This window comes from Mytilus californianus, unplaced genomic scaffold, assembly GCF_021869535.1.
Source record: "Mytilus californianus isolate M0D057914Y unplaced genomic scaffold, xbMytCali1.0.p SCAF_9, whole genome shotgun sequence".
NCBI classification, from domain to species: Eukaryota; Metazoa; Mollusca; class Bivalvia; order Mytilida; family Mytilidae; genus Mytilus; species Mytilus californianus.
Window position 1 is genome coordinate 6816107 of NW_026262745.1, and position 126171 is coordinate 6942277.

The window sequence follows — 126171 nt, forward strand, 5'->3', positions numbered from 1 at the left end:
TAACACAGAGATATGTCTTGTCTTTTTGTTATTTATATAGGAAAATGCAAATGTTGAAATTAAAATAGAAACACTTTTACATGTAAGTTATGCTAAATATTCAAAGTCTATGAACCATGACTGAAGGTACAAGGCCAAAATAACTTCATGGAAATAAATGTGCCAATGATAATACAACTGCATACCAAATATCATTGACCTACCACTAGAGCTTCCCCATAAACTGACCTTATCACAAACTAATACATGTAAACTAAGCAAGTTTCAAAGTAAACAGACCATGACTGACGGGGCAGGGCCAAATAATCTCAATGGAAATGAGATGTGCCAATGCTTATACAACTGCATACCAAATATCATTGACCTACCACTAGTGGTTCCCCATAAACTGACCTAATCACAAACTAATACATGTAAACTAAGCAAGTTTCAAAGTAAACAGACCATGACTGACGGGCAGGGCCAAATAATCTCCATGGAAATGAGATGTGCCAATGCTTATACAACTGCATACCAAATATCATTGACCTACCACTAGTGGTTCCCCATAAACTGACCTAATTCAAACTAATACATGTTAACTAAGCAAAAGTTTCAAAGTCAATAGACCATGACCGAGGGGGCAGGGCCAAATAATCTTCATGGAAATGAGATTTGCCAATGCTTATACAACTGCATACCAAATATCATTGAACTACCACTAGTGGTTCTCCATAAACTGACCTAATCACAAACTAAAACATTATTAACGACACCACTGTCACCAGAAACAGCTTACCTATGTCTAGCATTTTGACTCTGTCAAGGCGAGACAAAAACCATTAATACTCTATATACTATGTTAGTACTGTCTCTTTGAAGTGTGCAAATGTTTTGTGGGATTTGTCTGGAATACCTCAATCCCCAACCTTTATTCCAATCAGATATATAAAAATTGATAAAGAAAAGACTTCAAACGTAAAACAAATAGTTTAACTTGTCTGTCTGGCCATGTCAGCATGTAGCATACATGTACTTATCATGTAATTTGGCTTGGATATATAGAGTTGGTCTCATATAAAATACAAAGCATAATGTAGGAATGTTTGTTTAATGTTTCAAAAATTGTGCTAGTAATTAAAAATGTGTTAACATACTTCTAAATTCTTTGCAATACAGTGAGGAAAAATGTCTACTTCCTGGAAGCTAAAACATACAAGGTTTTAACTATAATCCTATATATTTAAAAAAAAATCAATCTTGCATCTATATACCCTGAACTATCTACTGTTTCCTACAAAATTTTAGCTAAAACAAGACAAAATCACACATTAGAGATTAGTTCCTGTCATACAGAATTTTGATGAAAAAATTACTTCAGTTTCACTTTCTGAAATATCAAAATTCTTCAAACATAGAGAAAAAGTGCAAGTATCAAATGTATCTACATACATTTTTAAAAGTTTGAGGGCTCTGGAATTTAAAGATGAGGAGGATGTGTGGAAATGCAGAAATATCAATATCAATACATTTTGTACTACAAATTAACAAGAGGTTGTCAAGATGACAACAAACCGGGTTTTTATTACATTTTTCAATGTCATTGTTCAAGCAATTAAGGGCCATAACTCAACTTATTGCACATAAATAACTTAAAATGTCATTTTTAATCAATCAAGGACCATAACTCCTGAACCTCAAAAATGAAAATCGTCAATATCAAACTTGACCTCTAATTTAGTCATCAGTAACAACATATCAAAATGCATTTGTTGAATGGTTAATCCAGAAATTGCTAGAGCCACCACCCAATTCAATAACTGGATTTCTGTCTGAAAAACCTGTTTAAAAATATGGAGAAGTGTTATTTTTTAAAATTACATTATACCTAAAACCATCTCTAGTTATTCCAGCAGAAAATGAATGTCATAATGAATAAAATAACACTGAAATGTGGAGCATTGGATTATAATCAATATGAAGGTAAAATTTATAGAACTGCTTGATTGACTGATGAACAATTGAACATGTACAATATGAACTTATATGTTGGATAGGAAGATATATACATGTATATAATCTGGTAAAAACAATAATTTAAAAGAGTATTCTTGTGCTTTTTATACATAGATTATACAAGGGCAAAAAATCCAAAACATGCATAGCAAAACAGAGCTTGGACGGATTTGTTATTTCAAAAACTTAACAATGATATAATATATCTAACAACTACAAAATATGAAAAAAATACTCATAAAATAAATAATCTGTTGCATATAACATATCATATACTTATGGAATGTAAACTGCTACAAACATTTTTAACTATTCAATTTAAACACAATGGCTCAACGTCTGTGTTACTTTAGGAAAAAAATACAATGAATTACTGTGATTTCCCAGTTAAATAAAAACAGATAATTTCACTCCTCTGACTTCATACAATGTTGCATCGTAACGATTTTGGGAATGTATAAAAAAAGATATAGTTCCCTGTATTTTCTACTTTATTTCCATTAAAAACCACATGGTCAATGTTATAAAAAGAATAAATAATGGAAGAATTCAATTTAAAAAAAATATTCAATTCATGATCGAAAAACACTGATATTTTACTCAAGCGCTACATGCATTCGTGAATTACTGTCTTGTTCTGTCACTTGTTGCATATTTTTCGATATTTGAATTCTTCTATTAGTTCTTCTATAAATGTACCTGTAGCTCTTGATGATTGATTGAAAGCTTAAGTGAATTGAATTGATAAATGATTAATGTACTTTTCACTGTGTATTTCATGTGGATAAATTTTTCTGGTTGGATTAAAACTTTGGAGCTTTGAGTATAATTCATTTTAAGTGAAATTTGTGTTTCCTCTCTGAACTATGTGGTTCATTTAAAAATAAAGAATTATGAGAAATTAATTTACTCTTAATTGCAGAAATTAAAGAACCCTAGTGAGCGCGCTCACATACCCCACGTCCCCACATTGTCATTGGAGAAATAAAACAAGTGTAAGAAAAAAAAATTGTATCAGATCATAATTTCCTGTCAATATGCACATCTACATAGTATGTCCTTATTATCTACACAGTTTCATGAAATTCTGTTGTGTGGTTTGAGAGGAGTTGCGATGACAAAAGGTTGCAGTAGTATATTGGGCAAATAAGTTCAAAGGGGCGTAACTCCTGGAAAAAAAATTGAATCGTAATTTCCTGTCGATATGCACATCTACGTAGTATGTCCTTATTATCTGAAAAGGTTTCATGAAATTCTGTTGTGTGGTTTGAGAGGAGTTGCGATGACAAAAGGTTGCAGTAGTATATTGGGCAAATAAGTTCAAAGGGGCGTAGGTGTTGTTAATCTGCCAAAAGTTGCTCAACGGTAATGATGTTCAAACTTGACCAATATATCATGATTATACACTTATGTATCAAAAATATAGATCAATATCTGCAGACAAAGAAAAAAAAGACTGTTTGTTTCAGAAGGAGGGACGGATCACTTCATTTCGGGCATAATGATGTTCATTAAGAAAAAAATAATATAAAAATACCAAGCTTTATGTAGATACATAAATTACAGAAGCTCAAAGGTGCATTAACAATGTTTCCACTATAATAGCATTATGAAAATAATCTTTCTTTGGTTGAAAAACAGACATTTGGCAATAATTCCCCCAAAAATGTATGCAAATGTCTTCTTTTTTTAACCAGACCTCCAAAAGTTGGGCAAAACACAGGAAAATGCTTCAATCAATTAATATTGCCTAACTTGATAACCAGGAAGTTCTCCATGGAAGTACAACCATGGGAGCAAACATTACTAGCATTGTTGCATAGAAATCTTGGAATTTAATTGCTAAATTTAAAAGAGAGATCCTGTATGAATAATCTAATATGACAAAAGACTAGATTAACAATTGTGACAAAAATAAATATTTCCACCGATTAAATTCTTTCTGAATGACAAAATTTAGCACATGTATAATACTAATTGTTTATTCTAGCCAGGACTAGTGCCAATGAGGAATCAGAATGGGTTAATCCTCAGTCCAGATCCAGTAGGTGAGAAAGGGTTGACTTTAGCCCACATCAATGCTTCATTGGGAGATACAGCTGATTTACCATCTTCCAAGAAGTAGGCCAAACCCTGCAAAAAAGTAAAAAATTCATGATGAGAGTAATCAACATTGTTTGGTAGGTGGCTGAGTATAACATGAGCATCAAATGATCTAATTCAGCAGTGTTGCATTATGGTAATGTTACTGTTTTGAACTTCTGATTGGTCAAGATGTCAATTATGAAGACACTGAGGCAACGCAACATAATTTACACAGCTGGATTTTCTGAATTGGTCCATTTGTACAATATGATCATGACGTCTATAAATTTGTATTATTCTCATTGATATAGTAGCATTTATAAGTGCTTAATTGTAAGTAAATAATTGATTGTTGTTTGTGATTCTTCCAGTGACAAATATTTCATGTATGTTCAGGACTATATAAGTAAATAAAATGCTCCGCTGGATGCAGCTTGATACGACCGCAGAGGTCAAACCCTGAACAGTTGGGGCAAGTATGGACACAACATTCAAGCTTGATACAGCACTGAAATTGGACTGTGATTAAATATTTGACACAGCATAGGTTTCTGACACAGAATGAATGTGGTCTAAGAACTTAATTTTTTTTAATTTACCTATTCAAACCATATCATTATTATTTGCTTTTATATATAAATCAGAAATAACCAATTTAAAATGGAAAATTTTAAAGAAAAAAAAGGAAAAAAAAATCCCCCCCCCCCAATTTTTTGAACCCCCTTATGATTCATCACCCCCAAACTCAATCCCAACCTTCCCTTTGTGGTATGGTACATTGCAGTACAATTTCAGAGAGATCCATACACTTGAACACAAGTTATTGTCTGTAAACTATAAAAATGCTTATTTTTGGCCCCTTATTCCTAAACTTTTTGGGCAATTACCCCCAAACTCAATTCCAGCTTTCCCTTTGTGATATGGAACCTTGTATTACAATTTCAGAAAGATCTATACACTTACACACAAGTTATTGTCATGAAACTAGAAAAATGCTTGTTTTTTGCCCCTTTTTTTGCCCCTAATTCCTAAAATTTTGAGACAATTACCCCCAAAATCAATCTCAGCATTCTCTTTGTGATATGGAACCTTGTGGTACAATGTCAGAGAGATCCATACACTAACATACAAGTTATGTCTGGAAGTTACAAAAAAAAATATTTTTGGCCCCTTTTTGGTCCCCAATTCCTTAACTGTTGGTACCATAACCCCCAAAATCAATCCCAACCTTCCTTTTGTGGTATTGAACCTTATGGTAAAAATTCATAGAGATCCATTCACTTAAACTAAAGTTAGAGTGTGAAAACCAATGTTTCTTTGGACGACGACGACAACGCCAACGTCATACCAATAAATGACCGCAAAATTTTTTTGCGGTCCTATAATGAGTCAATGCTCAAGGCCACCTTTAATTACAGATTTCTTCAACTGTGATAACTGCATTTTTAGCGAAGTCCAAAGAGATAACATCCACAGATCTTTTTTACTTTAAGGTTAGGTACTGGAAATAAATAGTATCTGGGCTACGGATATAAATACATGTAGTGCGTTGTGGCAACTACCTATACGGCTAGAGTATCTTGGATTAAAAAACAAGAATGTGTCCATAGTATACGGATGCCCCACTCGCACTATTATTTTCTATGTTCAGAGGACTGTGAAATTGGGGTCAAAACTCTAATTGGGCATTAAAATTAGAAAGATCATATCATAGGGAACATGTGTACTAAGTTTCAAGTTGATTGGACTTCAACTTTGTCAAAAACTACCTTGACCAAAAACTTTAACCTGAAGTGGGACAGACGGACGGACGGATGAATGGACGCACGCACAGACCAGAAAACATAATGCCCCTACTACTATCGTAGGTTGGGCATAAAAAGTCCAATTTCCCAAGCCTTTGTTATATATTTAGATAAAAGGTAAGCTGTTGTAGAGTATCCCGAGAGTGATAAGCTCTAACATGCACATTCAAGTTTTGAGTAATTCAAATAACTGAGTGCTCTCAATAAACATGATATAAGCCAGCAAGCAGAATAGGACTTACATATATGGGGTAAGGTTTTGGTAAGTTAAAGGAGTAGGTGCAGTAAGGGCACAATTTGACCCAGATGTTAGGTCATTTTTTCAAGATTAAAAGAGTTTCAAGTTTATACATAAACATGTGAGAAAGTGAAATAGCATTGTAATTTACACCTAAAATATACCAAAAATAGAAGTTTTCGCAATAGTTGGAAAAATCTTCTGCATACAACAAACCAGCTGTTTAAGTCAGGAAAGTTTGCTTTATTTCAGAAAGAGAATGTTACAAAAATAATTTTCATTGACAAATGTGCTATCATATATGTTTCCAGTCCTAAAAATCAATGGAAATGTGCTTGTTTATATTGAATTTTGGTGGAAAGATTATGACAAAATTTATGTTAATTTTGACATTAGAAATAAGGAGGACATGTAAATTTCCCAAAAAATGACCTATTTCCTGTTTGTTTTAACTATGCTTCATTGTGATAACAGCCATTTAATTCTAATTTGATATTTCAAGAGATCTATGGAAAAATTTGGGCAAAGAATTCATAAGCAGAATGTCATTACTTGTCAGAAATAGGAGCCATATTTGGGCCCTACTGAACTTACTCCTTAAACGGTCTTTGTATATTTGCATCCATTTGTTTTTCGTTTTTGAGATATCAAAATAAAAAAACTTAAACACAAAAGTGTTTTTTTGTTCGCTTTTGGTATCTTAAAACAAATAAACTGCTGACACAGAGATTTGTCTCGCCTATAGGCATAAAATTCAGACAAAGACAATCTGATGGACAGCAACATTGCTTATTAATTCAGTCACTGGACTATGATCTAGTGCGCAGGGCCTGAAAATGGTCAGACAGTGATCTAACTTTAAAGAAAATATGGTTTTTTATTGTAAGTACATGTAGTTCCTATCAATACAACTTAAGCAGAAAAACTAAACATTGAAAATTGAAAATTAATTAAAGTCACTGGACCATGTCCTAGGGGGGCAGGGCCTCACAATAATCATCAAAATGATATGTACTGATAGTAATGGAACTTTATACAAAATATCATTGATCTATCACAAGTAGTTCTTATCAAACTGACTTAGCAGAAAAACTTAACATTGAAAATAGCTAATGAATCAAAAGTCACTGGACCATGTCCTAGAGCTCAGGGCCTCAAAATAGTCATCAAACTGATATGTACTGATAGTAATGCAACTTTATATTAAATATCAATGATCTATCACAAGTAGTTCCTATCAAACTAACATAAGCAGAAAACTTAACAATTGTTGAAGTCGTCACAGGAGCTATAGGTGTAATACCACCATTGATTTTCCCCAATTAGTCTTTGTTAAATTTGCACTTTTCAAAAAATTGTGCAGAATTTATCTTTGTTTCAAATAAAGAAATACTTGGCATGAGTAAAGTTTTATCCTGTCCAGTACTATAGAAAAAATTTAACAAAACATTTCATTGCATATAAGAAAATAACCATCACTGGAAGTTAACCAATCAAATTTTCCCCCTTTCTTAACCTGTGTACAAGCTTTAGTAACCATTTAACCTCAAATTTCCAAAATATTCTATAGAAACCCCAAATAAAAAAATAATGGTGCTTTGAAATACCCAAGATATATGTTTATGACCCAGAAGTGTTTTACTGCAATGAAATGTAGGATCAATTACCTACAACTGTCAAATTTAAGGGAATATTTTTTTTCGACCTATTTTCGTATGCAACCGGATGTGACGTACTATGATTTGGTGGTATTACACCTAAAGAAGACTTTTTTGTTAAATAAACTGAATGTGACTTTTTTCCTTTGTAATACTGGTTATTTCAAGCATTCCTGTCAAGTTTTGTCTTAATCAGTTCAATAGTTTGAGAAAAATCTAGTATAATGTAAGACGACATCTACACCGATTGGAGCAAAATTTCTTCGAAAAATCCAAACCCAGCCGCATCATGATAGAATATAGTGTGGACCAATGAATGATCAAATATTTATCTCATCTGCCTACAAACAGTTGAATATGATACAAAAGATGACTTTAGGATGATAAATACTACTAATGGACCTCTTTGTCTTCCTTATAAGGTCTCTTTTGGTCCATTTATACCTCTCATTTCCTCAAAATTTCTACTTTTTAGGCCAATAAATAAAAATTTTGGGGTAACTTTCACTCATTTATGATAGAAATGTTATAATAAATGATTAATTGAAGTATTCAAGCTGAATGAATTATCCGTATAAAAGTTTACTGTCTCAAAGGAGGTTTCAATAAGTCCTTACGTAAAACTTAAATTTACGCCGCGTTCCAGAGACGGACATAAAAAGCGTCTCTTTTTGGTGAATAATTTGTTGTTACTGCTTTTAAAATAATTTCATTTACTTAAAACTATATATTTATTAAAGTATTTCTTAGGAAAATTTTTCTAGTATAGCAGAATATAAGAAATAAGGAGAAAAAACTCCCCAATACTCTAAGTATGGCTTGTTCTGTAAACTAATATTCATGGTAAAGTCCTATTACAAGGAAATTTTTTCATAAAATGTGTTTTGGAGACTCAATCCACTCAGAATATTTCATTATTTGTAATATTTCACTTAAATAGCAAGAAATTTTAACACATGAGAGTACTCACAAGGTCAAAGGTGCATGTACAGCTTCCCATATTACTGTGGATTCATTATTATTCGTTGGATACCAATTTTCGTGGATTTCATGGGTACAAGTGAACCACGAAATTAAATGTTCAACGAATGACATATTTTGTATAGGCTTGTACGCAGACTTTCGGTCAAACCACGAAATTAAATATCCACGAACATGCAAATTTTCACTTATCCACGAAAATTGGTACCCACGAAAATAAATGAATCCACAGTAGGTGTAATACCACCATTGATTTTCCCCTATTAGTCTTTATTAAATTTGCACTTTTCAAAAAATTGTGCAGAATTTATCTTTGTTTCAAATAAAGAAATACTTGGCATGAGTAAAGTTTTATCCTGTCCAGTACTATAGAAAAAAATTCACATAACATTTCATTGCATATAAGAAAATAACCATCACTTGAAGTTAACCAATCAAATTTTCCCCCATCTAACCTGTGTACAAGCTTTGGTAACCATGTAAACTCAAGTTTCCAAAATATTCTATAGAAACCCCAAATAAAAAAATAATGGTGCTTTGAAATACCCAAGATATATGTTTATGACCCAGAAATGTTTTACTGCAATGAAATTTAGGATCAATTACCTACAACTGTCAAATTTAAGGGAATATTTTTTTTCGACCTATTTTCGTATGCAACCGGATGTGACGTACTATGATTTGGTGGTATTACACCTATAGCCATCGCTGGAAAAGCAATCCCTTATGATGTCTTGCTTTCCTTGACTTTCGTGGCAGGCAAGATAAAAATTATGCTTCTAATCAGTTTCACCGTTCTGTTTTATTTTCTTTAAAATTGTATGTAAATTTATAATAATACAAGCATCCTGAGAGTATAGCATAGCAATACATAGTCCCCTACTGGTTAAAAATTTATTGTACTGGAACAAAATGCTAATTTGATCTATAACTTGTCATGGTGTAAACTATATAAGAAATATCAAACCATTATTTTTAAGCATGACAAAAAAAAGTGTGGAAAACTGATTATTTGTGTGAATTTGCAAGAACCATAACCATTCAAAATAGTCATCCAAACCGAACGAAATTTGAACTTGAGCTGTAACTTGTCATGGTAACATTTTATGTAAAATAACAATATTTTCATGCATAACAAAACAAAGTTTTGAAAACTGATTATTTGAGTTAATTTTCTAAGTCAAAAGACCCTTATAATTCTGTACAAAATCATCAGACCGGAACAAAATTCAAACTTGATCTGTAACTTGTCATGGAAAAACTGTATACAAAATATCAAATCAATATCTTCAAGCATGACAAAATAAACTGCTTCGCAGCTGGATACCCCCGCAGAGGTACAACCCTGAACAGTTGGGGGCAAAAATGGACACAATATTAAAGCTTGATACAGGTCTGAATTTGGATTGTAATTAAATATTTGACATATTATAGGTTTCTGAATAAATGTAGTCAAAGAACTTGAAATTGGTTATATGAATTGAATTTATATTCAATTAAAGATTTCTTGCTGTTGTGCAATACTTAGTAAATCTGTTGTCAGACTGTAAACAAATAAAGTTCAATTTCTTCTCAATGTCATATTTGAAATTTATGAAAATCAATAGGGAGATTACATCAATAGCTATAAATAATTCATCAAAGTTTCGTGAGATCTGCTGAAAGCATTTTTGAGTTATAGTCCAAAAACTGGAAAATCCCCCCTTTTTTAATGAATAAAACCCCATAACTCAGAAATGTAAAATCTAAAATTTATAAAATTCTAAAGGGAGCTTACGTCAACAGATATAAGCAATTCACCAAAGTTTCATGAGAACTGCTGAAAGCATTTTTTAGTTATTGTTTAAAAACTGGAAAATCCCCCTTTTTTTATGAATAAAACCCTGTAACTTAGAAACGTAACATCTAAAATTTATAAAAATCGAAAGGGAGCTCATGTCAATAGATATAAACAATTCACCAAAATTCCTTGCAAGTTGGTGAAAGCATTCTTGAGTTCTTGTCGGAAAACTGGAAAATCCCCCCTTTTTTAATGAATAAAACCCCAAAACTCGGAAACGGTAAATCTGAAATTTATGAAAAACGAAAGGGAGCTCACGTCAAAAGATATAAACAATTCACCAAAGTTTCATGCATATTGGTTAAAGCTTTTTTGAGTTAATGTCCGACATGTTGACGACTGATGGACGGACAGACGGACGGACTGACAACGGTATACCATAATACGTCACGTAAACGGGCGTATAAAAAGTGCAGAAAACTGATTAATTGTGTGAATTTTCTAAGTGCAAGGACCATAACTCAGCACAAAATCATCAGACTGGAACAAAATTCAAACTTGATCTTTAACTTGTCATGGTAAAACTATATACCAAATATCAATTCAGTATCTTCAAGCATAACAAAAAAAAGTGTGAAAAACTGATTATTAGTGTGAATTTTCTAAGCCCAAGGACCATAATTCTGCACAAAATCATCACACTGGAACAAAATTCAAATTTAATCTGTAACTTGTCATGGTAAAACTATCTAACAAATATCAAATCAATATCTTCAAGCATGAAGAAAAAAAATGTGGTAAACTGATTTTCCAGACTGATGGATGGACAGACAGACGGAGGGATAGAGTGCAAACCTATAGTCCTTTGGACTTTGTTGGCAGGTGACTAAAACAATTGTAGCATATGTATGAGGTCCTTACAAGGATATGATGACCAGTGAAAGAAGTATATTGACTGAGTAGGAAGTCCTAGTCGATATACTTCTTGAAGTTAATATACCTTCATATAGACCTGATACAAAGGCTACAAAAGATTTGTAACTAAGTAACGTTTCAAAAACCATGAAACAAAAAGGTTATTGTTTGATTTGCGGCTTGAGTTGATATAGTATTATGAATTGATATTTCAATGAACAATAAATGCAATGGAAATATAAAATTAAAGTTAATGTGTACATGTTTTGGAAACTGTTTGACTTTGCAGTATCTATACAAATTGAAGGGGAGTGAATTTATACTCACAGTTTTACATTAACAATAAATAATTTCCATGTTCATAAAACATGTAATGTTGTAACAATGTTTTCTTATAGTGGTGACTTTGTATACTGCCCCTTTACTGTTAATTAACTTAATATCTCTCCTTGATTGACAGTTGCTTGCTTTACATCAGGTTACACATTTGAATTGTTCCCCTACGAAAAATATCTCTTAATGACTAAATTCCTTATAATCTAAAATAAATAAAACGTTTTGTAAAATGTCAATTACAGCTGTAAAAAAGCAATTTTAAATGCATATTTTTCCATAATAAGTAAAATAAACTGTAGTTATGAAACAGTTTATCGTTAGTCAGCTTTCGGTTATCTTTCAGCATTTTCTGAAATACTTTGGATTTAAAATTAGCGATATCCTATATCATGACATAAAAAGTTTATTAAGTTGAATTAAAAAAAAGCAGTTTTCATCCCTTTGAAGCCTAATATTTACAGTAGGCCTACCGTACTACGTAAAGATATGAATGTGGTTTACAGAATAATAAATAATAGATTAAAATAAAATGCTCCGCAGGGCGCAGCTTGATACGACCGTAGAGGTCAAACCCTGAACAGTTGGGGCAAGTATGGACACAACATTCAAGCTTGATACAGCTCTGAATTTGGATTGTGATTAAATATTTGACACAGCATAGGTTTCTGACACAGAATGAATGTGGTCTAAGAACTTAAAAATTTTAAATTGGACATTCACCTATTATGGTCCAATATCCAAAATCTAAATACATGTTTAGATTCAACATATCAAAGAACCCCAAGAATTCAATTTTTGATGAAATCAAACAAAGTTTAATTTTGGACCCCGATTTGGACCAACTTGAAAACTGGGCCCATAATCACAAATCTAAATACATGTTTAGATTCAGCATACCAAAGAACCCTAAAAATTCAATTTTTGTTAAAATCAAACTAAGTTTAATTTTGGACCCTTTGGACCTTAATGTAGACCAAATTGAAGACAGAACCAAAAATTAAGAATCTAAATACACGGTTAGATTCGGCATATCAAAGAACCCCAATAATTCAATTTTTGATGAAATCAAACAAAGTTAAATTTTGGACCCTTTGGACCTCAATGTGGACCAATTTAAAAACGGGGCCCAAAATCCAAAAACTTAATACACGGTTAGATTCAGCATATTAAAGAACCCCAAGAATTCAAGAATAAAACCCCATTGAAATTGATCAAGAAATAAGCAATTTATACGAAGTATCTTCTTTTGCACAATACTGTGCAATTGAATATTTCTTGCTATTGTGCAATACTGTACAATTGACAATTTCTTGCTATTGCGCAATATTGTGCTATTGGATATTTCTTGCTATTGCGCAATACTGTGCAATTGAAGATTTCTTGCAATTGCGCAATACTGTGCAATTGAAGATTTCTTGCTATTGTGCAATACTGTGCAATTGAAAATTTCTTGCTATTGCACAATATTTATTATAAAATAATTTACACATCCTGTTTGGTGTGTATCTCCTACCATATCATTATTATTTGCTTTTAAATATTAATCAGAAATAACCAACTTAAAATGGAAAATTTTAAAAGAAAAAAAAAAGGAAAAAAAAAAAAAAATGCTTATTTTTGGCCCCTTTTTGCCCCCCAATTCCTAAACGTTTCGGGCAATTAACCCCAAACTCAATTCCAGCTTTCCCTTTGTGATATGGAACCTTGTAGTACAATTTCAGAAATATCCAAACACTTACACACAAGTTATTGTCATGAAACTAGAAAAATGCTTGTTTTTTGCCCCTTTTTTGGCCCCTAATTCCTAAAATTTTGAGGCAATTACCCCCAAAATCAATTACAGCCTTCCCTTTGTGATATGGAACCTTGTGGTACAATGTCAGAGAGATCCATACACTTACATACAAGTTATTGTCTGGAAGTTACAAAAATGCTTATTTTTGGCCCCTTTTTGGCCTCTAATTCCTTAACTGTTGGTACCATAACCCCCAAAATCAATCCCAACCTTCCTTTCGTGGTATTGAACCTTATGGTAAAATTTCATGGAGATCCATTCACTTAAACTAAAGTTAGAGTGCGAAAACCAATGTGTCTTCGGACAACGCCGGACCATGCCAGACGATGACGACGACGCCAACGTCATACCAATATACGACCAAAAAATTTTTAATTTTTGCGGTGGTATAAAAATGAATAAAAATAAATAGGTATACAAAAATAATGAATAGAGAATAATCAGAAAAATTAAAGAATACAGAACTGAAGACCAATCCAGCCAGACCCTCATGGACTTTAAACTTCTTTGTGCAAACAATATTTAAAGATGTTAGTCACCCGTGAATTTTACAAATAATATGAAACATAACAGTAATGTAGAATTATTTAGTTGTTTTGCTATTGTCTGTATTTGTTTTGCTTGGTGCATTTTATGTACACACTGTTGACCAAATCAGAGTAGATGTAAATGTGTTACGTGAAGAATTAAATGAGATTAAAAAAGGTAATAAAAAAAAGTCAAGAGTATATGTATATACAAGAGCTATACCATGATACTGGTATATAATTTAAATCAAACTTTTGATAGTCTTTACAATTATTCAATGTGTTTTTGTCTTTACAATGATAATAGAAATCAGTTGTAAGATTATGTTGATAAGAGTAAATACAAATAAGTTAACATATATCTAAAATAATTTAATTAAATCCCCACCAGAAGAAAAGAAAAGTAAAAGCAAAAAGGGTACCCAAATTGGTTGTGAAAAAGAATAGAATTGAGAATGGAAATGGAGAATGTGTCAAAAATACAACATGTGGAGGGTAGAGATCTCACGAACATTTTAGCGCCTGTCCCAAGTCAGGAGCCTCTGGCCTTTGTTAGTCTTGTATGTTTTTTTTTTTATTTTAGTTCATTTATATGTTTTGGAGTCTAGTGTGATGTCAATTTTCACTGAACTAGTACACAATTTTATTTAGGGGCCAGCTGAGGACCAACTCTGGGTGCAGGATTTTCTCACTGCTTTGATTTGATTTTGATTTTTGGTGTTGTAACGCCACTTTTAAGCACCGTTTTTGGGCTATTTCGTGGCGGCCAGTTTTATTGGTGGAGGAAGCCGGGGTGCCCAGAGAAAACCACCAACCTTTGATAGGAAAACTGACTATCCTAGTCAATTAAGATTGGAGTTGAGTCCACCCGCACGAGCGGGGTTCGAACTCACAACCTCAGTGTTGACTGGCTAGTGATTACAGTAGTAACTACTTAGACCACTCGGCCACCGAGGCCCCTCTCACTGCTTTGAAGACGCATTGGTGGCCTTCAGCTGCTATCTGCTCTTTTTTCAGGTTGTTGTCTCTTTGAAATATTTTCCATTTCCATTCTCAATTTAATCATATTATGCTTATCAAAATTGACTCCAAATATCAAACAAAGGGGAACAAATAGGCTGATAAAATCGATTTTATGTTGTTTTGCTTTTTCTGCTAAGATTAATTTCACCAACAAAAAATGACATAAAGGTATAATATGCTACATGTATTCGAAATTGATTGTTGGTGTCATAAAATAAAAACAATATTTGTATCAACTAATTTTGTTAGATTTTTTAAAAGAATCTTTTAATGCTAGGATTTCAACTAAAATTGATATGTAGCTATAGTAACAATATGCTTTTCCTTATTGATTTTTTGTTTTCAGTATAGGTAAAAGCTTACTTTCTGTTTAAACAATCACAAAAGATGAAAAATCTTTCTCCAAAATTTGATACAAAGGTATGAAATTTTTTCCAAACTGATTCACCATATCAAAGTTCTAAAAACATAATATGTACTGGTTAACATTTTTATGAAATGGTCGACAAAATATTTTCCAAAAACTGGATTAATGTTTGGTCTCCCTGAGCAATTCCATTATCAGAAATTTATGGATCTAAATAAGATGTGGCAGATTTTCATCCTGGATGTTTGTGTAGTATTGGCTGATGGACCTTAGTCATCAATTCAAATTATCTTAATTACCAACTTTTCAAAAACTTAAAAGTACTGATCATTCACCACCGCCACCACCACAACAACAACAACAACAACAATACTTTATTTTAAGAGGGTTACACAGTTAGCTATATAACTAATCTTCCCACCACCACCACCAGCTATATAACTAATCTTCCCTGAGGCCCTCATCATAAATAAAAAATTTGTAAGGGTTACGCGGAACCCAGTGTCTCGCCTACTTTTGCTGTTGTCTATGTTTTCAGTATGAAAGTCGCAGGCTCAACAAAAATGGGTAAAAACTTTCCTCTAGATACTATCTTTTGATTGTAAGAAGCTTCTGTCCAAGTTTGGTAAAAATCCAGGATGGTTTATGAATCTAATAAATGTTTTAAAAACTTTAACTGCAGACTGTATGTAATGTTAACTGGAAGAAAAACTAAGTCCATTCATAAGTAAGATACAGAAAAACAGGAAATAACTTTTTACAAAATTTCCTTCCAGATACTAGCTTTTCATCATAAACAAGCTTCTGTCCAAGTTTGGTACAAATCCAGGATAGTTTAAGAAAGTTATTAAAATTTTTAAAACTTGAACCACAGAGTGAAATTCAATGTATTGTTAACTGGCAGAAAAACTAAGTCCATTTATAAGTAAAATACGGATAAATAGGATTTTTGTTTTTTACAAAATTTACTTCTGGATACTATCTTTTGATCATAAACAAGCTTCTGTCCAAGTTTGGTAAAAATCCAGGATAGTTTAAGAAAGTTATTAAAATTTCAAAAACTTTAACCACAGAGTGAATATTTGTGGACGCCGCCGACGGAATGTAGGATCGCTATGTCTCGCTTTTGCCACAAAAGTCGCAGACTCGACAAAAATCATAAACAAAATGCAAACATATACATTGCATACATTAATATAAAAGTCAAGTATGATAATAATGTTCAATACAACTCGATAAAATGTTATGAAAAAAATAAACGTGATGACATAATCAGTTTTCAATATTTTTTCAACAGGTTGATTTCAATAAGTGATCTGTTATTTTGTATTTGAAAGAATTAACATTTGTAATATTTCTTAACGGTATTGACAAATACTTCACAAAAATGGTCCAGAATACATAAAAGATTTTTTGAACAATTCTATTTTTGGTTTAACTTTTAAGATTGTAAAAGTCTTCTTCAAATATTATTGATTTGTGTATACTTTAACACCTGGGCTAGTTTGAAAACTTAACCCAACTTGAGTGGGTTACATGGCTAAGATTCAAGTTACTTTCACTGGAACAAGGAATTATTTGAATCTGAAATAATTTTGACTTCTTGAAAATTGATAAGAAATGTATGATGAAAACTAAACAAGTTAAATATAGATATAAGAAGATGTGGTATGAGTGCCAATGAGACAACTCTCCATCCAAGTCAAAATTTATAAAAGTAAACCATTATAGGTCACAGTACGATCTTCAACACGGAGCCTTGGCTCACACTGAACAGTAAGCTATAAAGGGCCCAAAAAATCACTAGTGTAAAACCATTCAAACGGGAAAACCAACGGTCTAATCTATATAAAAATATGCATGCATGGCTGAGGTTAATTTGACTTTCCCTGATATTTCAGAATGAACTAACTAACCCATCTTCCCAAATTGGGTTAGTTTCCATCATACATTTCTGATAAATTTTCAGAAATCAAAATTATTCCAGATTCAAAAAATTCCTTGTTTATGATATTTCAGTATGAATTAACTAACTCCCCTTAGCCACGCTTACCCTCCTTAATTGTATTAGTTTTCATCATAAATTTTTATCAATTTTCCTGAATTCAAAATTATTCCAGATTCAAAATATCTTTGTTTAGAGATTAACATGTATTCTTCAACAGATGTCTATGCAATATGTCAAGCTCTAAAACTTCTTGCGTTAAATCAAGTTGTGAATGATTATTCAGAAACCATCAAAGACCTGCCACCAAGTAACAACAAGAAACATTACAAGTAAGATATTTCAAGTTTTATTTCTATTTTCAGAACACAGGAAGGGAGCAGTATTTTTTGCTTTCCTTAAAGGAAACACAGATTTTGCTGGAAATGATGTTTTAACATTTGATGAAGTGACCACAAATATTGGTCAAGCATATAATCCAAAGACAGGAGTATTTACAGCACCGAAAAATGGAGTCTACATGATATCATGCGTTTTGATGGCAACTTCTTCAAACCATTTCCATTATTATTTGTACAAAAACAACAGCATGTTCTCATTTGGGTTCACCAGCAGGTCAAGTGTTCATTATGCTAGCTCCAGCACTAATAACTGGATTATTGAGCTAAAAAAGGGGGATCAAGTGTACATAAAACACAGATACAATGGAAATGAAAAACTCCATGGAGATCATCATTCTTATTTTTCTGGTTTTCTTATACAATAAATTATCTTATAACTTCATCATTTTGTCTTTATTAATAAAATTGAGAATGGAAATGGGGAATGTGTCAAAGAGACAACAACCCGACCACAGAACAGACAACAGCAGAAGGCCACCAACAGGTCTTCAAATTCACTTAAAATACAGCAGGTTTCCAAAAAAATAATGCATTTATCACTCAGATAACCATCACTTATATAATTAATCACATTTATCATATATATTGTACTAAATACAGAATTTTTTTATATTCAATTAAAGAACCTTAGTGAGCGCGCTCACATACCCCATGTCCCCACATTGTCACTGGAGAAATAAAATAACTGTAAGAAAAAAAAATTGTATAAGAAAAAAAAATTGAATCATAATTTCCTGTCGATATGCACATCTACATAGTATGTCCATATTATCTACAAAGTTTCATGAAATTTTGTTGTGTGGTTTCAGAGGAGTTGAGATGACAAACTGTTGCAGTAGTACATTAAATTAAATAAGTTCAAAGGGGCGTAAATCCTAGAAAAAAAATTGAATCATAATTTCCTGTCGATATGCACATCTACTTAGTATGTCCTTATTATCTACAAAGTTTCATGAAATTCTGTTGTGTGGTTTCAGAAGAGTTGCGATGACAATCTGTTGCAGAGGTATATTGAAGCAAATAAGTTCAAAGGGATGAACTCCTAGAAAAAAAATTGAATCTTAATTTCCTGTCGATATGCACATCTACGTAGTATGTCCTTATTATCTGAAAAGGTTTCATGAAATTCTATTGTGTGGTTTGAGAGGAGTTGCGATGACAAAAGGTTGCAGTAGTATATTGGGCAAATAAGTTCAAAGGGGCGTAACTCCTGGAAAAAAAATCGAATCGTAATTTCCTGTCGATATGCACATCTACGTAGTATGTCCATATTATCTACAAAGTTTCATGAAATTTTGTTGTGTGGTTTCAGAGGAGTTGAGATGACAAACTGTTGCAGTAGTACATTAAAGTAAATAAGTTCAAAGGGGAGTAACTCCTAGAAAAAAAATTGAATCGTAATTTCCTGTCGATATGCACAACTACCGTAGAAAGGCTTGTATAGTCCGCGGTTTTATTCTCCAAAATTGGACCTTCCAGACGGGGTGCGGACTATAGAGTACAATAAGCAAGAAATAAGAGAAAAATTTCAATTTCGCGGGCGAGGTTGTTTGTTTACGTTCCGCCATCTTTGTTATTTATATTGTAGAGGGCGCTCTTATCATTTTTCAAACTAATAATTTTAACTCATCCATATTAATAAGTTATTTCTATTCAATATCAAATTAATACTGATAAATATAAAAACTAAACCTTTCATTACAAATTTCTCGTTTCTTTTCAATGCATTGGTTGAAATAAACTGGTATCTGCTTGATTGAAACGATACAAACATAGTGAAAAAGACAACTGTAAACCAGCTTAGAATTTGTAAACTACAAAACGTAATCGGTCATTGTTCGTTCCGTTTTGGTGTTTCATACTGACTAATATGGTTTGTATTAGCTTAAGACCCTTCAAACATTAATGTGATAGATATATTAAAGACTGTTTTACAAAAAGATGGAACTGTTTTACTTTCAAAGTCGTATTAAAGTGATATCTGTTATGTACGGATTTCGACTCTCACCGGTTAATTTCTTCTTTTACACGTGCTTTTTAAACTTCCTGTTTAAACATACACAAGTTTCTAAATTGTTTTTTAAGTGAATTAAACTTATTTTAAGAATCATGAAGCGTTCTAGAATCATTTACAAGCAGTTTCAGCTTCTGAAACAAGAAAATACCGCAAACGACCGCACAGGATTTGAAATTACCGGAGTTTCATTAGACCTTTTCTAACAGTTACAAAAAGTTTTTTTACCTAAAATTTCGTGGGGAGAAGGGGGTGCGGACTATGTACCACTGCGAACTATACAAGCCTTTCTACGGTACATTGTATTTCCTTATTATCTAAAAAGGTTTCGTGAAATTCTGTTGTGTGGTTTGAGAGGATTTGCGATGACAAGAAACAGGACTGACGGACTGATGGACAGACGGACGGACGGACAGACGGACGGACAGACGGACGGGTCAAAAACATTATACCCTCCGCAACTCGTTGCGTGGGGTATAATAAATTCTCTTTTCTCAAGTCTGTATCATCTACCCTGTATCGCATACCCTGTATTGCATAGCTAAACCCGTATCCCATACCATGTATCGCACGCCTTGAGCTTTTTCCTAGGCTTTGTTCGGTCTCCAATGTTATGTCATCAAGACGTGACGTCACATGTAGAATAACGTCAAATTTGGACAAATTACGTCTAGTTGCCGTCTATCCTGGCATAATACAAAATGTCATCGCAATACATAAGTGTCAGCAAGAGAGCTAAGCAGTAGTCTGTTAGCGGACAACCATCTAGTTTTGAGGGGGCTGAATGGGAGAGCTAGCAAATTTGATGAGGTCAGAATATGTATTTCAAACATAAAGCAGCTAGATTATTTATGTTAGGGAACGACCATTTAACTTCAAGGGAGGTCAAGCAGATGACAAAAAATAGTATTCTGAATGCAGATTTCCCCCATACCTACTAGTGTTAAATTTTAGAAAAAAAAATTTGATAGATAGTGTCGAAAAACTAAATTAATTTGTTTGCGCTTTACGTGAAAAAATTCTGACTCTGATATATGGAATTTACTGACCCCTTATATATCGTATTACGTCACTATAGCACACTGTGTAACACATTTATCTTATCTACTATCTTAACATGTGGTATTTAGACTAAGTGGCCTATCAAAGTGATCAAGTCTTCAGTGTTACAAAGCAAATAGTTCGATTGGTCTACACAAAAATGATTTATAAATTTATTTCAATCGTTCCTCTTCAATTTCTTTGTCTGTTGAAACCTTTCAGATTTTTCATCAACAACATGTCATTTTTACACCACTTATAATCCTGTATTGAAATAAACATGCTTACTTACTCCATACAAAATATACAGAGTCACTTTGAACCATTCATATTCCTAGAAATGTAAAGGAGTTAAGATAAATATTCTTACAAACACTACTTCTTGAATAAGTTTATGAAGACTTTATGGGAAAGTTGGGAACAACTTTTTAAAAAGTTCCTTTGTATATTACATGCACTACTTCAGTCCATTTACAAAAGAGGGGCGAAAGATACCAGAGGGACATTCAAACTCATAGACCAAAAATAAACTGACAAAGCCATGGCCAAAAAAGAAAAAGACAAACAGACAAATAATAGTACAAACGACACAACATAGAAAACTAAAGACTAAGCAACACGAACCCCACCAAAAACTGGGGGTGATCTCAGGTGCTCCTGAAAGGGTAATCAGATCCTGCTCCGTTGTTGGGGTCTGGGTAAGTTTCCAAATGATTTCAGTATAAAACAGTTGTATTCCCCTATTGGCGAAGGTGAAGGAGACTACAGGTTTGCACTCTGTCTATCCATCTGTCAGACAGTCTGTAAGTCTATGATGTCTGCACATGTTTTGTAATGCTTGAATCTATTCATTAGATATTTGGTATATAGTCCTATTACAAGAAGATGCAAATCAAGTTTGAGTTTCATTCTGGTTGAGTAAATATCTAATTTCAGGCAGATAGATCTTGACCTGATGAACATTTTTATCCTATGTCAGATTTGCTCTAGTTGCTTTAGTTTCAGAGAATTATAAGCCAAAAACTGCATTCTACCCCCATGTTCTATTTCTTGCCATGGAGGTCACCTTGGTTGATGGGCGGGGTCATTGGATACATTTTTTAAACTAGATACCCTAAGGATGATTTAAGCAAAGTTTGGTTTAATTTGGCCCAGTAGTTTCAGTGAACATTTTTGTAAAAGTTAACAGACGACGAGGGACAACAATGGACGACGGACGCCAAGTGGCATTCTAAACTATTTGTAATAAAATTAAGAAAAATAGCGGTTTGGGACAAAAATTTTAACGGCACTACATTGATTTAACTAGAGGATTTTGGATATCTGACAAAAAGTCAAAAACAAGAGCAGCAAACATCCTTAAATTGATTGTCAATTGACTATTAATTTCAAGATCATAACATTCAGTTAAGATATCAACTTTCATGGTATTTCATGTTACATGTTATTCGATGTATCAAATTTCATTTTAATGAGAAGATTTTGTTTCATCAACATGCAACACACTTAACAAATGATTCTTTAAAATATGTGTTTAGTATTTTGACATTACAAGTGTCTAATTCACTGACAAATTAGCAAACTGTGAATGAGACTTTATCCAACCAATATGTTGTCATATGTAATTTTGGCTGTAACTCTATTATGGAGTTGTTATCATGTAGAGGCTGGCCAATGTGATTCTGTGCAAGGTAAGGTTTTAGAAAACTTTATTATTGAGTAACTGTATGGCTCAATTGAATTTCTATAAACATACCTCTTTCACCTCAGTTACAAATATGAAAGCATAATACTGTAAACGAACTAATTTTTGTCAGTACTTTATTTCGGGTTTTACACTTTCTAGCCCACTTTGGGGCTATTTAATTTCGTGATTTTCTAATTTATTTGATGTATTTTAATAAGGAAAGATCCAAGTTTTACATATTTGCGATGATTTATATTCGCATAATTTTTCTACTCGCGAAAAATAAATCGTTCGGGAAAATAATTCGTTTTACAGTAATGATTGAGGCTGTAGACCAATATGATACTCGAGAGAAATTAAATACAAGTGATTTCCCATTTTAATTTTACTTTTTACAATTTGTTTTAGGAAAGACAACATGTATAACAGAAGATCTTTTAAAAATGTTGATGGGAATGAATAAATGTTCCTGTAAAAGTAAGTACAATTTTATATTAACATTAGTTATGCCAAATCATGTATACGAGGATTCAATAATAATTCAGTATGACTAAAAGGAAATGTATGGTATACTTTAAAATGAGACATAGACAAAAAGAGACAAATAATCAAAATACATCTACAGGTAAACACACATTCTTCAATAGAAACTAAGATCTGCAATAATATAACAAATTTCTGTTTGCAGGCCACAGACAGGGAGCAGTATTTTTTGCTTTCCTGAAGGCAACTACAACTTTTGCTGGAAATGATGTACTAAAGTTTGATGAAGTGACAACAAATATTGGTGGAGCATATAAACCTGGTACAGGAATATTTACAGCACCTCAAGGTGGAGTCTACATGATATCGTGTGTCATGATGGGAGCTTCTTCATCACATATCCACTATTATTTGTACAAAAACAACAACATGTTCTCAAAGGGGTTCACCAGCAGGTCAACTGTTCATCATGCCAGCCCCAGCACTAATAACTGGATTGTTGAGCTAGAAAAGGGGGATCAAGTGTACATCAAACATAGAATAAGTGGTAGAGAAACAGTCCATGGAGGTCATCATTCTTATTTTTCTGGTTTTCTTATACAATAAATTAATTTTATTACTTCATCATTTGTCTTTATCTCAACTGCAAGTTAACAAGCTAAAGGAGGGGGGGGGGGGGGGGGGCAGGGTCAAGTGTACATCAAACATAGAACAAGTGCAAGAGAAAAAATCCATGGAGGTCAACATTCTTATTTTTCTGGTTTTCTTATACAGTATATTTTTTTTTTTTTACTTCATCATTTTGTCTTTATTTGCATGTTTGCTTAAAAATACAGCAGGCATTCCTACAAAGAATCATGCATTTATCACTCAGATAACAATCACTTATAATTCATCACATATATAGGTAGATGACCATGTGGATAATTTGACTGTCAAAAGACTGTCAAAGTGATTAGGGGTCTGTGCATGGAAGATCATAAATTAAAAGTTTAAAGTGCAGCATGTAAAGACAAAACAAGATTGAAGTACTTCCCCATACCCTTTCCCACCAAAAAAAAAAAAAAAGTATTACACATTAATAACGGAATTTAAAGATATATGAGAGATTTTGTTAATTTTTGTTTATAAGACACATATAATGCCCCCTGGGTTAAAAATGATATATTCTCTGAGATAAAAATGGTATCATCATATAGCGTGTATTTATTTTTACAAACCCTGGTTCCTGAATAAGTTTATGAAGACTTTATGGAAAAGTGGGGAACAACATTTTAAAAAGTTCCTATGTATATTACATCCAATACTTCTGTAAAACACAATGGTTCAAGGTTGAAAATTGTACAAAAACCTTGTTTGTAAGGACACTTACAAAACTTGGGTATCTAGTATATTGGTGAAAAATCCAGTTTTTCAAAATTGGTTGAAATTCCAAAGAAACATAAGACAGACCAATGGTTGTCCATAATTTCTTTTGTTGAAAGTGTTGTTGGGGTTTGGATAAGTTACAAAATGATTGGTCAATACCTATTTCCCTATAAAACAGTTTTATTCTCCTGTTGGAGAAGGTGAAGGAGACTATAGGTTTGCACTCTGTCTGTCCATCCTTCAGACAGTCTGTCAGTCTATATGTTTTCTGCACATTTTGTGTAATGCTTTAATCTACTCATTAAATATTTGGTAAATAGTCCTATTACAAGAAGGTGCAGATCAAGTAAAGTTTGAGTTTCATTCTGGTTGAGCAAATATCTGCAGTAGTGAGCTTTGTACATAGAAAAATTGCTTGAAAATGTCAGTTTTCTGTACCATTTTCTGTTATGCCTGAATTAATTGATTACATATTAGGTAAATAGTTATATCACAACAAGTTGTAGATCAGGTTTTAGTTCCATTTCAATTGAAAAATTTCTGCAGGAGTTATGACCCTTGGACATGGAAAACTCCATCAATTTTAAATCTGTTTTACAGCACTTATTTCTGTATTGCCTGAATAAATTGATTAGATATTTTAGTATATAAGCATATCATAAGAAGTTACAGATCTAGTTTAAGTTTCATTCAGTTGAGTGATTTTTGCCAAAGTTGTGGCCCTGGGGCAGAGATAATTACTAGAAAATATCAGTTTCCTGTAATGCCTGAATCAATTTAATAGATAAGACATTACTTGGGTATATAGTCACATCATAAGAAGTTAACAATAAAGATTGAGATTTGTTCAAGTTGAAAAGTTTTCAGAAGTTGTATTCCCCTAGATATAGACAATTGCTTGAAAATATATGTTTCAAGAAATAACATTAATTCCTCAGGGTTTTGGTCAGGCTTGCAGTGATTAAAAAAAATATCCACATTTTCAAATAAATGATCTGAACTGATAAATGATAAGAAGTAAATTCCAAACTACATCCCAATATGAATTGAAAATTCACCAGACCTTCTTAATTTAATTCTTGTCCCATAAAAGTGTTAACTCATCTAATGTTCTTGTTGGTAGAAAAAATTGTATTGCATTTGCAATTCCTCTCAGAACGCTTGCTTAATGTGATTTACACACAAGATGGATATTGTTTAGGACTTTGTCTTTAGGGACCATATATTTGTCATGTAGTTGACACACTGTCTAGCAACATTTGGACTTTTTTAATATAGATATGGCATGAATGTTCATTGATCCTTAAAGTTTTTTGGTTATGATTTGTATCAAAAACCTTACAGCTTAAAGAGTATTAATGTCTTCATATTTTTCTCATAGCCTAGCATAGTCCATTGAGAGAGTTGAACTGTCTATCAGATCGCTAAAACTCACTATATCTTCCTTTTTCCTGTAATCACAAATATATGTTTATCAGAAGGAGATGGAAGAACCAATTACCAGAAAACTAGAACTCAGTCAATATGACTGGTTCCTGTTATAACAGATACCAGAACGACTGAGTGACAAGGTAGGGCATCACATCCAAACATTATCCTGGTACCTGTCATTACAATGTACTGGACTATAACTTACCATTATCCTGGTTCCTGTTATCACAGATATATGTACATCAGAGTGAGAGGGTAGATGTGAACTGGCTACCAGGTCAGGTCCGACTCCTACTAAACTTTTCTCCACACCAGCTTTCTTTACTAGGTTCTGGAAGTCTGTCAGGATATCTGGTGATACGTTCAAACTTGTTACATCTATCTCAAATGTCAAACTGGAAAAAAAAACATGGCACCAAATGCTAATTTGTTTATAATTCAGTTTCATCAAAACTCATCAAAACCCTTGTACATACATACACACATATATATATTATGATTATGTAACAATATCAAATACCTATTGTAATTATTATCATCTAAATCTTATCACAAGAGCACACACTGAAATTCCGCACCTGATTACTGGGAATGGGAGATAATCCAATGCATACCATGTTCCATTGCCAATAACAAAATGCATTTGATTCTTACAATAAAAATAAAATATGTCACTTCTCCTCCTGACATCTCTAAGTATATTTTCATCTGCATATCTATTGTTCTTTGTTATGTTTCAATCTAATGAACATTAAGGCAAAAATTCCATCAAAACTATAGAATAGTTTACCCTAGGAATAAAGTTTACAGTTCTATATTACAGAATCATAATTTTCTTCTGAATTTTATAAGAAATATCTAAGCAAGTAAAGCTTTAGACAAGGAAAATTCATGATACAGAATAATTGATATCAAACCTCCTTTCGTCTTTATGATTGAGTATTACATTCCATGCTTTCTGTTCTTTCTCTATCATCTGGTCTGTTATAGGCAGTGTTAGATTATGTCTCTGCATCAAAGTTCTGATATAAAAAAATAACAACAACATTATAGGTTTTATTTCAATTTCTGACTTGAAACAATTACTTTCAGGAGTCTAAACTCTCCCTGATGTTCCTTGTTTACATTCCACTTATTACCCAGGGCAGTTATTAGATGCAAAATTAAAATACAGCAAACACATATTCTATAGAATATCACACATTGTTCAAATGTTGTTAAATAGCTACTAAAATATTGTTTTTAATTGTCACAATTTAATACTATTTTGTTGAATTCTTTAATGAAAATATTAATGAAAATATTAATGAAAACACATTGCTATAAATAAAATAAGATTTAGCTCAGTCATTACAAAAAGTCACAATTACAATTCTATATAACATTTTGAAGAAACTCAATTTTTAAAGAATTAATTTTGGAAACTCATTAGTACTACAGACAAATTTGTACTTTAAATGTAGTACTACCTAGAATTATAAATCTAATAAGACAGATGGGTTTTTCGGAAGATTCTTATTGAAGAAATCTTTTAAAATGTAGGGTTATGTTTTGATCATATGCAAAGGGGAAGGTACTTTTTGAGGCTTATTTGGCACTGTAATTTTACACCACATATAAAATTAAGATATATCATTATCACTTGTAAAAGTCCTAATTATGGCTAGGAGAAAATATAAATATGTAGATTGCATTTCATGGCAAAATTTTACTGATAGGGGATTAACAAGATTTAAGCACAAAATAATTTAATTTCAGGGACATTTTGGCTACATTAGCATAGAGCACTAGTGATTCCTAAGCCTAGAATTGTTTTAGCAGCAAGTAGAACACAACAAAATACACAATTCCTGTTTGAGTCATTTCTTTAGGGGGAGTAGTATGCTCTATCACTTTGCATTTGTTTAAACAGTCCATATTTTGAGTAACTTTTCTATTTTATAGTCAGCTATATTTTCGATCGTACAATCAATTAAAAAGAAATATTTTAAAAACAAAAAACGCAATGTTCCATTCAAATACTTAGATTCAACCTTAAATCCTCTACATAGCTCATAGGATGACACACTAAGTATAAAATCTTACCTCGCTAAAGACAACAAAAACAGTACAATCTGATCATATCCTTTCCTGATTGCCATCAGTGCACCGATATACGAACACAAACACAATACTTCATATCTCATCCTGCAAAATAAGTATTATATTTAGATTATAAAGGACAGTAGAAAAATCAATAAAAAAATCTGTATAGATAGGTTTCGAATGACGCAATTTGAGTTACAGTTATTTCCCTTGGGCACCATTTTGGAGGGATAAACACATTTTCTAATTTGACAGACCAAATTGGAACATGAGATACACACAAGTCTGATAAGAGATTCTCACTAGATCTTTGTGATGAATTAAACAAGGTTAAAAGAAATCAAAATTGTTCAGAAAAACTCTTTTTTCTAAAGTCTAGCGGTCAGTACAACAAGTTGAATTTGGCTGATTTATGAAGCAATTTGCGCACTTGCCTCTCCAACATGGTGACAAAAGGGAAGTTACTCTTTCCCACACTGTGTCAATGATACCTATCTATACGAATGAATCCAAATTCGTTAAATTCAGTTTTTAAGTTTGTTGCTAATGTACATGCAGTAACCTCTATCTAATTACTAAAAAGTATCATGCAAATTATAGACTTGGTCCTCTTTCTCAAGTAACAAATGTCTCATATACCCCAGTATATATATCATTTCAAAAGACATACAAATGCTATTATTGTCATAGGACTGCTATTACAAAATCAATAAACCATATGAATGTTATATAAGAAAACAACATAGTCTCTTTGAATACAGTAAATAAAACTTACTCATTATTTTGTTCTAGTTTATCTGACCTAATACATGAGATCAACTGTAATACTGAAAATACTTCATCTATATCCCAGTACCCTGAATATAATTTTTCTGAAATACATAAATTATAACTTTATATTCTAATGTGTTCCACTTTCAAATATAGCTACGGAATTTGTTCCCCGTTTATCTAGAAAGTAACAAACAAGTGAAACTGTGAGCTTCTGCTCACTGATGATACCCCCAGCCCAAATATGCATTTGTTGTTGAGTGATGAATCTAAAAACGCATCACACGGTATAGCTGACTCATATAAACCCTGAAACCAAATTTCAGAAATCCTTGTAATGTAGTTCCTGAGAAAGATGGGACAAAATATTCATGGGACGGACTGACGGATGGATGGACGGACGGATGGAAGGACAGACGGACAGACAGAGGTAAAACAGTATATTACCACTTTTTTAAAGCGGGGGTATAATAATATAACTTCTTACAATTTTATATTATTGTCTTCATCATGAAATATAACATTGACTCTTTTATATGTTTAGTTTTTTATTCCAAGTCATTTGATTTTTAAAGAAACTGACACTGTTCAAATGTGGACCTAGAAGAGGACCCTAAAAATAAACTATAATGTAAACATTAGTATTTATCTATTGCATATTTTATATATAAACAGTATAGCATGATCACATAAGATATTTGAAAATAAACAAGTAAAGCAAAAATTAGGATAGAAGTTTTCACATTAAAAAAGTCATTGTCTCACCTGTTATAATTTGTTGTAACTTGGGTTCTTAAATGAACATCAAGTACATCATTCATTAGGCATAACATAAGATTTAACATCTCCTGACTAAATAGATACTTTCAACTGGATGTACCACACTTTAAGATTCTTTTTTTTTAGAAATAAGCCTGACAATAATTACAAATTACTAATTAAATTAGTATTGAAAAAACTCTGATTTAGTCCAGAATAAGTTCAATTTTTCTCATTTTTAGAAGATTTCGGCAAAGAACTATCATAACTTACTTTTAACATCTTGAAGACCAATATTTAAACCAATTTCAGGACTAGGAGATAAAAGATAATACTTGGCACATTCAAAACAATTTACAACATTTTTAAGCTTCTCAGCTTCTGTTAAACAATCTTCTGTAGAAAGAAGGCCAGCCTGTAACATAAAATAGAATTGAAATGAAGTTATCATATTAAAACAATTGTAGCTATGTCAAAGCAGGTTCTATTTACCGGTAGAGATTCAACTCACAAATCTGATTGATTGAATATCTGTTGTTTGCTCAGTGTTCAAACACTAGTAAATCTAATTCGCACTATAACAGTCATTTTGATCTGAACAGGTCTTAAAAGAATGAACAATAAATCAAAATGCCAACTTTAGTCTTTCAGTCAACTTTTAGACTTATCCAATGTAATAAATTTAGAACTGTTCAGACACATCGCTCGAGTCCCTAAAGATACATCGCTCGAGTCCCTAAAGATACATCGCTCGAGTCCCTAAAAATCTATTTTCAGATTGCTCAGTAGTTATTTACCTGAACAAATCAATAAACAGAAAATCTGATGAGTTAAGCCTTTTTCAACTGATTTTTATACTTTGTTCTTATGTTGTACTGTTACACCACTGTCCCAAGTTAGGAGAAGGTTGAGCGCTCACAAACATGTTTAACCCCGCCACATTCTTTATGTGCCTGTCCCAAGTCAGGAGCCTGTAGTTCAGTGGTTGTCTTTGGTTCATGTCTGTCATATTTGTTTTTTGTAAACTGTTTTGTTATAAATTAGGCCGTTAGTTTTTAAGACTAAACTGATTGAAAGATTAGTTTTTATACGACCACAAAAAAATTTTGTGGTCGTATATTGGTATGACGTTGGTAACGACGTCGTCGTCCGAAGACACATTGGTTTTCGCACTCTAACTTTAGTTTAAGTGAATGGATCTCTTACCATAAGGTTCAATACCACAAAAGGAAGGTGGGGATTGATTTTGGGGGTTATGGTACCAACAGTTAAGGAATTAGGGGCCAAAAAGGGGCCAAAAATAAGCATTTTTGTAACTTCCAGACACAACTTGTGTGTTAGTGTATGGATCTCTCTGACATTGTACCACAAGGTTCCATATCACAAAGGGAATACTGGGATTGATTTTGGGGGTAATTGCCTCCAAATTTTAGGAATTAGGGGCCAAAAAGGGGCAAAAAACAAGCATTTTTCTAGTTTCATGACAATAACTTGTGTGTAAGTGTATGTATCTCTCTGACATTGTACCACAAGGTTCCATATCACAAAGGGAATGCTGGGATTGTTTTTGGTGGTAATTGCCTCCATATTTTAGAAATTAGGGGCCAAAAAGGGGCAAAAAACAAGCATTTTTCTAGTTTCATGACAATAACTTGTGTGTAAGTGTATGGATCTTTATGAAATTGTACTACAAGGTTCCATATCACAAAGGGAAAGCTGGAATTGAGTTTTGGGGTAATTGCCCAAAACGTTTAGGAATAAGGGGCCAAAAGGGGGCCAAAAATAAGCATTTTTCTGGTTTCCAGACAATAACTTGTGTTCAAGTTTATGGATCTCTCTGAAATTGTACTGCAAGGTACCATACCACAAAGGGAAGGCTGGGATTGATTTTGGGGGTAATTCCCTCAAAATTTTAGGAATTAAGGGCCATAAAGGGGCAAAAAAACAAGCATTTTTCTAGTTTCAGGACAATAACTTGTGTGTAAGTGTATAGATCTTTATGAAATTGCACTGCAAGGTTCCATATCACAAAGGGAAAGCTGGGTTTGAATTTGGGGGTAATTGCCCTAAACGTTTAGGATTTTGGGGCCAAAAAGGAGCCAAAAAACAAGCATTTTTCTAGTTTCCAGACAATAACTTGTGTTCAAGTGTATGGATCTCTCTGAAATTGTACTACAAGGTACCATACCACAAAGGGAAGGCTGGGATTGAGTTTGGGGTGATGAATCATAAGTTTTTCTTTAAAATTTTCAATTTTAAATTGGTTATTTCTGATTTATATATAAAAGCAAATAATAATGATATGGTTTGAATAGGTAAATTAAAAATTTTTAAGTTCTTAGACTACATTCATTCTGTGTCAGAAACCTATTCTGTGTCAAATATTTAATTACAATCCAAATTCAGTGCTGTATCAAGCTTGAATGTTGTGTCCGTACTTGGCCCAACTGTTCAGGGTTCGACCTCTGCGGTCGTATCAAGCTGCGCCCCAGCGGAGCATTTTATTTCAATTGAATTGTTTCATATTTTTCATGTCAGGGACTTTTATAGCCAACCATATCATATGGGTTTTTCTCATTTTTGAAGGCCGTACGGTTGCCTATAATTGCTTACATCCACTTCATTTGAACTTTGGTGGATAGTTGTCTCATTGGTAATCATACCACATCTCCTTATTTTTATAAAGTATTGAATTGCCTGAAAAGCAACTTAACAGTAATGGATTGACTACAAGCGAAATGTTTGAACAGTACTAAATTTCCACTCAGGTACACCAATATCAGATGTCTACCAAAACAATAATCTAATGACACAATACAAAATTAAGGCTTTATCTAATAGTAGTTACACCTCTTAACACAATTATGACTAAAAAAGTGTTCCAGTGTCATTAAAATAGTTAAGCTCAAAAGTTCATTCAAACTTTGTAAGTTTTTCTCCTTTTTTTTACTTCATCACCATCATGCAATTAAAACAGGCTGATGTGAGAACACATTTTAAGTTGCATTATGTAAATTATTTTATAAATAATACATACCCTCTTATGAAGACTGTTAATCTCATCTTTACTTGCAGAACATCGAGAACAACATTTGGCCAATAGTAAACTGTTGTCCGGTATAAGTTTTAACAAATCTATAGCCAGTTCCCTGAAGTAAAATAAGATAAAAAGTCAAATTCAAATTTCATATTCCATCACAAATTAACCCTTAAGGTAAGTTCTGTACTTATGTGAATATTTAGGGTTGGTATGAGATGTTGTAATATAAAAATCCCTAAGATATTCTGTAACTAACAAAGGGAGGTAATGAATGTTTTGAGAACCAATGTTAACGGATTTATTTAAAGGGGCATTTATTTGCCTGTCTGATATTCAATTTCACTTTGACCTATAATTGTTTACTTTTTACACATTGTGACTTGGATGGAGAGTTGTCTCATTGGCACTCATACCACACCTTCTTATTTCTATTAGCTACGATTTAGACTAAAATTCAAAATACGATTCTTTTTGTTCTAAATATTAATAAAAACGTAATTTTTAAATTATTTCGTTGTAAGCAGTCAGTATTGCCCAATAATTCAATAAGTCAATAATTCAACCTCATGTGAGTCTGTATTCATGTGACCTTCAATTGAACTCCTTAGGTGGAGATGGTTACCCACATATGAACTACGGGTGTTTAACTATGAAAAGGAAAAGAATGTCAACATTGAAAGTGAAACCAGGTGAACCATTTCTTTCACCGATTCGATTCACAAAAAAATCATTCTTATACAGGTAAAAACAATAATTAACATATTTTTTAACCTGTAACATGAATTCAAACAGACATAGAAAAAGTCAATTGCACCTGCTTGCCATTTATTTATTTTCATTTTTATGTTTATATTGGATAATATGACTGTCGGCATCTCAATGGTTGATTAGATGGCTACAGACTAAAATACACACAAAATGCTGATACATATTATTGAGTCCATGCATTGTTAGTTGTTCATTTTAGACTTTTTGTAATTTGGATATATGTTTTAGCATGTTATAAATCAAATATCAAATATGAGAGTTTAAGTCAATTGGTGAACATGAATTTTGACAGCTAATGCCCCTTTAATAAATAAAGACATTAGCTGTCAAAATTCAATAATAGAAGTAAATTTTGCCTGTCTGATATCCAATTTCACTTTTCTTAACAAATAGTTTGTTCTTACCATTTGCCATGATGTTCACATCTTCTTGATAAATATTCTATTGCTAAATATGTTTGCTCTGAAACATTTCCTAAAACTGTTCCCATAGCAACTGCCAGTTCAAGCTCATGACCTCTAATGAGTATTCCTATTGCACCCTAAAATTAAGTACACATCTTTTTACTTTCAATTCTGTGTAACTTTTTGTCCTTTTCCTATTTAATATTATTTGATATCTACTCTCTGTTGATTGCAATATTCAAGAAAATAGGTAAAATATCTATAGCGAAAAACTCTTAACATAAAGGTTTCAAAACACTTGTCTGTTTGACACGTTTTAACTTTAAAAGGTACTACTGTATATTCAGAAATTATTGCGTGCATTTATTATTGCGATTTTGTAATTTTAGACTAAAATGCGATTTTAACTTTATTGAGAAAAATCCTGTTTAATTAATATAAAAAAATTCAAAATGCGAGTTTAAATTATTGCGATTATAACCCTGTAGCAAATTTTCGCAATAATAACAACATCGCAATAATTTCTGAATTTACAGTATCTAGCCAATAGGTAATCTTTCTTTACTTGCCTATTTTATTTTTTTATAGAAATATCTTACCTTGACATCATCCTTAGATAGGTAACAGCAAGCAGATTATATAGGAGATCCATTATAGAAATACCTTACCTTGACATCATCCTTAGATAACAGCAAGCAGATTATATAGAAGATCAATTATAGAAATACCTTACCTTGACATCATCCTTAGATAGGTAACAGCAAGCAGATTATATAGGAGATCCATTATAGAAATACCCTACCTTGACATCATCCTTAGATAGGTAACAGCAAGCAGATTATATAGGAGATCAATTATAGAAATATCTTACCTTGACATCATCCTTAGACAGGTAACAGCAAGCAGATTATATAGGAGATCCATTATAGAAATACCCTACCTTGACATCATCCTTAGATAGGTAACAGCAAGCAGATTATATAGGAGATCCATTATAGAAATACCTTACCTTGACATCATCCTTAGATAGGTAACAGCAAGCAGATTATATAGGAGATCCATTATAGAAATACCCTACCTTGACATCATCCTTAGATAGGTAACAGCAAGCAGATTATATAGGAGATCCATTATAGAAATATCTTACTTTGACATCATCCTTAGATAACAGCAAGCAGATAATATAGGAGATCCATTATAGAAATACCTTACCTTGACATCATCTTTAGATAGGTAACAGCAAGCAGATTATATAGATCAATTATAGAAATATCTTACCTTGACATCATCCTTAGATAACAGCAAGCAGAATATATAGATCCATTATAGAAATACCTTACCTTGACAGCATCCTTAGATAACAGCAAGCAGATTATATAGGAGATCAATTACAGAAATATCTTACCTTGACATCATCATTATATAACAGCAAGCAGATTATATAGGAGATCAATTATAGAAATATCTTACCTTGACATCATCCTTAGATAACAGCAAGCAGATAATATAGGAGATCCATTATAGAAATACCTTACCTTGACATCATCCTTAGATAGGTAACAGCAAGCAGATAATATAGGAGATCCATTATAGAAATATCTTACCTTGACATCATCCTTAGACAGGTAACAGCAAGCAGATTATATAGGAGATCAATTATAGAAATATCTTACCTTGACATCATCCTTAGACAGGTAACAGCAAGCAGATTATATAGGAGATCAATTATAGAAATACCCTACCTTGACATCATCCTTAGACAGGTAACAGCAAGCAGATTATATAGGAGATCAATTATAGAAATACCCTACCTTGACATCATCCTTAGACAGGTAACAGCAAGCAGATTATATAGGAGATCAATTATAGAAATACCCTACCTTGACATCATCCTTAGACAGGTAACAGCAAGCAGATTATATAGGAGATCAATTATAGAAATATCTTACTTTGACATCATCCTTAGACAGGTAACAGCAAGCAGATTATATAGATCCATTATAGAAATACCTTACCTTGACATCATCCTTAGACAGGTAACAGCAAGCAGATTATATAGGAGATCAATTATAGAAATATCTTACTTTGACATCATCCTTAGACAGATAACAGCAAGCAGATAATATAGGAGATCCGTTATAAAAATACCAGTCAGCTAATCTTTGTACACAGTTCTTTAATAACCTGTATAAAGGATATAAAAAATACACTTCATTGTCCCTCTGCACCCAGAATACTTTAGAATGCTTTTAAAATAATTCTAAACATTTCAATAAAAGAATTCTAAGTGATAAGATGGATGGGCTTTTTGTAATGCTCTTGTAGAATTATAAGGGTATCAATCCATAATGCATTAAATCCATATTTGTGATTAAATTTACTTATATTTCAAGACAAAAGAGAACCTTTCTCTAACCAATGTGATTGTCAACATATGTTTGGTAAATACATATTCAAAAATTATTATTTGATGCTAATAAGTTGACCTGGTGTCATATGGTATTTGAACACCCTGAAAATAGATCCCAGTGTCAAAATACCATTTGGAATATTGATCTCAGGGTCAAAATACCGTATGGAAAATTGAACCTGGGGTCAATTTCTATAGCAGGTAATTGAAACCCCAAGAAGAATTGAATCCCTTTATTTCCTTTAAATGAATGTAAAATGTAGAATCTACATGGGCCTTGGTGGCCGAGTGGTATAAGTAGTTACTACTGTAATCACTAGCCAGTCAACACTCAGGTTGTGAGTTCGAACCCCGCTCGTGCAGGTGCACTCGACTCCAATCTTAATTGACTAGGATTGTCAGTTTTCCTATCGAAGATCAGTGGTTTTCTCCAGGCACTCCATCTTCCTCCACCAATAAAAACTGGCCGCCAGGAAATAGCCCAAAAGCGGTGCTTAAAAGTGGCGTTAAAACACCAAAAATCAAATCAAATGTACCTTAGGCTTAGTATTATTACTATAAAAAGTAGTTTGAATAGCTATGACAATTTAAAAGCTGAGGTTTATATAAGGGGGGAGGGGGAGTTCAAAATACCATTCTGAGTAAAAATGTAAAAAAAATATTTTCATACATGTTTTAGTCCTACCAAATACTTATTAAAGCCTTATTATTATATAAAGTAGTTTGAGTAGCTTTGACAATTTTCTATTGGGAGGTATGGAAAATTGACCCTGGGTTCAATTTTCATGGGGTTCAAAATACCATATGACACCGGGCCTCACTTCATACTTGGTAAATTTTTTAAATCTGCCTAAACTTACTTATCTTCCTGTTTAGAAGGTAAATCAGTACCATTAGGTAACCCTGGTGAGGAGGAGGAATTCTGTTGAGGTATAAATGTTCCTTCACATGCAACCTGGGCTGTCAATACTGCCTCAAACAGCTGCCCTCTAGTAGTGAAATTACTAATTAAGAGTTCAGTATCACCTACAGCTACGCCAAATGGCACAACTTCATCACTTTCGTCTTTGATCAACCTTAATGCATACCTTAATATCAGGATGAAATGAAAAAGAATGTCAAAGTTTGTTAAATTATGAGATACTTTCTTTTATTTGTGTTTAAAACACTTTTATTTTTGTTCTAATACATTGTATATTAAAACTAACTGTTGGTCCTATAAATTTTCTTATCAATATCGTATCCTGTTACAATAAGAAGTCTTTTAATTTTTTTTCAGATTGATTTTGTGTTTCTTTATTTTAAAATACTGTCATGAATAACATGTGCAAAAAGTAAGCTATATTAACATATTTGTTTATATGATACATACCTTTTAGTTAATGATTTCCAATACTCTAATGAAACACCCGGTGAAACAGCTAAAGCTTTCTCCCACTGTAAAAGAATGAAAAAATCATAGGCATAATAAACTTAATATTTCGCATGCTTTTGTTATTAATAAAACAACTTAATTTTTTATAATTATTTCTTACGGTGTTTTTAACAGATGAGACTAAGACTTTCCTTACAAACTACAATACTTCAATTTCTAAAATGTTAAATGGTATTTGACTTTAGCATTAATTCAACAGCACCTAGAGGAAGAATAAAAAGCTTGAATTTTTTAATGAATTGCTGTAGCTACCCAAAATCTTCTAATTTATGTCATACAATTCCACAAGATTTGTTCAAATTGTAAATTTCTTTGATTAAATTGATTACAATATCTTTGTTACTTTAATATACAATTCAGAAATTCATCTGAAATACAGTCTTGTATCAGAATAAAAAAATTTGTGATTTAGCCTAAGGGAAATAATTTCTGTGCATTTGTTAATTAAAAGGGAGATAATTAAACTGGATATAAATGCAAATCAACCAGATTTTGCATTATCTTGTGAAATATCTATGCCAATTCATGAGGACCACTTTAAGAAGTTTCATTTACTAAATATAACTCTCCCTATATAACCTGAATACATTCAAAATTACAAATAAATTTTTGTAATGCAATTTTTAATATTCATATATTGTAATATCAATTTAAGTGTCTATCAACAGAAACTAAGATTCTTGTTCCTTTTCATCAATTTTCTTAATTAAAATAATTCAGTTCCTCCCTGTAATCAATCTTTCCTACTTGTGAAGGCCTGAATTCTTAACACGCTAAAACCTCTTCACTGTAGGATAGGTGACCAAACAGCAGTCAGCTCAATCTTATAGAGATAGGTAAATCTTGAGCTTATTCCGAATGATTGATTGACCATTTTTGATTGCATTTAGATGTTAATGTAGCCATCGTAGATCAGCAGAATATATCTACTGAATTATTCAGGTTACAATTTTCTGTGTTAACTTGTGATGGTGTCCATTTTTCTGTCGTTGTCTTGCCTGCCTTTTTAAGATGTTTTTAAGTCTTTGTACCATCAAATCTATATTCTTAATAGCATGGAAGTGATAAGAACAAATAAGAAAGTAACCATTTTACTCTGAAATAATGTCTAAAATCTAATGAAAATCATAATTCAGTACCTGTCCCAGTTCTACAAGAACTTCACAATATCTTTGTATATTTCCTAATTGCATATGTATCTTAGCTGATTCTTTTAAATGTTCCTCCCTTGTAGGTGCACCAATACCACCTCCAAACTTTGACATTTTGGCCATTTCTAATGTCTGAGCTTCTGACTAAAATGAGGGAAAAAAGAACACAATTTCTTACAAACAAAAATTCAAGAATATTCTGAGGATTATCTACCTATGTATTTAAAAATACAAATTAGATTTGTATATCATTATTCAATTATCTTTTTTTTTATTTCAAGGTTAAGTTCCTTATTCTCAACTTAAAAATAAATATTTGCATCAAATTACTTCTTTTGATCATCAGAACACAGCAATTACTTTATTTTATTTTGTGGCTGTTTGTTGACATTTAACTAAGATTATAGAACAATAAATTAAAATAAGATATATTATAGAGTTTATATACAGTTTACTGAATATACTGAATATAATGAATATGCTGAATATACTGAATATACTTACTGCCTTAAACTTAGTAAGATGTTTAACATGCATGATTCCTTTACTGTAATTCTCTCCAAGTAATATATCATCCAAACCCTGTACTACAGACACCAAGTTCCATAAATTATTGCTGCCTGCTGGTTGCTGTAATATTGTAAAACTAATTTAATCTGAAAGTTACTGAAACTTTTATATCAGAATGACAGTTTTATTCAGTTTTAGTAAAATAATTGTTTTGAAGTTTTATCTGCCATTCCGTTGATGTCTCATTAACTTTTACCCACACATCATCTCGTTATGTTCATACACAAGAGTGAATACACTAAAATGTCTAAACCAGCTGTACTGATTGTGATTGAAATTATGTTGAAAGTCTTTTTTAATGGTCAAGGTTTTTACTACAGATATCACTTAAACTTAACATTATCAATGATCCATGCAAACTAGGTCGTCAGATAAGTCTACAATTATGTACACCTGCAAAGTATTCCATATACCAGATATAGTTTACCTATTGCTTATGATATCTGAAAAAAAGACCCAATCATATTTAGAAAAGATCTGTTAGTATCCATTGACTTCAGGAGTATGTAAGTGCAATAGTTATGCAGATAAACAATAAATTCTATCTCAACTTAAAAAAACTTTTATGTAAAATAGTCATTACAAAACTTACACTAAAAAACTTTGAAAATACTTTGAGAGTTTGAGGTCTGACATCTTTTAAACCAGCCAATTCTAATTGTTTTATTTTACGTTCAATAGAAGCTCGTCCAATCATTAATGGATTCTGACCAGGCACCATTGCTGTTTCTGAAATCACAAAATGTAACGGTTTATTTTGCATTATATCATTCACTGAAATATGAATAGATTTTTATCAAGGAAACACCTATTCCCCACAAATAAATATTTTATTCACTGATTACATTTATTTCTCAAACCTGACATTCTTTAAAAGAAACAAAGCAAATCAAATCGTGACTATTTACATTTAACTAATATTTAATCAAACAAAAAGTGAGAATACTACAAAATACAAACCAACAGTTCCAAAGATTTCAGACCAAGGTTTTCCAGCTATGATGTTCATCTCTAATGGTTGTACTAGTGGTGTGATATTCCAAAGTCGAACTGTTGAATCTCTAGAACTAGAGGCTATCAGAAATGGTCGGTCTGGATGACTTGTTAGACCTAAATGAAAAATTATATTAGAGTCTGCAGAAACATGTTTACTTAAATCTTATATAGTTTTGCAGTGCTTTTGAAGCCACTAGAGGATGTAACTAAATAGCAAAGATTCCTTAAAAAAACATTTTACAAAAATCTAAAACTTTGACCAACATTCAAAACAAATGTCATTAGTACATATATATAAGCAGACAAGGGTATGTCAATATACTCCAGTCATATTCATACTGAGACAGGGAAATTCAATATCTTTCAAAATTCAACATATTTCTTAACTACCATGATTGAATTCCTCAATTTGAGATCTGCTATTGTACACATTTTTTATAGCACATGGTCTCAATATCTCCAAAACAAAGGTTCTTGCATTACTATCTGGTGTATTTATAACACAGGGATTTCTCAAAAGAAAAATAAAGTTCTAAATTTTACTTAACAAACAAGATATATTTAAATAAAAGAAGAATGTGTCTGAGGACACGAATGCCCCTACTCAAGCTTCAAACAAACAAAAATGGGACTGACAGAAAGACAGAAGGACGGACAGTCAAGGGTAATGCTTAATGCCCCCCCTCGCCTACGACAGGGGTATAAAAATTTGCAACTATGAATAAGCATAGAATTTTACTACTACATTAATAACAAAGATTTATTTTGAGATACCATAAACATCAGCTCCATGGTCTAAAATGGTGTCAATACAGGCTCCATCTCTAAGATCCCAAATCCTGATAGAGTAGTCCCAGCTGCCAGTTATCAATAAATATGGTATTTCTGTGTTCCATAGAAGACCTCGTATAGGGGCAGTGTGTCCATTTAATACACAAATACAAGCTCCTTGGGTGTAGTCCCATACTCTTACTGTCCTACAATATACTTTTACATTATTTAAAATCCCTGTTCTATATAATTTCATTTAAAAAAATCTTTCTTGAATGATTTATCTAAATATATAAATTAAGCATGGCATTGAAAAGCTGAGCATCCCATTACAACCTTAGGATCATATAATTGCAATGTCTTTTTTCTAGTATCTAAATTTATTATTTTGTCTTTTTCTCTGTCTTGTTTTCTTGAAAGTGGCAGTATTCAACCAACAATGTGGCTACCTTAGCTGGCTTCCCTCTTTTCCCCATCCATCCACCAGAAAATCACAATACTATAAACAAATTTGCATTTGTTATAACCCGCCAAATTAACAATAGTAGAAAATGCATTTGAAATTATACAATAATTCTCTTAAGAAATTATAGACCACAACGTTAACCAGATCCAGAATTGAGTAATATGTTTAAGGAAGGATGTTTCATTTTTATTTTTTTATTCAAAAATACCAAACAAATATCCATAAATAAAGCCCACAGTTTTTGGTTTCTAGAATATCTTAAACTCTCTTTTAACTGTTCTTTTACCACTCAAAAGATATATTTATGTTAAAATGTAGCACCAACCCATCATCTGAACCACTACAAATAATACTCTCTCTCAGTGGACACCATTTTACTTTGAAGACTTTAGCTGTATGACCTAAAATGAAAAAGCAACATGACTATTTAAGTGTCATAGACAAAATATTCAATGTTTGTAAATGGTTCGGCATTGGGCAGTTTCTTAATTTGAAAGAAAATAGCATTAAACTAAGACTAGAGTAGACAAACTGACACATCTCACATGCACAAATGACTATTTATAGATTATATATGGATCTAAAAACAAGAAGCTACATTCTTCTAAGGTTTGTACATGTATCAACACTACAAGGAGGTGTTGCAACTATATGACATACTACAAATATGATATCTAGCAACAATGAATCATGAAAATGAAGTCAAAGTTATGCTATTCCTGCTGTACATACATGTTATAATTAGAAACTTTCATATATTTAACAAATGATCAAAGCTGTATCGTTTAATGAAAAGACTGAAAGACTACGACTTATGGCTAAAATCAAAATCAATAAATACAGAACTATATTGAATATGAATCATTTCTATGCCTTTAAAATGATAAGTACTCAAAAAGAAATCACCAGCTCTTTTAAAAAAAATTTGTAAGGGTTCTGCGGAACCCAGTGTCTCGCCTACTTTTGCTGTTAGTCGCAGGCTCAACAAAAATGGGAAATTTTTTTTTAAATTTTCCTCTAGATACTATCTTTTGATTGTAAGAAGCTTCTGTCCAAGTTTGGTAAAAATCCAGGATGGTTTATGAATCGAATAAATGTTTTAAAAACTTTAACTGCAGACTGTATGTAATGTTAACTGGAAGAAAAACTAAGTCTATTTATAAGTAATATACGGAAAACAGGAAATAAGTTTTTACAAAATTTCCTTCTAGATACTAGCTTTTGATCATAAACAAGCTTCTGTCCAAGTTTGGTACAAATCCAGGATAGTTTAAGAAAGTTATTAAAATTTTTAAAACTTTAACCACAGAGTGAATGTAATGTTAACTGGCAGAAAAACTAAGTCTATTTATAAGTAAAATACGGATAAACAGGATTTTTTTTTTTTTAAATTTACTTCTGGATACTATCTTATGATCATAAACAAGCTTCTGTCCCAGTTTGGTAGAAATCCAGGATAATTTAAGAAAGTTATTAAAATTTAAAAAACTTTTAACCACAGAGTGAATATTTGTGGACTCTGCCGCCGCCACCGGAATGTAGGATCCCTATGTCTCTCTTTTGCGACAAAAGTCGCATGCTCGACAAAAATCGTCATAATTTTATTATACATATAGAAATTTTGTAGAGCTCAAAATGTATGTACATCTGCAAAATTCAGTGCGTTACATTTTCGCGAAAAATTTTCCACCTTTGCAGCAAAATCCATTGCGTTTGTGCAAAATTTAAATGATCAATTATTGAACTGTTGAAAATGAAGATATTTACTGGTAGCGATACCCAACTTGTAAAACGTCAAGAAAAGGACAGAATTGAGTTCACGGATTCTTGACTTCGTATCTATCCAGTTTAAAACATTCATGCAAATGTAGGTGGCCCACCAAACAAATGAGAAATTAGTAAGAAATCTTACCAGTAAATACTTTCAGGGGTGCATCAGCTGATGTAGGTATATAATATACTCTAACTTTCATATCTCCACATCCTGTCACTAACATATCTCTGTCAAATATCATTAAAAACATGGGTTTATATAAATTACACTTGATTTTAATGCATTATTCTGCATCTCTTCTATAATAAAAAGTTATACATATATGTTGTTCTCAAAGCTTGTTTGTTCTGCTTTTTATTGCTCTTTTTTTCCCGGGTTGGTTGTATTGGCTTATTCTGATAAAGGATTCTTTCAAACAGTTCAAAAGGGCTTTAATATAAAGGTTTTGTTGTTTATTACTAAATAAACATGTTATTGGACTTGAGTTATCATCAATAAAATTTTATTCTACTATTGTTTTAATGATTTAGCTTACTTATTATGTGGACTCCAATCACAGCCAAAAACGGGTTCAGGATGTCTGTATTTCTGTATAACTTCACCATTCACCAATCGTATGATACTGAAGAATTATAGGAGTCATTCTAATATATAGTAGTTTCCATTATCTTGACACTATTAAAAGTTGTCATAGTTTATATTATTTTTCACTTGAAAAAGTTTACTTTTGCATGTTGTACTTTAATTTCATAAATCCCCAAGAGAAAGATGTATTTTGTGAAAAAGTCATTCAATGTGCACCAATTTTCAATGATTTATTATGAGGGGTCCATTCAAACCACTTGATTTTTTACTGAGGAAAGAACAGACATTCCATCAATTTGTTTACTCTCAATTTGAAACACATAATTTGAAGCTTTATATTTTGGCATAAAAAAAGCCAAAACATCTAGGCTGCATGACTCCTAAGTACAGTCGAAGTCGAAGGGACCGGACCAAAGTATTCGACTCATCCGAGGTTCGACTCAACCGAGGTCGTGTGTGTCGTAGAAATATGGTATGAGATTTGCGTAAACTAGATACTTTGAACACTGTGCCTTTTTTCGATATGACACACTTTATAATTGTGTATGCAATCGCCACTGTTGGTCCTTCATAATAATCAAACACACAAGAACAGATACAAATCATGCCCAAATAAAATCAATAGTCTACACAAATATTTATAAAGGTCAGTCACTATAAATTATGAAATCATTTGCGGAACGAAATAAGTTCTGAACGGTCTCTGATGAGGGTGTCTGCTGTACATTAAATTATCATGAATTAATCATAATTGTCTTAAACCTTTATTTATTGTAATTAATGAGTTTTAATTCTAACGATTGATTTAATCTCGGCTAGTGTCATTTAAATTCGTTTCGTTTTTATCTCATGTAAAATATGTTCAACACTCTAAAGTTCCGCTTGAACAATCAACAAAGGTGTTAATTACCGGCAACCATAAACATGTCAATTTAACTGTTATACAAACAAGCATGTTTACTTAGCTTTAATCTCTTTTGAAAATGATTAGGTTACATAAGAAATACATCTGATTTGAGTTTTTATCATTAGGTCTGTATCTTTCGAAAATTCTTACTTTCGAACTTCGAGACATCGGGGTCAATTTACATTAATCTTATATCGATGGGACTATAAAATTTACTCAACATAACAGAGTATTCGAATCAACCGAGTTCGACTCATCAGAGGTTATTATGCATTGATCAAACGGGAATGTTACTGGGACCAAGAAATTACTTCGACTCATCCGAGTTTTCGACACAACCGAGTTCGACACAACGAGGTTCGACTGTACAATAATTTTAATAAAGTCACAAATGAAGCCCATTAGCTGACTCAATATTTACCCTAACCTATTTCATCAGGTTTGATACAAAAATAATTTGTTTGAAGTTTACTGTAACAAATAAAAATTCCACCAGATATTTAACTTAACCAGAACAGATAACTTCCGACACTATATAAGTAGTATGCCACTTTAAACTTTGGTGTAATAAAGGGTGTGAGAAATTTTTACTTGTTTTATATTTTGTCAAAAACAAATAAAATAGTTTTACCAATAACAATCTTGTCCAACAGACATAATCCTTCTGGAATCACTCTGGTTCCAAGCCACACCAAAAACAGGACTTTCTCCATGCTGGAAAATATAGGTCATATACAACAGTTTTTAACATATGGATTGATAACTTTTGAATCAAAGACATCCCACCCCTCCTTCTAATCACCACTACACCACACAAAGCAGTATATTGTCCAAGAAAGAGCACATCAAATTATCTTGTAGAACCAGATGAACACTTGACTTTATGGCACATAATTCAAGAAAGTCCTAATGAGATAACAAGCAAATTCAAAGGAAGACAAATCATGCAATTTATTGTAGATATCTGTGGTAGGAAATTTCATACTATTTATTGTCGATATCTGTAGCAGGAACTTCCACAAGAAAAAAATAAAGGAGGTAGGCAATCTATATTCCATTTTTGTATCATAAATATTTCTTTTGTTTCAAATTTCGTTTTGAGTAATTAAGACCTTTAATATAGCATGTATATCTGATAAATTTACACATGATCTTTCGTTAACATAAAGTTTAAAGATATATGTACATTTATTTGGGGATCTTTTCATAATGGAACATTATGCTTTCATTTCAATATAATGTGATCAAAGGCAGAAATGGCTGTTTACTGCACAATATAAATGTCAATCAATTGCACACATAGGTGAAAAGTAAAATAACTAAAATACCGAACTCCAAGGAAAATTCAAAACGGAAAGTCCCTTATCAAATGGAAAAATCAAAAGCTCAAACAGATCAAACGAATGGAAAACAAGTGTCATATTACTGACTTGGTACAGGCATTTCCTTATGTAGAAAAAGGTTACATATAGTTGCTTACATCTACGCCATTTGGTCTCTGGTGGATAGTTGTTCAATTGGTATAGTGTAATCATACCACATCTTCTTATATTTAATATTTGTTCATCTGATCTACAGTAAACATAACTCATCTGTCAAAGATTTCTAACAAAACAAAATGAGAAATCTACGTCATTTGGTCTCTAGTGGATAGTTGTCTGATTGGCATTGATGCAATTATACCACGTCTTGATCTATTTATAAATATGTACATCTGAATCTGATCTGTCATAAACATAACTCAGTTATTATCTAAGATTTCTAACTAGTTCAAATGAGCAATATTTACCTCATGGAATCTTTGTGTGATTCTGTTGGTAGTATAATTCCATATAAATATTCCTTTCTTAGAAGTACCTGCTACCAAACAATTCAAATCAGCTGGGGCCCAGCATATAGAGTAAATCACTCCTTCATTACCTGGTGACGTTTTTACCTACAAACAAACACCTACTGTTAGTCAATCATGGCCTTTATGGAGATCAACTGTGTAACACATTGGGTAATCTCCAGTGAAACTAAAGGTCTCAACTTTTACTGGACATTCTGTTCTATAAGTATTCAGGCAAATTATATTAGAGTTTAATAGACTATCATGGATGTAATTATAGTCAAACCTCTTTACAAAGGTCATCCTTGAGAACAAAGAAGAGTGACCTTATATTAGAGAGGTGCCCTTTGAATTGAGGTTCATAAAGCATAGCTATTAATGCAGTAGTACTAGAAGAGGGTGACCTGACAAGACAGGTTTTAGCTTAAAAGAGTTGAAGGTAGATTTTTTATTGTTGAATATGTATATTGACCTCTTTAATTTTTTGTATCATTAAGTTGCTGCTTTATGAATGTATAACACACACCTCTTTTCATTCTTATCCAGAACTAAAAGGTATAAACAGTGAAATGGCAAGTTAACTTGTATGTCATACAGTAGAGAACGAAAATTAAAATTATCATCCAGAAGAAAACATTTTTTTTTTTTAATGGACTTATTACTCAAAGATCTGTACTTAGTGTCTTAAGTCATTTTGTTAGTTTTTTTTTGGTGCTTTGTGGCAACTGATGAGTTAAGCCTTTTTCAAATGATTTTTAGTGTGTTCTTATGGTGTGCTGTTACACCACTGTCCCGGATAAGGGGAGGGTTGAGTGCTCTCAAACATGTTTAAACCCTGTACCAAGTCAGTAGACTGTAATTCAGTGGTTGTAGTTGCTGTCTTATCATATTTGTTTTTTGTTTATTGTTTTGTACATACCGGTAAATAAGTTTGAATTATTTTACATTTTGTCATATTGGGGCCTTTTATAGATGACTGTACGGTAAAGGTTATGTTCATTGTTGAAGACTATACGGTTCACTATAGTTGCTTACATCCACATTCTTTGTTATGCTCATTGTTGAAGACTATATGGTTCACTATAGTTGCTTACATCCACATTCTTTGTTATGCTCATTGTTGAAGACTATATGGTTCCCTAAAGTTGCTTACATCCACATTCTTTGTTATGCTCATTGTTGAAGACTATATGGTTCCCTATAGTTGCTTACATCCACATTCTTTGTTATGCTCATTGTTGGACTATATGGTTCCCTAAAGTTGCTTACATCCACATTCTTTGTTATGCTCATTGTTGAAGACTATATGGTTCCCTAAAGTTGCTTACATCCACATTCTTTTTTATGCTCATTGTTGAAGACTATATGGTTCCCTATAGTTGCTTACATCCACATTCTTTGTTATGCTCATTGTTGAAGACTATATGGTTCCCTAAAGTTGCTTACATCCACGTTCTTTGTTATGCTCATTGTTGGACTATATGGTTCCCTAAAGTTGCTTACATCCACATTCTTTGGTTTCAGGTGGATATTTATCTCATTGACAATCAAATCACATCTCTTTATTCTTATATTATACACAAAGCTGTTACTTAATCTACAAAATATTTTTTTTTTAAATAGCATAAAAATCTTGTGACGTGACTTACAGCCTCCATATTAGTTACATTCCATACTTTAACTGTACCGTCAAAACTGGCCGTGGCTAACAAATCTACATCATCAGGACAAAATATACACTCAAATATGGTTTCTATGTGTCCCTACAATACACAAAAGTAAATATAGGTAAAAATATAGATAACACTAAAGGCTCTTAAAAGGACATTAGTTACAAATCCGACAACAAAAGTCAAATATGAACAAAAATTTCAAACATTTATAAAAGTGGACAATTGAGATAATACTTTGCTACTAGAAGCAGGCATGGGGCGAATTACATTGCAATGTAATGCATTATATTACAATTACTTTGACCAAACCATGCATTATATTACAATTACAATTACATGCATTTATCAAAGTAATGCATTATATTACAATTACTTTTGCAAAGTAATGCCTTGAATTACACATTACATTTGAAAATTTTATTAGTGAATAGAAAAATTACACATCTTGAAAAACAACTAGAAGTCACAAAAGATTCTAGCATATGCAGTAACTGTTCCATGAATTGAATATAAGTATACATGTAAAAAGTCTATTTAATTTGACTTTTACAATTTTTAATCATTTTAACTTAATGTTGACTTTACTTTTATAAATATATTTTTTGTTGTTTTTTTTTTAATTTTAAACAAAATATTTAATTACTGTGAATTACTTCCCTAATTATAAAATAAACATAGACCTTAATTAATGAACAATTGTCTAAATGGTGAAAATATTGATTGTTAAACAAACTAATTAGTGTTTTATAACAAAGTTTAATTATCTTTTATTTAAGCAAAACAAAGATATTCTTTGATCTTATGACAACAATACAGCTATGCTTTTCAAATATCAATCTTTTTATGCAGGAAAATGTATGAAATAAGATGAAATAAAGAATATATTCTAATGATTAACATTTTCTTAGTTAATCAAGAAATCTTAAATTTGGTTTAGTTAAAACTCCAACAATATGTTAAAGATGTAGTATGTGAAAAAAGTAATGACATGTAATGCCATGTAATGCATGAAATTACACAACTTTTTGCTAAAGTAATGCATTATATTACAATTACATGTAATGCAAAAATTGCTGCATTACACATTACATGCAATTACTTGGAAAAATGTAATGCATTACCATGCATTACAATTACAAATTTGCATTACCCCATGCCTGACTAGAAGTAAGTTTGTTTCAATTTTGTTAAAATAAGCTCAAAAACATTGCTGATGTATAATTGACTTGCAAGTAAAAAATTAAACTTCTTTTGAATTGGTATAATTTTATATTCATGGGACCTTTGATTTAACCTTTGATGAAGATGGGTTGTGCATGCGTTCATTATGTACAGTGATTGAAATGAATGTCAGATTAAAAAGTAAAACTAGGGAAGACCGATTTTGTTGATGGATTCCATGCACAATTAGTCTTATACAGGTTATGAGTTAATGATTCAATTTAATTTATATGTTTAATCTATGAAATGAGATCAAACAGAACTAAAAAAAATTGACTTTTTACTGTTGCACATGTTTACCTGTTTATTTGTAATATATGTTTACCTGTCTGCTTATATATAGAAGGGTAACATGCCCATCAACAGTTTTCATGGGTCATGTCTATAGTTATTTAGAGGGCATCCAGTCAGGAATACACACAAAATGAAGATACATCATAATGATATTCAGAAGTTATGTATTTTATTCTATGGTACCTTCATTGTTTTTAATTTTGTTTTAGTATATATATATATTAAATCAAATTTGAGAGTGAATAAATACAGTAGGCTTGAATTTGGCAGCTAATACCCCTTTAAGAAAAGAAAATATGCTTCATGTGTTGTTTAAAGTTAACTCATTTATGATTGTAAGCAACCGTTCATATTGCACTAAAAAACAGAAGCATGCCCTGATCATTTTTACAAAGAACAAATCAATAAACGGCTTTGCTCTGTTGTTTTATAAGTAGTTTGTACTGAAACTAACAATACATGAAAAGCATAAGTAACAGCTCAAAATAGCAAATACCAATTTAACTTCCATTAAACATTTAGCCCGTTAAATAAATGCATCAACCTAAGTCAATAGTCTTCAACTGATAATTGTCTACTACAATACAAGCTTCTACTAAAAAATAATCCTTTTTACAAACCAAACAAAATAATAAATTGTTCAGGTTAAAATGAATCAATTGAATTGGACCATCTGTAAACAGTAGCTTAATGTACTGTCTCGTTCATTCAAATATGATTAATTTTGTTAAAAAAAACAACATTAAGGATATTGCTAACCAATATAAAAAAAAGGTTAAAGTAAATTCACACAAAATATAAAATCATATATAAAAGTGTCATGTATCAGAGCTGAGGCTTATTTAATGAGTCCTCAAAATGAGTAGGGAAGTACTAGATGTTTATGTAATAGTAGTTTTCTTCAATATAACGTTATGCCAAAACATTAGTGACTATAAAAGACTGTACAATGATTTATTTGACAGCTACAATCCTGAACTAAAACCAGTTTTGAATAATTCCGACAATATGCGGATTTCTTTACTATTCAGTAACCTAGGAATAAACCATTTTGATGAAGTTGATGGAATATTATCACTATCGGCAAACATTAATATGTCTTGGACTGACCCTTCACTGAAATGGAACCCTATCGACTATAACAACATTACAGAAATAAGTGTGTTCAAATCAACTGTGTGGTTTCCATATTTATTACTTATAAACGATGTACATAAGATTCAAACATTCGGGGCCAATAGTTTAATCAAAGTCTTGGTTCAACATGATGGAAATATTTCTTGGATGCCAGGGGATATCATAAATTCCAAATGTCCAGCTAACATAAAGAAATTTCCATTTGATGAACAAGAATGTTCATTGACATTTTTAGTATGGGATGCAGCTTGGCAAGTATTTACACAACCTGCAGAACTTCCTTATACTGATCTTTATGCAACTCCGAATCCAGACTGGAAAATATTAAGTACAAAAGTTGGAATAAATAAGCTTTTCGGGAATTCGTCATATGAAATCATACTTAAAATCAAACGAGTACCACTGTATTATAACATCCTTGTATTTTTACCGATCGCTCTTCTTTCTTTCTTGAATCCACTCGTCTTTTTACTTCCACATGAATCCGGTGAAAGACTATCATATGGAGTGACCATATTGCTGTCATTTGTCATATTTTTGACACTGGCATCAGATAAAATACCAGCTACATCTAATCCTATATCATTTCTCATTGTATTTATTGTCATGGTGTTTACAACAAGTGCTGTTATTATGTTTTTTAACCTGATAAACTCTTATTTTTTCCATAAACATCCGACTGAGATTAAAGGATTTCTACAATACACGCTACTGACTGTGTGTAGGAAACATAGAGAGAACCAAGTAATGCCATCACATAGAGATATTATTACCTACAAAGACTTAGCATCAGGATTAGACAAAGTTTGTTTTGTATTGTCTTATGTTGCAATGTTCCTCTTAATTGGTGTATATTTCATTGTATTACTCTACTAATTGAAAATATATGATATCTGTGTCTCAACTGAAAAACAATTTTTAAACATGTATATATATTTGAGTTATAATGTGGGGAAATGTTTCTATTGAAAAGATATTTAAATATTGCAAAAGAATTATCCCTTTATGCATTTATAATTTGTTTCCCAACTTTTGGTCTGTAGCACTTGTGAGGATTCATTACAGAAATACAGGTTGTTCACACTGAAAATTAGTTTTTGTAAGATGTATCTATATGGATTTCTGTTACTGTTACCCATATAGAGCTATACTTAACTATCCTTTACCCTAACCCACATCTACCCATAACCATAAATATTAACCCTAACCATAAAGTATAGGAACCCTTAAAGTAAAAGAAGGCTATTTATACTACACTTTATTTTGTCTACTTGTCCTCATTAATAAGCCTTTAATAAAATGTGTTGCAGACTTATTTACATTTTGCTATTATCTTGGGAATGCCAAACTCTGACCTTTAAACTTTATAAAATAATTTAGTTAAAAATAAATAGAAAAGAATGCATATAAAATCAATAAAAGACATCTCTCTATAATTATCTTAAAATCATCAAGTCTTGTATAAAACTAATCAATAATTATCTTTAAAATATTTTTTTCTTGCAATGAATCCTTAGAATTTCTTATATAATTGATATATTAATATCACTAGATAAATGGCCCGAGAACACAGTTAATTCGTAGTGCATTTCTTTTAGACAATAAATTCAAATTAAAAAAATCGCACCTGCTCTATCTCAAAAAGATTTTTACAGTGTAGTGTACTACTATTGATACAAATAATATCAAAATTATAGAAACTTCTACCAGCTCTAACTCAAAATATTGACAATTCTGTGTTAAGGGGGGCTACAATTCAGTTTGACAGCTTCAGACATTCTAATTTTTGACCTTTTTTAACTGGACCAAATCACTACTTAACATAAAGATTCAGCACCCAAATTTTTTTAACATGTAATTTCATCCCCTTACTTAATATTTCATGCATAAAATATCAAGAAATAAATTGGGAAAGTGTATAAAAAAAAGGCAAGTTATACACTGTTCACACTAGGGACTATATTCGTAGACAACGAAAACCAAAGGACGATAACTGTGTCCTTGGACCTAATAGGATAGAAAGACTTGACCAATTTTAATAAAACTTTGCATGACCTAAGCTTAGGAAATTATAAGATAGTTGGCCAAGTTTCATGGCCATAGGATATATATTATAGAAACTAGGGCCATTTTAGTATTGAAATTTGGATGTTTATTTTTGACGTTTAAATCAAATATTTTCAACTGTCAAGATTTTGGCCTAAAAAATTTAAATATTGCAAAAATTTGCTTTTTAAATACTCCAGAATGTAATGTAATAAGTATTAATAGCAACGGAACACTCATTTGATTTATCAGATTTATTACAGTTATTCAAAAGTCAAATTTATGTGAGCCTGTGCCTGAAAATAGAGATTTTCGAATTAAGGGAAGCCTTACATAAACATGCATTTTTTTCAACCAATTTGAAGTTTTTGAAGTTTTTTAACCATACATTATTCTTCCATATATATTAAATGTACTTTAAATGTAAAGAAAAGTTACAAAAAGCATACCACATGAGTATAAAATGGTCTTAGGCCATGTAAGACTGAGAATTATATAGAGTCGATTTAGGCCGTAGCCCATATTTACATATAAAAATGCACACAGAGGCTATAAGAAATGGAAATTTGTTACTTTTTGCTCATTTCTATGCTAAGATGTCATGATACAAGAAGTCTAATTGCAAAAGGACTCTTGAATTCAACTTTTTTTTGCAGACAGTATGGTCTGATGACCAGTTTTTCACTTTTCAATGGAAAACTTGCATGTAGTTTTAGTCTCAATTGGCATATATTTGAACCACTTACTATCCTAAAGAAGAAAATTATGGTAGCATATGAAATGAATAGGGTGTACTGATCATTTTAAAGTGTTTTTTTTACAGATTTAGTGAAATATTTGTGATGGACTACAGATTATATGTACAAAGCTCTTCACATTTCACATACATCAAACAGGCCGTTTAACCAGGGACATAAATACAAATATTCTGCACATTTTTTCTGTGATAATCTACTTTTCTCTAGATTCAGAGTTCACAAATGGTTAATTAAATTTGATTTTAGCATAGAAACACAAATATCAGGAACATAAAATACTGTCAGATAGAAAGTCAGCATGGCTCTTAGGCATAAAATGGAAACTTAGCAGCTTTGAAATGCTTATTTAGCCGTATAATGCCAAAAAGGGACATTTTAACAGAATTTCTGTCAAACAAAGATGTAAATCCTTTACTTTTATTGAGTTTGACCAATTGAAACCAGCAAACCATTCAGGAAAGTTGCCAAAGTACAGAATCTACATTTACGGAATTCATCTCTTAGGCCCGAGAACACAGTTATTTCGTAGTGCATTTCTTTTAGAGAATAAATTCAAATTAAAAAATCGCACCTGCTCTATCTTAAAAAGATTTTTACAGTGTAGTGTACTACTATTGATACAAATAATATCAAAATTATAGAAACTTCAACCAGCTCTAACTCAAAATATTGACAATTCTGTGTTAAGGGGGGCTACAATTCAGTTTGACAGCTTCAGACATTCTAATTTTTGACCTTTTTTAACTGGACCAAATCACTACTTAACATAAAGATTCAGCACCCAAATTTTTTTAACATGTAATTTCATCCCCTTACTTAATATTTCATGCATAAAATATCAAGAAATAAATTGGGAAAGTGTATAAAAAAAAAAGGCAAGTTATACACTGTTCACACTAGGGACTATATTCGTAGACAACGAAAACCAAAGGACGATAACTGTGTCCTTGGACCAAATGTTGTTCCAATCATATACCAAAATTACAATTTCACTGAATTCTTTTTTACCAAGTATAATAATAGTTGTAAAAAAAAAGATGTGCTGGTCCAGAAATTCAAAGTTTTTCTCAAATAACTGTTAACAGGAAATACTGATGAAAATATTGTTTTCACAGAAAAAAGGTTACCAAAAGTAAGGTCTAGGTCCATAGACTCAGACTATTATTCCTCTTATATACAGCGAAAAGCGAGTTACTAATGTGCCAATTTTTGCTTGAAATTTCTAGAATATGAGGACCAGTTACTGTTACTTATGAATCTAGTTTCTAAATTATAGAAATGACATATTAATAAGAAAATTATTGTCATATTTTGCTGTTTTGAGGCAAACAGAGATGGAGGTTTGTCAAATGAATCAGCAATATCGTCATTCTGTCCATTAATTCCAAATATCTCAGACTTTTGCTCAATCTGAACTTATCTTGAATTTAGGTCAACTGAAATCAACAAGTTACAATGCATGAAGGGGATCATAGAAATTGATTCTAAAATTGATAAACCTTTTTTATTCCTTTGAAAGAAATTTTATGTCCAAAGTAAGCTTTGCTACTACTTAACCTGAAAACAAAGGCGTTGAAATGTGATGACTTCATATTCCAGCACGCATATCTTTCCTGGACTTTCCACATGGTAAAAGAACATAAAAATCAAGATTTCTGAGACTTGATTAATCAAACAAAATAAGAGTATTTTTTATAAAGATAATAGCAATTTGCCGTATTTATGCAACGCATCTGTTATTGCATAAAATGCAAGGTAATGGTAACTGGTCCTCTTCCAGTATAGCATTACAACATTACATTGTAACACTTAGTTTAGACTCTTACACTTATCTAACTGATAATAATTCATCATTTTTTTTTTTAAATTTAAGAATCTGTGACCTCACTGTTCCTTGACTTTAATAGCATGTCTTAATGAACATATAGTTTGTTCTTATGTTGAGCTGTTACATCACTGTCCCAGTCTAGGGGGAGAGTTGAGCGCTCACAAACATGTTTAACCCCGCCACATTCTTTATATGCGTGTCGCAAGTCAGGAGCCTGTACATAGTTCAGTGGTTGTCATTGGTTCTTGTCTGTCATATTTGTTTTTTGTAAATTGTTTTGTTATGATTTATGCCGTTAGTTTTCTCAATTGAATTGTTTCATATTTTTCATGACCGGACCTTTTATAGCGGACTATACAGTATGGGTTTTTCTAGTTGTTGAAGGCTGTATGGTTGCCTATAATTGCTTACATCCACTTCATTTGAACTTTGGTGGATAGTAGTCTCATTGGCAATCATACCACATCTCCTTATTTTTATACTTTGACCAAGTTGATATTTAACGGAGTTTGTTGGAAAAGATTCAGTCTTATCTTTCTGTGAAGATTTTTTAAAAGTTTATAAAAGGAGAAAATAAGTGCCCTTGGGGCATATATTTCTAAAAAACAACAAAAATCAAAATTAATTAATTCTTTTAAAAATATGAAATAATAACACACCAGCTGTAAACAAAAATTTCATTAAAATTTGGCCTTACCAGGTTCTCCTATTTATCAGTTAGGGGAGCCATTTGTGCACATCAGAAGTTTATGTATTATTCAAGTTTCTAGCTTAAGTCAGATTCATTATTTTTTGTATGAGGAAAGTCAAACTTACTTGCATGAGTGAGAAACTTGTTTGGTAATTCAGCCAACATTATCGATTTTTTTAAAAAGGGAGTTAACTCTTCAAGTGTTGTCTATAGATTTCTTACTTGGACAAATTTATCAATGGTAAAGAGAGATAACTTCTGTTAATTTGATTCTTACTTCAACAAATAAGATTAATTTTTGTTTCAACAAGATTGATTCTGACTTGCATTAATGGATGTTTATTATATGTGTGTGCATTACTTGAAAGTTCTACAACAAACCAGACATGAATATGATGCAGTGAAACACACAATGTGAATGCACAGTGATCAATTAATTCTTCAGTAAAAACAATTGATTTCAAATGACAAAGTGGCTGGAGAAGATAACAATGTGAAAAGTCTTGTGTAGTACAGGTAGATAATGACAACAAGAACAGGTGCCAAGAGATAGAAATAATCTTCATCTAATCCTTATAAAGCTTAGTGAGCTTGGCAAAAATGCAAAAGACCCGCCTCAATTTCTTGGCAGAAAAAAGAAATTGGAATTCTATTTTCACACAGATATTATAAGTTAATTTTAGTTTTCTTGTTTTGAGTTTAAACTAATACAGATGTGGCATGCATTCCAAATTTCCTCATCTGGCTCACTGCTTTGAGAACTAGATTTTTTTTTTCCTTAGGAACCCTTCTCATCTAATTCCAAATTTAATAAATCTAGTTTTCTGAGACTTTTTCCTCCGCTTTACATCCCTACATTTAGAAAAATCAACAATCATTGAGAAGACATTAGTAGGAATATGGCTAAGCAAAAGCATTAATAATCGAATCCTACTTCTTTTTTACCTGATAATTATTTCTAAAATATCAAAATTGATTTAGATACCCTGAACACATTTTGACCAATTCATACATCTATCAGTCTTTAAACAATTGATACAAATGTTGTTTCAGCATACATGCATGTATCTCATAGTATTCTTAATGGTTTGTGAACTTTAGAAATTGTTTAGCCATCTTACCTTAACAGAATTAGAGTTAAAAAAATGTCTGAAAGTTTTTAACCTAGCCTTTTCTATGGTATTTCATTTACAAGGTAAATCTGTATTATATACAACTCCAGGAAGAAGACATTGTTGGTCTCTGAATACAGGCCATCATCGTTCAATGGAGATTCATACATTTTACTCCCGATAAAAGGAATCATTAATGAGGTTTTTTTTGTACATTTGCATATGTACTAATGTTAGTGAGTTACATTTAAAATGTTTTTGTGTTTTCATATAAATAAAAACACATTATCCTTTGGCATATTAGAAATAAACTAATTTTTTTCTAGCTTGTTTTTGTTTTATTTCCTTTTATAGGGAGAATTCCTCTCAAATTACTCCAAAACTTAGTGATGCATACAATTCTTCTTAATTCACTTATATTTTAAGGGGGCATTAGCTGTCAAATTCATGTTCACCGATTTGACTCAAATTTTCATATTTCATTAATATTATACTAAAAAGTATATCCAAATTACAATATGTCTGAAATAAACAATTAACAATGCATGGACTTGATAATATATATCAACATTTCGTGTGCATTTTAGTCTAGATGCCATCTTATTAACCATCGAGATGACCTCCGAAGACAGTCTACGGTCACATATCCCGATATAAACATAAAAATAAATATAAATAGATACCAACCTTGTGCAATTGGACTTTCCCGGGTCTGTTTGATTTCATGTTATAGGTTAAAAAATAAGTTAATCATCATTTTTACCTGTATAAGAATAATTTTTTGTGGATCGAATAAGTCAACGAAATGGTTCACCTTTGTTTCACTTTCAATGTTGACATTCTTTTCCTTTTAATGGCTGAACACGACTAACACATGCGTTACCAATCCCTAGTTAATGGGTTAAATTGAAGGTCACATGAATAAGGATTCAATGAGGTCGAATCATTCATGTGCAAGTGAATAATTCATCAGCAATGTTTCTTAGCTTATTTATTGAACTAAACTGGCTGCTAAAAGCGAAATTAATATTTCACTATTTCACTTTCATTAATGATTGAACAAAAAAAAATCATATTTTTTATATCTCGTAGCTAACACCCCTTTAATGATGCATGGTGAAGTTAGATAAATTATTAAAGATGTCTTTTCTATTAAAACACACATGTCTTGAAAAACATTAAAATGATCATGTCACAGTGTTCATGTTTGTCCTGTGAAAATTCAATCCGATGATCATATCTTAAATGTACAATGTTTAGAATGCTACTGTTAAAGTTGGCACAAAGATTATTACAGTATGTTTTTTAATTAGTTTTCAGTATACTGTAGAAAATACAGAAATTATTGCGAAGTTTTATTAATGTGAAAATGCTAGAGTATCAAGTTCGCCATTATAAAAACTTGCATTCATAATTTCAATAGAAAAATTTTTGCCAGTGTTCAATATTTTGCAATAATAAATAAATGTATTAATTTCTAAATTTACAGTATGTCTGTCCAGATAACCCACAAATGCATTACCGTAATCGGGCTTATATAGTTCGCACTGGTGTATTGTCCGCACCCCCTTCTCGCCACGAAATTTCAGGTAAAAAAACTTTTTGTAACTGTTAGAAAATGTCTAATGAAACTCCAGTAATTTCAATTCGTGTGTGGTCGTTTGTGGTATTTTCATGGAAAAACCTGTTTTCCATCATCAAATAGAAGTTGAAACTGCTTGTAAATGATTCTAGAATACCTCACGAGTGTTAAAATGTGTCAAAATCACACAAAAAACAATTTAGAAACTTGTGTATGTTTAAACCGGAAGTTCGAATAGCACGTGTAAAAGAAAATAAAGACAGTGAGAGTGTACGGAAAATCCGTACTTAATAGATATCACTAGAATACGACTTTGAAAGTATAACCGTTCCATCCTTGTGTAAAACAATGTTTAGTATATCTATCACATTAATGTTTGGAAGGATCTTAAGCTAAAACAAAACACATGCGTCAGTATGAAACACCAAAACGGAACGAATAATCGATTACGTTTTGTAGTTTATACATCATAAGCTGGTTCTCGGTTGACTTTTATGCTTTTTTCGTTCAGTTAAATTCAAGCAGATTCAAGTTTTCAGTGAAAAGAAACGAGAAATTTGTAGTGAAGCATTTAATTTTTTAATCTATCAGTATATATTTGATATTGAATAAAAATAACATATTACTATGGATTAGGTAAAATTATTAGTTTTGAAAATGATAAGAGCGCCCTCTACAATATCAATAACAAACATGGCGGAACGTAAACAAACCACCTCGTGAAATCGATTTTTTTTCTTATTACTTGCTTATCGTACTCTATAGTCCGCACCCTGTCTGGCAGGTTCAATTTTGGAGAATAATACCGCGGACTATACAAGCCTTTTAACGGTACATCACAATCTAACAACATAAAAAAAAATAACAATTACCTCTTCTCGTAAAAATTTCCACTTCTTAAGTCCAAGATCATACAAGCCTACTCCACCATCATGGAATGTACACAGGATTTGTGCCGGAGGAACAGCAAAATGTGCCTGATTCACCATGGCAGGAGAATCAGCGGCACTGGTAGATGACACATGTCCTTCTCTACTGTCTTTGGACTTCATTATTTTAGTTGTTATGGCTTGTAAAGCATGTATACCTGTCTTTTTTATTTTGATAGTTTCTATTGGTTTAGACATAGAAACATTCCAAATTCTTAATATTCCACTTCTTACATCTGTAAAATAGAAAAACTTAATCTTAAAAATTAAATATATACGAGATATTATTTTTCACATCTTCAAGATTGAGTAAATGATTTTTGTCACTTCTTTTTATAACACTTGGGTCTAAACTTTTCCTGACTTTTTTTTACCATATTTTCTTTTTTTAATGTCTTCTTTTTGTTTTTGGAGTGCATGTGTTTCTCATTGATATCTCAATAATCTACCTCAATATCTCCTTTTGCTCATATTGATATCTGGCAAATCCCATTTACCCTTTTCTAAACACTTTTATAAATATGCTATCTTCATTTTTACATCGGATGACGGTAAGGGCATTCCGGTGTATTGTATCCACAGACAGTTCTACCCACGTGACTTTCATTTTTGACTGATAACCGAACGCAAAATAACATTCCTTATCGCTTGTTATATATCAATTTCATCAATAAATATTCATGAAAATAATTTTTAAGAACATAGATAAATGATATGAAAATGTTTTGTCGTGAGAAATATATATATATATATATATATCAATAACAAATCAAGAATACCGAAAACTTGAGTTAACGCATGCAGAAGAATATCTCAAGAACGTTTTACAGGAAAATATGAATGCCTACTCAAATCCAAACTATTAGAAAAATCAAATTATTACAGAAGAGTGTCCACCATGCACTTCCACTGTATTATTATTAGAATAGTAGAATAGAATGATATACAAATGGATGAAAATTATGTATACATGTAACTGTTATATACAAATATTAATAGAATATATAACAACAAACCAGAGTATACTGATTTGTATCACTACAATATAATAGTTATTACGGTGAGGTTGAATTCCCTGTCATTTATTCATCATCCAAGCACTAACCTGTCTTTGAAAAAAATATATCTATGTACCTTAACCTCACTTTCAGGTATAGAGATGTGATTTTTTTTTCTGAGACAAGTGCTTGTGACCATCCACAAGAACTTGCGGTCATTCCATGTTCAGTACTTCAGTACTTTGATTCTGTAGTGTGATGTGTTATACAATACCTTTGCCTTAAAACATAAACCTACCACCCGTAACAAATATCCCAGGAGCGTTATTTATCCAGGACATAGCACTTATACTGGAAGCAGCACTAGGTGGGGTAAATTTCATAATTACTGACTGTGACTCCGTGTCAATCAATCGTACACCAGCTCGAACATTACACATTATTAAGTAGTCTGTAGATAGAGGGTCCCACTGTAGACTAGACACTGGGTCCTCCATCTCTGAATCATCTTCATCTTCAGGTCCTAATGTATTTTTGTAACTTTTACCACCTTCAAACAAGACAAACTGATAGACTTAGTAAAATAAAACTTCCTACAATTATCATCTGAATTCTATAATGGCAACTCTTGGTAATGTTTGCTAAGCATTTAAATATAATATGTAAAAAAGTTGATTATTAGATCTAACAAAAACTGTGCTTTTTATATACTTTATGGTTTTACTCTTTGCTCTATATTTTTCATTATTTTATCAACTATTTTCCACAAAACTGTAAGTTTCAAAGATTATAAAAAAAATCCTATTTTGATAAAGTTTACATTTTAAATACAGGTACTAACCTACATTACAAATAGATATAGCACCATTCTGATGACCAACAGCTAGCCGCCCTGTATTTTTTGGATGCCACCTCAACAATAAAATACTTGAAGGAAACCCTGAAGCTTCCCTACATGTCTTTATCATCAGTCCATCTTGGAATTTCCATATTTGAACAGGTCCTTTCCCACCAGCAAAAGACAATGTATCTAATTGGTCATAGCACCAACCAATGGCTTTAGGTGTGTCAGCTGTGTCCATTCTAGCAACCAATTTTTGATTGGCCACATTCCATATAATAACCTTTCTGTCAGCTCCTGCACTTGCTAAGAAATCAGGGTTCCTTGGGTTAAAGGCTATGGCTGTTATAGTTTTCTTGTGCTCTGACATGATGGAAACCAGTCTAAATTCTTGGAACTTTCGATCCAACTTAAACAAACAATTTGGATTATGAAAACTTGTGGCTAATAATTTTTTAGAATGATTGCAGTTCTTATGTATTGGCATTATTTAAATAATACATGAAGACATATAAACAGTTAAATACAAGTATAACATATATTATATCAAAATCCCTCTGGAAAAGTTGACCATACAGTAAAAATGTTCTGTAAGGTTCCTTTGATTTTGAACCCGTAAACATTTCATATATTAAGTTTTTCCCAAATTTTTTGACTGGATTGTATTTAATAAAGTTTATCTACAAATGTGTTGTGTGCAGAGAACTGACACATGAATGTTTTTTTCATTTTATCAAAAAGGTCTAGATCAGGCAAAATTGACCTAAGACAGTTTTGGGTGCATATTTATTGTATAATAAAGTATGACTTAATATAAACATTCCAAATAGTTTCCACTTTATAGTTTAATTTTTCTTGAATATGATTTTCAAAAAAACAGTACTACATGCTTTTAGTTATGTGTTACATTTTCTGGTAATCTTTAAGTATGTTATATAAAATGCAGAATTGTCCAAATTATAAGAAAAGTACAAAAATGTTGTAAATGATCACTAATGTCTGCTGTTTAAAATAAATCACATTTTTCTGTGCAAGATGTTATGAATAAATATTTTCAGAAAAGGTCAATCTTGGAACAAGTTTGTTCATTGATTACACAGGATATTTTAAAACAATCTCAAAAGACAAAGCAATATACGTATAAAATTAACTTCATATAAAAAGCAATACAGAAAGGTCTTTATAATAATAGCGCCAGGATGTAATCAACACAGGATCAATATATTTATCTATAAACATGAGATAAGTAGCAAAATACAATCTAACAGACAAATGTTAATATCATTATTTTGAAAATTGACATTCTACAAAATTTATTTTAAACAGATTTATAAATTGATTGAGTTTACTGTTTGCTTAACATCCAGTGGCAAATATTTCATGCATTTGCAGAATAAAACTGCATCCTTAATAGCATTCTTTAATTTACCTGATAAATATATACACAAAGTGTGGCACAGTACACAAATCTGTCCCCACTGGCGGCCACTACATCAACATTCCAGGGTTGACAGCCCGCTGGAAGTAATCCAACCTGCTTAGCCATTCTCCTCTTTTTCTGAAATAGTCAATCACTATAAATTGCTTAAAACTTATTAAAAACAATTTTGCCGAAAGCACCATATATTTAATATGAAGACATTTACATAAAGTTCTGATACTCACCAAATGATAGTTTCACCTCAGTTTTATGTATGGCAATGAAATCCCAAGAAATCACAATTGCTATAAACCACCTAAGGTACTTAATTAGGAAATGTATAGAGATACTGACTTGCATGTTTATTTCTCATCAATATAATCCAACAATATCTATTGTTGACCAAAAAATCAATCATACAATGACAACAAATTTCATTTTTATTATAAGGCCTTTCAATTAAAAAGGAATCAATCTAAATTTGAATGCTTTTAAAATGTCAAATAAAATGACTTAAGGTAAAGGTACATTTTTTGTAACACTAGTGTGAAGAAGAGACAGATATTTTAAATCTTACAGGCAAACAATAGTGTCTTGTATTAAAGGTGTTACCCCGTGTATGATCTTTTGCAGACTCTTATAATTTTAACAAATTTTTATGAATAATATACATTTCAGGACTGATGCCAGGATGTCTCTGAAGGGTTGGGGAGTATTTGGGTCATGACACTCTGACTTTAATATTCAAACTTCAAATTACATTTTCTCAAACATAAAGTATGATTTCTGATTTCACAGTGCTGAAAATATTTAATAAAAGACAAAATTTAAAAGTAGGCCAGAGGTGTCTGAAAAAAGAAATATTACAACATTATAGGTGATTGAGGCTTAAAGATAATAGGTATGTGCAAGGTTTAAAATGTAACATCAATAAACTATTATCAATATTCACAGGGATTTAACAGTTGAGATTAAGTAAAATTCAAGTTCTTCACAAAAATTGACAAAGTTGCCTGATTTGTTATTGGGAAATAGAGAACATATACAAGTAACAAAAAAATATTTACATGAAAGTTGTTGTTCATAAAGACAAACATTGAGTTAAATTATTTGATTGGAAATTACATGTGCTCTAAATTAAATTATTTGATTGGAAATTGCCTGTGCTCTTAATATGTGTGTCCAAAAACTGTCTGAAAAATGACGAAAATGTATGTATTACTTTTCACAATAACGTGTAGAAGGGTCTTTTCCACAACATCACTACCGCAATTATTGTGACATTATGAATCGAGAACTACTGATTTTTAATTTTGCATTTACCGCCACTTTAAAACAGCAATGCATAAAAATTCCAAATAAAGAGTTAAAATTTCAGTAAACAAGACTGCAAACACTGATATGTCTTGCCTGCTGTGCTAACCATGATTGATTATATGTTGATAGTCCTAAATATAAAGTTTTACTGCAAGTATCACATAAACTTAACATTAACAATCATCTGTGAAAATGAGGTCAATGTCAGATAAACCAAGCCTGACAGACATGTACACCTTACAATCATTTCATGTATCAAATATAGTTGACCTTATTTCTTATTATCTAAAACATGATCTTTAAATTGTGTATGCATTTAATGGGCATGAGGTAAAAGTGACTCATGTGTCTTTTAAGGCAGGAATCTAATTTATTTTATGTTGCTTTTATCTTATGTATAATCTTGATAATATAATAGATTGTGACACTGTAATAAACTATTTACTTACTTTTTTTTTTTACTCTAAGAAACAGACTTAACTAATGAACCATGAAAAAGAGGTCAAGGTCAGATGAACCCTGTCAGACAGATATATACACCTTACAATCATTCCATTCACCAAATATAGCTAACCAATTACTAATAGTATACCAAACCATGAAAACTTAAAACATGTATTCACCAATTAACCATGAAAATGAGGTCAAGGTCAGATGAACCCTGCCAGACAGACATGTACACCTTACAATCATTCCAAACACCAAATATAGTTGACATTTTGCCTAAAGTATACAAAAAACAGACCAAACCATGAAATCCAAACATTGCATGACCAATGGACCATGAAAATGAGGTCAAGGTCTGATAAGCCCCTCCAGACAGACATGTACATCTTACAATCATTCCATGCATGAAACAAAGTTGACATATTGCTTATAATATCTGAGAAACAGACTTAACCAGGACAATTTAACATTGACCAATGGACCATGAAAATGAGGTCATGGTGACAGGTCAGATGAACCCTGCCCTTCTACCAGACAGAAAGTACACCTTACAATCATTCCATTTACCAAATATACTTGACCTATTGCTTAAAGCATCGATCTTAGAAGAGGATCTAACTACTGAAACTTAACCATTTGTTAACATTGACACGTAAATGAACCATGAAAATGAAGTCAAGGACAGATGATGCTTGCCTGACAGACATATACATGTACACCTTAAAATCATTCCATACACCAAATATAGTTGACCTATTGCTTATAGTATAAGAAAAACACAAAAACATTAACCAAATAAAGTTGACCTACTGCTGAGAAACTGACCTAATCACGTAACTTTATACTTGATCACTGATCCATGAAAAGAGGTTGAGGTCAGTTGAAACCTGTCTGATGGACATGTAGATGCTAGGAACCCCTAACTTGAAGACCAGGATAGTGACTACATCCTCTCTCCAAAGTCACTGACCTCTTATGACAAAGAAAACACAACACTGAACCAGTTCTGGCAGTCTATGGCACAATGGTAGATTCCAAGTGGCCAGCCCAGTTTGATCTGCTCTTTCAAATCAGAAAAGTAATGCTAACCATTCCACATTCTAATGTAGACACAGAGAGGACCTTCAGCATGCTAAGAAAGATCCAGACAGACAGCAGAGACAACCTGCAGGACTTCAAGACAATACACAGCCTGATAAGCATCAAGATAAACAACTACACAGATTGTTACCTGTACAAGCCCATGTTATTGTTTGTTAATTTTTCATCTATTTATTATGTAATAAATGTATAGCATATTTCTCTCTTATATCTCTAAGCCAATGAAAATGAAAACAAATAAAAAAGATTGAAGCATGCATAAAACACTATGCTTTTATAATTTTCTCTTTGTATTCAAAGAAAAGGTTCAAACATACAATTGTAATGCTTTATTTATGAGCAGTGCACAATCAACAATGTAAAACAAAACAAAACAGATTCTTCTCAATTATTCATTCAAATATGACAGACTTATAACACATTGATAGGACATTCAGATGGAAGATTGAAGGAAAAACACACAAAAAAGACAGGTTTTACATCAGATGTTTAAATTTACGATATAAAACAATGTTGATAAAAAACCTCCTGATCTGAGGTCTAAACTCCTGACCAAAATTTCCCTATCTTCTGATCTGAGTTTCACAGTCCATCACATGTACGTATACATGTACACATGTACCAGATATAACTAGTTATCCTGTTACTCATGAGTGAGAAATTCACATGACAAAACAACTAAACTTTTATTTTCAAAGCAGTTGTTGAACCATGAAAATAAGGTCAAGGACAACTGACATAAATGTATGGCAGACAGAAATTTTTGTAACATAAGTCATAGATGTATATAAATTATGAAGCTACCAGGTCTTCTTCCCTCTGAAATATATATTTAAGCTTTATACAAATAGTTTACACCGCCACCACTGGATTGTTATCCCTATGTCTTGCATTCTTTCTTCAAGGTGAGACAAATATTACATGTACTCATCTGAAAGTGAACAGCTGGTAAACGAAAACTAACAACACTTACAATCGGGTAAACTACGACCAGTTCCATATGAGTAGTTGACAAGATCCAAATAGCAGGAGATTCTAGCTCTCACATGTAAATTAATTGGGCACAGAGCAGGATACTCTGGAAATTTGGGGAAAATATCAGGAGACTCCCACCAAGATCATGAGAGTTGACATCTATGACAATAGTAGTTTAAAAGGAAAATCATGCTCTTCTTTTATATTTGGCACTGAAAAATCATGTCGAATAAAATGGATTAAAGCTCAAGTTAGATGTTGCATCATATCTTTATGGTATAATGACTGTTCAGATGAGGGAAGTGTAGCAGTTCAACCCAGGACTTGAATTAGTGAGAGCAGGGCCCTAACTAGCCTCTATTTAACATATTTGTTTAGGGGCCAGCTGAAGGACGCCTCCGGGTGCGGGAGTTTCTCGCTGCATTAAAGACCCATTGGTGGCCTTCATCTGTTGTCTGCTCTATGGTCGGGTTGTTGTCTCTTCGACACATTCCCCATTTCCATTCTCAATTTTATCTGTTAAAAGTGAGGCCAAATTATTAAAAAAATCTGGCAAGGGGTCTGGGGGCCTTGAACGGCCCCCAGAAGCTCTGGAAAAAAATGACACAAAATCGTGCATTCTGTTTCTTAATCTGAAACGCAAGTTATTTTTTTGACAATATTCTGGTCTCAAGCAAAATATATAGATACATTCAGTGTAAGACTTTTAGTTTTTAGGGACAACATCAAAAGACCGATATGTAGGATAAAGCAAAAATCGTAATTCACATAGTTAAGTGCATGGCTGCTGTTTTTTTTTTTTGCTTGTAGGAAAAACATATTTTACCTGCCAATTATGTTTTTTTTTCAAATTAAGTTAAGAAGGGGCTGATTATCATTGATTTAACTATGTGAACTCAGTTTTTATAACACATTTCAATTACAAATTGATGTAATTCCTAACTGGGATAGAAAGGGTACACTCTGATAATGGTAGACTCAGGAAAACTGTTCTTTAGACCTCATTGCTAAATTTTTGTGCTGTTTTAATTTGTATACTGGGTGATTAATGTCGGATATGCCTGTTCTGGTCTTGTATTGTGTTTAGACTTTGGTGTAATTTTTTTCTGACTTTGAAATTTATTCACAGCTACTCTACTGCTTAAGTCCACGCTAGGGGTCATCTTGACATTGTTGTAAGGTATGAATGATTCGTTCATTGTTGAAGACTCTCCAGCGACTGTCAAGATGAAGAACAGGAATAAAAGCCCTGTCCATTGATAATTTGTATTTTTTTCCATGCACATTTACTCCATATCCCTTTATTTTCTATTAAAGGGCCTGAACACGGCTTAATGCAAGTTTACGCCCTTCAATGTAAAAGGTCATATGGCAATACATTATTTTTCTTTTTAAATGCTTTGATTCCGGGAGATTGGTTGTCTCACTTTGATTTAACCAATGTCATCTTTTTAGTTTAACAGAAAAGAGAGCCAGTTTTGTATTCTTTAATATAAAGTATAATTTTACATGAAAAAACTACCAATCCATGACCGATATTCTAAAGATTTATTGTAAAATAACTGGTTTCTGACACCTTATGTCAAGCATGGTAGATTTCCAAATAGTGATTAGGTCTATACTCCCTGACTGACCTGAGTAAACAGATTACATATATACACAGTGTAGATACTATTCTGTACGCTATCCCGAAGTCGCGATTTTCGAAGCGAGAACTTTTTGGATCACATTTTAAATTTGATGGATATACTGAATTAAACGGTAAGTTGATCATCTGTACATTGCTTAATGATTAATTCAGCTGACATTGATATTCTCAAATGGTTTAGAATTAAATTCAGCACATTCATTATTCGTATCTTTGCCTTAATCAAGAGATTTTCAAGTGCATCGCTAAGGAAAATCAGTCGGTGAACCTAAAAACAATCTTTTTACCCTCTTAGTGTACAAATTAACATAAAAACCAGACGTAATTAACTAAATGAAGTATATTTCAAGTGGTGGTAAAAGTTTCAACCAGATCTTTGAAGCCAGAAATAAGAAAATTACACTTGTTTGAATTTCTCACTGTACGATCAGTCTCGCTTGTATATTTTGAAACTGTATGATCAGTCTTTATTTCACTGTATTCTAGTGGTGATTTCAAAGTTATTTACAATACATTAGAAGGTGGCATTTTTCTAAATAACAGAAATATATTTCAATAAATTCACATCCTGAAAACTTATGAAACATGTTTTAGCTTGATGGGGTGTACTCGACTTACTACATTAAGTATAAGGATGTTTAAATGTTGCTAAAATAAGAGGAAGGTTTGTTGTATATATAAGTTTCAGAAATGTCCTCCGTTATACTTAAAATTGTACAAACACACAGATTTAATTGTTATATAAAAATGCATGTATTTACACACATTCGAGGCCATACTGTAGCCTATAATTGATCACAGTTCCTTCACTTTGTTTTGGATGTAGAGTTGTCTCTTTGACACTCAATTGTACACCACTTTGTAAAGCGGGTGTTTATAGTGATAATGAAGTCCGTCTTTCCGTTGGACCGGTACAATATCTTTCGTCGGTTTTGTAAGTGCATCTCCTCATAAACCACTTAATATACATTGTGGGTTCCAGCCATTTTTAAATGGAGAGGGGGTCCAATCCAGGAGAAAAGGGATTCCAAATATATGTTCCCATACAAATGCCGTCTACAAAAATCATCAGAAATATATTTGTATTGCCTGATGAAAGAAATTACACGTTATAGTTCCCTGGACAGTACATAATATCACAGACACGTATATACCTTCAAATTGCCATTGTTTCTTTTTCAAAATCACGACTGGTCATACAGTCAAAAAATCTGAAATCGCTTCTAGAATACAGTCAGTTCTAGACTGATCGTACAGTAATTTATTTTGGGATCCTCAAGGAAAACATATTTTTTTATGGGAAATACGAATATTCTACTTAAATACGAAAAGAATATTGAAACAGTATATATTTAACTGTAAACTGATGCAAATATTTGCATTAAAAGATTATTTGCTTTGTACTACGAGACCAAAATTGTCCATCGATTTCACTTTTTTCTATCAAGTTGGTGTGATGCACACGTATATTTTATATTCTTATGCATGTTTTTGTTACAGTTACTCATATTTATGATGCTATACATACCTTGAAGATGTTCAAAGCACTTTATAGATATAGGAGTAAACAAATGATGAGAAAAGTCACCGTAGGCAAAACTGTCCTGTTAGCCAGTTGGAAATCATCGCTTCGAAAATCGCGACTTCCAGATAGCGTACAGAATAGTATCTACACTGTGATATATGCATGTACATATGGAAACACAGCTCAGTAATGATAACTTGTCGAATATTTTAATTCATTTTTCCACATTTTTCTGTCAGCTTTTCGAAAAGGATACGGATGCCTAACCGCTTTATTAAAAATAATTGAAGATTGGAAAAAGGCTTTAGATCAGAATAAATATGTAGCAGCTATATTAATGGACTTGTCCAAGGCTTTTGACTGCCTACCCCATGACCTCCTCCTACTAAAATTAAAATCCTACGGTGTTTCCGCTTCTTCTCTTAAACTTTTGGAAAGCTATTTAACTAATAGAAAACAGTGTGTTAAAGTAGGTACTAATTCAAGCTACTGGCAAACAATGTTTAAAGTGTGCCACAAGGGTCGATATAAGGGCCAACACTATTTAATATCTTTTTAAATGACATTTTCTATTTTATTCATAAAAGCGAACTCTATAATTATGCAGATGACAACACCCTTTCATACGCAGATAAAGATTTAGATAAATTAATTAATACTCTAAAAGATGAAAGTAAAATTTTGATAAATTGGTTCTCAATAAATAAAATGAAAGCTAATCCAGAAAAATTTCAAGCAATAGCTCTAAGTAAAAAAACTAAAGACAAAAACCTAAAATTTAAATTAGAAGGTAATAAAATAGAATGTGAAGATAACATTGAACTTCTAGGCGTAACAATAGATTTTAAACTAAATTTCAATGAACATGTCTCTATAATATGTAAAAAAGCATCCAAACAGCTAAATGTATTAAAAAGAATAGGAAAACACCTGACTAAACTCGGTAAATTAACAATTTATCATTCTTTCATAATGTCCAACTTTAATTACTGCCCACTAGTTTGGCACTTTTGTGGGGAGGTTAATACAAAAAAGATAGAGAAAATTCAAGAGAGAGCACTAAGGTTTATCTATGAAGACTATTCAGCAAGTTATGAAGATCTACTCTGCAAATCAAAATTACCATCTTTAAAAATAAGAAGAATGCGATCATTGGCTATTGAAGTTTTCAAAATTATTAATAAAGATTGTCCTTTTTATCTCCATGATTTAATACACTTAAAGGAAAACACTTACTCTTTCAGATACCAGAATACAGCCGACCTACCCAGTACTGCCAAGTTTTCATGAAGCAAATGCGTGAGATTTGGCCAAAATTGTAAAAATCAAAGAGAAAAAACAATAAATCAAAGGGAAATGCCGCCAAATATGCATGCAAATGCGTGAGTTGTCAGCCCTGCCTACCACATGTAAGAACAACTGCATACGGCCTACAATCTTTAAGGTATGCAGGTGCTAAGCTTTGGAATGAGCTGCCAGATGAGCTACGTAAGCAATCATCTTTAAATCAATTCAAGAACTTGATAAATTCTTGGTCTGGCAGCTCATGCCAATGTTTTGCCTGCAAAACCAGTTAATTTCTGTTCATTATTTTTGGTTTAATTATAATGCTTTATTTTCAGCATGGCAATTTTATTTTGTTATCTTTACTATATTGCTTCTGCTGCTTTGTGCTAATTTTAGTAACTAACTAATCTATATGTGCTTTTAATGTGCAAACCATTTTACTTTTGCTTTTGTGTTTTTATCTCACAAGTGCATGTTTCAGTGTAAGATGCTTTTAAGAACTTTTGTGCTTCATGTTTATATACTGATATGAACTCTTGCTTTATATGTTTAATCTATGTGTGCATGACTTGATATGTATGTTTTGTTTTATTTGTTGCTCTGTCGGTTTTAAAAGCTTTTCAGAGCTTATGTTTGTACTTGTATTGTATATACCGACTCTAAATAAAGCTTTATGTCTTATGATACCTATATACAGATATACTGTCATTACTGATACATCATACAGTAATAAAATTCCTTGCAGTCTTTTGTGCAATAAACCAATATCAAATAACAATGCACATCTTCTTTGAAGACAGATCTTTCAATGCTGTACTCTGTCAAGTTTATGTGTTATATCATACTTTTTAAGTTTTAGGAAACCCGTAATTTCAACATAAACTTGATGCCATTCCAGCAAATTTCGAAATTTATACTTCAACATGTGCTTTAAATCCATTACCAGTGAGTTCTTTGTGGTATTTCCCTAGAAAAGATATTGTTTATGGAAGTAAATATCATAATAAACATACGTGGTCAGTAAAGGTGTCAAGGATAAATCATTTTGGCCACATAAAAGGTCCTTCCAATTTAGCAGACTTCGGCATCCATTTTACCCTTGTTTACCTTGCCAGCAAGTCATGTGACCGCTTTCACTTTTCTTTTTGATGAGGCGGGTATTTCAAATGTAATATGATAATAAAATTAATAATAATTACTTTATTTAAAGAGGGTAAAATCAGTTTGTACAATACTAAACTCCCCTGATGCCCTCTGAATAACTCAAAATATAATAATATAATATACATATACATACATACATCACAAATTCTAATAAATTACCAAATGAATAAAATTTGGGAACATTGTAAACCTTTAATTACGTTGTTTTTAAAAAATCATACACATAGATTTCTTGACATTGTTCAGTTTGTTCTGGGGACTACATAATATCCCGTCTAACTGCACGGTTTGTGATATCGATGTATGAGTTATTCTAGCAATTATATATGTACAGCAGCCGATATAAGTCGAGAGTCACGGTAATCATGAACATATATATTACTGTTCCCAGCGGTAATAAAGTGGATGACATCGTTTCATAAGATATGCCCCTACAAAAGTTGAACGGTCAGTATTTCAAGTTACTGCATGTTAGTGATGTTTACAAAACAGTTGAAAGGTTAAACCTGAAAGAAAAAGCACCAAATGAAGCCGGAATATCATCTGAACATCCATGATAATAGTATATATATATAAATGAACTAATTCCTTATAGCTTTCAGGTACTTGGGCCAAACAGAGAAAAAATGTCACGCTTTTCTGGAAATAATAAAAACTGAAAATATGCAGGGCCGTACCTGACATAATATTTGGCACAGAAACTTGGCTAAACCCAAAAATAAAAGATGTCGAAATATTTCCTGACAATTTCAAATTGTACAGAAATGACAGAAAGAAGACAGAAACAGACAAAGAAGGGGGTGGTGTTCTTATAGCTATAAAGAATTAAACCATTGTGGTGACGTCAGCCTATTCATTTACCGTGGATTCTTTTTCTAGAATCAACGCTTCCTAAATCTGCCGCTGAATCACTAATTTCATTAAGTTTGAATTGGCTAATTTACTGATTTCTGTTCACTTATGGAATTAATTTAAAAACTTACCTTTAATTTTTGTAATTTTTATATGCCTTCACTGGGAATCGAACCCTTCCTTGAAATCTGTTATGTGTGACTGACATCAACACATCGACGAAACCTCTCGGCTACCAATGGGTTACACTATAGATGTCTATTTTATATATTTAAATGAACATCTGATATACATCGGCTCATCGGACACACAGGGCTTGTACCTTTATATAGACAAAATAGGCAGTCGTATAGTAGGAGTTGGTAGCCGCGAGGTTAGCATGGTTAAAATCAATGAGTTAAATCAGAGACATATATACATATATATGTCTCTGGTTAAATATAGGGATTTGTCGGTTTAGGTTCGAATCCCTGTATTCTCTCTGTTGTTCCAATTCTTAGGGGATGACCATTTGATATTCTGGGGGGGGGGGGGGGGGGGGGGGGGGGGCAGGAGGATTTTTTTTGGATCGGTTATTTATTTTTGTAAACTAAGAGGACAGATTATTTATTTTCTGCACTGTTGAAGCAAGATTTTTCATTTTCATTAAAACAAGGGACTGATTATTTGTTTTCATAACTATATTAATAATATTTGAAGACATACAATTTTTAAATTCATTTTTTATTATAAATAATACATGTACAGTCAAGTCATTAATGTACCATTTAATCAGAATTACTCATCATCCTCTGCGGAAATGAATCTTCTGAATTCCAAACTGCATATACATGTATTGCATACATACACGGTATTAGAGTTGGGGCTGTGACTAGCCTCTTTTAATAGTATTGTCAAATATATTTACGCCGAGCGGAGCGAGGCAAAACAATTTTGAAGGGTTTTGAAGCCGCTGAAGGCCCAAAGAAACTATAGAACAAATGATGCAAAATCGTGCTTTCTGGGCGTTCCCAGACCCTTTCTTATTCTGAAAACGCAAGTTCTGTTTTAATAATTTTTTGACAATATTTTGGTCTCAAAGCAAAATGTATAGATTCAGCGTAAGACTTAAGTTTTTATGGACAACATCAAAAGACCAATATGAAGAATAAAGTAAAAATGTAATTCACATAGTTAAGTATATGTTGAAAACAAAATTACTAAATCACAAAAGGAATGCAACACTAAGAGAATACAGAAGGGCAATCAATGAACAAAAGACAAATTTAAAGAAACATTGATCCCGAAAAAACAGGTGCTAAGTCCAAGGGAGAACAGAACTTGCTTCTTGCAAACACTCGCTGTGAAAACAATTTGATATGAAGACAAGCTATTGGTTTTAAAATTTCCTACATAAAGGCATTTGCCTCAATGTAGTTACAGCCCTGTAATAAAAGTGAGGTAAGTGAAAATTAAAATGTTCCTGAGCCAATATACCTCAAGTTAAATGAAACCCATTTTCAGACATTTCAAGTATATTTGAATAATATTTATACATTTATTATTAAAAGATTTGGGAAGTGATTCCTGAAATTTTTTTTTGAAAAAAAGATGAATTTTATGAAGAATCTGGTGCCACCTCATACTTTCGAATAGCATTTATAAAATGGCTTAAAGACCTGCCGAGTTATTCATTTTCAATACATTGTAAGTCAGGTTATTTATTTTCGAACTACCACACAACAAACCATTTATTTTTGTGATTATCAAGGCTGAGTTATTTATTTTCAAAATCCTCCTAGCCCCCCCCCCCCCCCCCCCCCCCCCACCACCACCATATCAAATGGTCGTCCCCTTAAGTTATACTGTTTTTTTTTCTAAATTTGCATGTTATAGTGGATATTTTTGTAATAATACCGAGTTTTACCGGTTTTTTTTTATTATTGGCTATTTCACATGTTTGAAACAAAAATGATTACATTCTATTTGTAAATTTTTGTTTTATAAATATAGTATGATTTCATCTGTTTTACTACATAATTTTACAAAGGTTTGTTCGCAAATTCCTATGCGAGAAAATCGTGATGTGCCTAGAGTGCTAGAAAAATTTCGATATCATACGTATTATATATACTTTATATATGCTTTTTGGTCGGGTTGTTGTCTCTTTGACACGTTCCCCATTTCCATTTTCAATTTTATTAGAAATAATTTCGAATATGTCTTATCATTTGTATAAACAGATAATATTCATATGCCTGGTAATATAAATATCTTTAAAGGTAGAAGTGTTATATTTGTATTTTGTTAACCAACTAATTGTGATCTGAGATTTATCAATGCATCGTTGGACACGATAACATGGTTATTCAAACTCACTTATAATACCTTCTAATTAAGAAAAGGCTTTAATTTTGAAAAGAAATTAACACAATAGTTTAAATTATAGATACAATGGATAAGCGTAGATTCATGAAAAACAAACCATTCGCCCTCCAGGCTCATGGTTTCTTTTTCAAGAATCCACGCTTATCCATTGTATCTATATAACAGAACTTATTAGCTCTGAGGTATATGAACTTGCACCCCCGCACAAAACAGAAATGGTCTGGGCAAAAGTAGACATTGTTGGTTCGAAAACATTGTACTTAAGCTCTTTCTACAATCCAAAAACATCTGACGAAACTAGTCTCAAAAACTTTGACTTAATGATAAGAAAAGCCACACAAATAAAAAATTCCACGCTTATTATAGGGGGAGACTTTAATCTCCCTGGTTGGGATTGGAACAACAGATCACTAAAACCAAACACTAATTACCCACACCTTCATTACTTCTTTGGCAACTCACTTGACTCACCCAAATTGTTGATGTCTATATATATATCTTTATTCTCAATAAACCATATACATAGGTATAGAGAAGACATTTATGTACAGTATTTACAATAAGACAGAACAAACAAGACAATTGATAAGACAATGTATGAAATAAATTTTAGCCAGGAGCACATATACCTGTGTTGATAATCTTTATAAATTTACAAAGTTTAATCAGTTTTGATTTGTGTTTTGAAGACATAATCTGCTTGTATTTTACAATATTTGCATTTTTAAAATAATAATGTGACATACAATGTTTCCTGTTTTCTTCAAAGTATTTACATTCTAATATGTAATGAAATTCATCACCAATGTCATTTTTATTACATAGAAGACACAGTCTATTATTTCTAACTATATTGTTCCATCTACCCTGTTCAATAGGGAGCTTGTGATTTGTGGTCCTAAATCTACACAAATCAATAGATAGTTTGTTCTCAAGAATTTCAAAATAATCTTCTTTTCCAAAAAAATCTTTAAAAAGTTTATAATTAAGTGCTTTTGGTGAGTTTTCAAGCAGAGAATGCCAGCCTTGTACAAACTGATCTTTAAGTCTGAGCTTGATGAATGAAACTAACCATATGCAATTTATAAATGATTGTGTTTCCCATACATTTGGGATACCACATTCATTTAAAATAGTCTTTACTCTGTTTAACCATGAAAAATTCACGTTGTCATTAATAGACATGTGATAACACAATTTATATAAAGTATATGATAGTTTCTTCACTTTACCAGAATTTAATTTCCCCCAAAATGAGATCAATCTAGTTTTTATGTCCAAGTCTATAGGATATTTTCCAAGCTCCCCATAAATCATGTAAGAGGGTGTTGATGTTTTCAGACCTAATAATAATTTACAAAATTTCAGTTGTACCCTTTCAATTATGTCATTATTTCCAATACCCCATACTTCACAACCGTACAGTAATATTGGTTTCACCATTTTATCAAATAAGTCCAACTGACTACATATAGAAAGATTATGAAGACGACCTAGTCTTAACACTTCGTAAAGAGCCTTAGTGGCCTTTTCTACGTTAAATTGTTTTGTTTTATTAAAATTGCCTGTTCTTGTTAGAATAATGCCCAAGTAGTTAAATTCATCAACGATATCCAGTTTTTTTTCATTAAAGAAAAATTGAAAATTACATGATGGTCGTCTCCTTGAAAAAACTACGACCTTTGTTTTATCAACATTTACTTTTAGCCTCCATACATCTGTGTAATCTAGAAAACAATCTAATAGTTTTTGGAGTTCAGTTGCGGATTCGGCCATCAACACAGTATCATCAGCATACAGAATAATAAAAAGTTTTAAAAATATGTCAAGTTTTTCTTCAAGCTCTGTTGACACTGATTTAAGGCCCTCTATATTACATGTTTGCAAAAATGAATCAAGATCATTTAAAAATAGAGAAAAAAGAAAAGGCGATAAATTTTCGCCTTGTCTAACCCCGTTACTACATGGGAAAAAATCAGACATGGAATTGTTATATGAAATACACGACTTAGTACCTTGATACATATTAACAATTACATTATACATACATCCATTCATATTATTCAAAAGCATTTTGTACCACAGTGCGTCTCGCCAAATCGTGTCAAACGCTTTTTCAAAGTCGACGAATGCACAAAATAATTTTTTCTTTTTTAATTTTAAAATTTCAAACAATGAATGAATTACAAATAAATTATCAATTGTTGAATAACCCTTTCTAAAACCACATTGGTTTTCGTTTAAAATCATAAATTCTTCAGAGAAAAGATTTAGTCGCTCGCATAAAATTGCGGTAAAAAGTTTCCCCATACAACTCAAAATGGTAATAGGTCTAAAATTTTTGGGGTCCAACTTGCTACCTTTATTTTTATAAACAGGCTTAATGTAACCAATTAACCAACTGTCAGGAATAATACCAGTGCGAAATATAACGTTAAATAATTTTTCGTATAATTCAACGAATAAGCCAGATGTCGACTTGATATATTCATTTATTATATGATCATCCCCAAATGCTTTATCATTTTTCAGGTTTTTAATTCCCTTAAGAATTTCGTCTTTTGAAATTCTCGTGTTTAAATTTTCGTTAAGCCTGTCAACATCATTCGGATTTAGAGTTGGAATATTTGTATTTTCTTCATCATCTGGGGCCGCGTTCAAGTTTTTGAAAAAATCGAACAATTTAGTAATAGGGATGTCGGGTTGGTCTCTTTTTTTTCTACTGTTCAACAATTTCCAATACTCTTTTGAGTTATTGGATCTCAATACGTTTATTTTTTTAGCCATTTTGTTTCTATGTGCAATAATTGCTTTATCTAAAGTTTTTTTGTATTGTTTCTCCGAAGATTTCATAATTTGGCAGTTTTGTTCTGATCTATTGTTTTTAAATTTTCTTTTGAGCTTGCGATAATTTTGGCGAGCAAATTTACAGTCACTGTCAAACCATTCTTTATCCAATTTTACTGGCTTGTTTTTAGATTTCTTTGAACCACTAGTTTTAGTAACCCCAAATGTTGCCTTGGCAGAGTCCAAAAATAAGTCACACATGTTATCTACAATCATGTTCAATTCATTTTTGTTCATATTTGCTTCAACCTTGTCAATTTTTTCAATTAGAGCGTATACTCCTTCCACATCTATCCCATTTTGAAAATCTAAAGTTTTATCATTGTCCCACCTTTTGATCTTTTCTGGACGGTTACATGTATCTGTTCCAGCATTTAAACACTGATTGTTTTCAACATCTTGCTTAGTGCTCGTCAAAGTTATCTCTAATGGGGAATGAACATCAGAGTATAGAGTAGAAAAATCAAGTACATGAAAATTAGAAAAATATTTTAACATCTCAGCACTACTAATACAATAATCTACAATACTGCTATTTCTACATGTTAATTTACCATACTGTCTATCATCACCAATTCTACCATTTACAATAAATAAATTGTTTCCTTTACATAAATCTAACAATCGTTTCCCGTATCCATTTTTTACCCTGTCCAAAGAATTTCTTTTCTTTGGTATATTAAATTCATCAAGCATATACACTTTATTTTCTATAAAATCTGTTAGATTATTTGTATGTTTATCATTATGTATAAGAACAAAATCGTCGTCGTCTGCTGTTCGTCCATTAAAATCTCCTAGTAATGACACATATTTATAAGTATTAGAAAAAATAATATATTCATTTTCTAACTGACTGTAAGCATCTTGAGATGAGTAGTTTGTGTATTCTGGAGGAATATATACTATGCCAAAAACTATATCATCGTCAATACTAAGTAAATCTGACGATACTTTGAACCAAAGAACAAACTGACTGTCAGTTGTTAACACTTTAATTTTATTTGCTAGTTCTAATTTGTATCCTAAAGTTATCCCCCCTGACCTATTTCTTGACACTTTCTTTCTATTTTTCATTTTGAATTCATAACCTGGTAAATCAATAATATCTACATCGTCAGTTTTTGTTTCAACTAAACAGATTATATCGTTATTTTTTAACAATGACTTAAATTCAGGATAGTTCAATCTTTTTTTAACACCACAACAATTTAGACACAAAATATTGATACCAACATTTTTGGAAGTTTTTAAAGAATTATTACAGTTCACATTTGTTAAATTTGTATTTGTAGGTATGCTCTCCTTGGCATTCCTATAGGTGAGTTGATTCACTACTTGGACTTGACCCAGATCTTTGTCGTTTGTAAGGTCGACCGTTAGAATTTGCTGGGGTCATCATTATGTCTCTAAACCCTCCATTCGGATGCCCTCTGTGCTGATCATCTATATTACTTTGTTCTGTGACTTCGAATTGTTCTCCGTTAATGAATAGTTTGTCCCGTATCAATGACACCTGATTTCCTTCTCGCTTCGCCTGTTTCATAACAGGATAGAGTTTCTTACGGCGAGCTTCAACTTCTGCTGGAAATTGTTCATTTATACTAAATGGCTTTCCCCTGAGGCGAAATGCGTTTCGGAGAACGCTTTCGAGGTCGCGTCGGTAGATAAAACGCGCCACAATTGGTTTGGCTCTATTCCATCCAATTTTCCCAATGAACGTTACCGAATTCTATGTGGTGTTCAATTTGTAGCTCTTCGTAGATGAAGTTTCTCAATTTTGCTTCACAATTTTCATTTTTATTGTAAGCTAAGCCCGAAAAAATTAAATTGTTTTTCATGGATCTGCACTGGAGGTCTAAAATGTTTGATTCAAGTTTTTCTATCTTTTCGTTTTCTACCCTAAGTTTGCCGATTTCAGATTTTGTTGCGTTTTCTAGTTGTTTAAATTTTGACGAAAGATTTTGTAGTTTGGCCTTGTATTCTTTATTAATGTTATTTACTTCGTCAAATACATTGCTGATGCCTTCAATACTGCTTTCCATCTCAGAATTCTTTAATTTTATGTCATGAACCGTTTTTTCCAAATCCCCAATTCTCGCTACTATAGATGTGATAATAGTTTTCAGCTCATCAATTTTATTTACCCCTTTCTCTATTTTTTGCATTCTATTATCCATGGTCGTGACGACTTGGAGGATCATGTTTAAGAGAACATAAGAATCATCTTCCTTTGATTGGTTGACTATTTTTCGACTTTCAGCGAGAAGTGCTGCCGTTTCTTTCAGTGACATTTTTACACTTAAATTATACTTAAAGCAAACATTAAGTTCAAAGGTTAACAAATAACGTCATTTCTAATTTGCATATCAGATATATATATATACACGAAGTCCAAAGTCCAACTTGGTCTGCTCGATCGAAACTTCTCCTTTGTTTAGTAATCAACACGAAAACTTTAGTGTGAGCGATGTTTAGGTTGTGTTGTGTATATAGCTTTGTGTCCGTTTATGAAATAAAATAATCAATAGTTGTGCAAAAGTTAAATTTCACTTCAAAAATTCGTCGCTAACACTCACGCATCTGCATTCCTAAAGAAAGTTCATCTCCAAAAATCAACTATAATGCTATAACTTAAAACGACATTTTCAACGAAATTTAGTAGAGCAAAATTTCCGTTCCATCCTACAAGGGGACATAATACTGTCCCTACACGTAAAGACAATATTCTTGATCTGATAATTACAAACTTACCAAACCAAGTACAGCGTGTTGAAGTTATTCCCGGCCTATCTGATCATGATATTGTGTTTGCTGAATTTGCAATAGCTTCATCAAAACTTAAACAAAAGCCTAGAATAATTCCATTATATAAAAAAGCAAATTGGAGCACAATTAAACAAGAAATAAACACTTCATATAAACATCTCTTTGAAAACCAGCAACATCTTTGTGTAAATGAAATGTGGAACTGTTTTAAAGCAACAATAATAAAAAGCAGTGAAAGATCACATCCCACATAAAACAGCAAAAACAAAGGACGGTCACCCATGGATCACAATGGAAACAAAACGGCTCATTAGAAAAGAGATAGACTATATAAAAAATCAAAAAAATCCGGGAATGCATCTCTTACTAAAAAATACAAAGAGGTTAAACACCAGGTACAGAAATGTATACGAAAATCATACTGGGAATACATTGAAAGCATCATATTACCACCACAAGATGGAACAAAGTTTGGCACTATGAAAAAATTTTGGACCTATATTAAACATAAAAAAAACTGATTATAGTGGTATTACTGAAATTAAACAAGATGGCAAACTCTTAACTGATCCACTACAAAAAGCTGGGGCACTTAACGCACAATTCCAGTCTGTATTCACACCAGCATCAAATATCTCCCATAAAGAATTTGTCAAACAGTGTAACATGCCACAGAATACTCTTTTTCCACCCATAACAAAATTAATCATAAAAACAGAAGGTATACAAAAACTTTTACATAACTTAAATCCTAACAAAGCAGCAGGACCAGACGAAATTAAACCAAGATTTTTAAAAGAACTTTCACATGAAATTGCACCAATACTTACCATTATCTTTGAGAAGTCAGTTAAAACAGGTGTTGTTCCAGATGACTGACCATGTCTCTCCTGTATACAAAAAAGGCCAAAAATATAACCCTGAAAACTACCGTCCTATATCTCTCACATGTATTTGTAGCAAACTTTTAGAACACATAGTAGTAAAACACATCATGACACATGCAGATAATCACAACATTTTATATCCCCTACAGCATGGATTTCGCAGAGGTCGATCCTGCGAAACACAACTACTTGAATCTATAGATGATGTCACACTTAACATGGAAAACGGTAAACAAACAGATATTTTGGTCATGGATTTTTCTAAAGCATTCGATAAAGTTTCACATTCTCTTCTAACTAATAAGCTTCATCATTACGGGATACAGGGGGAATTAAATTACTGGATACAAAATTTTCTAAGCAATCGTAAACAGGCAGTAGTTCTAAAGGGGGAAAAATCTGAGTATGTTGCAGTTGAGTCAGGGGTTCCACAGGGGTCAGTTCTTGGACCAAGTCTCTTCCTGTATTATATTAACGACATTCCAACTGGTCTTACATCTACAGTACGTTTATTTGCAGACGACACAATAGTGTATTTGGCAATAAAATCAAATTCCGAAGCATCCACATTACAAAAAGATCTTGACAAACTGGCATCGTGGGAAACTATGTGGAAAATGGCATTCCACCCAGATAAGTGTAATGTAATTTCAGTCACCAGAAATAAAAAAACAATCAAATTTAACTATACATTACACAATCACTCATTAGAACATGTAACAACAGCAAAATATCTGGGGGTTACCATCAGTTCCAACCTTAAAAGGGATGTGCACATAAACAACGTATGCAAGAAAGCTAATAGCACCCTAGGCTTCCTAAGGATGAATCTGAACATAAGCTCAACATCAATTAAAGAGCAAGCATATAAGTCCCTAGTAAGACCATCACTAGAGTATGCTTGCTCTGTTTGGGATCCATACTTACAACAAGACATAGATAGCATTGAAAAAGTTCAAAGGAGGGCTGCGCGTCTTGTTACCAACAAATACAGAAACACCTCAAGCGTTGGTAACATGTTACAACATCTTGAATGGCGCAGCCTCTCTGACAGAAGAAAAGACTCAAGATTGGTAATGCTTTATAAAATTGAACACGAAAAGGTTGCAATCCCTAAAAATAATAAATTAATCCCACAAATAAGACAAACAAGACATTCAAATTCGAACAGCTTCCAAATTCCATCCTGCAAAACACAGTACAGAAAAGAATCCTATTTTCCAAGAACTATTACCGACTGGAACAAACTACCGGACAACATTGTAAATTGCACTTCAGTAGACTCTTTCAAATTTTCAATTTCGAAGCATCAATATTAACTCAACTATTACATCATACTTTATTATACAAAGCATTTTTTATTTTTTTTGTATTTTTAAAGATTGTATATATATCAATCTATGTCTTGTTGTAAGTTTCCTCCTGTGACATAATCTTCAATTTGTTGAAGGCGGTCACTATATGGTAGAAAAAAAATTAGAATAGAAAAGCCTCTGTTAAATGTGAGCCAATATTATTTCCGGCGAGGGGTCTGGGGGCCGCGTAAGACCCCATAAGCTCTGGAAAAAATGACGCAAAATCGTGCATTCTGAGCGTTTCCCGGACCCTTTCTTAATCTGAAACGCAAGTTTTGTTTTGATTATTTTTTTAACAATATTCTGGTCTCAAAACAAAATATATAGATTCAGTGTAAGACTTTTAGTTTTTAGGGACAACATCAAAAGAACGATATGTAGGATGTTATTCAGTTTCTGCTTGAAGGAATAACGTATTATACCTGTCAATGATGTTTTTTTTCTAATTAAGTTAAGAAGGGGCTGATTATCATTGATATAGCTATGTGAATTTAGTTTTTGTAACACATTTCAATTACAAATTGATGCAATTCCTAACTGGGATAGAAAGGATACACTAAGGGTAGACTCAGGAAAACTGTTCTTAAGACCTCATTGCTACATTTTGTGCTGTTTTAATATGTATACCGGGTGATTAATGTCGGATCTGCCTGTTCTGGTCTTGTATTGTGTTTAGACTTTGGTGTAATTTTTTTGTGACTTGTCTTGACATTGTTGTAAGTTATGAATGATTCGTTCATTGTTGAAGACCCTCCAGCGACTGTCAATGAAGAAAAGGAATAAAAGCCCTGTTCATTGATATATAATTTGTGTTTTTTCCATGCACAATTACTCCATATCCCATTATTTTCTATTAAAGGGCCTTAACACGGCTTAATGCAAGTTTACGCCCTTCAATGTAAAAGGTCATATGGCAATACATTATTTTTGTATTTAAATGATTGGATTCCGGGAGATTGGTTGTCTCACTTTAATTTAACCCATGTCATCTTTTTAGTTTAACAGAAAAGAGAGCCAGTTTTGTATTCTTTAATAAAAAGCATATTTTTCCATAAAAAAACGACCAATTTTTCTATGTCCGGTATCTTCTCAAAACATTTTCTCGAACAATATCTGGACATCGGTGGATATGTAACATTACCAAACCACACAACCGTTCACCCGTCATTACCGACCACTTCGACTATGCTATTTTGATATTTTTTATTTTCTATTATCAATGTTTCATAGACTAACCGATTCATATGTTTAGAATTTAAAGTGGTTTTTAAAATTAGACGAAAGGTCCTTAATTATAATAAAACTCAATTTTCAAAACAAAATTACTAATTTACAAATGAAATTCAACGCTAAGACAATAGTCATGAAGACGGGCAATCAATGAACAAAAGACAAACCCGTGAACTGATAAGACACATAACAACAAATTATAGACAATCAACACTGAAAACTAAAAATAAAAGAGAATAAAATTGAGAACGGAAATGGAGAATATGTCAAAGAGACAACAACCCGACCAAAGAGCAGATAATAGCCGAAGGCCACCAATTGGTCTTCAACGCAGCGAGAAAATCCCGCACCCGGAGGTGGTCCTCAGCTGGCCCCTAAATAAAATTGTGTACTAGTTCTGTGAAAATGGACGTCACACTAAACTTCAAAACATATAAATGAACTAAAATTAAAAAACATACAAGACTAAAAAATGCGGCGGGGTTAAACATGTTTTGTGAGATCTCATCCCTCCCCATATACCTCTAGCGAATGTAGAATAAAGAAACACATAGCAATAATACGCACAGTAAAACTCAGTTTAAAAGAAGTCCGAGTCGAGAAACATGGATCCCGAAAAAACCGGGGCGACATCAGAGGGTGAACAGAACTGGCTTCTTGCAAGACACTCGCCGTGAAAACAATTTGATATGAAGACAAGCTTTTATTTCAACTTATTAAATTTTTTTTTTAATTTCCAACATGAGGCATTTGCCTCATTTGCCTCAATGTAGCTACGGCCCTGATATGCTGACTGTACCGTGACAAGATATATTAGTGTTTTGAATTATTGATCATTATTGCTGAAACCTATACAGCTATACAGTATATCGGATTTTTATAAAAAACACTTTGTCGTTTGAATTGTTTTACATTTGTTAATTTCTGTGTCATTTGGTCTCTTGTGGAGAGTTGTCTCATTGCAATCATACCACATCTTCTTTTTTATATATCTTAATATTATTTAAGTGAAAAGGCTGGTAGTACTTGTCGATTTTTAGGCTTCGGCGACCTGTAACTTTTGATGAGGTGATGACACGCTTATAGAGGATATAGGGGGATGGGATTTGGGAAACCGTTTAGAAAAAAAAGTGGAAAATGGGGTGAAATACAAACAGCGGGATTTGGAAAATGACACAACCCCCCTCTTGGATAGTTCTTTAGTGATTACAAGATAAAGCCGATATTTTGTTTTTAAAATGAAGGTCCTCATGGCGGAATATCATACATATAACAACATTCAATATTTTTCATTTAAATAATAAACTAAGTATTCATATATAGTCATACAGGCTATTACTGATATGTTAAATAAAACGTTTTAAGCGGGGTTGCCGCTACTCCAGAGATGAGGGGGTGTAAGGGGGGGGGGGGTCGGACCTTTATCGGGACTCCGGGATTGTCCATTTTTAAGTTCGAGATTTCGGGAACGAGCTATATTATCATCGGGATATCAGGATTTAGTTTAATCGAGACACGTGATTTACGTGTATTTACGTCCAGGAATTCGGGATTTTTATCTATCGGGACTCTTGTTTGAAAAAAAAATTAGCATTAGCTTACCCTTCCGGAGCACCTGCGTTTACTTTTGGTATGTGTATGTTCGTGTATGTTTTTTAGTGTTCGATGTTCTGTTTGAGATTGTTCCTTTTGTACCCGCGTTTATATGTTCAACGGATAATGTTTTTTTTTAGTACTACTTGGATATATTTGCACATTATTTGTTCTATGGTTTTAAGTCTTTGTATTTCTCCGAAGTCACTTTTATTCATCTTGGTCAAAATTATAAATGTAAGAGTATTAAACAACTACCTGACACTGTATCCTGGCTTCGGACTAGCACATAAAAAAGCTGCAGAGTAAAGAACAGTGATAACGTAAACAATGTACTATCATTCTCCAAGGTAACAGACGAAAATTTCGTACCTCCTTTTAATGAGCGCAAACTAGCCAACTTATTTATGTGTCTTTTAAGTTTTGGAATGTCGCAGTCTCAATGTATATATAATCTGTATTAAACTAGTTTATATTAATAAGGTACAGGGAATCTGCACAACAGACTGACTGATAACAGTATACATTCATTAATTGATGCATTTTGCCAAAAAAAGCATATGTTATTTTATCGGGATTTCGGGATATTGTCAAATAAGGCCCGGGTAATCGGGATTTGGCAAAAATAAACTCGGGATTTCGGGATTGGACCCCCTCCGACCCCCGGCCTCCTACCTCGATGTGGCAAATGTGCGCTCTAATTTATCTGCAGTTATTTTAATTTTATTTTTGTGATTTGCTGGAAATATATATATAACAAGTCAGAAAAAATTTTAAGGATATTTACAAACAGATTTTAAAGATGCTGACAAAGCTGTAGAAGCTTTTACCTCAATTCTCTATGAAAATGCTCAAAAGTCAGCTAAATTAGTTAGAAGTTTCCCAAAAAACAAAACAAACAAGAAGTCTAACCGAAAACCTTGGTTTTCAGAATCTTGTAAAGATCTTCGCACTTCAGTGAAAAATTATGAAAAACTTGTAAATCAATTTCCTGAAAATGCAGATTACAGGAAATTTTTTTATTCCTTTCGGTCAAAATTTAGACGACTTTGTAAATATGAAGAAAAAACATATAAAAAAAATATGCTCTGAACTCAGTAACACCTGTGAAAAGAATCCCAAGGTTTTCTGGAAGATTTTGAACAAACTTAGTAAGTAGTCAGAAGTAAAAGATAAATCTGCTAATGATATTCCCCAAAAAGATTTTATTAAATTTTATAAAAATCTTAATAAGTCTGATCATGAGTATAATGATCACCAAAGCAATGTAGTCAACAAACTTGAATCACTAAAAGCTAATTTAAATTATTCTGTTATATCAGATGAAATAAACACAGAAATAAATGCAGTTGAAATAGTAAAAGCTTTTAGATTGCTCCGTAATGGTAAGAGTTCATCTGCTGATATGATCTCAAATGAAATGTTGAAAACCATTATTAATTAAACCACTTCATAAATTATTTAATTTTATTTTTACTAGTGGAAATTTTCCAAAGACCTGGAATGAAAGTTTTCTAGTTCTTCTACATAAAAAGGGAAACAAATTTGACCCTGGAAATTATAGAGGCATATCCATCAGTTCCAACCTTGGCAAGCTGTTTAATAAAGTTATCTATAACAGACTTATGAACTTCATAACTAGTAAAAACTTAATCAGCAAAAATCAGATTGGTTTTAAAGAAAACAGTCGCACCGCTGATCACATATTTACACTAAAATCAGTAATTGATCATTATAAACAACAAAATAAAAAGGTTTTTGCAGCTTTTATCGATCTTAAAAAAATACTTTGATACAGTTTGGCGACTAGGATTATTTTATAAACTTTTGATACACGATATTCCAAATAGAATTTTTAGAATTTTTTATTCAATGTATACTGACTCAGTATGCAGAATCAAGTTCTCAAATGGACTCAGTTCAGCATTTTTATCTGAGCGAGGAGTAAAACAAGGAGATGTACTGAGCCCTGTACTTTTTAATTATTATATTAATGACCTCACAAATGATTTAATCAATTGTAATTCTGATCCAGTTGTAATTGGGGACTTTTCTTTAAATATTCTTCTTTATGCAGATGATATTGTTTTATTGTCTCAAAGTAAAAAAGGACTACAGTCGTTATGCTTTATATGATTATTGTGACTGTTGGAAACGGCAAGTTAAAACAGATAAGTCCAAAGTTATTGTATTTAATTCAAATGGTAAAACTTTTTTGGACGAATTTACTTACAATGATTCTTGTATTGAAACTATTAGTCATTATTCTTATTTAGGTATTGTAATAAAATGTAATGGTAATTTCAATTTAGCCATTAATACTCTTATGGAAAAGGCAAGAAAAGCTAGTATTTCAAAATAAAGAAAACTGTTGGTCTGAATAATCCATGTAGACTACTTGAAAAATTGTTTGATACATTAATATCACCTATACTTATGTACTGTTGTGAAATTTGGGGTGTTTACTTATTCTTAAGGGACTCTGAACCCTTTGAAAAACTACACATTAAATTTATCAAAGAAGCACTTGGTGTTCATTGCAAGGCTTCAAATGATGCTTGTCGTGCTGAGCTTGGTCGAATTCCACTCAAAAATTAAATTGTATTTTCAAGCATAAATTTTTTAGAGCATATACTTTCATCAGAAAATACACTTGTAAATCAAATTTTCTGTGCAACAAGGTTTTCAAACCCCTGGATCAAAAAAACTAAATGCATTTTACAAAAATTAGGATATTCATATCTTGTAGAAAAAAGTTGTTTAACAAAGCAGCACTTGGGACAAGTAAAACAAAGAATTTATGATCAGTGCTTGCAAAATCAAAATGCAAACATACAGAAATCTTCAAAACTCAGTTTCTTTCGTCGAGTCTACAAAATGGGTCAAAGACCATCATATGTTGATTCACTAAACAATGTAAATGATAGAGCAGCAATATGCAAAATACGCATAAGTAAAATTGAGAATGGAAATGGGGAATGTGTCAAAGAGACAACAACCCGACCATAAAGTGCACATTCTTTAATGATTGAAAGGGGAAGACATCTTAACATTCCTAGAGAGGAAAGATACTGTCCTGTCTGTAAAAATGGGGAAATTGAGGATGAACAACATTTCTTATTACAATGTAATAGATTTACCTCAAAACGAGAAATATTAGAAAATAAAATAAATGTTATATTTAAAATACACGTAACAGCGTAACATTACCACTGATGATAAAATATCTCTATTGGTTAACAATAGCTCAGCATTATTACTTAGACTGTCTTCCTCTTTCATATCAGAGTGTCTAAATATGAGAAATAGTGAACTAATATGAAACACCAATATCATTACTTTTCATTCTATAATGATATGTTATCATGTAACTTTTCATTCTACCATGTCAATTAATATAATTATATGTAATTATTTTCATTTACCTGTGTTTAAAGTAATTACAAATGGCTGATATTTTTGTTCGAGCATATTGTTTTTCTTAAATTGTTTAACATTTCATAGCGGTATAACATGTTACTTTTATTATTCTTCCCTTAGTTTATTTATTTTGTATTTGCATTGTATCATAGGTCAAATTTATTTGTTCAGTGTATGTTCACTGGTGTTGATATGTCCTTTGATTGAGTTAAGCTATTTCAGTTGATATTTTATAGTGTGTCCTTCTATGTTGTGGTGTTACACTATTGTTTCAGAAAAAGGGTGAAGGTTTGGTACCATTAAAACGTTTAAACCCGCTGCATTTGTTTTTGCACCTGTCCTAAGTCAGGAATCTGATGTTCAGTAGTTGTCGTTTGTTGATGTGGTTCAGGCATAAGTGTTTCTCGATTCTCGTTTTTTATATAGATTAAACCGTTGAGGGGCCTGATGGGTTATTTTCGTTCTTCGTGATCGGCGCATTTTCGCTATCGTGATCCGTTTTTCTACAGATTTTTTTTTTATATTTTCTGATTGATAAAAAAATTAACTCGTGAATCGTGATGACTTGGATGGAGAGTTGTCTCATTGGCACTCATACCACATCTTCCGCCTTATATCTATGCAATAGGTCTTATAACCATTTATTGTTAATGAGTTTGTGCCAATAAAAATATTTGTATTTGTATTCGTATTTGTAAATTTGATTGTTTAGCTTCAACAGTAACTAATGACAAGTTCAGCTGTTATTGTGTTCTCAAATATTTTTTTCTTCGAACTTTTAATCACGAAAACCGGAAATTAAATATATTCCGTTTACGATTTTGCTTTTTTATATTTATAAAACAATTTTGTCAGCAATGCGTTTTAAACACAGTAATGAGAGATGGGATTATTAAGCAGCAATACTACAATGATTTGATAATTATTTTTATTTTTTAGGAAACCAAAAGGTAATTAGTTAACTTAATATGCCTTTATTGTATATGAAAATCAACCATAAAATTAAATTTTATAAAAGACTTACAAGTTACGATTGCTTCAGTCAGTAAAGAAAGCTAAAAGTAAAAATTTGATAGATATGTTTGTTTGACTGTTTAAGTGTTTTACAGGTTGGGCTCAAGTCAGGAAAAGTGGGGTATTTCCTGTTTTCAGGGTACACACCAGTTTTCTGGTGTTAAAAAACCCCAGTATGGTATTGGGACTTCTTTTTTCCTATCAATTTATTGTATGAAATCTACAAAAGCGCACATTCTACATGTGATAACAATGCTTTATGATAGCAAGTGTTTTTATTAGTTCAAAAATCAAGCTAATTTCAAGTCTTACTTGATGCTCAACTCACAACAAAACAATTCCTTTGTTCACCAATTCATACCTTGATCATCAATTATGAGATGACAAAAAGATAAGTTCAGTTAATCACTTGGGCATTTAAATTCAATGAATAGAAATTTTCAATAGAAGTGAATATCGTCTTGGTACCTATTTTAACGCGGACCAGAAATGATGCACCGATTTGGTTAACGATTTTATATTTCTAAACAAAAGACGTGACGTCATCAACATTTTGTGTTCATAACATGATGTTGAAGGTCATCTGACTACAACAAAGATGCCTAAAACTCTGCCCAGAAATGTTATTATTGCTTAAAATATTAAAGACAATGCAATTTCCGCCATTTTATTAAGGTCAAAAAAATTCTACCCTTCCCCGAAAGATTATCAGTCCTATCTCCACTTTGGTCAAGAAAAGTATGTAACCGTATGCTTCCCCATTTTGTGTTTTTCAAATCATGTGACTGTCATGTGACATGGTTTTCCATTTAAGCAGGAATCACTGTAGAACAAATGGTCGTCGCTTATATAATTTTCTATGGTTTATCGATTTTTTTTTCATTCAATGCACGAAGTATACATTGATAAATGTATTATTGTCAATGTTGTTTTATGAATGCAATTACTTTTTATTTTCAAATATATGCAATATGTATATCACTTTCATAAATTTTGAACAATTATATACCAAAATATAGGTTACATTTAAATTGATTAAAAATTTGGTGTTACAATCATCATGATCATTAAAGTGAATGAAAATATCAAAAGTTGTTAATAAAATTGAATCTGTTGAACAGTTTTAATTTTAAAGAATCCGGATTGAAGCAATTTTTTGATTATCAGTTACGTGCAAGTGGTTTTTACTGGTTTGTTTGCAGTGCGTCATTACTGGTACCCATCATTAGTTGGCAGTCCGTTTGTAATGTTAGCAAACATGAATTTTATTGCTATTACTGTTTCAAATATCAACTGTTTAATGATTGAAATATAATAACAAGTTACCAATCTTTTATTCCATTCCGTTTTTCTAATTCTTTTAAATGGTAGATTAAATGCAGAGACAAAACAACCTTAGGTGCGTCATTACTGGTTCCTCGGGGATATAAACAGTTATGGTCAGTTACACCTGGAGCATGCAACTTGGTCAATTGACTCCTAAACAAAAGATTATTATGTTTTTGAGTTTTAGAAAAAAAAAGGCTTCATTTATTCATGTTTTGTTGTTTCTGAAATACTTTAAGTATTGACAAATACTACTGATGCAGTTAAAATGTGCGCTTTTGTAGATTTCATGCTTTAAATTGAAATAGAAAAAGGAAGTCCCTGTAAACTGTTTTTTTTTAACACCAGAAAACTGGGGTGTTCCCTGAAAACAGGGAATACCCCACGTTTCCTGACTTGTCCCCAACCTGTTTTACTTGGAACAAGGATTTGTATAGCAAGACTATACTATACAAATCCTTGCTTGGAACATTTACATGTAATGATGTATACATAAGATGATACATAATAATACTCCCATTAGAGGAGTGCACTTTTAAGTAAGGTGAAGATTTGAAATTTGTATCGATGCAAGATGTGTCACCCACACAACTGCTTCAGGCAGAGTCATTTCAGCAATAAACCACTTGCACATTTGTGCATTTTCCCATACATTTCCAACGTCACAATGTGAATGTGAATGTGAATGTACACACAAAGTAGGACAGAAAGCCACAGGACAATCAGTTTTAAGATTAATTTTCTTTGAATAAGAAAACACTTATATTTTAACAATCTTGTATTTTTCTTGAACTATTATTATGTTTTTTATGACTGAGTTACACCTGTTCACCTCAGAAAAATACTTGTAAATGTCATCATTAAACAGTCTGTTCTTTCAGTAATGTGATGTGTGACCTAGGAAATGTACAGGAAAGTGCATCTATGAGGGTCTTGCAAGGTCTGTTGGCACACTTGGTAAAGCCATTTACGCCTGGGACATATAAATATTGATATTAAGTCCCTGTTAATGTTATAGCCATGTTTTTCTGACGAGTTCTATATGGCACCTGTACCCTACAAAAAAACAATAACACCTTACAGTTTATAATGAATAAATAAGCTTTATTTAGAGTCGGCATGGTAAACAAAACAAAGACACTATCATGCAACTGGCAAGACAGGTTTATGCATAAAAGAGGTGACCATAAGAGCAGGTTTCACTGTACTTTACCACTCAAGGATACCTTAACTACATTTGTAAGAGGAAGCAATTATGTTACACCAGTTCAAATGTATTGTTAACTAAACAAAACACACAAATAAACTCTAGATGTCTCTTGGTTATTTTTGTTGCTAGGTTGCTGTCTCATTGATCATGAATGATGTATAAGTACTACCTCATATCTCCTTTTATTCATATATAAAGGTCAATATACATGTACAGTCTTCAACAAGGACTGGTGTTTACTGTTTATACAATATGCCAAACTCTAAATGGCCCACAGTCTAAAAAGTTCAAATCAAAGATCTGTCAACACCAAATTTTCCAAATAGAAAAAAATAAAATAAGACATTCACTGGGGAAGCTCCTGTGGCTTAAATAGAATATCCATTGAAGAGTATGAAATAAAAATCAATTTAGGAAAAGCACTGAACAAAATTACAAATAAAACAGTTACTAAAAAAAGACCATTTCTAAGAATGCTCACAGTTACTGAAAGCAAACTTAAACTACTTACCTGCTGAACTTTATTATCAGTGGCTGTACTTCACAATAGATTTCATATAACATCATAAAAAGAATCATTTTTAAAGTTCACTTTTTATATTTAAACAGACCTGCTGAAAAGGTAAATTTATATTTGATGGAACTAATTTTAAAGCAATGACCAATTAATAGGTCTAGAGAATAACATTTTAAAGGAGGTCATGTCACATTATTGGAACTGATAGTATGCCACTGGACTTCAGCCTGATAGTATGCCACTGGACTTAAGCCTGATAGTATGCCACTGGACTTAAGCCTGATAGTATGCCACTGGACTTAAGCAAGCAACAATCAATCAATAAAATGATGTAATGAATTATTTGAATATTAATTTCAATTTAATTTGTTCTACCTTTCAGATTTCATTTCATACTATGGATGCAGATACATGTAGTTCAAAAACCAGCAGTGAATTAGATATTCTTGCTGAGGAAGCTACAGATTCATTGGCAGATATTTTATCAAGTTCAGACTCCAGTGAAAGCTCTTTAACCAGTCTAACTTCAGATAATCTGCTTCAACAGATGTCAACAGAAGAGGAAACACTCAAACTGAATGAAAAATCAGAAACTGAAACTGATACGTCAGATATGACACAAAATACACCAAATAATACAGAGTTACCTAACCTTAGTTCACAAGACTGGTATTTACATCCATTGTTTCAAGGTTATTGGAGACATTATGCCCATGCTATGTCATGGTGTCAAACTCATAGAATAGTCACACAAAAACTACTACAAAATCAACAACATATTTATCAAAGACATTCTCAACCTTACTCTAATAGTTTTATTCCAAAACGTAAAAGTAAGAACTTAAAAACTTCTAAACAGCCAATGTTTAAAATACCTAAGTCGAAAACAATAGCACCAAGTCCAAAAGAAAAGAAGAAGCAGAATGTGTCGTTTTCAGAAGAAAGTACAACATGTGACGATACCCACTTGTCTGATACTGGCAGTGAAGTATACGAGATGGAAATAACTGACGAGATGGTGGATTTCTTTGCACAGTCAGAAAAACATAGAAAAGAACGAGGTAAAAATGAACCTATAGAAGTTTAAATATTTTTTATTTTCAGACTGCATGGCATTTTGTAGTTTAAATAGAACTGGAATTATAGCATTTTCATTAATTTGGTAAGAATTTGTACATGCAATTTCAGTACTGTTTAGATAGATTGACTGTGGCCAATTAAGATTTTTTCAGTCTATTTTAAGAGTACTGTTGATTCATTTATTTTCGTAGGTTCCAATTTTTCGTGGATTGAGGAAATATTGTATATTAATGGATATTTGATTTAGTGGTTTTTGCCAAAGTTTGCATATACATTGCAAGCCCAGAAAGTTTGTAATCTTTGAACATTTAAATTAGTTGTTTAGCTATACCCATTGAATCCATGAAAAAAGTTCAATGTATAATAATGTATCATCAGTTTACTTTGAAAATAGATACTAAATTTTCTAATTGACTTCTTTTATAAGATCTTATTTACTGTGTGTTCTCATCCATATTGTATGTTTTATATACAGGTATGTACTAATAAAACAGAAAAATAATATACAAAACATTCTGTGTTATTACATTGGAAGATAATGATAAATAATAAGTGGGTATGCTAAAAAAGAAAAAGACAGTGAAGTGATTTAGGCCTATGAGTAAGGAAAGATCATGTAAGATATATAATTTATGCATTTTTTACTATTTTTCAGATGAAAGCAAAATAGGTGGTGGTAAAGGTGAATCATTAGTTGATATTGGAAAAGGTAAGCATTTAAAAACAAAAAGTATTTTTTAAATAGAAATGAAATAATAAATTACCAAAACGGTTTTATTCTTTTATACAGATAAACATGTATCGTAAATTGATTACTCCAAGGGTCATCATAAATTTCTTTCCCTTCATTTTATTCTTCTTTGCAGAACATACCAATTGGATTCATTGTTAATTTGTTCTTGTCATGAATATATATGAAATATTTGCGACTGGAAGTTAAGCAAACAAAATTCAATCAAACAAAATCAGATAAATATTGAAAAAAACACACACATATATAATATACATGCATGGGCATTTAAATTTAAGAATAAATCTACTATTTTAAATTTCATTGCTTTACAAAGATACTATTGTAGAAATTCAATGTTTAATTGATAAAAATCTTTAATTTATTTAGAGGGATAATTTTGATTTAACACAAGGGGATGAAAAGAAAACTGCAGGCACCGGTTATTGTTTCATGCTATTTTAAAGATAAAAATGAAAAACTTGTTATTTGCAGTAAAATCATCTTTCTTTTAAATAAACACATTTTACTAGAGATTTTTCTTGACAAAACAAATTCTTTGCTTACAAATTAAGTCCTAATAATTTTCATGCATTTCTGAAGGGTATGTTTAAAATAAGATGAAATATTTTAAAATTCTGAAAATGCTGCTAAATATTAAATTTTATCCTAATGTGCAGTCTGCAATATTAGCCACTAGCATGATGCCCCAGACTAGTGAAACTTTATTTTCTGGCTAGTAGGTATTTGCAAAGTTTTGTTTAGACAGTCAAGAAAAATATCGTAATATTGTTCTTTGGACTAGTAGTTAGAAAAATTTTTGGTGCAGACTGAATGTGTTTCATACAAATAATTAAGAAAAAACATGAATCAACTAATAGAACAGACAAACTATTGAAGTTCATTACCCTATATATACTCAGTTTGAAGCTTGTATAAACAGTGTCAGTCTACTCTAATTGTAGTATTCAAATAGCCACACATGTAAACATAGTAAACTTACAAAAACAAAAAATATTCAGAAAAACATCTACTATCAAGAAGATTGGTAACAAAATTGAACTGAAAAGATCAAATAATTAACAAAAAAAGTATTGTAAAAATAAAAGTAATGTGATTGTAATCCATAAATACTTCACTTTATCTTTTTATCAATACCTATTAGTCTTTTATCTTTCAATATTAACATAAACAAGTTTCAAATTTTAATTGTAGCCAGTAAGAAAATACCTACAAGTGAAGCACCAAAAGAGAGACCTGGTATACGTAGAACCTCAGAGATGACACAGCTGTACGGTAAAGGAGCTGCCATGATACATGGAATGGAAACAGCCCTCCAAATGACTTACGATAGGAATGTAGACATTAAGCAACCACCTTGTTGGCCTAATATGCCACTCAAAATTGTATTTAGATAAGGATTTGCAGCAATAAAGTTATTATTTTCTATATTTTCTTTTAATGAAAGCAACATGTTTTCATGATGCATTTTGTGTCAGTTTAACTACTGCTATGAATATTTGTAGTATAATTGATAATAGTATTACAGAAGGTCAGTATTTATGGTCTGTTTTCAAATGAAAGTTTTCATTAGGGAAATTATACAGGTTGAGATAAGTAATCCTGGTCTGATATGATGTGTCCCATGTCAGGAATCTAAGCATCAACCGTGGGTATTGTTTCCTATATCTTAAAATGTTATTCTGTCATTTAGAGAATTTGCATCTTGCTAGCCAAGGGTTACAATCCATTCCCCTACTCACCACCCTTAGCAGATTAAGCCAACATTTGTGGTTACAATGCTGCGCCATCTACCGGTACAAAGAAGTAACGCCCATTCCAACATCATCATTCTTGACCAATGGCAGCTCTTGAACTCTCTTCAGTGTGTAGGTGTAAAAATGATGGTGTCTAGTGTCTACAAATTTCATGAAGCAGGAACTTAAAATATATGTTGACATTCCAACATTTGCACGAGAAACATACCCAGGAACTTTAATTAGTTTATTAAGAACTTTAAAATTGTCACCAAATATTGTTCTACGTTTTGGGGGTAAAGACTTGTTGCTCAATCAGCACATGGCAATTGTTTATTTATATTTTCTACATTAACGCATGATCATCTTAAAGGTGCTTTTTTTACTGGATGCAGCCAGTTACAACTGCGACCAATAGAAATCATTACCTCATGTCTCCGAAATTCTATCTTAATCCGCCAAGGGTGTAGAGGAGGGGACTGGATCCTAACCCTTTGCTAGCGAAGATGGGGAATTTGGTATTCATGGCAGGACTGAACAGACCATGTTTATTTTATTTACAAATTTTCTTAACTTGTGAGGATTTGGATCCTGACATATTTTATAAGGACATATCTTTGGTTGATTGATTGATTGATAAATTGGTGTTTTATGCCACTTTCAACATTATTGTGCTATTTCATGGCGGTCAGTTTTTATTGGTGGAGGAAGCTAGAGTGCTCGGAGAGAACAGCCAACCTTTGGTAGGAAAGCTGACAATCCTATTTAATTTAGTTTGGAGTCATATGCACTTGACCCATGCAGGAATCAAACTCACAACCTCAGTGTTGACTCCATAGTGATACAGTAGTTTTACTACTTAGACCACTCAACCATCTAGGCCCCTATCTTTGGTTGATGACTGTATCCCGACTTCTAGATTATAATTAGGGTTTGCTGTTTCATGTCGCAGAAAGCTCCACATAGGGATAGTGAATCGGGGGCGTTAACAAACTTCTTAAAAGATAATATTTCAGAAGGTTAAAGACCTTGATCCTTCACACTTTGTATATAAATGCCTTATGTTATGAAGTTTCTGTCTGTCATTTGTCCATTGTCCTTGACCTCATTTTCATGGTTCAGTGACTACTTGAAAAAAAGTTAAGATTTTTAGTATTCTTAATTTCTCTCTTGTTATGAGTAATAGGATAACTATATTTGGTATGTGCGTACCTTGCATGGTCCTCATGCCCGTCAGACAGTTTTCACTTAACCTTGACCTCATTTCATAGATCAGTGAACAAGGTTAAGTTTTCATGGATCAGTCCTCAACGTTAAGTTACACGATTAGGTCCGTTTCTCAGATACTATATGCAGAAGGTCAACTATATTTGGTGTATGGAATGATTGTAAGTAGTACATGTCAAACTGGCATGTATCATCTGACCTTGACCTCAATTTCATGGTTCAGTGGTTAAAATGATTTTTTTGTGATTTTATCTGTTTTTCTAATACTGTATGCAATAGGTCAACTATATTTGGTGTATAAAATATTTTACGATGTACATGTCAGTCTGGCATGTTTTATTAGACCTTGACCTCATTTTTGGAAAATGACGCTATCAGCGGCATGTTTCCGATACCATTGGCCAGAACCGGAAGTCGATTGTTGCCTCCGCCTACCGCACTCGGTTTCATATTTACTATTTTACATACTAACTGGAATCTGCTTGTATAATTCTACACTCGAACAAAGTGTTGTAGTCGGACGGGAACCAATTTACATACTTTATTTTATTTACCAAAAAGATATCTTGACCTGTCCATATGTTTTTTGTTATTAAATGGTATTTGGAGCTATCCCTTTGTTATATTTTCATATTTATTCGAGCTTTCACTTTTATGCACATGTCTTACAATCGTAAACAATCATACATGATAAATAGATCCGTTTTGTTATGGTGTTGGACTTTTTACCCTTCAATGATCAGCAATCGCTAGACAAAATAGTTCTCCTAAATAATGTCAGCCTTTCATGCCATTTCAACTTTACAATCATTAAAAAAAGTGAAAATCGGAATCATTTTGATATCTATTGGATAGAAACTGGTCTTTATCCAGATTTACGAAGATTTTAAAAATCGGAAATTAGTTATAGGGATATACCCACGCGGTGCGTATGAATCTTTGTTTACAAACAGGATTTCGGAACGTCTCTAGTTTTTAGATCGTAAGTCACGATAAACTCAAACTGAAAGTAAACAGTTGTTTGTAGCAGGTTTACTCACCATAAACAAGCTGAAACGTATATTTTAGGTTAAAGACGGTCCCATTCATTTAAAAAGCATTTTGAAAGTAATTAAAGGGATTATTTCAGGTTTGGGAACGAGTAAATTATCACAAAGTTCATTTCTTGACGACCTCATAATTTCATCATGTCGATGGTACAAATCGATTTTTACTGTTCACTGTCGCTTCTCATGTTTTGTATTTAAACGGTCGTTTATTTTTAAACCCGAACCAGGCATATGCATTCTGTAATTGTGCAAATCTTCGTTCTTTGGTCAGTTGGCTTATGGATAGTTGTATCAATTTCAACTCTTACATTATTTTTTTTTTAAATATATTTGCATTACACATGCAATGGCAGTACCTTTCCAATTACTATTTATGTGTTGTGTCTAAATTAAAGTGGTAACACTTTATAGTGACTGGAAAGGGTAGAAAAATTCTTCAGATGGGAAAAGGCTGAAGATACTTCAAACGGCACCGAATCATTAGATATTGCATCTTATAAAAAGAAACTGAGATTTGGATAGTTCCACTTCAAGATAAAAATGTTTATCTCTTGTGAAATTAAATTAAAAAAATATTGTAACACTGTAGTTAATTAATAAAGATACTATTATGTGTATTTCTGTATTGGCCTTATTATTGGTTCTCGGTCAGCAGTCAAACGGCAACGAATCATTAGATATTGCATCTTATAAAAGGAAACTGAGATTTGGATAGTTCCACTTTAAGGTAAACATGTTTATTCTTGTGAAATGAAATAAAAAAAATATTGTAACACTGTAGTTAATTAATAAAGATACTATTACATGTATTTCTGTATTGGCCTTATTATTGGTCCTCGGCCAGCAGTATTGGCCTTCCGCTTCGCCTCAGACCAATACACCCAAGACATGGACCAATACAGAAATACTTACGCAATGATATTATAGAATGACAGTATGGTTCAATAGCGGGAATCAGCCCCTCAACTACTTTTTACTTTTAACGCTTTGTTTGTCTTGTCTGGAGATCTTGCTGTAGTTCCAGTTCAGCAAGCATTTTAGAGACGTATCCCGTCCATCCTCTTTTGACTTGTAATCTCTGGTGATAGATTTTGCCGCTTGACATTGTATCCTTTCAAGCTTGTTTTTTTTTGTTACTGTGTAGGGGTCCCATACTATGGCTCCATATTAAATTATAAGATCCATTCCTAAAGATACCCAAGTTGAATATATGGTGACCCACAAGAACAGCATTATCACTATTGAAATTGTGTTTAATGTCATTAACTTAAATGGAGACAGACATTAATATTTGACCTGAAAGACATGAAAGGTGGTGTGGGAGTGCAAAATCAAAAACTAACTGACTATGATATATGGTTAAAGAATGAATATCAATTACATGGGTCAACATGGTCAAGGGCAGAGTTGTTATAAAATAACAATATGGCAGAGAAGTGGTTTCAAGTTTCATATAAAGCGACCTGACTGACATGAAATAAAAAATCGAAGGAGTATCCCTATTTGTCTAATCTTCAAGGTGAAATAAAACTAGTAAAACAATATTATACTATTGTCTAAATATACAGAAATATAATTTGCTTCAAGTAACAGAAATAACTAGGTCACTAGTAACTTATTTTAATAAGTATGTGGGGTATAAGAGCTTGCTAACAACAGACTCTTCATAATCATTTGGTTTGAAAAGGATACTAGTAGTCTATATTCTTGATTTAGAAAAATGTAATTGCAAGAAAAAAATCACATTACTTAGAATACTTTAGATCATTCAGGTAGTCTTTATGTATATGTACAAATGAACAGCCAGTAGTCCTTGGATATTGTAGATCATTCAAATAGTCTTGACCTTTTTATTAGTACAAAAGAACAGCCAGTAGTCATTGGATATTGTAGATCATCCCGGTAGTCTTGACCTATTTATTTATACAAAAAAACAGCCAGTAGTAATTGGATACTGTAGATCATTCAGTTAGTCTTGACCTATTCATTTGTACTGAAAAAACAGACACATATACGAATATCAATTATATGCTTACGAGACATGTTGCAATGTTAAACTTATTACGGTATGTGAAAATCAAGACTTGCATAAAAAATATCACAATATTAGAGACAGTGGCGTTATTTTTCCTCAGAGTTTTCAGCTCTTTGATTATGGTTCATTGTTCAATGTTAAGTTTTTGTTTTTTGGTCTGTTTTTCTAGTACTATTACAATAGGTCAACTATATTTGGTGTATTGAATGATTGTAAGATGTATATGACTGTCTGGAAATTGTCATCTGACCATGACCTCATTTCATGGTTCATTGGTTCATTGGTCAATCTTAAGTTTTCCTGGTTAAGTTTGTTTCTTAGATACTATATGCAACAGGTCAACTATATCTAAAGCATATTTGGAGTATTGAATGATTATAAGCTGTACATTTATTTCCAGTTTGGTTTATCTTGACCTTGACCTCATTTTCTTGGATCATGTTAAGTTTATGGGATAGTTGTAGTAAAGCTTGATATTTAGGACTATCACCATAAAATCAATGGTTAGTAAAGAAGGCGAGACATTTGATTTTCAGTGTGTGCACTCTTGTTTTAAGCACCTAATGTACACTGCCAAAAAGTTTCTGGAAATACACCTTTCCCAAAGTGTTATATTACACACGGACTGTGCTAGACCCTCATGGGTAGTCGAGGTGGTTAAACACCCCCTAGTTGTAGTATATTGACAAAAATCTGGGACTATTACACATCATTATCACCAATAGGAAAAAATGCAGGCTTGGGTCTAAAGGTAGATCTATATTTCCTGAGACTACTATAACACATGTGTTATAGTAGTCTCAGATTTCTTACATTGATAACATATCCATTTTGAAAAAAAATAATCTATCTGGAAGCATCAGTTTTTTGGTTTTACGGAGTATTGCCCCTTTGGTATCAACTCTCACTTTTATTAGGGGACGACCATTTGATATTCTGGGGGGGGGGGGGGGGGGGGGGGCAGGAGGATTTTGAAAATAAATAACTCAGCCTTGATAATCACAAAAATAAATGGTTTGTTCTGTGGTAGTTCGAAAATAAATAATCTGACTTACAATGTATTGAAAATGAATAACTCGGCAGGTCTTTAAGCCATTTTATCAATGCTATTCGAAAGTATGAGGTGGCACCAGATTCTTCATAAAATTCATCTTTATTTCAAAAAAAAATTCGGTAAACACTTCCCAAATCTTTTAATAATAAAGGTATAAATATTATTTAGATATACTTGAAATGTCTGAAAATGGGTTTCATTTAACTTGAGTTATATTGGCCCAGGAACACTTACCTCACTTTTATTACAGGGCTGTAACTACATTGAGGCAAATGCCTTTATGTAGGAAATTTTAAAACCAAAAGCTTGTCTTCATATCAAATTGTTTTCACAGCGAGTGTTTGCAAGAAGCAAGTTCTCCCCACCTGTTTTTTCGGGATCAATGTTTCTTTAAATTTGTCTTTTGTTCATTGATTGCCCTTCTGTAGTCTCTTAGTGTTGCATTCCTTTTGTGATTTAGTAATTTTGTTTTCAACTTGATCATGAGTTTTATTTTATTTAAGACTTTTTAGCTAATTTTACAACTTATTACTACTTTAAATTGTATCCCAGTTAAGAGCTACACCAAGTTGTAATTGAAATGTGTTATTAAAAATTACTTGACATAGTTATATCACTGATAATCAGCCCCCTCTCAACTTAATTTGAATAAAACCCCATATAATTTACAGGTATAAAAGATTTAAGTTCTGCATGCTGAAACAACAACAAAAAAAAAAAAAAAAAAAAACAGCAGCCACATTTTTACTTTATTCTTCATATTGGTCTTTTGATGTTGTAAAAACTTAAGTCTTACGCTGAATCTATACATTTTGCTTTGAGACCAAAATATTGTCAAAAAATTATTAAAACAGAACTTGCATTTTCAGAATAAGAAAGGGTCTGGGAACGCCCAGAAAGCACGATTTTGCATCATTTGTTCTATAGTTTCTTTGGGCCTTCAGCGGCTTCAAAACCCTTCAAAATGTTTTTGCCTCGCTCCGCTCGGCATTAATATATTTGGCAATACTTTTAATAGGGGCTAGTCACAGCCAAACTCTAATACCATGTATGTATGCAATACATGTATATGCAGTTGGGAATATTCAGAAGATTCATTTCCACAGAGGATGATGATTAATTCTGATTAAATGGTACATTAATGACTTGACTGTACATGTATTATTTATAATAAAAAATGAATTTAAAAATTGTATGTTTTCAAATATTATTAATATAGTTCTGAAAATAAATAATCAGTCCCTTGTTTTAATGAAAATGAAAAATCTTGCTTCAACAGTGCAGAAAATAAATAATCTGTCCTCTTAGTTTACAAAAATGAATAACCGATTCAAAACAAATCCTCCTGGCCCCCCAGAATATCAAATGGTCGTCCCCTTAGTAGTAATTCCTAGATATCGAAATAATATTGACGTAATAGATCTACATTTTAGTACTACTGGTAACTGGAATATAAAGAACATGTAAACAAACTTGAAGTATTTAACAAACAAGGACATTATATATATATTTAATTTTAAAAGGAGGGATACGATTTTCTTTCCGATCTGTTATCATACTGTATTATCTTGGTCAAGGTTTTCTTTCTGGTAGAGTGATGTGAAACATGTTATAAACGAAGGGTGCAAAATGTAGAGCAGGATCTGCTTACCCTTCCGGATCACATGAGATCAACCTTGTTTCTTTGTGGGGTTCGTGTTGATCAGTCTTTAGTTATTCTATGTTGTGTTTTGTCGACTTTGTCGTTTTCATGTCCTGCCTTGGCGTTGTCTAGCTGTTTGTATTCGATTGTTTTTCATGGGTTTTAAAAACTTATGGTATCATCCCACCTCTCTATTATAAGATTGATCGCAGATGACCGTCACAAACAATCAATATATTTAACAGCTTTATTAGGATTTCCTTTATTGATGATTTTTTTTTCAAAGGATACAAATGAGAAATGCATCTCATAAATTTTAACGAAACTTAATACTTAAATAACAATAGATCATTCAATTTGCCAACCAGAGAATGTCCATCTCATATAGTTAGAATGGAGGATTCCTTGGGGCACTGCCCTGTTTGTGGTGCGAATAAAAACAATATCATCTTTATTAAGCACCTTTATAACGAAACCAGTTGCTGAATCGTCGTCACTTGTAGTTTCTGTATCAGCATGCAATAAACCATGGACTTGTCCGTTGATTACTAGTTCTGTATCTACCTCACCGTTTGCAGTTGACCCACCACCAACGACGAATATTGTCCATGTAAAAGCATAAACCCCGTCTTTAGGTGCACGGAAAGTTCCAGAATAAGTGTCATATCCGTTACCGAGATTTGTCTCAATCTTGTCATAGACAATTTCTCGAAGTTTTCCAATCCCTGGACCAGTGTCTAAATGTGTAAGATATGCAGAGAATGCTACATTAGATGCAGAAGGATTATCTGGTAATAAAAGCCGCTTTCGTTTTTCTTCTGGAAAATATTTAGAATCATTAGGTCCGTACCTGAATGAAAACAGACAAATGGAGTACTAAAGTGACCAGTCTAGAAATGCTCACGAATACAATAAAACATGTTTTCGTGTAAATATACCGCTTACACCAATATTCTTTTATGTTTGCCTTACATTTCATACTAAATTTTGTATTACAATGTTAAAAGTCAGAAAACAAAATCAAGTAGCCCATCATTCAACAAAACCAAAATACTGCATTTGTGAAGCTCATCTTGATTAGACATTGTTTTTTAAATATCAAATAAACCATTCTAGTGCAGGATGTTTTTGGTGCCCCAAAAATCTCAATGCTTACAGTTTGCAGCATGTTGTTTAAGTTAGCCAAATATGCATCTTTAGCAGCAAAATGTAGATTGGCTGGGTGGATATTTGTAAAAAAAAAAATCCAGCAAAAAGAGTCTTTTTTTGCTATGAATCGCTCAATCATTACAGAAAAGAAAACTGAACAAAAAGTTGCAGCATGCATTTTTAAAAGAATTTTTCACTGGTACCTGATAAATCTGATTTCAGCACACATTCTGTTTCAAGTCTTTCAACTTTACTTCCCAACTTTTGAATCTCGTTTAACAAGACTTGGATCACATCATCTTTTTCAACCAAAGAAGTGCAGGTTTCAGTCAACAGTACGATCGCAGCAAATAGTTTAAATAGTCTCATTTCCATATTCTAAAAATCAGAATTCACAATTTAGTATCGTGACAACATTTTACTGATAGGAGAACGCATTTCCGTATAGTTTATCTATGATATATCCAAATGAGAGGCTCTAAGTAGTCGCCTACATAGCTTTTATATGTAACCTTTACTTTATTAAAAACGAAAGGTTCAAAATAATCAATGAACAATGAATAAATAAAACAACAAATAACGGTCTTTAGAATGCCCTTTTAAGATTTGTTAATATTTGTCAGATTTTCGTTTTTGTTTGTGCTACGACGAAAGAAGAAGAATGCGAGACATAGTGATTATAATTCGGGGGCGATGGAGGCAACGGCGAAAATGTATGTACACATCCTTATTTTTCACTCATTATGAGTGATAGGATTACTATATTTGACACATGGGATCCTTGCAAGGTCTTCGTGTCCGTCAGATAGCGATATGCTTATATTATCTCGACCCCATTCTCATGGTTCAAATGTCAGCATTAGCTTTATGGTTAAGTCAATTTCTCAGATACTATGAGCAAAATATTAACTATATGTTGTATATGGAATGATTTCGAATTGTACAAGATGGCGTTTGATTACTAATGAGACAACTCCCCACAAGAGACAAAATGACACCGACATTATCAACTATATGTCACCGTACGGCCTTTAATTATAAGTAAAACTGATACCACATAATTAGCTGTAAATGACCCCGAAATGATAATATATATAGAACAATGCAAACGTAAATACTAACGGCCTGATTTATGTACAAAATAATGAACGAACAACAAATATGATATACCGCAAAAAACGACAACCACAACGACAGGCTCATGACTTGGGACAAGCACATACACAATTTGGCGGGATTAAACTAGTTTGAAGGCGCGCCAACCCTCTCGTAACATGGGACAGCGCGGTGTAACAGTACAACATAATAACGAACTATAAAAATCATTTGAAAAGGGCTCAACTCATCAGATCGACACAATGCAGAAATACATCTAACAAAAATACAGAGTGTACATGGCAGGGTACATAATACATCCCCACAACAACACACACTAAGTACATATCTGAAAGTACTGGAATTGTTCATATGACAATGACCTCATGTTTATGGTTCATTTATCCTTTTCGGTCAAAGAAGAGCCATAAACATGAGTTCATTGTCAGATGAACAATGCCAGTACTTTCAGAGTGTTTTGTTGTGGGGATGTATATGTACCCTGCTACGTACACTCTTGTGTTTTTGTTAGATATATTTCTGCTGTGTGTCGATCTGATGAGTTGAGCCCTTTTCATCTGATTTTTAAAATAGCTCAGGAACCTTGATTTTTGCAACACCAATCATTATATTTCGTTTAAATGGTGTATATTGTTTAAAACAGACATTTTTTCTAAATTCCCTATCATTTCAATATAATTTCCGTAACCCGTATCCGATTTCTTTAGTATAATATTCAAATAAGCAAAGTGGCGTTGATTTCTGGATATGGTTCATTTATCTTGGTGAAATCTATTTCTCAGATGTCTAAAGGATTACATCAACTATATTTGGTGAAAGGAATGATTTTAAAGTGTACATTTCTGTTTGGCAGGCCAAGGTTAATCTGGCCATTACCTCATTTACATGGATCGTTGATGATGTTTTAAAATAACATGATATGTAATACTTACTGTATAACATGAATTGATCAGTTATAATCAGTAAATTAAAGCATACGAGACAGAGACATTTCAGAGTGTTCACTTTTCTATCAATATGATACAGATCTGTGCTTTGGTACACGAAGAATCAGTCTCTTTCTTTTATCATCAAGTCTCTGGTGAATAAGAATTGATATTTGGATGTTTGTCTTGCCTACTTTTAAAGGGTCGTCTGTGACTATCTTCGATGGCGGTTAGAATGATCAATTATGATTTTTAAGCGCACTGTATGTGTATCATTTCTTGAAAGTTTTGTTGCACTTGATGCTCTGTAATATGTTTTTTCTGCATCTAACCCCATTGGGTGGGGGACTGTAGCAACAACGTGACAGAAACAGCTGATAAAATTTGAAATTACACACCTTCAGAATGATTGTGTGTACATATATTATATAAGACTTGTTTTATTACTGACAAAATGGTTTCAACAAATTAGAAAAAAATACAGATAGGACGAACACCGTCCTATAAACTTCAATTCCCTTCATTAACCAACGTTGGCCTCTCGCCCTTTTCTACATCTTATTTGTCACACACCTAAAATAAATTCCAAAACTTGAGGATCTTTCTACAATGCTTTTTTGTATAATGAATTTTCTTTATTATAACAAATAGACTAGCACAATATGTATGAACAAATGTATACTGAATGGCATATTCACACAAAGGAAACAACAATTGAATATATGATGGTGCAACAATAGGTTGAAAATAAATAATTATCTTATAACATTGGAATCTTATTTGTTCTTACAATATCTATTACTGGTGTTTCAATCAAAATTCGACATTTATTATTTATTCTATAATAGGGGCCCAGGGACTCCAGTATTTGTTATATTCATCTACAGAGAGGTTTTTAAATGAAATGTATTTTTCTAAGTTCAAGTGTTCCTTTAAATAGTTTTTTAAAGCATTTAAATTTGGCAAAACATCTTGTAATTTTGTTCGGTAAATATAGTATTTTGAAAGCAGAATAATCTTATTTTTAACAAAATTAAATTTAACATTTTCGTAGATACCAAATAGAATAATCATAATATTCAAAGGCAGTTCAATATTTGTCATTTCAAAAATCCAGATGTTTAGTGCATGCCAGAGACTGGCGACCATCGGACAGCTCCAAAATAAATGTTCTATGGTCTCTGGTCCTTCTTTTCAAAATGTACATATGTTGCAGGATGTTACGTTTTATTTTGACCGAAGCTATCCGGAGACTCCATATGAGAGTTATTCCCCCTTATGCATTTGATCTAAGTGATATGCATTTCTAACTGGTAAACCATAAGCGATAGAGACCTAAGGTCTTTTGATTTGAGGTCCTTGGTCAAAAAAAAAAAAAATTAGGTCAAGGTCAGAGGTCAAGGTCATATTCTAAATTTAGATTTTGGCTTAATTTCACTTCTTTTCAAAAACCGTATAAGGTATCGACAACATATTTTTACTAAATTGTTAGTTGCGACATGTCGTTACACATGCATTTCGGTTGAAAAGGTACGCTAACCTGAAATTGGAGTTTTCTCCCCTCTTAGATTTAAAATTACGTGTATGGTGATATAACTCATTCACCATATATAATAAAGACCTAGTGTCTTTTGATTTTAAGTCCTTGAATTATGACCTTCAAATAGAGCTCAAGGTCATAGGTAAATTTGACGTTCTAGATTGTGACCTTTGCTTTTACTTCATATGTATACATGATAAAGCCATGGGACTTTATGCATTTGGTTGCAAGCCATATGACCTTAGAAAAGCCAACCGGAAGTGACCTTTTGTAAACCGGAAGTAGCTATTTTTTGAACTTGTGTAATGTACAAGTATATGGAACCATATATTTTTGGAATCAGTGTCAGGTAAACTATCAAATAATACCGGAAGTGACATTTTTCAAACCGGAAGTAACAAATTATCTTCCTTATTTAAAAAAAAATGTCTTGAAACCATATAGTTTTTTAAACCAGCGTACAATAAGCTATCATTTGACGCTGGAAATAACCTTTTAAACCGAATTTAAATATTTTTGTATCATAATAGATCTTTTCGGGTGGAAAGACCTTCAATTGTTCACTGAACAATTGGTTTTTAATTTGATTCTTTCTTTCTTCTAAGAATTTGAACTTATATTAATTTTGCATTTTTTAAATTTTATTCGTTATATATTTAAATCTTAAAAGGTGTATTTTGGCTTTAATATAGATTTTTATGAAATTGTTTTTGAACTAGATAAAACTATATAGCTATTGACAAAGAATATAATATATTACCAAAAAATTAAGCTTTGCATTTTGCAAGATTCGTCATAGATTCCTGGATTAAGACCTCGAAAAATAACTATTTGTTTTATCTTATATGTATTTTTGAAGACCATGCTTCCCCTTTTATATCAATAATAATCACACACAAGAAAAGGATGATGTCTACATTGGAAAATAAAGCCTGCCAAAATGTAGACTTTATAACCTTAGTTCAGTTGTGTACAATTAAAAATCTATGAAAGGAAATTTTCCTTTTCACTGGTCCATTTTTGCCTTTTCGTTTAATAACATTGTAGTATATGATGGTAACATGTTTGTATGCTTTAGATAGTCATACAAAGTATTCTCAGATCTTGTTGAAATATTTACTTATACGAGATAACAATCTGACCAATATACTAAATACTACATATATCATATGTGTCACATTACCGATAAGAATTTTCGTACTACGTAACTTTTCAGAATGGTAGTTTGTAACTTATCAATTGTGACCATATTTCTGGTTTCTTATGGCTATTCGGAAACTAACACTGAAACAAAAATCGCATTTTTAATGAAAGAAGTTCAAATGCTGAAATACAAACTTGAAAATGAGTGTCTTTTAAAAACTGAATATGACGGTAAGAAATCTTTATTTTCAAAATTGTGACATTAAAAAACTGTTTTTTAAAATAGGAATAGCTAAAATTAAAAGAGGCGAAAACGAAATAAGCCCAGGGATATGCACGAACGTCTGCTTTCGTTTAAGAAATTAAGAGAACATGTAAATAAACAAATGATATCATTTCAATACACAAGCTATTAAAATTTTGGAATGGTCAGCAGAATTGTTTTCAAATTGACTCAACTTTTATTGGCGTGGATGCAATATTAGCTTTAACACAATTAATATATTACAATATAAGAACTTGGAATTCACACACAATGCATCGATTTAATAACGCTAATACAAAAAAAAAAACTTACTAGTAGACAGAAAGTGCTCGCTCTCGAGCACTGAAAGTATACACAAGCAACTATATCGACCAAAAAGTAATAACAACGAAAATAAGATCTCCTTGAACTCTAAATTGTCTCTGGAACAAAATTTATAATTGAAGCTTTTGACCTAATGTTAGGAAAAACAAAGAGTAAAACATTTGAGAACATAACAACCAGACAGGTATATTCTGAACAACTGAAATCGTATAAATAGTAAAAAGGAGAAATTGTTTGAATGACAACGAGATGTCGACTTCTACGTGTATGAAGTAATGATAAAATATAAGAGTATTCAAAGCCAAATATGTAGGTTACTATTCAAAACTTTTGACTCTTTTCAGGTGTCGTCTCCAAAAGACTCCTCTTGCCAGAAACCCCTTCTCATCAGCCTGTCGCATTTTCTGCTTTCGTGACAGATTTAGACGATGGCCCAACACTAAATAAACATCGGGAGATTGTGTTCAATAAAGTAGAGACAAATGTTGGAAATGCCTACGACAGTTTTACGGGGACATTTCGTGCGCCCCAAGATGGTAATTATGCATTTTCTTGGACAATGTTCGTCCATGGAGGAGGTTCAGTTTCAACTCAAGGCGAAATATTGACTGAACTTATTGTCAACGGAAAGGTTCATGGAAACTTACATGCTGATACAGAGACAATTGGAGATGATGACTCGGCTACAGGTTTTGTAATCAAGACTCTGTCGAAAGACGATGTAGTATTTATTCGTTCTGGAAATTCATTTGTTCCACAGGGTGTTTTACACGGTAAAATGAGATGGACATTTTCGGGATGGCTTATTGATTAAAATGCAATATTATCTCTGGTTTTTATGCCTTACGAACCACATTTTGAGCCGATATACTGATCATAATGTATTGAACTTCATCTAAATTTATAACTTTGAATATATCATTTAAAAAAAGAACTTGAAAGTGGATATTTGACGAGCTTTGTTTCATGAATTTAAAACAAATTGCAAATACTCGCTCGATATGACTTCATGTACACGTCTGCTAAAAGTGGCGCATAAATAATGTCTTTTTGAAGGTCTATATGTTCGAGAACTTTAAATTGAATTCGATAATCCACAATCAATTTGAGTATTTAGTATACTATGTATTACTAGAAAATACCCGGGAAATATACTTTGGTTCATATAATTTGAAGATATATAGTTTTGGTGTAAGGCGATATTAAGATCTTAAATCTTTTTGAAGCGTGTAACAGACGAAATACCACCACTCAATATGACACTCAAAAGAATAGTCTTCCCGACAGAAACTATTGGCGTTAACGTTTGTGATCTAATCATAGTATATGTCATTGTTATACCCTTTTCATGTTGAATTGCTGTGGTTCCCCGGAAGGAAAAACTCTTGACGTGTAAAAACAGATGTTGTTAAATTGCTGAGATTGTCAAGGGAATGTGTATCACAAAGTGTTTCAGTGTAAGGTAGATTTCAGGTGTTTTCGTGCACAGAACCACCCCCATATATGAGTGGGCTGACAATTTTATGCATTAATATATGAATGGGGGGTCACATTCCAGCCGCACTTCTGTACCCATTTTTAACTGAAAACCGAAGTAATCCCCCCACCCTTTAGGGTATACTTTTTGCTGAGCAGACCATAATACTTGCAGACAAAGCGGAAATGATGACGGCACGTAAATTTTTGCTAATTTACCCAAAAATATTTCGCAACATGCTCCTCTCCGCAGAACAATATTTTTTGCACCCCCCCCCTCCTAACATTAAATCCTGGATCCGCACCTGATTTCTGGTGTTTCCGTGCTCAGAACAACCCCCATATATGAGTGGGCTGAAAATTGTATGCATTAATATATGAATGGGGGTGGGTCACATTCCAGCCGCACTTCGGTACCATTTTTTACCGAAAACTGAAGTAACCCCCACCCTTTGATGTTCATTTTGAACTGATGCGGTTCCCCGGAAGGAAAAGCTCTTAACGTGTAAAAATCTGTTGTTAAATTGTTGAGAGCGTCAAGGGAATGTGTATCATAAAGTGTTTCAGTGTAAGGTCTATATTTACCGTATCTGCTAAGAAATAAAATTTAATTTTGTCGGGCAGACGTGCAATGACGGAAATGATGACGGCACGTAAATTTCAGAGCCGAACGTCGTGAAGGACGGTCCGATCTAAACTATCTTTTTTTTCCGATTTTAACCCCCAAATACCCCCCAAAAGATCTTGAAATGAACAAATAATAAACTACGCTGGTCATTTCCCCTTTGTGGTATAAAACAATATTCGTGGATTTTATGTGAAAGAAGAAAACGCGACACCCAATTTCAATTCTATTCATTTAGTAATATAGATGTATAACAATGTTTTCTGTTTAATACTATTTAATGAACAGTTTGAAAACTTTCTTTCGTGACCTTGTAATGAATAAAAACAAATAAATCAGTATTTTATTTATTTGAAGTCCAATTGCTGATATAATACGAGTAAACAAGAGAAAATCCAAAACCAAGGAATTATGTGAAAAGTAAAATCACAAAAATACTGAACTCCGATGAAAATTCAAAACGGAAAGACCCTAATCAAATGGCAAAATCAAATTGATTGGTCTATACTTATTGAGCTCAAACGCATCAAACGAATGGATAACAACTGTCATATTCCTGACTTGGTACAGGCATTTTCTTATGTAGAAAATACCAGACTCAAGCTAGCGAACAATAAGCCAGCGAACAATAAGGTGTATCAAGCTAGCGAACAATAAGCCAGCGAACAATAAGAAATACGCGCCAAACTGATCTTGCCTAAAAACCGAAGACTTGCAATGACATGAAACGTTCTATGAAATCTGATGACAATCATTTCCAGTAGGAAGACGAAATGCAATACATTTTCAAAAAGACTATTAATTGAAAACTGTTTATTTATTTATTTATATATTCAAGACAACATAATTGTTCTTGACCACAGGACATCTCTTGTAGGATTTTCAAAATTCCTTTTAGGTTCTCCTCTCCCTTTTTTGATTACCTTTGAGTAGAAACGGTTTGTCTTTATAATCATGATAATAGTGAATAAATGAAAAGATTAGACCATACTTAACTAGTGTAAAGATAAAATTAAATCCACATGCTTATATTCTTTTTAAAAGAAAACAAAATACCGATTTTGGAACGTAAAGTACAGAATTTTGCAGTCAGAATTATAAGTTGAAATAAAAGCTAATAAATATCCACAGTTTTCGTTAGGAATGATTGAAAACTGGCAATTTATTTATTACATTTCAATAGGAAATGTGTTTTATGTGACAATGACACACGTGACACGATATCTGAATGGATATAAAGATTTTAGCTACTTTAACAGACAAAATTTTCAAATCAAAGCTTTTCAAGGAGGCATATTTAAAAAAAACCTAGGGAAACAGACGGAAAAACCGAAATCAGAAGAACAATTTCTTAACACTGATTTAAATTAACAAGAAGAGGTTGCAATCACAATAATACAAACTATTTCATTTTAACATTGGAATTATAATCGGGGAAACGGTCCAAAGTTTGTCCACACTAGGTACAAATGATAGGCAATTGCCTAAGGTTGCCTGGACCCAAAGACCCAGGTGGGTAAAGTTACGGAACTTTTTTAATTGAGGTCCAAAGTTGGGGTAGGGTGACCCAACCCCCTCCCTTCTTTAATTCATAAAAATGTCCCTACGGCAAAGCTTTTGTCCACACTAGGTACAAATGATAGGCAATTGCCTAAGGTTGCCTGGACCCAAAGACCCAGGTGGGTAAAGTTACGGAACTTTTTTTATTGAGGTCCAAAGTTGGGGTAGGGTGACCCAACCCCCTCCCTTCTTTAATTCATAAAAAAGTCCCTACGGCAAAGCTTTTGTCCACACTAGGTACAAATGATAGGCAATTGCCAAAGGTTGCCTGGACCCAAAGACCCGGGTGGGTAAAGTTACGGAACTTTTTTAATTGAGGTCCAAAGTTGGGGTAGGGTGACCCAACCCCCTCCCTTCTTTAAATCATAAAAAAGTCCCTACGGCAAACCTTTTGTCCACACTAGAAACAAATGATAGGCAATTGCCTAAGGTTGCCTGGACCCAAAGACCCAGGTGGGTAAAGTTACGGAACTTTTTTAATTGAGGTCCAAAGTTGGGGTAGGGTGACCCAACCCCCTCCCTTTTTTAATTCATAAAAAAGTCCCTACGGCAAAGCTTTTGTCCACACTAGGTACAAATGATAGGCAATTGCCTAAGGTTGCCTGGACCCAAAGACCCAGGTGGGTAAAGTTACGGAACTTTTTTAATTGAGGTCCAAAGTTGGGGTAGGGTGACCCAACCCCCTCCCTTCTTTAATTCATAAAAAAGTCCCTACGGCAAACCTTTTGTCCACACTAGGTACAAATGATAGGCAATTGCCTAAGGTTGCCTGGACCCAAAGACCCAGGTGGGTAAAGTTACGAACTTTTTTAATTGAGGTCCAAAGTTGGGGGTATGTCACCTTTTAAATTTAATTCATAACAAAGTTGCGCACCATAGATTGATACATAATATAGTTCTCAAGCCTTTAACAAAAAGAAAAACGAAATCCGCTTTTTCAAGAAAAAATCAATTAACTTAAACACTTTTGTCTTGAAAGATAATCATTTACATAGTTTTTACATTGTCTATACGTTTATTCTACAAAAAATGTTATTTTAGGAACTATTTGGATGCCGAAAGTACGGAAAGCCATTTCACACAACACATAATTTATAGTTGAAAAGTTGATAAAATAACAGGGAATGTTGTTTACACTTTTAAATTGGATTATTTAACAAAATATAGAAATTTATCTGCAAAAACCAGCAAAATATAAACAATCAACTGACGACAATAACTAATAAGTAGATCATAATTAGCGGATCATTTTTGTGGAAAATCTTTTGTAAAAGTAAATGGATGATGACGGCGGACGACTACAGACTACAAACAACAGACGCCAAATATTGTAAAAAGCTCACACTGAACCTTTAGACCAGGTTAACTAGAACTGTCCATTAAGCTGGACTAATAACCCCGCATCTTGGATTGACTGAGTATTCTAGTTACTGAAAAACATGTTGTTAAAGAAGCTGATAATAATAATTTGGTCTTTTTCCCAGTATGGAACTGTAGATTCATTTGATATATATTTTTCTTTGATTGCGTGGGAAAAGGTGAACCAGTAGTATTGTCTCTGATTTTTTAACCCCTAAACCACCCGTGCTGCTGTGGTTGTCCCAAATATGGTTTTGCCCCGCCCCTTAAAGCCAAATATGGGCATGTCCCGCCCCCTTATGCTATATGATATATGGGCATATACGCCCCCCCCCCCCCCCCCCCCCCCTCACCCCGATCTAATGACGTCACCGGAAGTAAGGAAGATGAATCACGACGGATGCATGTTGACCATATTTGGATATGAATATAACAGTAGGACTCACGTAGAACCATGCCAATTCCATGAGTGAGGGGGGGTCGGACCTTTATCGGGACTCCGGGATCGGGTGTTTTTAAGCTCGGGATTTCGGGATTGATTCTTTCGGGATCCGGGAATTCTTTTTTCGAATTTCGGGATGTCGGGATCTAAATTTCTTTAAATTCGGGACCTCGGGATTTCATGTTTTTAAGCCCGGGATTTCGGGATCATGACCCCTCCGACCCCATTTCGATACCACGAGTCATCAGGATGCAAGATCAGGGCATGACGCACCACATGACAATACCATGAGTCACACCAGATGTACGTTGACCGTATTTAGTCTTGTTGTGTAGGTCTGACGAGTCAGACATCCGTATGAGTAACAAAGTCGATATTGTTGGTACGTTCATTATACAGGGGCATCATGTCTCCCTTATTGGAAAATTTAAGTTATCAAAAATTCAAAAATTCAAAAATCCATAAAATTCAAAATTCTATATTTTAAATATGTAGCTTTTGTGAAGTTGAATCGTAAATGCGCCACCGTTATTATTTTCAAAAAGGATAAAAGAAATCCGCTGGATACGTAAAGGTAAAATTCATTCATCGTTTTGCTTCGAGCATTCTTAAAGATAGGTTGATCAATGTATGCAGTGATTTTTTTTTTTCGATTTTCAAAATATTTTGATTTTTTTTATTTGATTTTTTTTTTTATTTATTTTAAAAAAAATTATTACTTTTTTTTTTTAATTCAATTTTTTAAAAGTTCATTAACTTTACCCACCTGGGTCTTTGGGTCCAGGCAACCTTAGGCAATTGCCTATCATTTGTACCTAGTGTGGACAAAAGCTTTGCCGTAGGGACTTTTTTATGAATTAAAATTGGATGGGGGTTGGGTCACCCTACCCCAACTTTGGACCTCAATCAGAAAAGTTCCGTCACTTTGCCCACCAGGGTCTTTAGGTCCAGGCAACCTTAGGCAATTGCCTATCATTTGTGCCTAGTGTGGACAAAAGCTTTGTCGTAGGGACTTCTTTATGAATTAAAATTCGGTGGTGGAAGGATCACCCTACCCCAACTTTGGACCTCAATAACAATAGTTCCGTAACTTTACTCATCTGGGTCTTTGGGTTCAGGCAACCTTAGGCAATTGCTTATCATTTGTACCTAGCGTGGACAAAAGCTTTGCCGTAGGACATTTTTATGAATTAAAGAAAGGAAGGGGTTGGGTCTCCCTACCCCAACTTTGGACCTCAATTATAAAAGTTCCGTAACTTTACCAATCTGGGTCTTTGGATCCAGGCAACCTTCGGCAATTGCCTATCATTTGTACCTAGTGTGGACAAAAGCTTTGCCGTAGGGACTTTTTTATCAATTAAAATTGGGTGGTGGTAGGGTCATCTTACCCAAACTTTAGACCTCAATTAAAAAATTTCCGTAACTTTACCTACATGTTCCTGGGTCTTTGGGTCCAGGCAACCTTAGGCAATTGCCTATCATTTGTACCTAGTGTGGGCAAAAGCTTTGGTGTAGGGACTTTTTTATGAATTCAAGAAGGGAGGGGTTGGGTCACCCTAACCCAACTTTGGACCTAAATTAAAAAAGTTCCGTAACTTTACCCACCTGGGTCTTTGGGTCCAGGCAACCTTAGGCAATTGCCTATCATTTGTACCTTGTGTGGACAAAAGTTTGGCCGTACGGACTTTTTTATGAGTTGAAATAGGGGGGGGAGGTGGGTTCGGTCACCATATCCAAACTTTGGACCTCAGTTGTAGAAATACCGTAATTTTACCAACCTGTGTCGTTGGGTCCAGGCAACCTTAGGCAATTACCTATCATTTGTACCTAGTGTGGGAAAAGCTTTGCCGGAGGGACTTCTTTATGAATTAAAGAAGGGAGGGGGTTGGGTAACTATATCCCAACTTTGGACCTCAATAATAAAAGTCCGTAACTTTACCCACCTAGGTCTTTGGGTCCAGGCAACTTTAGGCAATTGCCTATCATTTGTGCCTAGTGTGAACAAAAGCTTTGCCGTAGGGACTTTTATATGAATTAAAATTTGGTGGTGGTAGGGTCACCCTACCCCAAATTTGGACCTAAATTACAAAAGTTCCGTAACTTTACCCACCTGGGTCTTTAGGTCCATGCAACCTTAGGCAATTGCCTATCATTTGAACCTAACGTGGACAAAAGCTTTGCCGTAGGAAATTTTTTATGAAATTAAAGAATGGAGGGGGTTGGGTCACCCTACCCCAACTTTGGACCTCAATAATAAAAGTTCCGTAACTTTATTCACCTGGGTCTTTGGGTTCAGGCAACCTTAGGCAATTGCCTATCATTTGTACCTAGTGTGGACAAATGCTTTGCCGTAGGGACTTTTTTACGAATTAAATTTGGGTGGGGATTAGATCACCCTACCCCAACTTTGGACCTCAATTTAAAAAGTTTCGTAACTTTACCCACCTAGGTCTTTGGGTCCAGGCAACCTTAGGCAATTGCCTATCATTTGTGCCTAGTGTGGACAAAAGCTTTGCCGTAGGGACTTCTTTATGAATTGAAATTAGGTGGTGGTAGGATCACCTTACCCAAACATTGGACCTGAATTACAGAAGTTCCATAACTTTACCCACCTGGGTCTTTGGGTTCAGGCAACCTTAGGCAATTACCTATCATTTGTACCTAGCGTGGACAAACGCTTTGCCGTAGGAAATTTTTAATGAATTAAAGAAGGGAGGAGGTTGGGTCACCATATCCCAACTTTGGACCTCAATTTTAAAAGTTCCGTAACTTTACCCATCTGGGTCTTTGGATCCAGGCAACCTTCGGCAATTGCCTATCATTTGTACCTAGTGTGGACAAAAGCTTTGCCGTAGGGACTTTTTTATAAATTAAAATTGGGTGGTGGTAGGGTCATCTTACCCAAACTTTGGACCTCAATTTAAAAATTTCCGTAATTTTACCAACCTGTGTCGTTGGGTCCAGGCAACCTTAGGCAATTGCCTATCATTTGTACCTAAAGTGGGCAAAAGCTTTGCCGGAGGGACTTTTTTATGAATTAAAGAAGGGAAGGGGTTGGGTCACCATATCCCAACTTTGGACCTCAATTATAAAAGTTCATTAACTTTACCCACCTGGGTCTTTGGGTCCAGGCAACCTTAGGCAATTGCCTATCATTTGTTCCTAGTGTGGACAAATGCTTTGCTGTAGGGACTTTTTTACGAATTAAATTTGGGTGGGGATTGGGTCACCCTACCCCATCTCTGGACCTCAATTTAAAAAGTTTCGTAACTTTACCCACCTAGGTCTTTGGGTCCAGGCAACCTTAGGCAATTGCCTATCATTTGTGTTTAGTGTGGACAAAAGCTTTGCCGTAGGGACTTCTTTATGAATTGAAATTAGGTGGTGGTAGGATCACCTTACCCAAACATTGGACCTGAATTACAGAAGTTCCATAACTTTACCCACCTGGGTCTTTGGGTCCAGGCAACCTTATGCAATTGCCTATCATTTGTACCTAGTGTGGACAAAAGCTTTGCCGTAGGGACTTTTTTTTATGAATTAAGGAAGGGAGGGGGTTGGGTCACCCTATCCCAAATTTTGACCTCAATTAAAAAAGTTCCGTAACTTTACCCACCTGGGTCTTTGGGTCCAGGCAACCTTAGGCAATTGCCTATCATTTATACCTAGTGTGGACAAAAACTTTGCCGTAGGGACTTTTTTATGAATTAAAATTGGGTGGTTGTGGGGTCACCCTACCCCAACTTTGGACCTCAATTAAAAAAGTTCCGTAACTTTACCCATCTGGGTCTTTGGGTCCAGGCAACCTTAGACAATTGCTTATCATTTGTACCTAGTGTGGATGAAAGCTTTGCCGTAGGGACTTTTTTATGAATTAAAATTGGGTGGTGGTAGGGTCACCCTACCCCAACTTTGGACCTCAATTAAAAAAGTTCCGTAACTTTACCCACCTGGGTCTTTGGGTCCAGGCAACCTTAAGCAATTGCCTATCATTTGTTTTTAGTGTGGACAAAAGCTTTGCCGTAGTGACTTTTTTATGAATTAAAATTGGGTGGACCTCAATTAAACAAGTTCCGTAACTTAACTCTTCTGGGTCTTTGGGTCCAGGAAACCTTAGGCAATTGTTTATCATTTGTACCTAGTGTGGACAAAAGCTTTGCCGTAGGGACTTTTTTATGAATTAAAATTGGGTGGTGGTAGGGTCACCCTACCCCAACTTTGGACCAAAATCTTTATGTCAATTCTTTTCTCGTTCTATTTTGGTGCCTCTCTTACACTTATCACTCTTCCTATCGAAATATAGTAAATACATTACCAGAGTGACGACATACTTTTGAATAATTAGAAAAATGAACTAGACAAGTTCTTTGGCAAAAGAAGAAAACTGCGTATAATGCTTTTATTTCTAAAGAAAATCTAACAAAAAATACTGGACGTTCCAAAATCAGATGATTTATTTTTCTTTTCTTTTTAAACGCATATGTAAAGTAGAAGATTTATTTGTATCGTTACATGTACACTAGTTTAGTGTGAACTAGTGTTATCAATTGTTTCATTATTATAAAAACAACAAACCAATCTCTAATCAGAGAGCACTAAAAAGAGAAAGGATTTATTTACCTAATAGGTATTTTAGATGTCCGGTTAAAAAACAGTTGTATTAGATACATGAATAACTAATTAACTTTGTCTGTGTTAAAATGGAATTGCATTTCGTTCTCCTACTGGAAATTAGTGTCATTAGAATTAAAAGGACGTTTTGTCTTCGGTTTTTAGGCATGATCATGTTGGCGCGTTTTCTTATTGTTCGCAGAGCTTGATGCATCTTATTGTTCGCTGGCTTAGTGTTCGCTAGCTTGAGTCTGGTGTAGAAAATTGTGGATTAAACCTGGTTTCATAACTAGCTAAACCGCTCATTTATATGACAGTCGCATAAAATTCCAATATATATTGACAACGATGTGTGAACAAAACAAACAGACATAATAGGTAAAAATGTCAAAAATAAAGACACAGAAGTCAACATTGTGTTATTATCTTAATCACTATAAAAACAATCAAATATGTGAAAACAATCAAAAATGAAAGACAAGAATACAAAAATTATCATAGAACAATTCCACAATGACGCGATGTACGATTACAGAGCCACGTCATATGTAACAAGGAAACACAAAAAAGGTATTAGGCAAAGCATATAAACAAAAATGAAAGACAAGAATGCAAAAATTATCATAGAACAATAACACAATGACGGGATGTATAAGTACAGAGCCACGTCAAATGGATACCACCAAAAACAGACGAAGAAATAATTATTTAACCTTAATCAAAATTTACTTTTACTTTTTTTAAATCATCATCAAACTGCTATTTCTTTGGGATGTTTAAATACGCCTCTGTTGTAATTACTTTACCGTTGTCAAATTTAAAATATACCAGCTTAGATCGGTCAGTGTTGTTTATTGGGAATTTATTTCCACGCAATCATTGTTGTAACATCTTAACTGTCGTCACCTTTGAAATTTTAGAATTGTACCAGTTCATATCGCACATTACTATTTTTATTTAAAACATATATTTGCAGTCTCTGTTGTACATGTAGTTGTCAGTCCCATTGGCAATTATACCACATCTCCTTATTTTTGATAACAAACATCTTTCAGAAAGATCAGTTTTCCATTAAGAGATATGTACTGTAGAATACTAAGTACTAGTAATATTTTTGTACTTAGAAATTGACAGGTACAGAACATGCATAAAGCTATATCATTCATCATATTTCATCAAATCTGCACAAGATATTTTTATATTTTTGTCTGACAATGTTTACAAGATCTATAAGTATTGATTTCTGACATATTTCAGTATTTTGAACTTTTTTTTCTATTTCAAACTTATCCTTTTGTTCTAAAGGTAATTAAGCAAGCAGCTGTAGTTTCATTTTGTTTTCGTCATTGTAAAGTTATGTTTTTTTTCTTTCTGATGAAGATATTGGATTTTTTAAAATATTTTTAACGGACTCGGACATTTGCCAACCGTAATACAATCATTTATGATGTTATCCATGTGTATGTGCGACAAGGACGTGAACTTTGATATGTTTTGCGAAAATTGCAGCGTTGGATCTGAACCTATTATATTTCTTTTATTTATTGGATAAAATTTCTTCTCATTTTGTATAAAAATTAGGCCGGTGTTTTTTTTTTTTTTTTTTTTTTTTTTTTTTTTTTGTTGGAATTGAAAAAGAGGGACGAAAGATACCAGAGGGACAGTCAAACACATAGATCGAAAACAAACTGACAACGCCATGGCCAAAAATAAAAAGACAAATAGACAAATAATAGTACAGATGACACAACATAGAAAACCAAAGACTAAGCAACACGAACCCCACCAAAAACTGGGGGTGATCTCGGGTGCTCCGGAAGGGTAAGCAGACCCTGCTCCACATGTGGCACCCGCGTCGTGCCGCTCATGTCACCACAAATCCGGTAAACAGTCTAATTCGGCAGGTCACACTCGCGAAAAGGGAAGGGTACTGCAGTTACGACACAAGGAACACATCCGATATCATCTGAGAAACGGTTATTCCATAACGGTTAACCAACTCGTGATGGCGTCCGTAAAATTTACGAAGGGATGATTTCAACTTCACCATTTGGAACTCTTGGTTTAATAGCTTCCTTGTGAGCAGCAATCCTCTATCAAGGAAATCATGATAAGAAATACAAGCCCGGGAATATCGTATCAATTGGAAGATATATATTCCGTATGCAGGCGCTGCTGGAATGTTGCTAAATAGAAATGGGAAGTTCACAATTGGGAAGCTGAAATCATCTCTTTTGTCGTAAAGTTTGGTTTTCAACCGACCCTCATTGTCAATTTCTAGATGTAAGTCAAGATCAGTGGCAGACTTTACTGTATCTGTAGTATCCTTTATCTCTAATTCGATGGGATAGATTCGTTCAACATAGTCACCTAATTTTGTATTATTTAGTGAGAGAACATCATCTATATAGCGGAACGTAATGTTAAAGGATATTGCTAACTTCTTATCTTTCTTCCGAAGAAGTTCCTGTATGAAGTCAGCCTCATAATAATAAAGAAACAAGTCGGCAAGAAGAGTGGCACAATTGGTTCCCATTGGAATTCCGACAGTATTTGCACGTGTACTTTTTGGCCCCTTTATAGCTTACTTTTTAACGTTGAACCTATATATGATTGCTTACTTAAATAGATTGTGTCTTAGATGGAAATATGTACCATTTGACACTCTTACCTCATCTTTTTAGAATCGTTTTCGTAACAGCGTAGACAACGGTAAAACTTTTGTTGGTAATAATACTGAATAATTTACCTTTTACTTGTTCACTGTGTCTAAACTACCCCGGCAAAAAATGTTTGGACTCGGTGGTATCTAATATCCGACACGGTGACGGAACATCAATAGACAGAGAAAAGGTAGTTTTCTGTTTATTTATTTGTTATCTTTATGATATCTAAGAATATTTATACATATATAACTATTTTCTATTGTGAGATTTTATAATTTCTACAACAGTTCTAGATTAATGGAGAAATAAGTGAAAATTCACGTCAAAATGACGAATTGAGTGAACCTTGCCTCGAATTTGTTTAATTTCTCGTAAAATTGTTCACATGGTACTGAAAGAAAGATATTGACATGGAGATTGCAAAACTAGTCACTCTGAGCGCCTCAATACTTGTATTTCTGCGTATGGAACGAAAGAAATGGGTCATGTCAAAATGGAAGCACCCGGTTTCGTCAATGTTGTTATTTACGTGATTAAGCGCATGCGTAGTTTTCTTGACCTCGAGGGGTAGCAGACTGAATGATTGATCTGGATTCCCCACTCCATTGATTGATTTGAAACTCAAGAGATCCTTTCTGTGTCTATCTGCTATTTAGGGTTATTGTTGTTGCATGATTTTAAGTTATGTGCAACATTTAAATGAAAAAAAATGTAGTCAACAACGTAATGGAACAAGTAGAACACCCCTTCAGCCAAAATGGAGTCTTCCATATTATCAATTACATACCACTTGTTGCTCACCGTTGATCAAATGCTGTTAAAAAGTCAAATTCCTTTAGCATGTTGTAATATTAAGTAATTATCAGAGGTGTTTATTTGCTATTATTACTGTTTTGTTAAAATTTTGAGTAGATCAATAATGAACTCGGTCATTGATAGATTGTAAACATTTGGATAGACTATTCCATTTAAGTCAAGGGTATACTTTTTGATAGACTATTCCATTCAAGTCAGGGGTTAAAATCAAAAGACAGTGTCTAGAGTAAAATTTAAAAGAAAAAATGCAGTAATAGGATTTGTTGGGTAACTTTGCTGTTAACTTTTAGTTTGAAAATTTAAACTAAAGGTTTTCAAACATCAATATGACTTTTCCAAATTTTCCAAATTTCATGGAATTTTATTGTACTACCTGGATTGGGTAAAATGCATTTATTCGTCATGATCATGACACATGGACAGTATCCAGAGAAAAATTTTGAAAAAAAAAGTTTTTTTTCATATAATTTTTGTATTTTTTTTGTTGGTTTTTTACTGATAAATGTACTCAGTTATTCGTAATGGGGGAAAGTAATTTAGACATTAATGAATTGTTAGTATTTTTATCTTCATCAAAATTTCATTGAATGTAATGAACATTAGACATGATCAAGAATTGCATCTGAAGAAAAAGGTTGATTATTTCATACTGACAGTCAATGACAGTAGCAAACGCAAGAATAGAAAAAACTCCTGTACGGTACTTATTAATTTGGTACACCAGAAGTGCGTTTTGGCTACATAAAACTCATCAGTGGCACATGAATCAAAAAAGAAAGCCAAATCAAATACAAAGTTGAAGAACATAAAAATCAGCGTTTAGAATTTTTGTTAAATTGAATTGTGCAAATCGCTGTCTTAAAATTTATTTTAAGTTCCAGATATATGTGTTTAAATTATCAACATATGTCGACGGTCATTATCTTTGCAGGTTATTTATTTTTTCAACTCAATTGCTTGAAAAAATTGTAGCTCGAGATACTGTTTCCAAAAATCAAGCAACTGTGGAGCAAAATTAAAACACAATAATTACTTTGTTAATGTATAAATATACATTTGTATCAGGGATTGGCTATTTTTTAAAGTTGAAAAACTAAATTCAGATTGAATCAAATAGAGAATTCATGTGCAGTCCATTATTTTTGCGAATACTACTCATATCAATGAAAACAATGGCGATCGTATCCCTCAGAGCAATCATGCTCTTTGATTGCTATATAGCTTTTATATATTTCAAGATAATAGACAGAAATGGAAAAAAGAAGAAATTTGTCATTCAAGGACATTAACTTCTATAAGAATTCGTGTGAGAGTTTTGATGTATATGGACAAAAGGTAGAGCTCAACATTGTGAACATATCTGCCCCTGTTAAATTTTCTCTATCTATAGCTGTTTTACAAAACAATAAAAGACAAAACTTGCATCCCCCTATGTTCTATTTTAAGCCATGCCGGCCATTTTTGTTGACAAGGCGGGGTAAAAAAAAATGTCTAACAATTCATTATTAAGGCTTACACGAACGAGATAAACTAATCATACATGGCAAAACAACTTCAATTGCGTTTTTTTAACAAAAATTAATACTACGTATTATTAATA

The 126171-nt window shown here is 32.6% G+C and overlaps 3 protein-coding genes across 4 annotated transcripts; 2 read left to right on the forward strand and 1 right to left on the reverse strand.

The window, feature by feature from the left end:
- Nucleotides 1-1071: 1071 nt before the first annotated feature.
- Nucleotides 1072-72541, reverse strand: LOC127714955 (WD repeat-containing protein 17-like). The gene is made up of 27 exons (XM_052220976.1): nucleotides 72442-72541; nucleotides 63138-63266; nucleotides 61709-62117; nucleotides 61166-61417; nucleotides 59813-60105; nucleotides 48248-48361; nucleotides 46557-46703; nucleotides 45399-45481; nucleotides 43811-43897; nucleotides 43414-43502; nucleotides 41827-41902; nucleotides 41039-41241; nucleotides 40229-40378; nucleotides 39861-39997; nucleotides 39203-39328; nucleotides 38687-38842; nucleotides 37485-37549; nucleotides 36973-37200; nucleotides 35787-35886; nucleotides 33703-33839; nucleotides 32528-32639; nucleotides 29764-29905; nucleotides 28736-28832; nucleotides 27961-28062; nucleotides 26793-26897; nucleotides 26081-26270; nucleotides 1072-4128 (listed from the first exon to the last, which is right to left on the reverse strand). Exons 2-27 carry the CDS (start codon nucleotides 63252-63254, stop codon nucleotides 4009-4011), a joined length of 3837 nt encoding a protein of 1278 aa, XP_052076936.1. The 5' UTR covers nucleotides 63255-63266; nucleotides 72442-72541; the 3' UTR covers nucleotides 1072-4008.
- Nucleotides 22438-23700, forward strand: LOC127714985 (complement C1q-like protein 3). The gene is made up of 3 exons (XM_052221025.1): nucleotides 22438-22597; nucleotides 23002-23070; nucleotides 23282-23700. The coding sequence occupies exons 1-3, from the start codon at nucleotides 22495-22497 to the stop codon at nucleotides 23680-23682; spliced, it is 573 nt and encodes a 190-aa protein (XP_052076985.1). The 5' UTR covers nucleotides 22438-22494; the 3' UTR covers nucleotides 23683-23700.
- An 18248-nt stretch (nucleotides 72542-90789) lies between the features above and the next one.
- LOC127714975 (gem-associated protein 8-like) lies at nucleotides 90790-97238 on the forward strand. 2 transcript variants are annotated; one of them, XM_052221005.1, is made up of 4 exons: nucleotides 90790-90862; nucleotides 94362-95040; nucleotides 95715-95768; nucleotides 97005-97238. In XM_052221005.1, exons 2-4 carry the CDS (start codon nucleotides 94377-94379, stop codon nucleotides 97205-97207), a joined length of 921 nt encoding a protein of 306 aa, XP_052076965.1. In that variant the 5' UTR covers nucleotides 90790-90862; nucleotides 94362-94376; the 3' UTR covers nucleotides 97208-97238. The 2 variants fall into 2 exon arrangements, with proteins under 2 accessions (XP_052076965.1, XP_052076966.1); XM_052221006.1 differs by lacking the exon at nucleotides 90790-90862 and adding an exon at nucleotides 92115-92174.
- The last annotated feature ends 28933 nt before the right edge of the window (nucleotides 97239-126171 follow it).

Coding starts and splice junctions, on each gene's coding strand:
- LOC127714955 (XM_052220976.1), bottom strand. CDS start 63,254: ATGGCTAAGCAGGTTGGATTACTTCCAGCGGGCTGTCAACCCTGGAAT. Junction 48,362..59,812: donor GGAAATTTTTACGAGAAGAG/GTAATTGTTATT, acceptor TGTGTATTGTAG/GGACACATAGAAACCATATT. Junction 35,887..36,972: donor CCTTCTAAACAGGAAGATAA/GTAAGTTTAGGC, acceptor TCCTTTATACAG/GTTATTAAAGAACTGTGTAC.
- LOC127714985 (XM_052221025.1), top strand. CDS start 22,495: ATGAGACTTTATCCAACCAATATGTTGTCATATGTAATTTTGGCTGTA. Junction 22,598..23,001: donor CCAATGTGATTCTGTGCAAG/GTAAGGTTTTAG, acceptor AATTTGTTTTAG/GAAAGACAACATGTATAACA. Junction 23,071..23,281: donor GAATAAATGTTCCTGTAAAA/GTAAGTACAATT, acceptor TTCTGTTTGCAG/GCCACAGACAGGGAGCAGTA.
- LOC127714975 (XM_052221005.1), top strand. CDS start 94,377: ATGGATGCAGATACATGTAGTTCAAAAACCAGCAGTGAATTAGATATT. Junction 95,041..95,714: donor AAAACATAGAAAAGAACGAG/GTAAAAATGAAC, acceptor ACTATTTTTCAG/ATGAAAGCAAAATAGGTGGT. Junction 95,769..97,004: donor ATTAGTTGATATTGGAAAAG/GTAAGCATTTAA, acceptor TTTTAATTGTAG/CCAGTAAGAAAATACCTACA.